A 144,179-nucleotide genomic window follows, 5' to 3' on the forward strand; every position below is an offset into this window, starting at 1 on the left:
AGGAAGTTCCAGTGCATCATTTGTTCAAAAGTAAAATCAGCCCGTGTTCCTGTATTCGGGGACTGTCCTCACAGTCCTAACCTACACATTTATTAGCTCAACAAATATTTCAGCGCCTGGGTCAGGCATCACGTGCTAAAACAGACGGAAAGCTCCATCTGGGTCCACTGGGTGGGACGCAGTCTGGGAGGGAAACGGAGTACTGGGGACATGTTTTCGTCGGCTGTGGGATAAGACCTCGCGCCGTGTCACACGCGGCCCGCACCGCTGCCCGGTAAAGTACTTGTTACTTTGCAGTCGAGTACGAAGCGGCTGACTAACCGGTTCCAACCCAAGGCAGCGACTCCTGCGAGTCGTTCTAAGCGCCGCGCTGTGGGGTACACACGGTGCACGCGTGGGTGCCTCAGCCCCCTGGCAGCGCCTTCAGGGACGCCGCTCCAGGAAAGAGCAGCCGCCGCGACCTCAGGCGGCGGGAAAGGTGGGACCTCACAATGCGCCGGAAGCGGTGCCTCGTGGGCTTGGGATCTCTCCGGGTTCTTCCTTGCGCCGTCCAAGCCGCATTGCCCATGAAAGCGTCCCCGCCCAAGGCACAACTCACCTCCCGGAGCCTCCCTGACCGTTCCCTTCCACCATCTGACACCCACAACTAAGCAGGGGAAGACCGGCGTGGTAATTGCCGGGCCGCCGGCGGCCGTAAGAACTCCGCTTCCCGTGAGGCTTCGCGGCGGGCGGCGCTGGTGCGCAGGCGCGCGCACGGCGTGCGTGGTGGCGTCAGCAATTCTAGAACGTTGCTGTGGTAGCGCTCGGGCGCCATGTTAGGACGAAGGGGAAGGAGGAGAAGCGCTTAAAGCGGCGGGAGCGGTGCGGGAGAGGGGTTGGACCCAGGGCTGAGGCAGGCCCCCCCCTCCCTCCCGCCTCAGTGGATCATGCCCAGGGCGGCAGCGGCGGCGGTTGCGGGGGGGAAGTGACTGGGCGGTGCCGGCGCAGGAGACGATGCCGTTGTAAGTAATTTGTATTCTGTTTTCTTTCGCTCGCCGGCTGGGCCTTGGGGGGCGTCCGGGAAGGGGAAGGGGTAGGCGGAGAGGGTGGCACGCGAGCCCGACCCTCCCCCCGGTAGGAGGCAGGCAGGACTGGGGACCTTCCTGTTTCCTCGCCCGCTCGCCGCCGCACTTCTCCCGTCTGCTGGGTTCCCGCGTCCCCCGACCCTTCCTGGCTGGGTCAGCTGCCGTCGGGCCGGGGGCCTTCCCCTTCCGGAAGAGCTGGAGGAACCTCTAACTAGCCCGGCCACTCCAGCTTCTCCGCCCCGTCCACAAAGAAAACCAAAACAACCCCAAAACAAAACATTGCCTGGCGGCGGGGAACCGAGACCCTGCTCCACGCGGGATCAGCACTTGGGGTTCGGGCTCGCTCTCGGCGCCCCTCGGGCCCATTCGATGTTGCTTTTCTGTTTCTGGTCTGCCTCAGCTTGCTCACTCTGTTCCATTTCCAGATGCCTGTGTTGTGCGCCAGAGTTAGCTCCTTTCCACTGACCTTGTCTGAATGTAGGAGCACGAGTTAAAAGCCCAGCTTTGAGTGTTGAGTCCCCCTGCCTCCACCTCCGCCCCAGTCCTCCCTAGCATTCACGGTCGGTCGGAGAAGGGGGCACTTCCCAGGGTGCCCTCCTCCGAAACGACTTATGTATTGCTTTCCCTGTTTTGTTTTGATGGGGTAACCGGGTTTCATTCTGCTTCCTTCTTTCTCTGTCTCTGGTGATACTTTTTTTTTTTTCCCCTGGTTGTAAGGCTTAAAGCTAGTCTCTTTATGCTTTCTAATCCCACTACGCGTTTTTCTTTTCTTAGAGGATTTTTAAAAAGTTTTTTTCCTCCCCTCCCCCTTTCTGATAATGAGATATAATTTGGCAGCTCATTGCCAGTAGATTACGGATTTTTTTTTTCTGCAAATATACAGCATTGTAGAGGCCTAAATAGACCGCATTTTTCCATTTTTGAAAATTGAAGCGTAAGAGTGCCTCTTTGAGACCAGGGACCGAGTTTTCTTCATCTTAGCCTCAAAACGCAACATGTAATTGACACTCAAAGTTTTGGTTAAATTCAGGATAAAGATTTTTGTGGTTTCTAGACATCGAATGTAGTAACTCAGGTCTATTTTTTTTTAAGTAAGGATAATTTCTTTTGCACATAATCACCGATTGTAGTTTTACTATTATATGTGTGTGTGTCGATGTGTTTCTTTACAGGTGAGACTTTAACTTTGACACAGACCCTCATGACTTCTATCGAAATTTATGTATTTTAAAATAATTTTTCAAGGCTCCCACCCACCCCCTTATGTTATTAGGAAGTTTATCACATTACTTCTGTGATGAAAACGTTTGTTAGACTTAATTAACTATACATGTCTAAAATCTTGGAATCTGCATGGTTTCTGTTTATCGATTTTTTCCCTTTCATGGAATGATAAGAGACCCTAGGAGAACTGAGTCTAAGCAAGATTTTTGTGGTGTTTCTCAGTTCAGTAGGAAATAAATGTTTGCAGTGATGTCATGTGATGACGGCGTTATGAACAGTTAACATTTTGCTGTCTTTGAAAAGGGACTTCTTTTTCTTATAATCATACCAGCATTAAAAATGATAGATGTACACCTTAAAAGGCTTCAATGAAGAAATAACATTAAGTAATTTTGTGTCTTATTTCTAGGAATTAAAAGTACTTTTATACCTACTTTCCCCCAACGTTCTTTGAAGAGGGAAAGTATACATTTCTGTGAAAGACCTTAGGTATTTCAAATTCTTCGTGAGTTCGTTGAAGTGTGTAAAGTGGAAGACGGGGCCAGGCGCGGTGGCTCACGCCTGTAATCCCAGCACTTTGGGAGGCCCAGGCAGGTAAATCGCTTGAGACCAGGAGTTTGAGATCAGCCTGGGCAGCATAGCGAAACTTAATCTCTACAAAAAACACATAAATTAGCTGGGCGTGGTGGCTCATGCCTGTAATCCCAGTTACTTGGGAGGTTAAGGTGGGAGGATTGCTTGAGCCCCAGGAGACCAAGGCTGCAGTGAGCCTTGATCATGCCACTTCGTTCCAGCCTGGGCGACAAAGCGAGACTCAGAAACTAAGTATACCATAATTACTATAGTGAACAGTAGAGAGCCCAAAGAATTAAAGAAATATAGGGCTTCTTCCTCATGAATTTGCTTGGTTTTTCATGTACTGCTGTCACACTGTCATAAATTTTGTTTTTTTGATGTGTTGGATTGTGATTTCCCCGCTATGTTGTGTTTGACTTTCATTTTTGGTACACCTGTCCTAATGTTAAATTTGGATGGGTGAGTGGCATTGGGGAATGGACCCTAGGTGAGTTGTCAGAATGAATTTAAATCAAAATTATCGAATTTTAGGATGTTACAGAACATTTTGATCAAGTGTCCATATTTTGTCTAAATTTCATATGTAGCTACAAACATACTTTTGAAAAGATTATATAGTCTGATTTAAGAGCTATGGTGGTAAAGCTTCTGAAAGTTTTGATAGTCTTTGGATCCATTAAACAGAGTTTCTCACCTAGTCATTATTGACGTTTATGCCAGATTCATTCCTTGCAGGTGCCTGTCCTGTGTATTGTAGTTTGTTTAACAACATCCTTGGCCTTCCACCTACTGGATTCCAGGAGCTCCACCCCTCCATTTCCCCAGTAATGACAACCAAAAATGTCTCCATGTATTGCCAGATGTGCCCTGGGGTGCAAAATCTGGTTGAGAACTACGGCAGTAACAAAAAGTGTGATGCCCTTATGGAAATTAGATGTATTTCTGCCCTACTCTATGTTGGTCAGATATTTTTGGCATCAGCTCAGTTCTGAGTATCAGACATATGATAAAAAGGTGTAAAGTAAGAGTAACCAGTATCAGTAACATTTATGCTTCACGCATAGAATGTTGTCGAAGTTACCAAAAAGAGTTACTGCAAGACTTAGGTGAGACAATAGCTTTCCTCTCAAATATTTGCGGGTGCTGCACAAAAAAGAGGGAATTGGAGTACTTTTACATCGTCATAACGAGCAGAACCAGTACCTGCTGGTAGATGTTCTGTACTTCCCAGAGCGTGATCTGTGGATGCTTGGGGAGGGGGACCACTGAGATCTTAAAGAGGGTACATAATGTTAAAACAGTTTTCATGTTACTGAGATGTTTTGTCTTTCAACATTTGTACTTATAGTGCAAAAGCAGTGGTGGGAAATGCTGTATCCATCATAGGAACAATCAAGGCAGAGATCCGGTATTGTATATAGTCATTTCCTTCCTTCCTTCCTCCCTCCCTCCCTCCCGCCCTCCGTTCTTGCTGTCGTCCGTTCGTTCGTTCATTCATTCGTTCGTTCGTTCTTTCGTTCTTGACAGAGTCTCACTCTGTCGATAGGCTGAAATGCAATGGCCCGATCTCGGCTTACTGCAACCTCCACCTTCCGGGTTCAAGCGATTCTCTTGCCTCAGCTTTCCGAGTAGCTGGGACTACAGGTGTACGCCAGCCACCACGCCCAGCTAATTTTTGTATTTTTAGTAGAGACGAGGTTTCACCATGTTGGCCAGGATGGTCTCTATCTCCTGACCTCGTGATCTGCCCACCTTAGCCTCCCAAAGTGCTGGGATTACAGGCGCGAGCCACCGCACCCGGCCGTCATTTTATTTCTTAAAGACTGCACACTCATAGTTTAAAAAAGCTTTTGATGAAACAGTAAAAGGAGGTTAATTTTATCAAATCTTGACACTTTATCTTTTTAATGTACTGTGACCATGGAAAGTACTTGTGAAGCTGTGTACTGGGGAGTAAAATGGTGGTTTTGAGGAGCACTTGTATGTTGATTTGTGAGCTAAGCTGGTGTTTTCATGGAGCTCCGTTTTTATCTGAAAGAACAAGTGATGAACTGTGGATATTCATATTTGAGTATTTAGGAGACTTACATGAGAATAAAGCAAGTCTGTCACTTCAAGGTAAACAACTGACTGTATTCCTGGCCAGTGAAAAATTTGAGCTTTCAAGCAAAATAATAGAATTTTAGAAAGCTTGCTTTTCCGTCATGAGCTTGACAGTTTTTCCCAATACTTAAAAGATGTTTCTGCTGACATTGGTGGATTAATGCATATAGTTTCAATGCTGTATAATGTGTGCTTAAAAAAATAACGTTTTTTAATGTTTGGTAGACCTGTATAATTCAGTGAACCCAAGTTTTCCAAATGACCATTTGTGATGTAATAAAATCGTGTATGCCTTCAAGGGTACAGAGTGCAAGGTAAATCAGATTTTAATGCAACAGAGTACCGAGAGTTTATTAATAGGGTTTTAACTTTCGTATTGTAACTAATCTTTGCAAAACTACCACTTGGGGAGTTCTGTTGTAGTATCAAAGAAGACTACCCATAATTAATTGAAAAGACTAAATACTGCTCTTTTCCAATTACAGTGTTGCTCCCAGCACTATGGGAGGCCAAGGTGGGAGGACTGTTTGAGCCTATAAGTTCAAGACCAGCCTGGGTGACATAGCCATCTCCACAAAACAAAAAGAAACAGTTATAATGTTGGTTTGATGCCAAGTTTTCTTCATATGCTTCAACTAGAACAATTTATTGCAACAGATTGAATGCAGAAGCAGCTATGAGAATCCAGCCATCTTTGATTTAGCCAGAATTAAAGAGATTTACAGAAATGCAAAAGCATGCCATTCTTACTAAATTTTTTGTTTTGGAAAACAGTTTTTTAAAGCATGTTAACATGTAATGAGTTTCTTGCTATTTAAATGAATAAATACTTTACAAGTTTTTCAGTTATAATTTCCAATGCAGTGGATATTGGTAATCATAATACATGTAAGTAAGAGCTCTTTGGAGTGCTCAGTACATTTTAAGAGTTGTAAAGGGGTCCTGAGACCAAAATGTTTGAAAACTTGAGAAATCCTGATTGAGAACAGCTGCCCCAAGATGAAGTAGACTTTTCAGTGGTGGTGTGAGCTGCTCATGCAGCACCTCTGGTGTTTTTTTTGTTTTTTTTGAGATGGAGTCTTGCTCTGTTGCCCAGGCTGGAGTGTAGTGGTGCTAGCTCAGCTCACTGCAACCCCCACATCCCAGGTTCAAGCGATTCTCCTGCCTCAGCCTACCGAGTAGTTGGGATTAGGCCTGTGCCACCACGTCCGGCTAATTTTTGTATTTTTAGTAGAGACAAGGTTTCGCCGTATTGGCCAGGCTGGTCTCGAACTCCTGACCTCTGGTGATCTGCCTGCCTTGGCCTCCCAAAGTGCTGGGATTACAGGCCCAACCGCACCCGGTCTCTGGCGGTTTTCTGAACACTGTCTGGGGATGGACCTGCACCCCACTCCACCCCAACCCACTGTGATTTAAATAAAATTTTTTTGTTGTTGTCAGTGAAAAACAACGTATTAGATAACCTTTAGGAAAGATAACAGAACTGTGAGATTTTGATTCTCAGATTTTAAAATTTGGAGTTTTTATAGTGAATTGCTGCTCAGTAAATGTTGACTATGGTTTTGAGATGTGGTGTTTTACCTGAAACATATTTTCAGTCCATATTTTTTGGTAGAGAACTTGGAAGGGTATGGGAGTTGAGTAAATTTATGAGCCTGCTCAGTTCCTATCCCTGATTGTTTTCCTCACTTTCTTAAGGCAGAAGCCAGTTCTGGCTTGATAACGACTTTAAAAATGTTTTGACTCATCAGAACATTCTATTCCTGGTTAACTAAGTCAACTTTAGGTTAACATTACAATTAAATTTCATCTTTAGTTTTATCTAGGCAAGTTTATAAAGCTAGCTTCTTTCAGGTAAAAAGAGACCATTTGACTTCTCAGCTAGTTCTAATTTTGGGAGGGTATGTGTGTCTGTTTTATTCTGTATGTTCAGGGTTCTAATTACTTAGCAGCTTTTAAATAATTGGACAATGCCAGTTTATGATTTACAAAGCAGCAACATTATAGGAGGTAATTGGTTCCCCTAAAAGTTGGTTAAAGTTGAGGCTCAAAAGAATACTTGACAGAGGTCATAAAGGTACTAAATTGTAGATTGGGGCTTAAATCAGCTCTGGATTCCATGTTCCATTCTCATTCCAGTACACTATACCATTTCCTGTGGACACTGTAGGGAACCATGTGTGGTTAGCTAAGTTGGAGTCTTTATTTTTGAGACAGGGTGTCACTGTTACCCAGGCTGGAATGCAGTTGTGCGATCATGGCTCACTGCAGGTTTGACCTCCCAGGCTCAAGGGATCCTCCCACCTCAGCCTCCTGAGTATCTGGGACTACAGGCATGCACCACCACACATGGCTAATTTTTGTATTTTTTATTGTGAGAGTGTTTTGCCACGTTGCCTAGGCTGGTCTCAAACTCCTGGGCTCAAACAATCCCGCTTTGGCCTCCCAAAATGCTGAGATTACAGGCATGAGCCACCACGCCTGGCCAGTTGGAATCTCTATATAGTTTCAAGTAGAAATAATTTTCAAGCTCAAGTTTTTTGTGTGTATAACATTTAAATCTCAAAGTATTTACATAGTGAAAAATACATACAAAAGTATATAAACCAAAGTAACATATAGTATATACTTGTAGTATACGCAGAATGTAACATACTATAGAACCTGAGATCTTGTGCATCGCTTAATGATTGGATATATTCTGAAAAAATGTGTTAGATGATTTTACTGTGGGAACAGTGTACTTACACAAACCTAAATGGTACAGCCTACTATGCACCTCGGCTGTGTGATACAGCCTGTTGCTCCTAGGCTGTAAACCTGTACAGCGTGTTACTGTACTGAATACTGTAAGTAGTTGTAGTACATTAGGAAGCATTTGTGTATCTAAATGTATGTAAACACAAAAGGAATAGTAAATATACGGTCTTATACTGTTACGGGACCATTGTTATATATGTGGTCTGTCCTTGACTGAAAAATGCTGTTATGTGGCACACGACTATACTTTCAGTGACTTTATTTGTGTATATATTCTTTTTTTTTTTTTGAAACGGAGTCTCGCTGTGTCTCCCAGGCTGGAGTGCAGTGGCGTGATCTCGGCTCACTGCAAGCTCCGCCTCCCGGGTTCACGCCATTCTCCCGCCTCAGCCTCCCAAGTAGCTGAGACTACAGGCGCCCGCCACCATGCCCGGCTAGTTTTTTGTATTTTTAGTAGAGACCGGGGTTTCACCATGTTAGCCAGGATAGTCTCGATCTCCTGACCTCGTGATCCACCCGCCTCGGCCTCCCAAAGTGCTGGGATTACAGGCTTGAGCCACCGCGCCCGGCCATTATTTAAAGCCATGCACAGATTTGCCACTTACAGACCCCACTTTGTGGCCAGTACCTTTTGTGGGAGTTGCCTTTTTTTTTTTTTTTTTAAATCTTTGGATTGTATGTAGGCCTGCTGAACTGTATAGCAATCTCATTTGTGGAAACTTAAGGATTTGGAAAGAAAAAATAGAGGCATTCTGTTAGATTTTTTTCTTCCTCTTTTGTTACATAATTATTTTTCAAATTTGTATTCCCTCTGTATTTTGTCCAGAAATTGGCTTCTTGCATTTTATGGCAGTTTTTATAACTTTTGGGTTGATCAAGTATAGTGTTTCTGTCATTTTGATCCTTAGAAACATTTAAATTGCATTTCCTGAAATTAGTAGTATGAATCTGTAGCACTATGACTTACTATGATTTTGACTATTTTCTGATACATTTTCGCACCCTTTCATACTTCTTCAGGTCCTGTTTCATACTTTATTAAATTTACATTTCTTTCATTTTCAAGTTGTACTTGGCAAGTTGATGTAGGAGTGCACAATTCAACTTTTTTTTTTTTTAAGTTTCTCCTAGCCATATGAGAGAGAGGGACATACACACACAAATACATGCACTTGTGCGCAAAGGGGCAGTTGGAAGTACCCTTATGAAGTGAGGAAAAATAACTTGGCTATTGTAGTAATTGAACAGCAAGTACCCTTTCTGTGCATAAGCAACCTTGAATTTTCAGTTTGGCCTTGGGCTTTATCTATTCTCCTTGAGCGTAAACAATTATGTCATCTTTGAGCCTCTGCTACTGCTTTACTAACTATTGACTGGATTGCCCACCTGCAGTACATTTTTAAGAATATAGTGGGGTCTAAATATTTTTATTACCACTTACACAGAACACCTTATGGTGGGCCATTTAACCAGCCTTTTAATTTCTTAGCATATACGTTATTTTGGCAATATTCTTGCCTCTAAACTACTATCATCATATGCTGCATACCTTGTTAAAAAGGAGATTGTGTTATTTTGGCTCAGAATTAATATTTAATGCACATTGAGATACTTAGAGAGATCCCTGTGTCTTTTCTGTTCATGTCCTTCGAATGAGCACGTTAAGGTGGAGACCTTTCAGCAGCACCTGGTACTGTGGGGAATTGTGCCTTCTGTCAGTTACTGCAGTCTCTCCGATGGCTTCCAAAGAACAAGATTAGCAAGTTTGGCTTTCAGTTTTAACTCCATCATGCACATCATCAAGCATTTTCTGTTAAGTAGTAGCTATGAATTGGGACAGTTGACTCTGTTAATATCATGGGCCACAACTTGTTCCAAATGCCTGCTATCAGTAATGCCTGATGAGCTTTGTATACATTGAGACACAGGCGGGCTGTGGTGGCTCATGCCTGTAATCCCAGCACTTTGGGAGGTCAAAGTGGGAGGATTGCTTGAGCCCAGGCGTTTGAGACCAGCCTGGGCAACGTGGTGAGACTCCGACTCTGTTAAAAAAAATTAAATTGAGATGCAAAGTACTTAAACATTAACTATTTGAGGAAAACACCAATGGAAATACGATATTCTGTACTTTTGTGTGTTAGTAGTCATCTGTCTAGATTGCGCTTCTGCCTTCCAATCGTTTACTGTGTACACCTTAACCTTCTGGCATAGTCATGTTTTTATCTTTGTTTCTTTAATTTTTTTTTCCCAAGCTTCTACTTTGGACTTGTTTAAGGATCTGAATCCCAGACTAAATTTGAGATTGTCATTGACAACAGAGACTACCTTAAGCATCTTTGTATATCTGATTTTATTTAGCATTGTCTTTTATGCATATGTCTTTAGGAATTTTATGTCTTTAGGAATTCGGTACATTTCAACCTAATAAATACTGTACTTTCTGACAAAAGGTAGATGAGAAAAAAGTGCTTTTAGGAAAATTGAGTTGATGTTTAATAACCTTGGTTGGCCTAGCAGCTTCCTGGAGCAATAAATAAAGCAATATTTGCTTTGGATTTACTATTTCTAGCCACAGAGTATTGCACTAAAAAGCTATTTTAAAAATCTTGGTTTATTTCACAAAATAGTGTTTTAATTAGCATGAACTGAGTTTTTAGCTAATAACCAAAAGCGAATTATTTTAATTTGAGGATTTGTTTGGTGCCCCTTGCTGACATTTTAGGGGTGATTTTAGCCTCCTTGCTATAACTATTCTAATTTAATGGTGAATGGTAGAATTAGTTGACTTTCAACTTTTGCAAGATTATTAATATCTACTTTAAATAATTTAACAAGTTGAAACAAGTTTATAAAATATAAGGTAAAATATTATGGTCTCAATTCTGCTTGGTTGTGTTTCTATGAATGTGTTATAAACATAATATACAAATAGTTAAAAAAAAAATAACTGGGTGTCATGGTGCATGCCTGTAATCTGAGCTATGAGGGAGGATCACCTGAGCTCAAGAGTTTAGATCAGCCTGGGCAAGAGAGCAAGACCCCATCTCTAAAAACAATAATAAAAAAAAACTGTATCTATATGACTACATATTGTAAATGATGTACAGAGGTGCTTCAGTATAGAGATGATTATTATAGGCTATGAAATCAGATATCTAGGTTCATATTCTGGTCCAGTAAACTTAGTCAAGCCTCCTTTCTTAGTTTAATAGTAAGAATTGTTAGAAAAGTTTAGGAATAATGTAAAGTGCTTGACTTAATATGTGGGATATGTTGAAATTTCAGTAGATTGCAACTGATCATAATTATATTCTGCCACTTTTTTTTCTCCTGATACGCATGCTGCTACATGTACTATCTCATTTCTTTATTGTGGCGTAGTTTTAAGTTGTAAGCATGTACTGTAATTAACCAGTTCTTTATTGATGGATATTTAGGTGGTTTCCAGTTTTACTTCATTGCATACTCTCCTCAGTGAACAACCTTGAATACCTTTCTGTGTTAGTTCTATGAGAAAGGTTCAAATTCCAGAACCTATGAGATCAAGAGAGTTAACTTACAAATGAATGAACTAAGTACCAAACGAACTCCCTTTTTAGGGGATAGCCCTGGGATAGACACTGCTCATTTCAAGCTTATTTCTATTGTGCCGGAATTTGGGTCCCTATTTTGGTCTGTCTTCCAGTCTTTGCACCCATACTCTAGGAGTGGCTGGAAATTTATATATTTTTTATTGTTTGTTTTTTGCTTTTTTGGGGGATGGAGTCTCGTCGCCCAGGCTGGATTGCAGTGATGTGATCACGGCTCACTACAGCCTCAGCTTCCTGGGCTCAAGAGATCCTCTTGCCTCAGCCTTCTGAGTAGCTGGCACTACAGGTGCATGCCCCTACAGCTGGCTAATTTTTAAACTTTTTGTACAGATGGGGTCTTTCTATGTTGCCCAGGCTGGTCTCAAACTCCTGGGCTCAAGGGATCCTCCTGCCTCAACCTCCCAAAGTGTTGGTATTACAGGTCTGTGCCACTGCACCAGGCCTGGGGATTTAGCTTTTTATGTAATATTTTATAGTTTAAAAATGTGTGATTAAAGAGAATATGTCTTCCAACTTCAGGGCTTTCAGTTTGAGCCTTCTGCCCTAGTATTTCTGTCCTAGTATTTCTGTAATAAGTAGATCGCTGGAGATAAAGTTGCTAGACAAACTTTTAAAATTGGTATGTGCATTTTTAATTTTGATAAATACCAGATTGCTTTTTAAAATGATGTAACAAGTTTGCTTTCATCCTGATGAATAAGGGCTCATTTTTTTTTTTTTTTTTACACCATTGCCAACATTGGAGGTTTTTTGGTCTTTCATTCTTACCACATACATTAAATTTTGTTTTTCATTAATCTGGTTGTGTTAATTTGCTTCCCTGATACGCAGTGAAACTTTTAAAAAAATTGATGAATTCTTTATGTATTCAGACTATTACTGTTTTGACATAAGTTGCATGTATTTTCTCCTTTTATCATTTGCTTTAACTTTCCTTATGTGCTGTATTGTTACTATATAAAAGTTGGAATATTTTGATACAAGTAAACCTGTTTTTATGGCTTTTGCGTTTTGTGTCTTGCTTGAGTAAGGCTCTGAAAATGTTTTTTATTTTCTTTTAGTGCCTTTATGCTTTTTAAATATTTTTGAAATAGCATCTGGGATTTAGATTTTACTATGGACAATCAAGGCCATTCAAGTATTTCATAGTTGTCTTCACTGACTTGAAATGGGATCTTTATATGTGCGAAGATGATCATACTTTGCCTATTTGAATGTATGACCATTAAACTCCAGTTAACAAATCATAGGAACTTGCACTGTTTGCATTAGATTTCTAACTACTGTACCAAGGTGGTTCTTGATAGTTGAGATTGTATGTATTAGTTAAGTTGAATGTCTAACCTTTTGAAACAAATATCCCGCCAAAATAAACAGCCAACAGTCAACAAAAATGTCACTATTCTAAGTTCCTAGATATTTATCCTAATTAGAGTCATCTTGACAGCCCTGAATGGGGAAAGGAAAGACCTGTGTCTCAGCTTTGGTCTAAAAACTTTTGTATTTGGAAACTTCTTGTTAGTGTTATATGCTGTACTTGTAAAATTCCTAGTTTGTTATCCAAAGTAACGAAGAGATATAATAATTCTAAGGTAAATCCACAGAGATGCAGCTCACCAAGAATAATATAACTAGTGGCAGAAATGAAACCAGAGTAATACGACGAGTAGAAGTGGGATCAGGCTTGCTTTCTCCCTTTTTTATCAGATTATTTTTGAGTTGAGACCAGACTTTGTAGTCTGTCTTGAATGCCATTACCAGAAGTTGCAGTTTTTTAGTATACAGTTGTATTTTAGGAAGACATACTTAGTAGTAGTATGCCTGGTGGAACCATGTGACAAAGGAGTAGAAGGAAAGGAGTTGGAACCACGATTGCCAAGAGTTAGAACTAGAATAGTTGAAAAGGAATTGTTATATAGAATGCTAAAACAATTAAAAGGCATGTGTTCTATGTGAACTTTGCCTTGATGAAAATAATTTAAATATTATAAAGAAAACTCTGCATATTTAAGGAGAGAAGAGTTCTGAAAATTCTTTATACAATACCTTGAACCAGTAAAAAAAAGGTGTTTGTAGGGGAGGAGTGTTTGGCTGTCTTTTGTGGTTTTGAGAGGGGGCAGAATTCATATATGTACTACTATATGTAGGTATGTATTTATGTGTAACTCTGATCCAGAAAGGATGAAAACTTTTAAGAATGCTTTAGTCATAATATTAAAAACTGACAAGATGTTTGCATTAGATGTGGATGAAAAGGAAGAATAAGGATAGATACACAATGGAGCAAAAAATTGGGTTACTAAAAATAGTTCTTAAGGAAATACAGTAATTTTTGTATTTTTATAGAGTAGAGAGCTTGCTAGATGGCTGCCAGTCACACTCTAAAAATTCAGGCAGTACCCTAAAGGTAAATACTAATTATATTGGTGAGATGAAAATGGACCAGTTGCTCAAGCAAAGCACAGTGTTCTTGATATTAAAAACCAGGAAGACATTTTAAGGAATCACAAATACTGCAGCTATATGTCTGGTTTGTGTTTTTTGTTTTTGTGTTACATAAGTTATAGAAGTTTATTTTTCAAAGTACAATAGTATCTGAAGAAAATTAAAGACTGGTAAAATGTTTCTAGAATGGATAGATGTCTAGTGCGTTCAAAAATGGGAGGAAGAACTTTGCATTCTTGGGGTTGGTAGCTGTCTGGTGTATAGTTCCAGGAGAGTGTCAGTGCATATATAAGGCAGAAGAATCCTTAATCTTTGGAGGTTTATGTTCCAGATTGCCCAATATTGGAGTATATAGTTTTGTTTTGTTGGAAGGAGAACAGCAACAAAAAGATTTCTTAAACTGTTTTATCATTCTACTTTATTTCTAATGTTAAATGGAAAATCTTCACTTTCATTTAAAGTGTTATAATGTTTAATTTTTCTACTTTGGACATTTTGGACTTTTGAAATATCTGGGAGTCTGGAATTCTTAGTCTAGCTCCTTAAGCTCATGCTGAGCCATTTTTATTGGATACACAAGTATCTTGTAAATTTCAGAATATGCATTTGTTTTTTTTTATTTGGTAGGTCTTGTTACATAGTTTTTCCTTTACTTTCTTTCCTTCCTTCCCCTTCCATCCCCTCCTTCCCTCCATCTCTCCCTCTCTTCCTTCTTCCCTCCCTCCCTCCCTCCTGGGCTCCTATCTCAAACTCCTGGGCTCAAGCCATCCTCCTGCCTCAGCCTCCGGAGTAGCTAGGACTACGGGCTTGTGCCACTAAGCCCAGCTAATTTTTATTTTTCATACAGATGACTGTCTCGCTATGTTGCCCAGGCTCGTCAATTCCTGACTTCAAGTGATTTTCCCCTGCCGTGCCTCCCTAAGCATTGGAATTATAAGCATGAGCCATGGTTCCTGGCCCATATATGTTCTTTCTTGAATTAGGTGGAACACATGTGGTTTTATATTGACACAAAGTAATACTGAGGCTGGATGATGTGCCTACATTTGGAATAAAGTAAATAAAAATTTCCAGCTTGCATATGATTTATTTCCCTATCAAAATGTTAGTGTAATCAGTATTTTTTCAAATTAGGCTGAGCAAATCTTGTGCACGTTTAGAAATCAGGGCCTGTATTCTAACGTTCTAGTGAGAAAGTTAAAGTAGACAGGAGCTTTCCAAGCGTTGTTTATTATGACAATGAAAGTCTGAAGATTTGAATAAGAAAAAAATGGGAAAGATAGAGGAATCTTACAATGGATACTCTGTTTTTTTAATGATCCAAACCGAACTGGTAATGAATTTAATTCCTTGAGAATGGAAAAGAATGCAGAGAAACATATTACTTGCACAAAACAAAAATAGAGATTTATTGCTTGAGGCTACAAAAATACGATTTCAGCTTATACTTGACTTACAAGCTTTCCTTGCTTGAACCAGATCTAGCCTAGACAAAATGAAGTTTTTACACTTCTTTTTTCTGGCTTTACTCATGTTAAAATCATTTATGAAAGCATTCATAATCCCAGGATAATTGTGAAGGACTGTAGTTTACTAAGAAAAACTCATGAAACAATGAATAACACAAGATAATACAATTACGTTAGGATAGGTGGTAAGCATAGTTTGTATTGTGCACTTGAAAATTTAAGAGTGATCTCAAGTTCCGTGCTCTTACGGCAGAAAACCAGAGGGGCACACAGGGAAACTTTTGGAGGTAATGGATGTGTTTATTACCTTGATTATGCTAATGGAACTACAAGTGTACGCATATGTCCAAACTTACCAGATTATATACATTAATTACGTTCAGTATTTTTGGTATGTCAATGATACCTCAATAAAACTAGGGGGAAAAAAAACCTGTGTGTAATGACCAAGACATTATGAATTCAGTTATACTTCATGTGTATATTTTAACCTTAGGAGATGCTGCATATGATTAGAAAGCAGAACATTTTTATTTCGTCTTCAGCAAATACTTTTTTTTTTTTTTTTGAGGTGGAGTTTTGCTCTGTTGCCCAGGCCAGAGTGCAGTAGATGCTGCATACGATTAGAAAACAGAACATTTTTATTTCGTCTTCAGCAAATACGTCTTTTTTTTTTTTTTCCCCGAGGTGGAGTTTTGCTCTGTTGCCCAGGCCAGAGTGCAGTGGCATGATCTTGGCTCACTGCAGCCTCCACTTCCTGGGTTAGAGCGATTCTCCTGTCTCAGCCTCCTGAGTAGCTGAGATTACGGCATGTCATCACACCTGGTTGATTTTTGTATTTTTAGTGGAAATGGGTTTTCGCCTTGTTGGCTGGGCTGGTCTTGAACTCCTGGCCACAAATGATCTGCCCTCCTCGGCCTCCCAAAGTTTGCTGTGATTACAAGTGTGAGACACCATGCTTGGGCAAGTCTTCAGCAAATGCTTAGTGCTGATGTGGATTAACATTGTATCGAGTAGCTATGCAGCTTAGATTAAAGGGGCAGGAGGAAACGATCCAACGTGAATTAATTTCTGCAAGAGATATGTCTGATTCATATTTATTCAGTAAATGCTGTTATAAAATCTGAATTAAAATTAAGACAGTATGTAACTAGACCAGGCAACAGTAAACAGATGACATGCAGTCCAGCAGCTAATTAGTAACATACAGTATGGGCTTCCTGGCATTCTTAGATCTGTGTTGATATCACAAGACAAATTACAGAACAGTCTAGCAGTCGCAGTGTAGACCAGAACCCAGTGGATTTGTGTAGTAAATGCATCATAAGCCTTACCTGTATAGCATTCTTAGATTTAGCACTTTATTGCTTATGTAGATTATCACACTTTAACTTATAAAGTAGAAATTGTATTTAGAACTTGGTAAAAAAGTAGCTGTGGTTGGGCTTGGTGGCCTATGCCTGTAATCTCAGCACTTTGGGAGGCAAAAGGGAGCAGATCACTTGAGGTCAGGAGTTTGAGAGCAGCATGGCCAACATGGTGAAACCCTGTCTCTACCAAAAATACAAAAATTAGCCAGGTGTGATGGCATGCACCTGTAATCCCAGCTACTGGGGAGGCTGAGGCAGGAGAATCAGTAGAACCCGGAAGGCAGAGGTTGCAGTGAGCTGAGATCGCGCCACTGTACTCCAGCCTGGGTGGCAGAGTGAGACTCCATCTCAAAAAATAAAAAGTAGCTGTGTGTGTGTGTGTGTGTGTGTGTGTGTAAAATACATTTTTTTTTTTTTTTTTTTTTAGTAGAGACGGGGTTTCAACATGTTATCCAGGCTGGCCTCAACTCCTGGGCTCAAGCCTTTCTCCCACTTCAGCCTCCTGAAGTGCTGGGATTACAGGTGTGAGCCACCACACCTGGCCTATAAACACTTAATTTCTTAAGGAATGGAATTTGGAAGAAATAACTAATCCAGATTTGGGGTCTTTCCTTATCATATACTTGGTTTTGTATGTTATTCAACTGTTAGTTTAAAAATATTGTGTTGACTTTTTGAAGTTAATTTAATGAAAAAAATTATGAAAAAAGATTGAGTCAAATTTATTTCCAAAGCATTTAAAGCATGCTATGCCTTTTTACAAATTTGGAACTTATCTTAAGATGGATAAAAATGTAGCTGTGTGTGTGTAAAAGAAACCTTTTAGACTAGCATCATTATTGAAGTGTAAATCTCTTAAAAAGATCATTAACAAGCCTAGGGTGAATACAGTTCTTTCCCTTCAAATTTTGTTATGCTATTTGCTTCATTATCTATGAACTTCGTTCATTGTGAGTCAGATGCCAGGTTTCATTTGGGGAATGTCTTATATTGGTAAAATAACATTTTTGTAGCGTGTTTATCAATGTTTAAGAAACAGATTTTGGCTTATTTTCAAGAGGTGAAATTTTACAGAAGTTTACTATATTCTGGATAGTGTTTTCTCTAGCAGTGTATTTGGTCTGGATTCTAACTTAGGTGTTTAAGTAGTGACAGAGTTAAAATCCTTGGGGTAGAATTTTCTCTTTTTGGTCACTTGCTTTTGGTCACTTTTTGTCATAAAAATTTTGGGGGTATTGCAGGGAACCAATCATGTTTAGAAATGTGTGTTACTAAATTAGTTTTTCTGGTCATGCTGATTTGTTTCAAATTGTAGAATTCTTTTGGGAGTAATTTTATCCAATTTTTTTTATAGTCCAGTTACAACACAGGGATCACAACAAACACAGCCGCCACAGAAGCACTATGGCATTACTTCTCCTATCAGCTTAGCAGCCCCCAAGGAGACTGACTGCATACTTACACAGAAACTAATTGAGACATTGAAACCCTTTGGGGTTTTCGAAGAGGAAGAGGAACTGCAGCGCAGGTAAATAGATATTGTGTATTTTTTTAACTTGGAAATTTTTATTGATGTTAACATAAACTGATTTTGAGGCATTCTGTACTCACTCAGAAGGCCAGGGTTATTTGCCCAGATCTATATATCTGTTTTAGAGAAGAGCGATACTTAAGAGAGAAAACTTTTTTTTGTTTTTTTGAGACACAGTCTTCCTCTTGTTGCCCAGGCTGGAGTGCAATGGTACGATCTTGGCTCACCACAGCCTCCGCCTCCTGGGTTCAAGCGATTCTTCTGCCTCAGCCTTTCGAGTAGCTGGGATTATAGGCACCCACCACCACCCCCGTACCCGCCACCACGCCTGCCTAATTTTTTGTATTTTTAGTAGAGATGGGTTTCACCATGTTGGCCAAGCTGGTCTTGAACTCCTGACCTCTGGTGATCTGCCCGCCTTGGCTTCCCAAAGTGTTGGAATTACAGGTGTGAGCCACCATACCCGGCTGAAAACTTTATTTTCTACATAGAGTTCTCTTCCCTTAATTTTGATGTTGTTTATTTTTAAAAGCAATAATTCTGATTTTTTAATGCTTTTGGTTATTAGAGTACTGAATTGTCTGGAGAAAGAGGAATACCTTACTCAGTGTAACAGTGCCCGTATATATATAGAGAGAGAGAGAGAGCGCGCGCGCGCGCGCGAGCACGTGCTAACTACAATATACTGTGTTTCTGATCACTTAAAAAATCATAATTTAGGAAGAATGCCTATTTAAAACTTTGAGAAACTTAATCAGTAATGATCTGGAATACTTGATTGATAATTGTTTTATCAACAGGATTTTAATTTTGGGAAAACTAAATAACCTGGTAAAAGAGTGGATACGAGAAATCAGTGAAAGCAAGGTAAGGCAACTTTTTTGTGTATAAAATAATTGGTATATAGCCGACTGAACACAGCAAATGTCTTATGTAACCTGTCCTTATTTGAGTAGATTTAGAGTCTTTAATGTGGAGTCAATTTTAGACTATTGATAACAGATTTTACATTACTTTTCTAGTTAATTTGGAAGCAGGAAAAACTGAACTGAGTTAAACAATTTTTAAAAATAAGTACTGTTTGTTTGGAACATTTGAAAACTGAAACTCAGTAATTGTAAACTGCTCACACTCTTCGCAGAAATGATGGATGTTTCTCTAAAAAGGTGCTTTAAACGTTTGAGAATCTTGTTGCCTTTTAAGAAATTCTGCCACAGTTTTTAAAAAAGATTTTCAGGTATTTTTCAAACTGAATATTTGTTTATTTAGTGTTTTTGTTTTTAAGAGACAGGGTCTTGCTCTGTCGTTCAAGCTGGAGTGCAAGTGACACCATCATAGTGCACTGTAACCTCAAATTCCTGAGTTCAAGCAATCCTCCTGGCCTTAGCCTCCCAAGTAGCTGGGACTATAGGCATGTCCCTTCGCACCTGGCTAATGGTATATGTAGGGTCTTGCTTTGTTGCCCAGACTGATCTCAAACTCCTGGCCTCAAGCAGTCCTCTCACCTTGGCCTCCCAAAGTGCTAGCATTCCAGGCATGAGCCACTGCCTGGCCTATTTAGTTTTCTATAATAACATTCTTTGTCCTTTTTTCTTTCTTTATTGAAACAGAGTCTCACTCTGTCACCCAGGCTAGAGTGCAGTGGTGCCACTGCAACCTCCACCTCCTAGGTTCAAGGGATTCTCATGCCTCAGCCTTCTGAGTAGCTGGAATTACAGGCGGGTGCTACCATGCCCAGCTATTGTTTTTATTTTTAGTAGAGATGGAGTTTCTCCATGTTGGCCACGCTGGTCTTGAGCTCCTGACCTCAAGTGATCCGCCTTCCTTGGCCTCCCAAAGTGCTTGGGATTACAGCCGTGAGCCACTGCACCTAACCTCTTTCTTTCTTTCTTTTTTTTTTTTTTGAGACAGTCTCACTCAGTCGCCCAGGCTGAAGTGCAGTGGCACGATCTTGGCTAGCTGCAACCTCTGCCTCCCGCATTCAACTGATTCTCCTGCCTCAGTCCTTCAAGTAGCTGGGATTACAGGTGTGTGCCACCATACCCAGCTAATTTTGTATTTTAGTAAGGATGGGCTTTTGCCATGTTGACCAGCTGGTCTCAAACTTTTGGCCTCAGATGATCTGCCCACCTCGGCCTTCCAAAGTGCTGGGATTACAGGTGTGTTCCCAGCCTCTTTTTTTTTTTTTTTTTTTTTTTTTTTTGAGACGGGGTCTCCCTCTGTTGCCCAGACTGGAGTGCAGTGGCATGATCTTAGCTCACTGTATCCTCTGCCTCCCAGGCTCAGGCGATCCTCCCACCCCAGCCTCCCGAGTAGCTGGGACTATAGGCGGGGGTCGCCAAGCCTGGCTAATTTTTTGTATTTTTTGTAGAGATGGCTTTTCACCATGTTGCCTAGGTTAGTGTCAAACTCCTGGGCTTAAGATATCTGCCTGCCTTGGCCTCCCAAAGTGCCAGGACTACAGAGGTCAGCTACTGCCCCGGCCCCTTTGAATTTCTAACTCTTCATTATGAATACTTGTACATACAACTCATAAGTACATGGCTAGGATTCTTCTGGTAGAGAAAATGTTTTTGTAGAGTTGTATATGGAGTTTGACCCATTTAAAAAAATAACATAAATAGTGGTAATTTTTCCAGGGTAGTGCAAAATCCATGTTTATAATATAACTGAAAGGTTGAAAAGAGAACCAAGGGTAAAGGAAAAATTTCATAGAGCAGGGAGAAGAGGGTGTCATCTTAGAAGAAAAGTTGTAGTCTTTTGGTTTTAGTCAAATTTATAGTACTGTTTGCTTAAAGCAATGTATATGTATATTTCAAAATAGAAATTAAACTTCAGCAAATGTAGTATTCTAAATTGTGGACTTTATGTACCACGTCTTTCTTACTGATTTTAGTTTCTAATAGAAAATAAGATTTTTTGGGGGGTATGTTTGACATCTAATACTCTGAACTTTAAAATGGAAAAAAGATTTTGCAAGTGAAAATGTTTTTCCATGACCTGAATTAAGAAATCTTGGCCGGGCACGGTGGCTCAAGCCTGTAATCCCAGCACTTTGGGAGGCCGAGACGGGAGGATCACGAGGTCAGGAGATCAAGACCATCCTGGCTAACACGGTGAAACCCCGTCTCTACTGAAAAATACAAAAAACTAGCCGGGCGAGGTGGCGGGCGCCTGTAGTCCCAGCTACTGGGGAGGCTGAGGCAGGAGAATGGCGTGAACCCAGGAGGCGGAGTTTGCAGTGAGCTGAGATGGCGCCACTGCACTCCAGCCTGGGTGACAGAGCGAGACTCCGTCTCAAAAAAAAAAAAAAAAAAGAAATCTTAAATTTCTGGGTTACAATGATGATAATAGGGATAAACATACTAATATCTATAAGTGTAGTTTATAATATACTAGTCACCAGCCACGTATTTAAATGGAAATTAAAATTAATCAAAATTAAACATTCAGATTCTTGACTACACTAGTTACATTTCAGGTGCTCAACAGTGATGAGTAGCAGTGACAGAATGTTTACATCCTTGCAGAAAGTACCATTGGAGAGTATTCTTCAAAAGGTTGTTATGTCTTAATAGAGAAGTCTGTGGACCAGTGTTTTAAGATAGTTTCTACTTCATCTCCTTTGTAGGCTACTTCTGCACACATCTTGCTGGCTAATTTTAAATAACCAGGTCAGCGTTGCCATTGAGGTTTTAAAATATCTAAACAAAGGAAGACAAAGGCTTTGCTTACTTTTAAGAAATACAACATTACAGCTGGGCACCAGTGGTTCACGCCTGTAATCCAACATTTTGGAAGGCCGAGGCGGGCTTATCACGAGGTCAGGAGTTCAAGACCAGCCTGACCAACATGGTGAAACCCCGTCTCTACTGAAGATACAAAAATTAGCCGGGTGTGGTGGTGTGCACCTGTAATCCCAGCTACTCAGGAGGCTGAGGCAGGATAATCACTTGAATCCAGGAGGCAGAGGTTACAGTGAGCTGAGACTGTGCCATTGCACTCCAGCCTGGGGGACAGAGTGAGACTCTGTCTCAGAAAAAAAAAAAAAAAGACAGCATTACATACATAACTTGTCTATTTTCTATAGTGATGATTAAATATGCTCTTAAAAAACATTCTGATCGCTTTAAAGAAAAAGATTATATTCAATGATTTTTACCAAATATCACAAAGCATATTAGAGTATTTTTTTAATCATATCAAAAGTGACTTGAAAGCCAATACCAGCCATGCGCGGTGGCTCACGCCTATAATCCCAACACTTTGGGAGGCTGAGACGGGCCAACTGCTTGAGCCCAGATTGAGACCAGCTTGGGCAACATGTGAAACCCCGTCTCTACAAAAGATGTTTTAAAAATCAGCTGGGCATGGTGGCGTATGCATATAGTCCCAGCTAATCAGGTGGCTGAGGTGGGATCTCACTCTTTAGAACTTGTCTTTAGGGTTTTTTGGAGTATGAAATAGCACTTCATTTTATGTTCTTTTTTTTTTTTTTTTTGAGGGGGTGGGGAGGTGGTCTTTTACATGTTTTGGTACTGAATAGATACTTTATTATACCAAGGAGTTAGGTAAGAGGAAATATTGACTAAACACTTACTAAAATTGTTTTTGTTTGTACAGACCTTGTCATTCTTATGAGCAGGGCCATTGAATACTAAACTGTAAAACCTGGGATTTTACACTAGTGCCAGGGCTAGGAAGGCAGTTTTTGAATGCTTTCTCCCTCTTCCTGATGACTTTACTCTTTCTGAGTAAGAAAAGTAAATTTAGCTGTTTCTAAATTACTTCACCAAAGCCTTTTGGAAATCTAAAAACTAAGCAATTATTTACCAATATTGGCTTTCTCTTCTCTGCTGTGCTGTCCCCTTCCCCTTCCCTTCTTTGCCTTCCTCTTCTCTTTTTTTGAGACAGGGGCTCACTCTGTCGCCCAGGCTAGAGTGTAGTGGTGTGATCATGGCTCACTGCAGCCTCGACCTGTAAGACTCAAGCAATCCTCCCACTTCAGCCACCTGATTAGCTGGGACTATATGCATACGCCACCATGCCCAGCTAATTTTTAACACATTTTTTGTAGAGACGGGGTTTCACATGTTGCCCAAGCTGGTCTCAATCTGGGCTCAAGCAGTTGGCCCGTCTCAGCCTCCCAAAGTGTTGGGGTTATAGGCGTGAGCCACTGCACGTGGCTGGTATTGGCTTTCAAGTCACTTTTGATATGATTAAAAAAATACTCTAATGTGCTTTGGGATATTTGGTAAAAATCGTTGAATATAATCTTTTTCTTTAAAGTGATCAGAATGTGTTTTTATTATACTCTAAAGTGATGATTCATTTTATGTACAGCATCTTTGTCATGAATAAAGTCCCTGATTCTAATGTGCTCCTGTGGGATTACGTGATCTTCTCAATCACAGTCTTCTTTATAGCAGTTTCTAGAAATAGGGCAAAAATCTAACAATAAAGAATTAACTTCTTTAAAAGTTGAAAATTGTTTGAATTTCAAATATGATTGATCTGAGGGGCTGGTATTTTTAAAGAGCTTTTATAGATTTTGAATACCCTTTATATAAATTTACACTGTAATCTTTCTTGGGATCCACTCCCCCACCCAAGTGTAGTGTCATTTGAATAGTTGCCCTTGTGCTCCACTGGCAAAATAACCATTTTTTGTTTCAACAGAATCTTCCACAATCTGTAATTGAAAATGTTGGAGGAAAAATTTTTACATTTGGATCTTACAGATTAGGAGTGCATACAAAAGGTAAGTTTTATTTCATTTTTCCTAGAAAGGGACCCTTTAGTTCTTAAACATGACGACATACCCATCTCAGTTACTTGTGTATCATATAGCTTAGGCTTGCGTGGAAGAGAGAGTGCTTTGAGGAGTCTAAATTTTCAGTAAGAAAGATGTAAAATAATGCTGACTTCTATATCGCCACTATCCAAAAGTAGTATTAAGATTAAATAAAATTAGCTTAGTGTGGAGACTCATATCTATAATCCTAGAACTTTGGGAGGCTGAGGCAGGTGGATTGCTTGAGCCCAGGGAGGTCAAAGCTGCAGTGAGCTGTGATTGCACTGCTACACGTCAGCCTGGGTGACAGAACAAGACCCCGTCTCAAGAAACAAAAATAAAAAAAAAATTAAAAATTCAGAGTTTCAGTAGAGGTAGCCGCATTTTATATGTTCAGTAGCCACATATGTCTAGTGGTTACTGCATTGGAAAGTACAGATATAGAGTAGTTTTTCTGTTGGAGAGCTCTTTTGGACAGTGCTGCTATCTACATGTATATCATTTTCCCTCACCAGCAGAATATCATTCTGGAAATAGAACAAAAATGAATCCCAGCTTTTAAGAAAACCTCGTGGATGCCCCCGCTAATACCTTTATAGACAAATTATAAAATATAGCTAGGCAAAAACCCCAAAAATGTGTGTTCATAGCCATTGATAATCAGTTAATGGTTTATACTTGTAGTTATTTCCTCTATGCAGATAAATACACAATAAAAATGTTACCACGGCAAAGAACATTTATTGAGCTTCTTTTCTTTCACTGAGCACTGGGATCTTCATTATCTTATTTAGTTCTTCCAGTATTGTTATTCTCACATAACAAACAGAAGCCTGAGACTAGAAGAGGCAGTAAAGCTTGAACAATTCTTCTCAGCCTTCTACTGGCAGGGTAGTGACAACTCACACATCCTGAGGCTCTACTGTCTTTGGGTCTTGCTCTGTTGCACAGGCTGGATGCAGTGGCACAGTCTTGGCTTACTGCACCCTCCACCTCCTGGGCTCAGGTGATTTTCAGACCTCAGCCACCTGAGTAGCTGGGACTACAGGCACACGCCACCATGCCTGGCTAATTTTTTTATTTTATTTTGGTAGAGACAGGATTTTGCCATGTTGCCCAGGCTGGTCTCAAACTCCTGGGCTCAAGCCATCCACTTGCCTTGGCCTCCCAAAGTGCTGGGGTTACAGGCATGAGCCACCACGCCCAGCCGAGGCTGTATTCTTTAACCATGAACTGTATCTGCCAGGTTAGTGTTGTCTGTTTTCTAGTATCCTTCCCTTTCTCCATCTCCCATCACTCTGTCCCATTAGTACATTACTTTTGATATATCCTGTGTGCTATACAACCTTCCTCCTGTTCTTGAATATTCTATTATAATAAATAGCTTTCAGAGTCATACCTCAACATCTTGGCTTTTAGGAAAATGACTGTTGACCTGATTCCACATTAATCTCTCCCTTTTGTGACCCCAATTAGTTGATTTTAATTCTCCTTTTTAAAATTCTGCCTATGTACTCAGTGCTGGCCTCTTATCAAGCACTGAATTAATGACAAATATTTTACCATTGTCTACCTCTTTGGATTCTTCTGCTTGAAGTTTATTTTGTAGGTCCCATTTAGGGGCCTGGTAGAGAGCGTATAAGCACTAAACACATAGTACATAGAGGAAAACTATGTTTTTGTTTAACCAATGAACATGGCTATGACTAATGACATCAAGATGTTGGGTGTATGTTTGAATAATTCCCTCTCCATGAAAGTACTTGCTGAGCCGTCTTTCTTTGGGCTCCCAGTTTATCTGGGCCACTATAAATAGAGGATGCTGCAGGATCAAAATACACCCCATCAATTAAAATCATGTTTGTCCTCCATTGACGGGTAATTTTTAGTAAGTTTCTAGAAGCTCACCAATATGTTAAACAGATTCTCAACATCAAATACTACCATGATAGGATGCAAAATAATTTTCTTGTAATATTAATTAGTGGTTGATGGGCTTAATTTTTTTTAGGTGCTGATATTGATGCGTTGTGTGTTGCACCAAGACATGTTGATCGAAGTGACTTTTTCACCTCATTCTATGATAAGTTGAAATTACAGGAAGAAGTAAAAGATTTAAGAGTGCGTAAATGTTCGGGGTGTAATGGGAGGAGTTATGAACTTTCATTTAGTCAGTTGAGTGAATTTTATGATACAGCCATCATTTATTGAGTTCTTGCAGTTTACCAAACCCTTCTAAGCACTTGGCATATGTGTTTGTGTTTTATTCTTTACAGCAAGTGTAAAATTATAAACTCATTAACAGATTAGGAAATTGAGGCAAACAAAATAAATATGAAATAATCTGGCTGCAGTCATACATCTGATGAGTGGGTGAAATCAAATGTTTGAACCTTGATTTCTGATCTGATTTGTCCAATTCAAGAGCTCAGCCTTAAAGCCAGCTATTTTTGTGTCAGGTGTTTTGCTAATGTACTAAAACTAGTAGAGGCCTAAAATGTAGTTTCAGAGACCCTAAACTTGTTTACTTTTCTTATAGGCTGTTGAAGAGGCATTCGTACCAGTTATTAAACTCTGTTTTGATGGGATAGAGGTAAGGTATAGTTCAAATTGACAGTTCTTGCTATGTGCTGTCACTAATTTTGATTGATATAGGTTAAAAACTTGGTTTATTTTAAAGTTTACAATTAGTAGTTGGTTGATATTAACGATTAAGGCTTTTAAATGGAAGTGACAGCCTGTTGTTTGTAGAATATACCATTTTAAGTCTTTAAAAATGCCAAGTGAAGTTTGGAGCTAAAACAGAAGTAATGAAACCTTAAGATTGAAATGCTATTACAAAAAAGTTTTTTTGGTAGCTTTTCCATATGCCAGTTTTGTGTGCTTTTAGTCTCATTAAGGCAGTAGCATAATGTATTTTTGCAAGTAACACTTTGCTTTGACTTCATTTAAAAATTGGGAGGAAAGTGTCAGTGCTGAAATGTTTTCCAATAGGGGAGGATTTATGGACTCAAATTCTTGAGATGTTCATTTCTTCTTGCTGTTTCCGTGTGTGTAATTAAAGTGATGAGAATAAAGTTGACAGTGAAGCAGCTTTAGTAATTCATTACTTTTGCTGTACCGAATGGTACTGGAAAGTCACAGATAATAAAGTGAAGATTGTAACAGTTTGGAAACTGTAAGAGAAATAATTTATTGAAGCTGGGCACAGTGATGTGCACCTATCAGGAAGCTGCTGCAGGAGAATCTCTTGAGCCCTTAAATCTAGCCTGGGCAACATAGCAAGACTTCATCTCTTTAAAAAATAAAAAGATAAATCACTGTTGTGCTATTTTGCAAAAAAAAAAAATGGCTGCATCTAAGGTTGCTGCGTAAGATGCTCAACTCTGTATTTTATGAAAAGTCAAGTGACTGACCTTAATAAGTAGACATAAAATGTTACATTTGGTAAGAGATTATCAAGTTCATGTAGTTTTGATTTACTGTCAGTGTTTTAAGTAAATGTAAAAATAATCTGTAATATAAAGTATAAGGTGATGCCTCATTTTCCTTAAAAGAATATTACTGACAAAGAGGACATTTTTTTGGAAGGAGACCTGACCTAACTTTGTAAACGTTGCAGGATCAAGATGGAAAGTTAGATGGCTACTTAAAGCATTTAATGTGTTAGTTTTCTATTATACATGCTATATTAAAAAATAGTATTTTAGGAACATAATATTTTAGGAAATTTAGTAATCATTTTCACATTTCAGTATTTTTTGAAGTAATTCCATCCTTTAAAAAATGTGTCAGTATTATTACTGAGTTGTTTTTTCAGTTATCTAGTTTTATGAGCCTATAATCTTTATTTCTGTCCAAATTGCGGAAGATACTAGACTTTGAAATCTGTTCTTTTTCATTGGACAGTTTATCCTAGACCACAGGTACTTATTTGTGTAACAGTACAATTTTTTTTTCTGCAGGTGTGTTTAAATGATATTTTAAAATGTGCTCCTAAAATAATGCTTTTTAAAAAATGATCTAATAGCCGGGCACAATGGCTTATGCCTGTAATCCCAGCACTTTGGGAGGTTGAGGCGGGTGGATCACGAGGTCAGGAGATCGAGACCGTCCTGGCCAACACGGTGAAGCCCTATCTCTACTAAAAATAGAAAAAAGTAGCTGGGCATGGTGGCGTGCACCTGTAGTCCCAGCTACTCAGGAGACTGAGGCAGGAGAATCACTTGAACCCGGGAAGAGGAGGTTGTAATGAGCCAAGGTCCTGCCACTGCGCTTCAGCCTGGGTGACAGAGCAAGACTCTGTCTCCAAAAAAAAAAAAAGTGATCTTATAAAAGGCTTGTTTACAGCAGCATCCGCATTTTTGGAACCATGATATCATACCCTCAGGGATAACTACCAAATCTGTGCTGTTTCTTTGCACTGTTACCTTTCCTTTAGAAAAGAAACAATTTTGTCAGCTGAATTCTATGTCTTCAAAATTAGCCTTAACTCTGGTTGTTTTAGACTGTACTTTCCCCAGTGTTTTTGTTTTACTTAAAACTCAATTGGAAAAACATACTGTAGTATTATAGACACAGAAGTTCTCAGATACAAAGAAACTCTCTTTATTGAGAGTTACTTTTGGCTAAATATAAGGATGCTTGCCTTATATTTGAGTACTTTTAAGTTCTCGTGTAATGAGATCTCCCCTTACTGAGAAGTATTTTTGGCTAACTATAAGGCTATTTGCCTAAATTTGGGTACTTTTTAGTATGTAATCAGTTTATAATTCATATAGATGAAGAACTAAACAGCTAACTTTAATTCAGTGTATGTATTTAGTAGACTTAGTATACCCAGTAGATGGATTTAACAACCTTAATAATTGTGATTAAAGTGACAACTGGGTATTTGTACATTTCCATTTCTGTTTTAAAAATATTGCCTTTTTTTTCCTCCCCTGAGACAGGGTCTCCCTTTACACAGGCTAGAGGCAGTGTTGCAATCACAGCTCACTGTAGCCTCAGCCTGGGCTCAAGGGATCCTCCTACCTCAGCCCCCCAAGTAGATGGGACTACAGACACTTGTCACCATGCCTGGCTAATTTTTAAATTTTTTTGTAGAGATGGGGCCTCGCTATGTTGTCCAGGTTGATTTCGAACTTGTAGCCTCAAGCAGTCTTCCTGCCTTGGCCTCCCAAAGTGCTGGGACTACAGGCGGTAGCCACCATCCCCAGCCTATATTGCCATGTTTTAAAATTATCTGGTTAAAATACCCATGATACGAAATAATATAGTTTGGACTTTTGGAGGGACATTGTCATGTTCCCAGATAATGAAAAGATCCTGGCTTTAAGGATAATTAAGTTTTTGTTTTGCTGTTTTGAGTCAGAGTTTTACTCCTGTCACACAGGCTGGAGTGTAGTGGCACAGTTTTGACTCACTGCAACCTCCACCTCCCAGGCTCAAATGATTTTTCTGCCTCAGCCTCCCACATAGCTGGGACCACAGGTGCGTGCCACCACGCCTGGCTAATTTTTTTTGTATTTTTTTTTATAGAGGTGGGGTTTCACCATGTTGCCCAGGCTGGTCTTGCTCAAGTGTTCCACCTGCCTCAGCCTCCCAGAGTGCTGTGATTTTTTTTTTTTTTTTCCTTAATAGAAATGCCTTAAAAGTAGTTTGACAGATATGGATTGTTGTTTTGTTTGTGTTTCAGATTGATATTTTGTTTGCAAGATTAGCACTGCAGACAATTCCAGAAGATTTGGATCTACGAGATGACAGTCTGCTTAAAAATTTAGATATAAGATGTATAAGAAGTCTTAACGGTATGAGAAAGCCTACTTCCTTTTGTGTACTTCAGTTTTTGTCAGATATTAGTTATTTTTACACAAGTTTTGTATTGAAGCTTTTTATAGCTATATTGTTAACACAGTAGTGAGTTAAATAAAATGTACTTTGCCTAATAAACTACAGAAAGAGTATGTAGTAGTTTATTTCACTCTTACAGTATTTTATACTGTATTTCTTCTGTCATTAATGGTATTCAGGACACTTGAAAAGACCATCTGGCTTTTGTACTCTGTTGCTAGTGATTTAGGTTTCATGGCCTAACCCTAATTAATTTTGATCCTGTTATTCTTTAGTAATGCTTTCAGCATTGCTAAGATCAGAAGGACTACTTTGGTACAATTTTATATTAGCATAGCTTGTTACTGTGCTCTTGAAGAGCAATTCTTGGAAACTTGAGTGGATTAAGTCTTCCTCAGTATATGTGGAAAGTTTTGATTGTGAGTCTAAAATTCAAAATTAGGCAGGTTACAGTTTACTTTGGTTTCTTTGGTCAGTGCTTATGATAGGAGATAAATGCTTTAGTTTTTTTTTTCCCCTCTTAATTGAATTAGCTTTACTGGTTCTACCAAATGAAAATTTATGTTTACTTTTAACTTCAATCTCAGAAAATTTGGAAGCATTACCATTAAACTTTTGATGATTTAATGTTCTGTTTTTTTTGTTGTTGTTGTTTTGTTTTTTTTACCCCTATTAATTAGGTTGCAGGGTAACCGATGAAATTTTACATCTAGTACCAAACATTGACAACTTCAGGTTAACTCTGAGAGCTATCAAACTATGGGCCAAACGTGAGTTGAGAATTTGTTGGCTGGCTTATTAGAAATGTTCAAGCTTTTGTTCAACACTAACTTATCTTTTTGCTTTTCCCTTATCAACAGGCCACAACATCTATTCCAATATATTAGGTTTCCTCGGTGGTGTTTCCTGGGCTATGCTAGTAGCAAGAACTTGCCAGCTTTATCCAAATGCAATAGCATCAACTCTTGTACATAAATTTTTCTTGGTATTTTCTAAATGGTATGTGTTTAGATTATATTAAAATAAAATTGATTGTAGACACTGAAGTTTAGTCTTATTTCTATAACATTTCTGCAGCTGGTTTCAGATTCAAATTTTAGTTCATGATGTAGTCATGTAGGCAGCCTTGGAGATCACATTGTATTTAAAATGGCAAACTGAAACTCTATTTCTTTTCCCTAGTTTGGCCAGGATAGTAAGGCAGATTCTATTTGTGCTTCCTTGCATAAACTTACCCCTGAATAAACTCTGAATTTTAGCAGCTAAGATCCAATTTATTGATAGGTTGGGAAATCGGTTACTATACTTTTGGGTAAAAGTTGTACACACCACCTCTTGCACTCTTTGAATCCTCTGTCAGTATAGGCCATTAGTTTCTTGTGATTGTTTTTTTTCTTTTTGCTTTCAGCATTTATTTTGGCCTAATATTAAAGATACAAATTTTCATAAGAAGCTTTTAAAGAATAAATTAACATTAAGTGCTTCAGGACAAAAAAGGAATTTGAGATTAGTCATTAACCCAGGAGAGGTTTTTTTTTTCTTTTTTTAAAGTTTCTTCATTTCATTTCCACATTTGTCAACTATGATTTAAGAAAAAATAGGATAAAAGATTACTGCCATTTTATATTAATTGCCTTGGCCCAATAGGTGAGGGTTCTTGGTTTTTAATCAAATTAAGATAAATCGTCCATTCCTGTTCTTACGAACTCCTGCTCCTCCCTCTGCAAAAGAGATGTTCTTTTCTAGTAATTTTATAAAAATTAGAGTTATTTGAGACAATTTAGAACTGTGTTCAACTGGAGGAAAAATAAAAAAAAATTTAGAACCATGCCACACTTTTCAGTACACATTCTGGCTGTTTGGGGATTTAGTAGCACTAATAACCAGGCGTGATAAGATTAAAGAATGTCAGAATTTCTCTTAATGCTACACATATATAAGCAACTAATGTTTTTAAGAAGCTAACCTTGATGTTAAGAATGGCAGGTGTTCTCCAGTTTTTACCTCTTTCATATGGGACCAAAGTAGCTAGTATATGGAACACATATGAACGTGTGTTTATGCCACCCAAGTTTTACTACTATACTTGTCTTACGACTTTTAAGTCATGAATCCTTATTAATTTTCATAATTATTCATACCCTTTTGCCTGTGATCAGAAGTAACTTTTAAAATTATCAGTTGACTTTGGATGGAAGTAGTATAAAGGCAGGAATTTTGTCTTTCAGTGGAGATTTATTCTGTTCAAGGTTGAAGTGGACACATCATTATCTTGGGATGGTACTTCTTTATTTAAATAGTCCTTTAAAGTTCTTTGAGTGGCAGAGAATATATTTTGTTTCAGTCTGAGAAGGCTACCAGATGATTTCAGTTCATTTCATAGTTAGGAGAAAAAGATTTTTGAGTAGTCTAATGTCGTCAGAAAGGAATAAAACGTTGTATGTACCAAGAAGGCAGAATGAAGAAGGATCACATTCACAAATGCTGTATGTTTAACAAAATACGTTTAGATGGTAATATCCAATAGTCTTATCAAGTGCTACAATCTTTTTAAACAGGGAATGGCCAAATCCAGTGCTATTGAAACAGCCTGAAGAATGCAATCTTAATTTGCCTGTATGGGACCCAAGGGTTAGTGTATTATTTTTTCCCCTACCAATTCACACTGTGCAATAACAAGTAAAAATCATCTGCATAAACTCCAGGGAGACTTCCAGCCTTTTACTTATGAGTGGTCATGTCCGTATTACACTTTCTTTTAGATAACCTCAACTATAATTGTCCTCAACTATAATTGATGTGAGAAGCATAATTATGTACCCTGTAAACCACATTTAATTGTACATAGTTTTTAATACAGATTTTACTAACATTTTAATTTATTCTATATAGAACTACCTTGTAAGTCAAAGTTGTGTGGGCATTTGTGCTTTTAAAAAAATAAAAGGATACTAAAAATCCCTGTATTTTTTTATTTTATCTAAGTATTTTGCTAAAGTTGGGTTGTTATAGGAAAGCTGTTACTTAATGTTTACATGTGGCATATAACTTCTAAGCAGTCTCACTTTAATTACCATGATGTAATTGTAAAAAAAAAAAATTGGTTTAGATTATTTTAGAGATTATAAAAACATGGTTGGGCTAAAGAAGACCTTCCATTCTGTTTCTTGGGAAGTTACAACATTTACCACTTACTCATTTTAAATGTTAACAACATGCACTTTATAAACTGATAAAAGAAATTTAGGTTTGAATAAGATTTCCTAAGTTTATGAAATCCTATTTTTCTAAATTTATCTTACTGCAATATCAAAAATTTTAAATTCTGTTGAATTACATCAAGCTATGCATTTTCAGGTTTTCCAAACCTCAAGGCATTTACTTTTAGAGGATGTGAATTTACAACTTCCTTTGTGGAAGTGTGCCACTTAGCTGATATACAGATTTAAAATTAACAGTATATCATTTCATTATCTCCTAACATTTCAACATGGATAATGTAGTTTCACTGTGTGTTAATAAGCTTGAACTCCTTAATAGTTTAAGGGTATAGTAAGAACTTACGTTTCTATCTTGTTGAAAATTAGCTTTACAAAACATATTGTAGCATGACATGTCTCTAAAGGTAATTGTATGTGCATCCCTATTTCTGTTGTTGAATAAAGAAAAACTAAACATCAATAGATTCCCAAGCAGAACTTTTTTGTTGTTGTTCAGCCAGGCACACTTTCTAGTAAGGTTGCCAAAATCCAAATTGAAACAGATCATTAGTTTAGATGAAATCTCTGATTCTATAAAAAATTCCTGTAAAAACAATGTCTCTACATGGTTTTTCTTTCTCAACTCCAGCTATGAATGAAATAAAAAATATAATCATTGGTTCAGTTTAACAAGGGGTAAAAAGCCCAAGTATCTGTTGCATATGTACTTGAAGAAACTGATTGGCTGTTGTTGTATGTAGGTAAACCCCAGTGATAGGTACCATCTTATGCCTATAATTACACCAGCATACCCACAACAGAACTCCACGTACAATGTGTCCGTTTCAACACGGATGGTCATGGTTGAGGAGTTTAAACAAGGTAAGTGTTTATCCTTATGCTCTGATTTATACACGAAGGATTTACATACCATTGTAGACCCGGTAGTCAACTGTGCAACTTAAATTGAAGGATTCACTGAAGTGGATTTTGGTGTTCATTTATTACAGTATATATTTGAGAACTGCAAAAAATTCCTTTTAGGCAATTTATGTTTTATAACAAGTTGGAAGATTAACCAACAGTTAAAACCAGTAGGCTGGTTTAGTTCCATACTGTTGCCTTGTAAAATTATAAATGATGACAGTTTGTCTACACTGGTTGAAATGAGAGATGTTTAGCAGGCTGCGTACTCCTGGGAAAGAACTTTGAGCAGCAATGGGGCCAAACCACCCAATTAGATTCCATTATTTTTTGGAGGAACCTTTTAACTTTTGAACCTACTTGTGCTGTTAATTTGAAGGTATAGCTACTACCAAATAGTCTTTGAGAGAACTGAAACAAGATTGGTTTGACTGAAAACAGTGGTTTGACTGAAAACAATGAAATAGAATCAGCTGTTTGACTACTAGCTTTAAATTTACACATTTAAAATTCCTGGGTATTTTATGCTTTAGTTTCATCTTTAGTCTAAAGAGGCCCATCAAGGGAAGATGCCTCTATCCCTTTAGAAACAACAGGAAAACTTGTTTTTAGAAAGGCAAGAAACAAAGTATATTGGAAATTTTTCCTTCTCGGGTAACTGGAGTGTTTAAGAAAGGTCATTCTATGAGCATGGCATTTTAGAATAATCATACTTTACCAGAAACCTGGTTCTGAGAATATCTTCCAGCTTTTTTAAAAAAGTATGTATGTATATAAGAATATGCTCTAAAATCATAAGCTAAAACTATATATGTTAAAATTCTGGTTTTAGGATTATAGTGAGTGCATGTAGTATGATTAAGATTATGTAAAATTCTAGATTATAGACTGAAGTATGCAAACATTTTAATATGTTTTTAATTTAGGTCTTGCTATCACAGATGAAATTTTGCTGAGTAAGGCAGAGTGGTCCAAACTTTTTGAAGCTCCAAACTTCTTTCAAAAGTACAAGTATGTATTTTAAGGCATGTCGGACATGTTGCTCTCTTAAATAATGGTTTAATGGTAGCACATATGAGCTTTCTTCTTGCTGGATTAATGTTTTGGATTTTCCTTTAAACATCTGTAGAATTTTCTTTCCTGTCACAAGGACATACTGTTTTTAGTGAACTCCTTAGTTTTTTTTTGGTTGTGGTAATGAATGTGAAGCCCCTTTGATTTTTCTGCTCCATCTAACTGAGCTCCTGCTACGTTTGTAGCAACATCAGTTCCGTAGGCATACCTCAGTCATGACAAAAACAGTACATCTGTATAGTGGCAAGTGGATGCATCCTGAAAATCTGTAGTTAATAATTCTCTACTAAGACACAGTATTTTCATCTAATTCTGGAAACTCGTTAATCACTAAGAATCTTTAAAACAAAGACAAAGCTAATAAAATGTCAATATATATTCAATTAAATGTTTTCAATAGTTACAGCACATTATTGGCCTGCCATTTTCCCCCAATTGTTAATAAAACCCCTTCAAATATTTCTACAACTAGCTTTCATGAATCTAAGTGGGTGTTAATAATTTTAATTAATGGTTTAATGCCTTAGTACAGGTTAAAAGCTTCATTAATTGTGTTAGTTTTGATGAAAAATGTAAGTTATAATCTTATTTAAAAAAAACAGGCAAACCACAGGCTTGCACTTTTATTTGCCCTGGGCTGAAAATGTGCCAAAGTCCCACTTACATTTTTTTTTTTTTTTAATGCTTGAAACTTTTCTGACCATTTGATCTTGTGTTGGATTGTGTTTTGTAATAATCTAAGCAGGATTGCTTTATGCTATTCCCCAATTAAAAGCAAGAATGATGACCTCCATGATGTCTCTGTGTTTTGTTTCTGTATCTTTTGCATGAGAAAGCAGTAACGAGCCAGTAAGGAAGCACTGTGTTGTCAGTAAACGTTAAAGTAGCATGACCATTAAATACTCTTATTTTATTCCAACTTCCCCCATAAATTGTGATTTCTGTTTGACAGATAATTTTTCTTTGTTTTTATTTTAACTAATGTAGAGGAAGTACCTTGGAACATTTACACTAATAAACATGTATATAGATACTTTTAAAACTTGATACACAGGAGACACAGTTACATGTAAGGAGAATAATAAAGGAATTGGTTTTACAGGAAAGTATTAGTACCCCTTAATTCCTGGAATCAATGATGAAACTAGATTCAAACTTTGTTCTATTCACTTTCTTATAGGACTGTGATGGGGCTTCTTTCACTTTAAGAAAGATTAATGTTTACAATGAACAAACTTTAATGTCATTTTATTCAAATTCACATTATTAGCACTTTGGTGCTTTTTCTAAAGCTTGCTTACTGTTTCTTTTAAAAGTTTTAAACTATGCTTCAGTCCTTGCTGGATAGTACCTATAAGTTCTTTGACTGGTTAAAAGATATATTACTAATCTTCACTGAAGTTTTTGTGAAACAATCAAATTTTTTTAGGTTATAAAAAAGGAAGCAGCAACAAATAGAGGAAATTACATCAGGAAAATTTACATTTCTGCTGAGTGTCTTCTGAAAACCTTTGAAATATGACAGTGGGCTATTTTTATCCATACCAAATTCTATTTATATTTTTAATTGTTCTCCAGAAATTTGCGTCTAAGATAAAGTGATGACAATCATTAGGCTTTTGGAGGTATTCACAGATTTGAATTTTTAAAAACATCCTCATGTAAAATACCCCAAAGATTGACTGTACAACCAAATGGAAATGTTTAGTCTTCCTATAAGTCAGAGTTGATTCAATCTTATTTGAGGCATATCATGAAATACTGCCTGTTGATATGTGTAGGATTTTAAATCATGTGAAATACACCTGACATTCTTGGAAGGAGCCAGAACCATGGAGAAAAATCTCATTTGTCTTAAAAGGCAAACTAATCATCTTCCAGAAAGACATGTCAGTGTTCCTTAACAAAAAGGGGTAACATTGTTTTGTGAAATTTTTGGAGTTCTAAGAAAAACAGTTTTTTAAATGCCGCCTCTGAGACAATTCGAGTTAACAAGTAACTAGCAGTAAATCACTGACATTAGGAAATGTGAATACTTACTTCAGGTGTTAGATTTCACTAGGAATAAAGGAAAAGTATTAGGTAAACCAGTGTATTCTCTAAGGTGCAAGATGATTTTATAATTTCATGTGTATATATAGTAACCTTAAATTTGTTTAAAAAAGTTAAAAACAGGAAACTAAATCTTGGTCTTGAATTACGTAGATAGAGACTTACAAACATTTTTGACTAAGATGTGCCAGCTTTTTGTATGTATCTGAGTTATCTTCCCAGGTGAGATGAAATGGTCTTCAAGAGATTCACTTAGAGAATTTGTTTTGCAAATAGGAGTTAGGTAATACAGTAACTAAATTAATTGTTTTTAGGACACTTTGCATAAATACTAATTATTTTGGGATATCTTTTTATAGTTAAATTTACTTTTAACTATTTTAAACTATTTTTATTGGAAACTGAATTTTTTTTTTTTTTTTTTTTTTTTTTTTTTTGAGACGGAGTCTCGCTCTGTTGCCCAGGCTGGAGTGCAGTGGCCGGATCTCAGCTCACTGCAAGCTCCGCCTCCCGGGTTCACGCCATTCTCCTGCCTCAGCCTCCCGAGTAGCTGGGACTACAGGCGCCCGCCACCTCGCCCGGCTAGGGAAACTGAATTTTTTTTTAATTTGGGGAAAAGGTCATGGCAATTGCATTAAGACTTCAAAGTCTCACATGGAGGCATTTGAGCATCATAAACATGACAGTTTAAACATGGCACTTGTAAAATAGGGGATCGTTTTTTGGTACATCAACAAAATGTAGCCTAATTTAGATGTACATGTACACTAGGTTTCTGTGGTCTGATTGGGACCTTAAGAATTGAGTACCAGTCCTGGTTTTAAAAATTAAAAATAGAGATGTTTAGAGGATGCAGTTGGAATTTTGTTTTGTAAATGAATTCCTAATGACTCAAGATATTTGCAGGTTATTTTTTATTAAACTTAACTATTGCATTTTATATCTCTCAACTCAAATTTGTTTAAATGTGGCTGAGTAAAGGACATTTAACTTCAGCGTAAATACTTGTTAGAATTAACATTTCTACCTATATGTGAATATTTGCATTTGTGTGTAAGATATGTACAGAGTAGGTACTCTTTCCCTTTTGGATTTCGGTAAGAAGTAATGTTGAACTCTAGGATTCAGAACTTTGAATTGCCAACAAAACCGTGTCCAAATGGATTGTGTATTTCCTCTTTATAAATAAAGAACATTGTATATCATTTAAGGTTTTGTTGAAGACTAAGGTGGTTATTAAGAATTTCCATTTTAATAATGTGTTGTAAGAGTGATTTAGAGACTGCGGGAGTTTTGTCCCTGCCCTTAGATGGACCCAGACAGCTTTGTGTTTTTGTGTACGTGCCTGATTTCTGTACTTCATTGTCTCCTGTTATAAGTTGCTGTACTTTTGTGAGAGAGCTCTTTCTGCATGTTCTTTACCTTTTTTTTTTTTTTAAACCAGTTAGCCATTTTTAATATTTTAGGGACCTAGAAATCAGGTTACTGAGCTTGTTAGGATTTTGATTTAAGAGCATTTGGAACTCCGAGTATGGATTTTTCTATACATAAAATACATGAATTTTTAATGCTTTTATATGACTTTTGTTGACTTATTTGGGCCATCTGTGCTTGCTCATGTATTTGACATTTTCCAAATAATGCTGAGCAAATTAAACTGGTAAAGGAAGTATTGGTTTGTAGGGGTTTGGACTGCATATTCACATGGCTCTATATTCCTTGTTTTTTATATATCTATCTCTGTTACCTTAAGTTTATAGACTTCAAGTTAACTCCATTGAACTTTACATACCTCTGCCAGTAGAATGTGTACTATTATCCCATTTTACAGACGATGTACATAAGACTTAGAATTGCCTAGGATTACATAGCTGTGAAGAATTGAAACCATTTTTCAAATACATTTTTTTAAATAGGTTTGGTAGTTTTTTTCTCTGGGTTTAGGTCAGATTTTTGCTCTTGGTTAGAAACTACACTTATAAAATGTGTTAGAAAGTATTAGGTAGACTTTTCAAAGAGTAAAATAATTTTAAAATTTTGGTGATACTGCTACTTTTGAAACTAGTATCAATACTTATCAATACTAGATGATGTCAGTTTGCTTTTTGCTGTAGAGATTCTGGTGTGAAATTTGGCTCCCAGCACTGGGTACTATAGAAGAGTATATTGGATTGAACTTTTTTAGTCTTAGAAAACTGAATCAGGCCGGGCGCGGTGGCTCAAGCCTGTAATCCCAGCACTTTGGGAGGCCGAGACGGGCGGATCACGAGGTCAGGAGATCGAGACCATCCTGGCTAACACGGTGAAACCCCGTCTCTACTAAAAATACAAAAAAAAAAAAAAAACTTAGCCGGGCGAGGTGGCGGGCGCCTGTAGTCCCAGCTACTCGGAGGCTGAGGCGGGAGAATGGCGTGAACCCAGGAGGCGGAGCTTGCAGTGAGCCGAGATCGCGCCACCGCACTCCAGCCTGGGCGACACAGCGAGACTCCGTCTCAAAAAAAAAAAAAAAAAAAAGAAAACTGAATCATAGTAGTTACATTTGAGTTGTAAATAGTTTTAAAAAGACTTCAGTATTTATTTGATCATGATGCTATTTTCTGAAGTGAAAACTTGGCTTTTGTCTAATATGAATGGGATTGAGTTTTGGATAAAAATCGGATTTCTTTGTTGCTGTCATGTTAGTGATTTTTTTTTTCTTTTTTGATTATAGAAACGTATACTGTTAATTGGGAAAAAAATCACAGGGCCTAACTGTAGTATTTAGTTTAATTTTCACTACTGTTTAATTTGAATTTAAAAGCATGATGTGTTCGATACTGTTTTTGAAGTTACTGTTGTAGTGTGTATATTTAGTGATAAATTGTTGTGTCTAAAGCCATGGTGTTTTGATTCCATTGAAACATTTTTAAGTAGATTATATTTTAGTGAGCAGCTCTTTAAGGCAGAGCACTCAATCGGTGTCATTGAGCAAAACTATTAATGCTTATTTATACTTCTTCAATTAAGCTGCTTTTCGGTAATTATTCATAAAGTCACTGCTTTTTTCAGAAGAATTAAACTCACTAGTAGTTAGAAACGTGGAATTTAGCATATATGATTTTATGTGCATATTGAGATTGTAGTGCCCCTTGCTAAATTGATGTGGATCTATAATTGTAAGGAAGCTTATTACTTTATGGTCTAATATCCAGCACAAAACATGTAAATAAAATAAATAGCATGTTGTCTTTATCTTCAAAGGCATTATATTGTACTTCTAGCAAGTGCACCAACAGAAAAACAACGCCTAGAATGGTGAGTATAAGAATAGACTTTACAGAAAAAGCAAACTTCAGAATGAATCACATAGCCACTGAACACAGTAGGAGATGGGAGGAAGTCCTTAAAACTTCTAGTTTGGTTTGATTTGTTCACAAATGGAGCTGCTTTACTGTGTGTAGTGAAAACATAGAAATCAGGGGATCCATATGCAACTTATTTTTTTGTTTGCTTTTTAGAGATCCATGCATCATTTCTTAATTGTATATTTAAATTGCACTTACAGCTTGTTTTTCTTAAAATTTCTGTGGGGAGAACTTTTGCAGCCTTGCTGGTGTGAATGGAGTGTTTCTTGGCTCTTTTTTCCCTGTTGTTTGGCAATTTGGGGTAGAACTTAAGGCTTCTGATTTTATTTGTGGGAGTTCAGCCAGTTGAAATGCCCTGGTATGTGCATTTTTTTATTTATTTTTAAGTTAACCAAAACTTTTTGTTAATACTAAGTGACATTTGTTCAGGGTGGGCTTGGTGGAATCAAAAATCCGAATCCTGGTTGGAAGCTTGGAGAAGAATGAATTTATTACACTGGCTCATGTGAATCCCCAGTCATTTCCAGCACCCAAAGAAAATCCCGACAAGTAAGCCCTTTTCTAATTTAATTTCTTCTTCCCATTTCCAATTTTTATTCATAGACGCTTTTACAGGCAATTTTTATAACCAGTATCACTATTCTGTTGACTACATATGGCTAATAGACAATTTAGAACTTGTAACTTAGTTTTTCTGATCAGAAACATTGAAAAGAAAGACTGTTTTATGAGAAAAATCAGCACACATTTTTTTTCCTGATATTCTTCCAGTGATGAGGTGCCTATTAGCTAGAGTTCACATTCTGCAGTTTTCCGTTAATACTGTCTTTACCATTCCTTCTTAATATTTTCTTCTCCTGTTTTGTACAGTAGTTGTCAGAATAGCTGGTATACCATACATCAGTCTTTGCTTTTTATCTTAATTTTTTGTTAAAAGGGAACAAACATTTTGATATGAACTTATAAAAATCTGATTTATGCTTGATTCTGGACTGTTGAGAAGCTAACGTACGTAAAAGCAGAGTCAGTTTGCCTTTTTAGAGGTCTTTTATTTATATAGGTTAGTTGCTGATTTGATTGCTTGCTGTTAATATGAGACTAGACTATACTTTGTTGCATTGGAGAGTTGGAGAGTACTAGTAATAAGCTTATTTTAAAAAATAAAGCAGCATTAAAAAAAGATAAGTGGAAGGATCATTAAATTTGTGTTACACAGTATTCTTAATGATTATATAGATGTTTTTAATTTTGTAATTATATGATAAGAGTTTTTTTACATTTTGTGGTAATTCTAATCTTAATTATTATGAGACTGTTTGATGTTCCATTCAGTAGATACACTGTTAAATGTTCAAAAGTAGCTAAATCACAAATTACTCCTGGTATTATGCTTCTGTTCATGTGGCCTTTTAAAATGAATTTTTGAAGTTTAAGAAATAGCTATTAAGTTCTAGTTAAATTTCTGTATTTAGAAAATCCTTTTTTTCCCAGACTTTCTAAAAAGTCTTTTTCCTTCATTAGTTTAAAGATAATTTTTCTTTGATTTCAGTGGATTTGGTTCTTTAGAATCATCATTAAGGACATTGACTATCAATGTACAGTTAATAAGACTGTATTTCTCCTGGATCTCTGTTTATGTTGTAGTAGGAATATAGAGGACAGGTGTTGGTGAGAACTTTGCATTTTGATGGAGCTTGGGCTTAGAACTTTTAGTTTGCTCATACATTTGTATTACAAGTTTTTCCATGTCTCAGATTGTCAGCCACATTGATAGCTACGTTTTCATGAAATCCAGATAAACTATGGTAATGCTCTTCTTTGCAGGGAAGAATTTCGCACGATGTGGGTGATTGGGTTAGTGTTTAAAAAAACAGAAAACTCTGAAAACCTCAGTGTTGATCTCACCTATGATATTCAGTCTTTCACAGATACAGGTATGTCTTTACTTGGATAATCAAAACACTTCAGTTCTTGCATATTTGAAATTGTCTTGATGCACACCATAGTGATATTTACAATAATTATTGAAATTACTTGCGAATATTGAACTGTCATCAGAATAATGGTTTTGTATTAGTTTAATACAGATTGAGTATTCCTTATCCGCAATGCTTGGGACCAGAAGTGTTTAGGATTTTTTTCAGATTTTGGAATGTTTACATTACACTTACCAGTTGAGCATCCCTAGTCTGAAAATAGGAAATTTGAATACTTCAATGAGCATTTCCTTTAAGTGGCATGTTGGCACTCACAAATTTTTGCATTTTGTAGAAGTTTCAGTTTCAGATTTTTGGATTAGTGATACTCAACCTGTATATACGTGATTTTTCGCTATTGTGGCAACCTTAAAGTTAAGTAGAACCATTCCAAACTTGACTTCTCCTTAATTTCCTAAAAAATGGGAAACAACTTGAATATATGGTTGTCTAGACTGAATCTGTGTCTGACTGCCTTCATCATCTTGAACCTGAGAAATCAATGAAGCATAACTTGTGATGACCTGGAGAAATTTTCCTACTATGTCTCAAATACAGATTCAAATGTTAATGCATAGGTGGGAAATAGGCTGATTAAGTGTAGATTTCAGATTGACCTGTACTCTAAGATGAAAGGTAGTTCATTTTAACTAAAGACCAAATGGTGGATGTAGTTGAGAGAATGAGTCTATATGTAGGTGCACAACTTTTCATGGGAATGGCGAATACTACACATAGGGACAACTGCACATCTACTTTAAGGACTAATCCTTTTCTCAGACACTGTCCTTCTCTCTCCCATTAAAAAAAATCTAAGTGGCATTTTTATTCACGATGAGGAGTTTTCCCTGGAGAACATATAGACTTAAAATTAAGAATTTTTTTACCTAGTTACAGGAGAGAAAAAAATTAGTGCCAGTTTGTTAAAAAGTCAGTATCGTGCACTAACTGTGATACAAAGGAGAAAATAAAAGGAAAAGAATATGTATTTCAATATGTCACTGCTCAGATACAATGACGCTAGAAGATAACTTAAGTGTCAAGTGATTACACTTTATGTGGATTCGCTAGCAGTGTGACATCTATAAATTCTGATCAATACCGGTGTTGTCTGTGGTGATTCAGGTATCACCAGCAGCGTTAGCATTGGTGACCTTGTAAGAGTGAAAGTTGCAAATAAAAAGAGACCTAATTTTGATATGCTTGGTGGTAGTTGTATTCCTGAAAATTTCAAATTAAAATACTCCGTTTTTTGTTTGGTTTTTTTTCTTGTTTTTTATTTTAAATACTCCATTTTTAAAATGTAGAATTGAAGTGATTTCTTGTTTAAATAATTGCTAAGTAGGTTTTTTGTGTTAGGAATGTAGGAAGGACATGGTATAATTCTGTGTTGGGTAGAACTGTCCACGTTGAAGGATATATATATATATATATATATATATATATGTTTCTAGCCATAGTACCTTTTAATCAATACAACAACAAAAAGACCTCTACAGATTTTTAGAATGTCGTATGTAGGGTGATACTCCACCTGCTGAACACCACAGAAGTATTTTTTCCTGAAGTAAAAATTCTGATGTTAACTTACTTATGAACTAGTAAGTCACGGATACCTACCTGGATTAGAAATTTGTTCTGTATGTTGCGTTCAAATTAAGATGTTTATCAAAGATTACACTAATGAACCATCAAGATTTTCAAGGATGTTTTAGATATTTTGGGAAGGAAAATTTAGTTGTCCTGTATATTGAAACACTTTAATCCAATACTTTATGGGATTTTTAAAAAAAATAGATTTCACATATTCAGCACACAAATGTTCACTCCCAACCCCTACCAGTTTCTTTTCAAGTAATTTTGGTTGTTCAACCTAGACACCTTGGAATCAGTCTTTGACCCTACTCCATGTTAATCCATTATAAAATCTTTTTGCTTCCTCTTTCAGAATATATTGAGGTTTCTGCTACTTAGTACTAATCCCACTGTTTTCACCCTAAGTCCTAGCCACTATAGTGCTGTTGGATCACTGTCATTGCCAAAACGTTCTCTTTTGCGCTCACGCCTTCAGCTGTTCTTACCTAGAGTCCAAATGATATTTTTAAGCCAGATCATGTCTTGCCTGCTTAAAAGCTTTGAGTATCTGAGTATCTACTCAGAATAAAAGTCCAAGTCCTTACTGTGGTTTGCAAACTTCTGCCTGATCTGCCCTTTTCATTATGTCTGTGACCTTACCTCCTATTATAAGTTCACAATCCTTTATTTGTAAGTTTTGGAGCCAGAAAGGTAATACAGTTAGTAATATACCCATTGAGGCCTGGAGCGGTATTTGGTACTGAAAGACAGTATCATTTCTGCAGGGAACCATTGATACTCACATGGAGCAAAAGATAAAGACCAAATAGCCACAGCCACAAGTAGTTCAGAACAGGGTTTGTTACTAGATGAATTTTGTTTCCTATCTTAGAAAAACGTGTGTGTTGGGAGTTTTTAGGATTTTAGAGTTGCACATAAGGGATTATGGATTTCTACTTGTCATCTTCTCCATTGGCATTTTTGTTGTTTCTCAAATGTTCCAGGCATTTTCTCCTGCTTAGGGCATTTTGTTCTTGATGTTTGCTTTCTCTGGAATGCTATTTCACCAGGTACTCTCAGCTTACATCCTCATGTTCATTTAAATCTTCAGTCAGATGTCAACTCAGTTTCCAGGCTGAGCTTCCTATCCTACTCCTTGTGTAGTTTTTCTCAGTAATACTTATCATCATCTGACATGGACTGTAGTTTAGGTTTTATTTTTTTCTTGTTTATTCTATTCTCCCTACTGTAATGTAGACCCTTTGAGGCTACATTGGTCTTTGTTCACTGCTTATCTCCAGTGTCTAGAACAGTACAAATCAAGTATAGATGTTTCATAAATATGTTTTGTATGACCGACTTTTACCTTTTGGGGCCCTCTGGATCTAAATAATTTGAATTTATTTAATTGTAGCATTTTCTTTTTGTACCTGTGACCTCTATTATTTAAGTTATTACTATATATAGAAAGTATGTCATTACTTAGTTTTATCTTGCAGATTCTTGTAAAGGTACCTATAGGTATAGTTTAATAAGTTTGACTTATTTTACAGCATGTGTTACATACTTGGGTAAAGTTTTAAACAATAGTACTGGTAGCATAAAAGGGTATGAGTTTAAGAAACCCTTTTCCCCTCATTTCTGCCATTTCTTAAAGAGTTACTCTTTAGAGTTACTACTTTAAGAGCTATTTAAAGAGTTACTACACTGGAAGAATTAATACATTTTGTGCTTTTATTCAGCGCATCTTGTGGTAAAAGGAGTTTACTCAGGCAATGAATTATGTCAGATTAGGAATAGGTCTTGACTGATTTACAGGTATGCAGTATTGATGGAAAAAGGATCCCTACTTAGAATAGTTTCTCTGGAGTGAGTTTAACTGCCTTTATTAAAATGTTTCTATTTCTTGTAACAATTTCCTAATTGTATAGTTTATAGGCAAGCAATAAACAGCAAGATGTTTGAGGTGGATATGAAAATTGCTGCAATGCATGTAAAAAGAAAGCAACTCCATCAACTACTACCTAATCATGTGCTTCAGAAAAAGAAAAAGGTAAATTTAGAAAGTACTTACAAAAGCATTACTAACATAATGTTTTATGCATCTGGACTATCATTATTTCAGAATTTAGGCTCAGTTAATAAGTCATATTTGAAATAGATGACAGCTTTTTAAGAATCTGTTTCATGGGTTTCATGGAGCAGTTTCATTATGTGAAATCTGACTCTAATCAGTTTTCTTGCACACAGTTGCTTTAGATTTTAGAAGGATTAGTAGTGATGCTTCATATCCTTACTTTGTATATACCCATATTCTCTTTAAGCACTTTTTATTCTTATTCATTTAAAAATCCCACATCAGTATTTAATTTTCTTTCCTTTAAAAAGTAAACTCAATTAAATTAGTAAGGAAATATGTGGGTCAGGTAAATTATGTGAGACTTTTAAAAAATGAAAATCGCTTTTTTGGATGAATGTGAGAAATATAACATGTATTTTATTTAAAAACCAAAAGTTGCTGAGTATAAAGGAGGTCATGAACAGAGGTCACTGAGTTAATATTTTGCATTACATTTTTCTAGTGTTAGTGCTTCTTTTGAATAACTTAGAGCTATTTTTTCCTTATTTGAACTTTAGTGAGCATATTGGAATTTTAGTGCACAGATACAAATTACATTTTTCTTTAGGTGATTTCAAAAATAGATGGTTTATTCTTATAATGGAATACTTCACAGTATGTAGCAGTGAAAATAAATGAACTACAACTGCATATACTAATATGTTGAATAAAAAAGCACACGTATGTGTGTCTCACTTGATACTTCCATATAAAGATTACAAGTTTAAAAACTTAAAAAACAATGTATTTAGGAGAGAATATGAAATAAAAGTATATATTACAGAATGATAACCACTGCATTCAGGAAAATGGCTGGTTGTCTGGGATTGGGGTTGGGAGGAAAGGAATGAAATTAATACACAGAAGACTTTAATTTTATAATGTTTTGTTTCTTAAAACAGAATATATTGTAATACAAAAGCATTGAAGTTAATTAAAGGCAAGGACTCTGGAGTGGACTTCCTTGTTCAAATTCAGGCTCTACTGTTTCCTGCCTGTGAAATTTGAGCAAGTTACATGGCAAACATCTTGTTCTTGATTTGTCTCATCTCTAAAATTGTGGCAGTATTTTTACCTATTTTATTAGGTATTTCGTGAGGATTAAATGAGCCAATACATGTAAAGGGTGGTTTAGACTAGCTCCTGGCATATAATAAATGCTCATATTGGCTTTTGTTATCACATAACATCATTATTATTCACAACTTGGGGATAGGTAGGTAAATGAGGAGGGGTGTAAAATCAGTTTTTAAGGCTTAAACGTGATGTTATTTTAAAAATGTTTTATTCTTAACCTAATGGTTTACTAAAAATTTAGTTAACTAGATAAAAATTGACAAACATGTACTATTCTCAGTGTACTATTTATACACAGACTGTTCAGTGCATGTTAACATATTTATTGTAAAATTTTCCATCAAGCAGTTTTATTTTAAAACTAAAGTATCTCAGCTAGAGATTAGCCTCAGGAAAACAAACCTAAAATATCAAGTTAAACATTTGCTTTCTAATTGTCCTTTAGTGTTGTATTATTAAGGGGTTAAATCAATTGTACTTAAATGTAAATTTATCACATACAAAAAATATAAACACTTTGGACCCAGGAATGGTGGCTCAAGCTTGTAATCCCAGTGACTTGTGAGGCTGAGGTAGGAGGATCCTTTGAGGCTGGGAGTTCAAGACCATCCTGGGCAACACAGCAAGACTCCGTCTCTAAAAAAAAATTTTAATTAGCCGGGTATGGTGGCATGCGTCTTACAGTCCTAGCTACTCGAGAGGCTGAGGTGGGAAGATCACATGTGCCCAGTAGTTCAAGGCTGCAGTGAACTTATGATTGTGTCATTGCACTTCAGTCTGAGTGACAGAACGAGACCCTGTCTCTTACAAAATAATAATTTTTTTTAAAAAGTATATAAAGATTTTATGTTTTCAGAAGTGAAAGTAGATTATGTTCTTTAGAACTTTGCTATTTCTTATTAATATTTAATTCATAATCAAATAGCTATTAACAGCTATTTATAAACAGATAATTAGGTTTCTCAGAATCCTATATTCAGATTTCCTTTTTAAGTTCTATTTCCATGACAGTACTGATATTTGGAACCATCCTATGTAAATTTTAAGTAAATTTGAATATAAGATGTTTTATTATTTCTTAAGGTATTATTTCTTTAAATATAGTCATCTAGAATATAAAGAGAATCATTAATGATTGGAAATTTGTTTTTTAGTCCAAAAATTCTATCAGATGAAGTAACTATAATTTCACAGCAAACCTACTTTTAACATTTTATTTATACACAGACTGTTCAGTGCATGTTACCACATACAGATTTTTAAAAGGTTTTTGATGAAACTTGCTATTTTGTGACCTGCCTTTTCTTGTGTTAACATATCGTGACCATCTATCCAAATTATATTTTTAGTGGCTGTTTAATATCTCTTTATCTAGCTACAGTATGATTACATCTACCCTGTATTTGAGATCATTTAGAGTATTTCTAAGTTTGCATTAGTAAAATAGCACTTTCTTGCCTAGTAAGTAACAAGTGTCTAGGAGTCAAGATCTATGAATGTTTTGTTTGGACTCTTATAAATAGCTTCCTTTTATTAACTGCTATTTGCATAACACTGTACCAGTCCTTTTTATATTTAATGTTCCAGCAACCCATGGGTATTGTCTTTTAATAGCAGAAACTGAGGAGTTAAGAACCTTGCCCTGGGTCATGTAGTATGAACTGTGAATTGGACCTAAGTCTGACTGCAAAGTATGTGTGTATGTTTCTTTCTGTAGTATGTTCTTTGTTTTATTTCTTTTATTAAAAATTATGATAGAATATTTATGACTCTTTGGCTTTGAGGTCTCTTGCTACCAAACTTGATCTGGATATAGAAGCAAACAAAGCAAAGTAGCTTAATGCTGTTTTGTGTTTAGACTAACCAGTTAAACTTTCACAATTTATCCCCAACGGTGGCCTGTTAACTCACAGCTCTTTGGTCACTTAGGGAGGCAGGTAACTGTAGAACTCAATATAATTTACTTACTGAATAAATCCTCATATCTAGGGGAGAGTAAGATTGGTAGCATTGTTTTTTTTTTTGTTTTTTTTTTTTTTTGTTTGTTTGTTTTTTTTTTTTGAGACGGAGTCTCGCTCTGCCGCCCAGGCTGGAGTGCAGTGGCCGGATCTCAGCTCACTGCAAGCTCCGCCTGCCGGGTTCACGCCATTCTCCTGCCTCAGCCTCCTGAGTAGCTGGGACTACAGGCGCCCGCCACCGCGCCCGGCTAGTTTTTTGTATTTTTTAGTAGAGACGGGGTTTCACCGTGTTAGCCAGGATGGTCTCGATCTCCTGACCTCGTGATCCGCCCGTCTCGGCCTCCCAAAGTGCTGGGATTACAGGCTTGAGCCACCGCGCCCGGCCAGTAGCATTGTTGAATAGTAAGAGATACTCATTTATAATATTAGGTACTTTTATTTCATAACTGACTTCATAAGCAAATGGCGTTACTCTCTCTTCCTCTCCTTTCCACCATATCTCACCTTCCCCATTTGATCAATTTTCATTCATGTACATAAGTGATATGTCTAGTGCTAAATCAAAGATAAGAATATTTTGTTATTTGGGGAACTAGAAAGCACAGAATGCAGGCACATATATAAGGAATGTGTTTGTGTCAACAGTATAAATTATTGTCATTAAAATGTTTGTGTAGGTAAGTGAACCCAGGCTAAACATTCTGGAAAAAAAAAATGAAGCTGAATGTAATGTTACAGTAGCACCAAATAGCAAAAATTTAAACTTTGTTACTAGAAAGCAACTTTAATTCCATGAAACCATCCATAGTTTTTGGTTTTTCTGCTTTATTTGTTTTGGAGTGCTTTGATTTTTAAGGAGGACCAACATTAGGATTTGTATATTATGTTTAGTTTTCAGAAAATTATTTCTGCTTTTCTTTTCACAGGATAATTTACAGTATTAAGAGTGCCATTTAAAAAATTATAAATTGCAATTAGAGCACTAAAGTGTCTCGCTTTTGAGAGAGGCTCTTTTTATTGACAAATAGTAAGGAGTGGCAATAAGTTTGAAGTTTAAAAAATTTTATGTTTATTGTAGGATAATTAGAAATCTATATGTAAACAGAATCACTTCTAGACCCACTTTACAGAGAGTCATTGTAGTACCATTTTTCTTGTATGTGTATATATTTAGAGTTCTCTGATTGGAGATTCTTTTGTTTTATATTATAGTGTTTTTAATTTGTGTTGTATCTTATGGTCAGTAGATACATTTAATATAGCATTTTTTTCTCCTTTTTTCTCCCACATAAGAACTATATTTAATGTTGAGGCCTTCTTAGAAGAAAGTACTTGACTCCCAAATTGTTGCCTTTTAGAATCAGCATGGCACATCTAACTTTCGTAGATTTAGTGATTTGTGCTTTTCAGTAAAAACCATATATGTTAAGTAAAAGGTTTCCATGTTTCAGCATCTGGATGAAGTAAAGATATATTCAGTAAAATGTTTCATTGTTTGCAGCATTCAACAGAAGGTGTCAAATTGACAGCTCTCAATGACAGCAGCCTTGACTTGTCTATGGACAGTGATAACAGCATGTCTGTGCCTTCACCTACTAGTGCTACGAAGACCAGTCCATTGAACAGTTCTGGCAGCTCTCAGGGGTAAGGAAAAAGAGGAAAACAGAAGTGGAGTGGCTGTTTGCTGAATCAATCAGATACATTCTTAGTTTGCTATTAAAGTCATCTATTTAGAATGTTATTTTCATTCCATCTACTAATTTTTTTTAATAGCAATTTAATTCCTAGTTTTGGGGATAGTACTTTTTGGTTTTGTCTTGTCATACTTAACATTTTATTTTTGACACTGATAATGTCTTCAGTCAGATGTGAATGAATGTTAGCGCATAACCCCTCCAAGTTCATGTGTTTAGATGGCTACTGCTACAGTGCACTGTATGGTGTGCTAATGAGAACAGACAAAAGGAACAAAACCACCTTTCTGTCCTAGGGCTGCTTATAGCTTTGTAACAAGGGAATGTATCTATGATAGTTAGGGAAACCTGTTTTAGAGCTAGGTATCTCTCTTAACATTCACAGCAGGTAAAAATTTAAAAATTTATTATTATTTTAAGAGATGGGGCCTGGCTGTTTTGTTTAGGCTGGCCTTGAGCTCCTGGATTCAAGCGATTCTCCTACTTCAACCTCCTGAGTAGTTGAGACTAGAGGCGCATGCCACTGCCTTGGGTATGAAGCAGTGAAAAATTTTCAGCCAGGTGCAGTGACTCACACCTGTAATCCCAACACTTTGGGAGGTTGAGGTGGTAGGATCACTTGAGGCCAGGAGTTCAACACCAGCCTGGGCAACATAGTGAGACTCCCATCTCTAGAAAAAAGTAAAAAAATTAGCCAGGTTTGGTGGTGTGCACCTGTAGTCCTGGCCACTAAGGAGGCTGAGGTCGGAGGATTGCTTGAACCTGCAAGGTTGAGACTACAGTGACCTGTGGTCCCACCACTGCACCCCAGCCTGGGCAACCAGAGTGAGACCCTGTCTTTAAAAAAAATAAAAAGATAAAAGTAATAAATATATATATATATATTTATGTGTGTATGTTTATATATGTGTGTAATATATATATAAATATACACATATAAAAATATACATATATAATATATAAATATATATAAAATATACACACATATATAAATATATAAAATATATAAAAATATATATTATATATAAATATACACATATAAAATATATATATATAAAATATATATACACACATATATATACACACACGCACACATTTTGTTTGTTTTTGTTTTGTTTTGTTTTTTGTTTTGAGATGGAGTCTCACTCTGTCACCCAGGCTGGAGTGCAATGGTACGATCTCGGCTCACTGCAACCTTCGCCTCCCAGGTTCGAGCGATTCTCCTGCCTTAGACTCCCGAGTAGCTGGGATTACCGTCACCTGCCATCATGCCCGGCTAATTGTATTTTTGTGGAGATGGGGTTTCACCGTGTTGGCCAGGCTGGTCTTGAATTCCTGACCTCAGGTGATCTATCCACCCTGGCCTCCCAAAGTGCTGGGATTACAGGCGTGAGCCACCACGACTGGCCTATATTACAATTTTTAAAAGGCAGTTTTAGAAGTCTGTTTGTCAGTTAACGTATAACCGATGGCAGAAGTGCAAGCTGGGGAGGATTCCCTGGATGAGTGTGAAATAGAAAATGCTGAAGTGTTGCGGATGTCTTTTCTTTCTTTTGGACTTCGTGTGTGTGATATGTTTTTAGGCAAATCATGCATAATCCAAAGACTTTAGGCCTGAATATGTCCTGTAAGTGTTAATCATTTAAAAAAATTTTTTTCTGGTTTTTTTAAGTGAAGAAGCTGACTAATAAGAATTCTGGGATGTGTAAAGCCTTTGTGTCCTTTGAGTTTGTGAACGAATATAAAACGTGTACAACTGTACTAAATTTCACAAATTTAGTTTTGAAATTTAGTTTCTTGAAGTAATACTAACTTCTGTAAATAAAACTTCTGGGTTTTTAGAATACAGTTGTATATTTGTTCAACAAGTATTGAGTGTTTATTATATACTAGGCACCTTGCTAGCCATTTCAGGCTTTCCTCCTGCATGTGTGGTTGTTCTCTGGCCAACTGTCCTTTTCAATATTTGTGCCCTTGAGGGCTCTCTCATTATTCTTTTGTCTGTTTATCCCATCTTGATATTGTCCCTGAGTGGTAACACCTTCTCTGTTGACTACATTTACATTCATGTACCAGTGATATCCATAGCTTTAGTAAGCTGACTGCTCTGTGGTTCCACGTGGATGTCATGTAGGTACCAAAAATAACAAGTCTTCCAAGTGTTGCCTACCTCCTTATGGCGTCATCATTCACCAGTTTCAGAGTGTGGGTGGTAGCTCTGAGAGAGAGAGACAGAGAGAGGAACCAGAGGACTTTTCTGCTTTTGTTTTTCTTTTAGGAGATAATAAAAACTTGAGTTTATTTAAATGCTAATGTGTAGAATTTACTTGAGACAGGAAAGTTGGTTGGGAGAGTAAAGGAGTGATGATTTGAGTTTCTTGAGATGACAGGAGTTAGTGAGATTTAGAACATAGATTGGGCTTTTTTATGTAATAAGGAATAATAAGGAAAGAATAGGGGTTAATTATAGAAATAGGTGTGTCTCTTTAATATTTATACTTAGAATTTGGGGTAATATTTGGCTAGTGGCTTTTGGTTGTTAAGTAGGAAGGTCATTTGAGATTGACATGAGAAGGAGAAAATGGGAGAGAAACTTCAGGGGAGTAAAGAGGGTTTAAAATAAGTTATTTTTAAAGTTAAATATTGAAATATTTCCTTGTCACTTAAAGGTCTTTGTTTAACTGAGCCACTGGATGGGCTTTTAGGGTTTTACAAAACCCTTATACTTTGTATACAGAAGTTTATTTCTGTTTTCTGTTTCTCAGAACATTTTCTCATTCATAACTTTTTTTTTTTTTAAATAATATAGGTTTTTTCTTTCTTGTAGAGACGAGAGCTCACTGTGTTGCCCGGGCTAGTTTCAAACTTGAACTCAAGCAATCCTCCCGCCTCGTTTCCCAGAGTGCTAGGATTACAGGCATGAGCCACCATGCCTGGCCTCTTATTAATAAATAATTTTTGTTCAAAAAAATCCTTCAGTTAAGTCTCTTAGCCAAAATCAGTTAAGAATAGATCTTTTAGAACCACTCTGGCGATATAGTAGCCAGCCGCCATATGTGACAATTTAAATTTAATTAAAATTAAATAGTCTCTCACTGGTCATATTTTAAGTGCAGAGTAGCTATGTTTTAATAGTGGCTACCATATCCAGTAGCACAGATACAGAACATTCTGTCATCTCAGGAAATAACATTAGACAGTGCTGCTTTGGAAGGTTTGTGTACTTTTTACTGTTGTTATACTTTATCCAATAAAGTCAGTTGCTAAAGTGTATGTATAGGAAGTAAAATCAGAGAATCATTTACTTTACAAAATAACTTCTGTGCATGTTATAGATCATTGTATTTTATTTTTATTTATTTTTCTACTTTTAAATTTTGAGACAATTTTTAATTTTTTGTTTGTTTGTTTGTTTGTTTGTTTGTTTTTAGCAGAAACAGTCCTGCTCCAGCTGTAACAGCAGCATCTGTGACCAACATACAGGCTACTGAAGTTTCTGTGCCACAAGTAAATTCCAGTGAAAGCTCAGGGGGTAAGGAGATTGGGTTTGTCAGGTTTGAGAATTCTTACATTATATTTGGTTTAACCTTCATTTTGAAAAGCGGGTTTGTTAAGTAGTTGAAATTCAGTTTTTTAAATGCCAGTTTATTTTTTGCATGTAAAGTTATTCATGAAATCAAATTCAGAGAAACAAAAACTTACAACTTGATACCGATGTGGTTAATTTGTATATGCTCATATATTTACTCGTTAGGTACATCGAGTGAAAGCATTCCTCAAACTGCCACACAACCAGCCATTTCTCCACCACCAAAGCCTACGGTCTCCAGAGTTGTTTCTTCAACACGTCTGGTAAACCCACCACCTAGATCTTCAGGAAATGCAGCAACTTCAGGAAATGCAGCAACAAAAATACCTACTCCTATAGTAGGAGTCAAGAGGACATCCTCACCTCATAAAGAAGAGAGTCCCAAGAAAACCAAAACAGAAGAGGTATATATATAAAAAACATATTAGTTAGCCATGGCAACACCAGCTGCCTATTTTTAAATCCATTGGAAGAAAACTTTATGAACCAGAATAGAGAAGGATCAAGGAACAAAGCTTTTAGAAAATCGTAGGTGTGTCTGTAGTGTTTTAGTGCCATAGTTTCTCTTCACCTTTCCCATTCTTCTCAGTAACTACCTCTGCCATAAAGCTATGCCCTCTCATTTAAACTTCTTTAGTGCGTGTAGTTAGCAGGTATTGTCTACAACAGAATTTAACATGGAATTATATGTATTCTTAACTTACTATTCTCTAATGACTGTCTTTTTTTGCACTGATTTTTTGATGGTCCTTTGGGCAGTTTTTTGCTTCTATGATCCAAATGGAGTTTTGAAGTTTCTCTCCTGTACTTGGTATTATAGGACCATCGAATACTAGAGGTTCTCAGGGAATTCTTATTGAATGATAAACAAGTACACACAGCCACATTAGTTTTTGAACCCTAAATGGTTAGTTCCCTAACCCTTAAAGAAACTTTCTAGCATCATTTGCTTTTTTTTTTTTTTTTTAAACTCCTGGGCATAGGCTCCTGCCTCCCAGGTAGCTAGACCCACAGGTGCACGTCACCATGCCCAGCTTAGTTTTTTGTTTTTTATTTTGAGACAAACGAAAAAGAGCCCAACCTGGGCTCTTTTGCCCAGGTTGGAGTGCAGCAGAGCAATCTCAGCTCACTGCAACCTCTGCCTTCCAGACTCAAGCAATCCTCCCACCTCAGCCTCCCAAGTAGCTGGGACTACAGGTGCGCACCACCATGCGTGCCTAATTTAAAAAAAGACTTTTTTTTTTTTGTAAAGACAGAGTCTTGCTATGTTATCCAGGCTTATCTCTAGCTCCTGGGCTCAAGCAATCCTCTTGTCTTGATCTCCCAAAGTGTTGAGGTCACAGGAACCACTATGCTTTGTGAGCTTGTATTAACTTTTTATACTAGCTGGTTTACAATTGTTACAGTCTTAGTTTTGGGAAAACCATTAAAAGTGTACATTGATTTGGTATGAGTCTTAAAATAGAGGTAGTCTTGTTACACAATTTTATTTCTCCCTCGAGTCACTTTCATGTTGTTTTCCAATCAATGAGGCATTCGCTATTTCCCCAGAGGTGACAGTCTAAAAGCACCAATTTCATTGTGATTTTTTTTTTTTAAGCTAAGAATGTATTTAGTAATTTACTTATTACAACAAAATTTCTTTAGAGTGGAAAAAAACCCTCTAGATTGCTCATGGATTCTATTATGTTTTGATTAAGAATGGTGAAAATTATTTTATTATTTAGCTTATTCTCTGAAGACTTCAGTTTTTTTTTTTTGAAATAGCTGCTATTAACTAAAAGTAATCTGATGAATTTTGTCACTCTTAAGATGGTAAATGAGAATGAAAAATGAGTATTGTGTAGTACTTTAAATCCCCCCAGATTACTTATGATGCCTAATACAATGTAAATGCCGTTTAAGTTATTGTTATGATGTATTTTTTAATTTGTGTCATTTTTATTGTTGTATTATTTTTTATTTTTCCAAGTATTTTTGATCCATGGTTGGTTGAATTCGCAGATGCAGAATCCACAGATATGAAGGGCCCACTGTAAATCATCATAACTTAGAAGATGTGTTCTGAAAACTCATCTGTGTCTGTGTAATTATCTCTTAAGGCAGTGATTTTCATTGTTGGTTGTGCAACAGAATTAGTTTTTGGGTTTTCTTTGGTTATTGTTTTTCAATAAAGATTTTAGGGCTTTCTCCAGACGAACTGAATCAGAGATCTTCTAGAAGTTAGGCCTGGAGATCTTATTAAGAGCCCCACTGCCACATGATTGTGTTGTGCAGCAGCTTAAGAATATGCTAAATTTTTGTGTCAGTTACACATTCAGACTACTGATAACCGGTTTGAAGTTGTCAGGGCATTTCAGAATTCAGATTTCTTTTGACATTAGTAAAGTGTATTTAAGTATAATTCTATGCATTTAACATTGGGTTTTTTTTTTTTAATGTTAAAAATGGCACCCTAAGAGTTCTAATTAAGCTTGTACCAGTGCGGTATTTTGCAATTTTATTTGCACTTACCTTGGTAGAATAACACTTGTGTTTCTTGTCTGGTTTAGAAAAGCAATAAGAATATAGAATTTTTAAACTTAAGTATGGAAAATTAAAAATACATATAGAAGAATCATTTTATGTACCTGTGTACCCATCACACAGCTTCTGTTATAATTAACTCTCAGCCAATCTTTGTAATCTTAATTCTTTCAGCCTTTTTCGTTTTCTCTTGCGATTGAATTACTTAACAGCAAAATCTAGACATGTTTAATTAGAATCTTAAAAATCATATCTAAGAATGAAAGCATTAAGAGTAAAATTAGCCTACTCACAAAAATTAACAATTTATTAATATCATCAAACATCTAGTCAGTGCTCAAATGTCCCGATTGTTTCATTGATTGTTTTAAAAATAGGCTGTTTGTTCAAATCCGGAAATCGAAAAAGATCCCTGTGTTGCAATTGTTTGATATCTGTAAGTGTCCTTTAAAATACAGATTCCCTCCTCCATCCCTCCCCACTTTTTCCTGTAATTTTTTTTTTTTTTGGTATATATTTTCTCAGTCTGAATTTTGCTTATGGCATTTCTATGGAGTTGATTAATAGAAACATAGCATTTTAAGAAGATAAGGGATATTAGGTTATTCCATGGGCTAATCTCATTTCCTACCAGAAGAACTTGCTGTTCAGTGGCTTTTCCAGTTACAGATCTAGTTACAGTTAGAGGCAGGATTAGAACCCAGGCCTAAATCTCATAGTGCTTTAGTCAAAGAAATTTGCTGTAGTAGAAGTAATCCTCATTTTGAAGCCCTTCTAAATTGGGTCTTTTATTCTCTGCTAATGAATACTCGGTATTAGAAATTTTAGCAAACCAGAAATAAATACTGGCTTCACTCAGTAATGCACTAAATGTATATAGATAGGAGAGTTTTAGATACTCTGAGGTAGTTTAGTTCTGCTTAATGGTCATCATATCCTAAGGTTTTTCAAATAAATATAAATGGTAATGTAAAATAAAAATGGAAAATGTTTACTCTGTTTCCTGGATTATATAGCTAAATTAACCTCTCTCTCTCTCTCTCTCTCTATATATATATATATATACACACACACACACACACACACATATATATATATAAAACTTTTTGTATGGAAAATTTCAAACATGTCATAAGTATAATGAACTGTCATGTTTGCATCACCTAGCTTCAACAGTTAACAACTCACAGCCAGCCTTGTTTTATCTACGTACCCACATCACTTCCTTCCCCATTGTTTTGAAGCAAACCCCAGGCATAACCAAAAATATTTCTTTGTATATCTAAAAATAAGGACTTCTATAAAATATAAGTACAGTATATTTATCACACAAATATTGATAATCCATAGTTTTACATATCAGTCAGTATTCAGATTTGGCCAATTGTGACACATTACTATTTTTAAAGTTTGCATATTTGCAGGGTACAAATAAAGTCCTTATTGGAATTGACTGGTACTGTATTAAATCTCTTCTAAGCTGTAAGTTAGCCTGTGGTTTTTCTATGCCTGTTTTAAGAGTCACATTTAAAATTAAATTTTAATTCTGCTGAGAAAATAGTGTCAAAATAGTTCTTAAGACCCAAGCAAGGCGTTTCTCGAGTCTTGTGTTCTGTAGGATGTTAGTAGGTCGTACCAGGAACAAGGATTCTCTGGTTAACTAGGCTTGGGAAGATTAAAGTGGTGTTCTTCTTGGTAGAATTGATTAGAACCTTCTGTGTGCCACTCTATGTGAGGCTCCCAGAATGGGGGTGATAACTATGCCAAATTCCTAAAGTTGTTTGATCAGGATCTCTTTTTTTTTTCTCTTTTCCTTACAAAATATATTTCTATGAACTCTTAGTGGTTTTGGAAACGTACTTTAGGTGGTGATCTGCAGTAACAGTTTTCCTGATGCTTTTTAAAGTTTTATTAGCTTCTGAAGCCAAATTTAATTTGATAAAAACATTTTAAAAGAAGAACCAGTTATCTATTTTAAGGCTATAGTTGATCTTACAGGTTTAATTATTTTGTAGTTTTAAAAAAGTTTATAAAGTAAAGCATTGATTGGCAAATAATCTAAATTTTTCATTTTAGAGAATAAAGCTTTTTTTTTTAAAAACAGGATGAAACAAGTGAAGATGCTAACTGTCTTGCTTTGAGTGGACATGATAAAACAGAAGCAAAGGTATACTAATTTAGCCTTTAGAATACATACACAATTGAGAGTTCAGAAGATGTAATAGAAATGTCTCTAAAATATTGTATTTTGTGCTATAGGTTTTAGATTTTTTTAGTGGTGTTTGTGGAGAAGTATTTGTTCATTTTTACTGTTAATTATGTAATGCTGAACACTGAAGGGAATATAGTGATGAGTGTAACACATTCTGTGCCTTTAAAGGAGCTTATAATTAAGTAGAGAAGATAAGTCATGAATGTAATTAATTACATTATCAAAGAAAATCAAAGTAATTGAGGGCTGGGGGCCAAGGGGCAAGAGAAGTAAGATGTTATTTCTGACTGCAGAAATAGCAGTAAATGTCTTCACTGAAGAAAGAAGTAGCATTTGAAGTGGCCTCGAAGGATACATAGGATTTTTGACAGTCCAGGCTGAGATCATGATCTCTGTCTGTTGGGTTGAGAATATGGTATGATTACAGAAGCAGTTTTTGGCATAAGGTTTTGGCTAGAACCTGGGGTGCATGGGGCTTGAACGAGGTGTAGACGGGGTGGAAGAAATTTTTTTTTCCCAAAATGTAAAAGACTCATTTTTTCCCCTAGAATTTGAAATATATTGAAGGCTTTTAACTTTCTTTTGTTGTGGAAAAATTAGAAATTCTCCCCCTTCTCCCAAATTCTCCAGGTTTCTCTGATGGATATTTTAACAAATACTCTCTTAGGTTTTGTGCGTGCCCTCATAATGCCCTTGTTTTATAATTTCAATGTACTTTGTAAACCAAGAAAAAAATGTTTGTGTCATTACGTAATCTACAAAATTATTAATGGCTTCACAGAATGCCGTCTTAAGGCTGTGATTATTTTTATCCAGCCAATTTCCTATCCATAGCAATTATTTCCATTTAAAAAAGCAAGCTGTGCTTTCCTACTGTAATACTGGTTACAGCTAAATATCATATCTGCCATTCATTCATGTTTATTTACTTAGCATAAATTAATGGAAGAAGAATTATTGAGGAAAATAGTATGCTTAAAGTTTGGTATACATCACCAAGTTGTCCTCTAGGAAGCCTGCATGTCTTCCATTCCTACTTCTTACATCTTATTTACGTTTTTTAATTTCATAGGAGAAAGCAGTGTTTCATTTTTTTGGTATAGTTTCATTCAAATTGAAGTTTTCATATTTTTATTTTCTTTTTTAAATTGTTTTTTTTTTTTGAGATGGAGTCTTGCTCTGTTGCCCAGGCTGGAATGCAGTGGCGTGTTCTTGGCTCACTGCAACCTCTGCCTCCCGGGTTCAAGCGATTCTCCTGCCTCAGCCTCCCAAGTAGCTGGGATTACTGGCATGCACCACCACGCCTGGCTGATTTTGTATTTTTAGTAGAGACGGGGTTTTACCATGTTGGCCAGTCTGCTCTTGAACTCCTGACCTCCTGATCTGCCCACCTCGGCCTCCCAAAGTGCTGGGATTACAGGTGTGAGTCACCAGGTCTGACCTATATTTTTATTTTTATATGTTTGGTATATATTATTTTCTTTTGTGTACTGCTTTTAAAAAGTTTAGAGTAATGGTATGACATACTTTACCCTGTGTTTTCTGATGAGTAGAACCAGTGCACTGATTACTGAGGAGGGGTGAAGAGACCATAAGGAGGGAGAAATCTTCTTAAGACATATTTTCTACTTTTAATTAAAGGTGTGGGGTTGTTTTATTTAGTAGTATTGAATAAGTTTTTTTGTTTGTTTGTTTTTGTTTTTTTTTCTCCCTCAAAGCTAAGAATTTTCCTTGGGTTTATGCTCTGTTATTGTCTGGGCAACATTTCATGATGTGCCTATGTGTGTTTTTAATTATCGTTTGCTTAAAATGTCCCAAGTTGGAGCTGGTTGGAAAGTCATGAGCTATTTTGACCCATGCCTTAAAAGATTTAAGTAGGCAAATAGAAATTTATTAATATCTGAAATGGTGAAATAACCTACAGCATCTACACACTAGGTGTTTTTGTAATGTAGTCACATCTTTCTCTTGATCCCTCCTGTCTTCCAGTTTGTCTTCTTTATTAGCCACCAAACCCAGTTATGTTCTTTTATTCTTTTTTAAGTCTCTTTTCCCCCTTCCCCATCCTCTTTGTCTCACAGGAACAACTTGATACAGAGACAAGTACAACTCAATCAGAAACTATTCAGACAGCGGCTTCTCTGTTGGCCTCTCAGGTACTAAGTGCAAAAAGCAAGGAGAATTTTGTAAATGTCCTGAAGATTAGTGTGGTATATTGAATTAAAGTGAGAGTTCATAGAAGACTATTAAAATTAATCTTTGTGAAAGTAATTACTTGCTAGCCTATAAACGTATTTATTGTAGTTTTAAGGCAGGGCCCTGGATTTGACGGAACCGTTCTCTGGAACTGTTTCAATGTTAACTCATCCCCTTATATTAATATATTATTTGATACTGCAAATCATTTAAATTTTCACTAGTCACTTATACAGGTTTCATACGTAAGTTTTATTTGTAGGTCAAAGAGTGAAATTCAAACTAGGAATGAACTAAAAAACATTCTTCATGTATTTCTTTTGTAAAGGCTAATTTATTTTTATTTTAAAAATGTATTTCTGCCTTATTTTTCCACTACTGATTTCAGTTAGTTATTAATATAGCCCATAGCTCTTCAGAATTACTTTTTCATTTGTCCTAGCAATTCTACTTGTGACAGACCCTCACATACGGAATCTCACAGTAGGCATCTGGAATCTTTTTTCATTGATTTGTTTGTGAACCTTCATTTTGTTAAATAATTTTCTTCTTGAATCCTTTCACATGAATGAACCCTAACGTCTAGCTCAGACTCTGACACAAAGTAGATATATTCTTTAATAGATGATAAAACTGGTTAATCTCTACAAAGTAACTGAGATAACAACTGCTGCTGTACTGATACTATGATGATATTTTGCTGCTTTGCAGCTCAGAGTTATTTTAACGTGATCATTTAAAAATGTGCTTTTGCTAGATGTTAACTTTCATAGTCTCTAAAGATATATAAATATTATGTTTAGTTTCCAGAATACCTTTTCCATAATCTAATAAAACTTTAGGGGGAGTAACTAACATCAGGAAGCATGCTTAATATTGATACATGGACAAACTTGTTTATCTTTCGTAAACTGTCCTGTGATTGCATGTGTTTGGTTTGCCACATACTCTCTAGGGACTTATTTTCATAGTTTTGTCTTACTGAATTTATCCCTGTAGTAATTAGTACCCATGGGTATTTACCTTTTAGATATTTTTATGAGTGAGTAGAATTTTCTTTCTAATGAAAGGATTCATAGAGCCATAGAGAGAAAAATCACCCAGTTATATAAGAAGAATGATTATGTTGATTTAAAAAAAAAATACATTCCTATGTTTGGTAATGTTAGGTATGTACTTATTTCTGGGGAGGTGATAATATTGTGGCTATACCTAATAAAGAATTCTTACTGTTTTGAGATAAATCTGGAAATATTTATAAATGAAATGATAGGATCTCTAGGATTTGCTTCAGAATAACACAAGATGAATTGAAAGTGGGAGGACGGTGGCTTAGATTTGACAATTGATGAAGCTGGGTAATGAATACATGGGGATCCGTTATACAGTGCTCTCTACTTTTGTGTATGTTTGGAATTTTCCATAATAAAACTTTAAAAGATCCATCTCTGTATTTTTTTTAGTGTTAAAGAAAGCTTGTGATTTAATCTAATTAATATGAAAATAATCTATCTAAAATGTAGGATGATTAAATTATTGCTCAGCTATATAGATTTAATTGTATAATTTACAGTGTCAGAAAATAAATTTACTGCTGCTGCTTTGTATAAAATGAACTTTAAGTATTCTCCCACTTGGGGGTGCTCCAATACTAGTTAATATTACCGCTATTAGTGTGGTAATAAGTGAATACGGTTTAGCAGTAACTTAAGCATTATGTGATCGGTGATTCTTAGAGGAACAATTTAAAAAACTATTTGAAATTACTTAGGAGTTTTTAAAATATTGTTAAAACATACCTATTTGAAAATTCCTTTGTCGAACACATTATTTGTTAAATAATGTGATAGTCATATTTACATTCCATTTTGACAACATTATAGAGTTTTTAAATTTGTAATACTTTTCTCATAAGGTTTCTTAAATACATCTCATTGTTAAATTATGGTGCTTTGAACAATGTTGTGTTCTTTGCTTTCATTCTCAGAAAACATCCAGTACAGACCTTTCTGATATCCCTGCTCTCCCTGCAAATCCTATTCCTGTTATCAAGAATTCAATAAAACTGAGATTGAATCGGTAAAAACAACCTCAGGGGTCCATAAACAATATCTGCCAACTCAACCTGTTGTCTTCAAATGCTAAAAAAGGAGAATGGAGGGTACAAGACTAGACATGACTGAAATGGATTTGGGTTTTTTGGTGACCTCCCTTACTGGGCTAATCAGCACTTGATCGGAAGTCCAGGTTAGTATGTGAAGCCAGGAGTACTATTATTATTGTGTTAGCAACAGTTGCATTAACTATTTCAAAAATTACTGCCTTTAAAAAAACAACCTCAAGCTATATTTGTATTCATAATTGACATCTGGATTGGGTTTATGTTTGATGCATTGTTTGGAAAATTTGCAATACAAACTGGCATAAGAATTACTTATTCTGATGATGCACTTTTATGTATTTTTCATTAGAAAGTAGAACTAATTTTAGAGTTTCAGCTTGATGGATTTTCAGTTTTTCCTGAAGAATTTTCTTTACCTTTAGTCTTCAAATTGGATACCGTTGTGCAGTGGTGTACTGTTATACTTCAGAGAAAGGGTAAGAGTACATCTAGTTCAGTTCCTGTGAGGTAGCTGTAACCCTTAAAAATGAAACGTCAACTCTAGGGTACATTTGACATTGAAAGAATAGTTAGGAAATAACTTGGTTTTGATAGGGTCATGATTAAGAAATGATATATTGGTTTTATTTATGGAATTGTTTTATAGTGCATACAAATCAGCGATCAGCCAGCAAATATTTTTCTTTGAGCTTATGAAAGCTCTGTATTCTTTTGCCTTCAATCTGTTGTCTTCAAAACAAACAAACTAAACAAAAAGCTTCTTGCACCTTCCCCTTCCTTTTTCTTTTTGCTTGTATGCACAAGGTAGGACTTATTTCGTAAGAAACAAAATGCCAGTATTTTCTTAAGCCATGATGTGAAACCAATGACCCTGTGACCACATGGCACAGAACACTAAATTTTGGTCCCATGGCTGAAACTTGAGGGTGACTAAAAGTAATGCCTGTGAAACATGGTATCTGTCTGGGATGGCCATTTGATCTCTAAGAGGAATTTTGTACACTCCACAGAACTCCTATCTATAGTAAAATTGATTTTCAGTTTTAAATGTGGGCAAAAAGTCATTTTCTCCAAGATTTTAAAACTAATTCTTATTTTTAAATGGTTTACCAAAATTTGTCAGTACATTTTACATGTAGAAGCATTTTAAAAATCATTTCTAGCAAGCACTTGACATCTAGTCAGCTCTCTACTCCTTCTTTGTTTTTTTCAAAAGATTAAGAGCTCTTTTCTTTGAATAAAATAATTTCTCATAATTAAGCAGTAGAAGATCTATCTTTACAAAGTATGAGGGATGCCAGATGTTGATAAACTTACTCTTTCTTAATCTGGACAAAGTAAACTTAACAGATTTTTCTGATGAGCATGTTTTATGAATCCTCCATTGTGCTCCATTCTATCACATGTGCATTTTTCATGTTAAACTGCAATTACTTAATCTCTTCCCCTATCCTTCTAAATTAATTTTCTGAAGTTGGAGTGTAGTCTTTTCCCCCTTAGGCTATGCATTAATCGAAGCTTTCTTTTCACCATGACTTTATAATGTCTAGTAAACAATATTTCTACTTCCCACATCTTTGCTTTACACAGTCACCTTGCCCTTCCTTCCACCACCGAAGAAAAAAGCTGGTCATACTAACAGGTGAAGTGTACAAGGTGTCTGTGTGTTTTGTGTAGCTTCAGAGTTAGATTGAAATTACCAGGCACAGATTTAGTCTTGTCATTTTGTTTACACATTGGGGAAAACAATTCAGTTTATTAAACGTTTCATGTAACTGCACCCAAGTTTTGCCAAGCTGGAAACTTGGACCTTTTCTGTGTAGTGACTTTTTAATTATAGTTTTCATAACCTGGAGATCAGACTGTTGCTTTCGCATGATGTATGTAGTGTCTCATGACTGGAGTTTGCTTTGTTTTATAGTATCTGTACTCCTTGTATTTTTCAAGAGCTATTTTGTAAACAGATGATGTATTTCTCCATTGAAAACACAATAAAAAAAAACAGCACAATCTCACAGTTGTCTGATTTCTTTTGACTACTCCTTTTTTTCAGTAATTTAATTGGTTCTGTCATAAGTTTATAGTGTGATTCTAAGTGAAGATTTGCAAAAGAATTTGGTTACATTAGAAAAGATTTGTTTCTGGTTAACTTAAGCCATTGGCAGCAGCCTTGTATTTATAGCTCAGATAATAATTAGGTGTTTGTTTTTCATATAATTGATCTTTAGGGAAGAAAACATTAATATAGTTACTATTAATTCAATTTTAGCTGTTCTGTCCTCTAAAGTATTCTGTGTCTGTAGACACCATACTTATCTGTATATTTATTCTATGCCTGTAGACAGTGTACTGTCCTTTTCAAAGCATTTAGCACTTTAATGTCAGCAGGTGGCACTGTTGTTTTTCAGTGAATTTAGAATTACAGACAACAGCCAACCAGGATTCCATTTCTTATTTTACTAAATGCAAATCAGATATTGCTTTTCTTAATCCCCCAGATGCTCAGCATTGAATACTTAACTCATGGTGTAGAAGTGAGCTGCTCTGTGTACTTTGTGATGGTCAGCTCTTGAGTATGGTTATCTTGTGTTTTGAGTGGAGAGGTGGACCTCTTTATGTCAAAGCCATTGTTCTGAAGGACATGTAGTTGTTCATATATCATTTCTAAAATTCTATTTTAAAATTCTAATACAACTATCCCTATATATAAAAATGGGGATGTGGCTGCATTGTAGGATAACTTTTTAGTAAAAGCAAAATTTAACTTCTGAGACTATTCAGTAAAAGGGAAAATATTGTAGGAATTACCCTTGTCTCCCTTGTTAACACTAAAAGAATTGGACTGGCTGTACTTCCTCTACTTTGGTAGACATCTAGATGCAGGACTATATATCACAGTTTCTGAGTTTTATCATCCACATGGCCTCTTGGCATTTTCATGCATCTTGCTGAATTAGTAAAATTATAATGGAAAAAGTTGTGTTTTTTCTAGAATAAAGGGTATATTCTAGAATAAAGTTTTTATTTTTCTAATTAAGAGGTTTTTTTTCCACCACAAATTAAAATGTTTTAGAGCTCTGCATAGTATTAATTCTGGCTGCCTTCAAGGTGGCAATAAATGATCAGCAGCTCCAAGTTGTAATGGACATATGAACAGAGAAATCCTTAATGTATACGGACGTGTAGACTGAGCCCTAGAAATACTGTTAGTGCACTTAGATGCACTTAAATTATAAAACTGTTTACCTGAAGCAGCACTGAGCAATCCTTTGGATATACTTTTACCTGTTTTTATTCTAATAAAAATGATGAGTATAAGGAAAATTAGTTGGTTTTTAGCCTGAATTACATGTTTTATTTTGATTTTTATTTCTCCACCTTATTTTGCTTGTTAGCTTTTCTTTGAACCAGCATCACAAATGGATGCTGTCTTCACTCAGACCTTAATTTGGTAAATGAAATATTATGTTCTGTAATAAATAGGACCTTCAGTTATATAGAAACAAGTGGTCTGTTTAATTCTAATATCTGTTTCTCATAGAATCAATTCATTCTTTTATCAATTTAAAAATTATTGTTAAATTTTACATAGCTTTTATTCGCACCAATAAGGGAAGATAGCCTCAATGTTTTTGAGCCATGTATTTCAGAAGTGATTGTACTTTATTCTAGAAGTGATTTTACATACTTGGGAAATCATTTCAACTTCTTTTCTTCTTTGGAGACATGCTTTTGTCTCAATATTCTGGGAACATCATTACAGCTGATCAAACCACACAAGTATTCTGTTGAAAGGGATGGAATTTTTAAGTATATTTTTTCTTTCTTCATCCCTTCCCAATTCATAGGCCTTTCCTTAAAAGGGTAGCATTTAAGACTGTGCTTAAGCTCACATTTCAGAAACTTTACATTTGTGTGAAAGGTTGTGATTTTAGTTATTGTGCTTTTTTGTGCAATTATCTTTTAATATGTTTTCTATTTTAATCCAGCTAAGAGTCACACCTACAAAGGGCACAGTTTTTGTTGAGTTTATAGAGTTTACCTGCTGTTTAAAATGTTAACTTTCAAAGTATTCATGCTTTAATGTAAATAAGAGTGCAGTCATTTTTTTCCTCTGGTTTGGGTATCTTTAAATTCCACCAGTAAGGTGGGAAATGTGTCTATTCAGGTAAAGAACAGAAGAGTGAGCAAGAGTGAGGGTGTGTGTGTGTGTTTGTGTGTGTGTGTGTGTGTGTGTGTGTGTGTGTATATCAAAGCATTATTTTTTGCTTTGGTATTTTCTTTTTTTTTTTTTTTTTGAGACGGAGTTTCGCTCTTTTTGCCCAGGCTGGAGTGCAATGGCGCGATCTCAGCTCACTGCAACCTCCGCCTCCCGGGTTCAGGCGATTCTCCTGCCTCCTGAGGAGCTGGGATTACAGGCATACGCCACCATGCCTGGCTAATTTTGTATTTTTAGTAGAGACGGGGTTTCTCCATGTTGGTCAGGCTGGTCTTGAACTGCCGACCTCAGGTGATCCACCCGCCTCGGCCTCCGAAAGTGCTGGGATTACAGGCGTGAGCCACTGTGCCTGGCTTGCTTTGATATTTCTAAGGTACAGAATAATGCTTTGTGCCACCAGCTTAGAGTTTGTTTGTTATATGTTGTTTTAATTTTTTAATGGTGAGAATGGACTTATGTTCAGCCCTTCACACTCCCTCTCACTGGGTTACAGAATTGACTAGGGAAAGGTGTGCTGGTTTTGTTTTTCATTTTGGTATAAATAGAGTCTGGATGCTAGAGAACTGATTCACCCTGGACTTGAATGGCACTGCCAACTTGGTCTAAGCAGCAGTGTTCCCTTTTCACATGAGCACAGGTGTCAGAACATTATGACATACCACAGCAAAATGCAAAATTTTGCAACAGTATAAATTCAGTTATATATTACCAGTCTTAAAGTTACAGAGTTTTCCTCTGTAGTCACTGAATACTATTCTTTTTGTCAGTTTTTCAAATAAGTCAACAGATTTGTTATGGTAGGTTTTAGTCTTGGGCTGGTTTTAATGTTACTAGTAGTTAAATGATAAAGTCTCACCTCTTTTAATCACCACACATCACAATATTCGAAACGACGTAGATGGTATCCTCATTTTTCACATAACCTGGATGGTTTTTATTAGTGATATGATTATGACCTGATTTTTTTTTAATTATCTCTAAGTCTCTTAAAAATGCTTCACAAGCCTTTTAGAAGTGTTTCCTTTAATTAATTTGTAGGATGTTATTTTTTGATCCAACAGATTTCATGCTGAAAATATATATTTTGAATAATTCAAACATTTCAGTTTTATGGGGTTTTTTTTTATAGCTCATTGGAGACATTTCTCTCAGTCTTGTGTGTTTTCTAATAATGTCATTTAGTCCTAAAATAGTTAAAACTTTTTTTTTTTGGTATAATACTGTTTTTGCTCAAAGACTTCTGGAAGTGCAAAATAGCAAAGTTATTTCTGGGGAGTAAGGTGATCTCTGTCTCACTGCCATGCCCCTCTCAATCCCCATGCATATACATATATGTGGGTATTGGGGTTCTTTCAGATTCTAGGCATCAGAAATTAAGTGAGAGAGAGAGAGAGAGAGTGTGTGTGTGTGTGTGTGTGTGTGTGTGTGTGTGTGTGTGTGTATGTAAAATGTCCCAACTTTGTGTTCTTCCTTGTGGATGCTGTCTCTCTTTTGGCACAGCACCCTCCTTAGAAACTTTCACACTGTGTGATGCCTGGTGCTATGTGATTTCCAGAAATCTGGCATGAGAATTGGTCCTTGTTTGCGTTTTCTGACTGCAGTGGAGCTGTTAATAAAGAGATTGATGATAAAGTTGTCGAAAAGAGACAGTTGGGCAGAACTGCTCCCCATGAGTGACAGAGGGCATGATCTGCCTTCACAGCCAAGAAAGTCGCCCCCAGCAGAGAACCGACCGTGCCTGGACACTGTGCCAAGACTGTTAGGGGAGCTTTACTGCACTATTAGGCTACTACTACTCTCTCTGTCGCTTTGGCTTACTTCACATTACCATTTTTATCCTGAAGTTCTTGAGATACTCAGAACAAATCTCTTTGCATATATGACATACACTTTCCAACTGTAAAATAATTATTTTTGAAAATTCTTTAAAGCACTCAGTTCATCCTAATTTGGCTTTTATAGTAAAATAGTAAAAGTTTTAAAACTATTACTACAGTTTTCATACAAAGCCTGGCTCAAGAATAAGCATTGGCTTCAATAAGCATTTGTTATGGGATATTAAACATTTTAGCCATACTTATTGTAACTGTATTTTTCATCTATCACTGTTAGTAAACTTAGGCTACTGGCATCCACTTTAGCTGTTCATGTTTTTTGTGGTCTCCTTGATAACCCGTAAGATTTTTTTGACTCTCTTTAATGTGACTTTAAAGGTACAAATTTTTCCTGTAATTTTTAAGCTGTGTTAGGTTACATGTTTTTCACTTAGGTTTTCTTAAATATGAGACTATTTTAGTAGACTTCTCTTTTAAGGAAACCGATACCATTGTGGCCTTTGTCATGTTGAATGACCCAAATGTGAACACTTTGGTTTCTTAACAATGAAAATTCCCATAAAGCTAGTTTTCCAAGCATGGTCTTTGTCATCTGCCTAAATTGTTGAATAACTTTTTTTTTCCTTAAAAATAACCAGTCTTCTGGCCGGGCGCGGTGGCTCAAGCCTGTAATCCCAGCACTTTGGGAGGCCGAGACGGGCGGATCACGAGGTCAGGAGATCGAGACCATCCTGGCTAACACGCTGAAACCCCATCTCTACTAAAAATTACAAAAAACTAGCCGGGCGAGGTGGCGGGTGCCTGTAGTCCCAGCTACTCGGGAGGCTGAGCCAGGAGAATGGCATGCACCCGGGAGGCGGAGCTTGCAGTGAGCTGAGATCCGGCCACTGCACTCCAGCCTGGGTGACAGAGCAAGACTCCGTCTCAAAAAAAAAAAAAAAAAAAAAAAACCAGTCTTCTTTAAAAATTTAAATTTAAAATATTTAAATTTTAAAATCTCAAAGTAGAAGGCACCTAATGAGCCTTCTCATTCATTTTGTCTGTGATGGCCTCTTCTCAACCATTTCCATTGAGAGAGGAGTCTGTATTTCATGTTGCCATCTCTAGGCAGCAACTGAAGTTTTAGCTTGGCTCAAGGTGATTTTGTTAATCCCCATAGTTTCCTTAGAAGCAAGTTATGACCCTTGTCTACTTCATTTAACAGGGGACCTTAAAACATTTCTCAGGAGTCACTAGCTGGTTTTCTTATCCCAAGTCAAATGTAGGAATGTGTTTTATAACCAGAGTATGTTAGCACATCACTAATTCCCTGGAATTTGAGTGGTGGTGGTCTAACAGCACTCATTCTGTAAGAACCGCACACCTGAAGAGGGGAATAAGGTTAGCTCATGTCCTCGGATATATCGTAATCAGGATAAATCCCCCAAGTGAAGCAGTACTTGTGGGTGTAGTGGAGCAACTTGTACATTAGGGTGATACCAGGTTTTCTCAGTAGGCTTTTGCGAGGTTTATGGTGAGCATGAGCTATTGCTAAGCTAGAAATCCACTGATAGGAAGATGAAAGCAGTAATTTGCAGTAGTTGAAGAAACTGTCAAGTGACATCAAAGATCATGTAATTTCTCTCTACTTCTGACCATTTCGTAAAGTGTGTTCTTGCTATTCTGTATTATTTGTTCTACTGACTCACTTTTGATGTGGGAAGAGGTCAGATGGAATGTCTTACAGGACTCTGGTTTAGTGAACTGAACTGTAGCATGTTGAGAGCATGTTTTCTGAGGCCAGATTTGTTCTCAGAAACCTCCAAAGAAGGGTTTCCTCTGCCAGACTTGCCAGGGTTGGCTTTTGAAAGGAGAGTTCTATTCATGGACTCTTAAGTCGTAATCCCTATAAGATAGACTCAGGATGGGTAGAAGAAAGGTGAGCTGCAAGGACTCCTGGTATTTTCTTAGCTCCCCCTTGGCCTTGTGGCACTTTGTCTAGAGTCTTGCTGTGTCGCCCAGGCTGGAGTACAGTGGCACAATCTTGGCTCACTACAGCCTCTGCCTCCTGAGTTCAAGTGATTCTCATGCTTCAGCCTCCCAAGTAGCAGGGATTACAGGCACGCACCACCACACTTGGCTTTTGTGTTTTTAGTTGAGATGGGGTTTCTCCATGTTGGCCAGGCTGGTCTTGAACTCCTGGCCTCAAGTGATCTGCCTGCCTCGGCCTCCCAAAGTGTTGGGATTACAGGTGTGAGCCACCGCACCTGACCCCTTGCAGTACTTGTATGAAGAGCTTTGAATTTGGCTGTTAACCAAACAGGCTGTAGGAAAGCATGAAAATCTTCATTTTCAAAAGGGTTTGAAGTAGAATTTTCACATGTTAGGAACAGAATTTTTAAAGAAGGGTAGTATAACTGGGATGTGGGGAAACAAGTATTGAACGGTAAGGTGAGGCCCGAAGCCTAGAGAAAATAACTTAATCTCTCGTCCCTTGTTTTTTCAACAAATGTTTTTGAGTTGTCTCTGTGCCTGAACTCTTCCTGGTTGCTGACTTCAAGGAACTTAGATTCCAATGAAAGTTAATTTTTTTGTTACATTTTTATATATTAATTAGTAATATGGCTAGTAAGTGGCTGCACCATATAAATTAGCATGACTTCATTAATTCTGAGTTCTTTGGAAATTCTTGTTTGTAATCTTATTTTGATCACCACTCAAGATCATAATATCCAAAGCATCGGAGCTTCCATGAAGGAAGGATTAGAAGTTGAAGCACCTTGAGGCTCTGACTTGAGTGGTGTTTCACTTGAAGCCTGCCATATTGGTTTAACATGGGGGAGAATACAGGGAGTTTGAGGCATGACCGGATGTTGGGGCCAACTAGAAGATTGGGGCCTCGTGGAAAATAAGTGGTCTCTGTTGGCCTTTTGTTGAGTGGAAGGGAAATGGCATTGGCATTGTGATAAAGATGCATGGAAAATAAGAGGTCTGTGTGGGCATTTTGTTGAGTGGAAGGGGGATGGCATTAGCATTGTGGTACGGATGCCTAATTTCTGGTTGTAAGAATTAAATTCCACAGGATACATCATCTGCCAGGTTTGGCACATGCTAGAAATACTCAGCAAAGTTGCCCATCAGGCAGTTCATCTTGACTGCCATTTTATCATATCAGCTGAATTAAAACATTTAGTACACAACTTTTCTGTGTGTAGCGGAAAGAATGCCTCTTTTCAAGGCAGAGCTGCATTCAGGTCTTAACTTCAGCACTTACTAGCTGTTGAGCTCATGCAGTTACGGCATTTTTTTTTTGTTTTGAAGCTCGTATTCCTTTTCAGCAGAGATGAGCAATGTCCTTTTAAGGTGATTGTGAGGATAAAAGGTAAGGAAATGAAGAGCCTCATACTGCAGCTGATACTGCTGTGTCCTGATGCTCTCTGAGCATTCACCCTTCAGCGCTCATTGGCTTAAGTGTTCTAACAAACAATCCTTCCTCACTTGGGATGGCCAAGTGATCTATGGCTATTTGAATTTTGGTCCAGGTTAGAATTGAGGAAATCTAACACTGGAAAGAGGTTGAATGCTTGAGATTCCATTAAAGTTTGTGTCTAGGTCATCCTGGTTGTGGATTTTGTTTGTAAATAACGCATTTCAGCCTAACACTGTCACCAGCTAGTTTCTTGACATTTTGCATATCTAGTTGGAGTGAGCCTAAGTACCCATTGAAGGTTCCTAGATAAGAGTGGGAGGAAGGAAAAGAAAAGACAATTTCTGAGCAAATAAGAAAATAAGATGTCAGACAAGATCAAGGCAGTAAAAGGGGATGCAGCTGAATTGGAGAGAGAAATTCCATTGTTTTACATCCTGGCTGAATTATACAATCAATCTAGGACTTGGATATTGTTAAATAATTTTTTATGATGTACAAATTGAATATTGCCAAACCTTGGCCTCTCAGTTGAATTGTACTCCAAGTTGCATGAGGTCTACCTTATGCTTCTGAAGCTACCACCAGTGTGGTGCAATGTTTGATTAATGTCTGAAGGGAGCCTGGTCCAGTGGTTGGAAGAAAAAGCCCTGGCCTTCAGGAAGGACAAATCTGATCCTTCTCTCCTCCAAGGCCTGGTGACCGCGGGTAAGCTATTTAACACCTTCCCCTAGTTTCTGAGGAAAATGTTAAGTTTTTCTTTAGATCTTTCTTATTGGAGCTTTATGTGGATTAGCAAGCAGGTAGGACATGTTTAAGCAATCAGACTTTTTTTTTCCAGTACTAGGTTAAACCTAGTTTGAATTAGTCAGAGGGCAGTCACAAAGGCAGATTGCAAAGGAACATCTGGCAAACCACCCCTGCTAATTCTCAAATCTGTCTTCCTGCTAGGAAATTTGGGCAGGCCCAGAGTAGGGAGAAAAAAGTGGAGTCAAGCAAAGCCCTGTTTAAAAACAAAACAAAACAAAACAAAATTAATGTGGGTTTGGGGCAGACTGACCTTTTCATTAAAATACTTTCTCTCCCTTAGTGCCAAGACAAATGCAGTGCGCGCTTCTGAGGAGACAGTGAGCGTGCCTGCCTGCTTCTGGCAAGGGTTCAAGTGCAGTGAGTGGGTCTGGGAAAAATTCCTGACAGTAGCTGCCTTTTATTGAGTATATCTACTAGGTGTTAAACGGTAGGGCCATTGTTATAGCAACCTATAAGATTTGACACATATTCATTGGCGTCACCATTTACAGATGAGGAAACAGGTTTATTTTGGCAGAGTGTCTTGCCCAGGGTCACACAGTAAATTGGATTTGAGCCTGGTTCTGTTTGACTCTAAAACTTAATCCTGAAATATGACCCTGTGTTTTCCCATTCAACAGCATTGCCTTAGTATCTCTTTGGATATTATCGTTGAGAAGGCAAGGGTAATTAGCTCTATTTTGCATATGCCTCTAGTTTCAGAACAGCTAAAATACATTTCTACTCTTTGGATGCCCTTAAAGCTGGCCTGCTGGAGGTGAGGAGGGGGAGAGATTTGCAAAGAGCGATAGTGAACAGCTGGGCTCTGATGACACTGGTGTACTATATTTATTAGTACTGGAAGATTTGGGTCCTGACTAGTTTGGGGTGAACTGACCTGTTCACACTCAAGTCACTTAACAGCTTTAACTAAAATTTGGGTGTTTAAGTAATTTTATATATTGGTTGGGATGGTTTCTCCTTGAGAAGTTTTGCATCTCAGAAATGTTTTTCATTTTAAGCCAATTAAAACAGAAGACCTCCTAAAAGAAATGCTAAAAATCCTTAAAAGTACTCAAGACTAGAGTAAATGAAACCTCAACAGAGATGCCTTAGAGGCTGTCGAGGAGGTGCTTTACCTATCATATCTGAAGGCATTAATTACACTAGACAAAGTTTTATTAAAAACAAAGGCAGAGGTACTTTTAGAGGAATTGGATGAAAACAATACTTATTTTTTAAAAAAAGAAAAATTGGCATCTAAAAATGATTTTTTTTTTGTGAGGAGGGCTTCATTATGTTGTATGTAAAATGTGAATGTGGTAAATGTCTAAAATGTGAATTGTGGGTGAATATGGCACTGGGCAAATTGATTATTAGGTGAATTGGTTTTAGGCAAATTTGATGTTATCTTGAATTTGTTAATGTTGATTTTTTTCTAATTATAGTCATAATACATACTCATTGTAATACTTAAAAAATACAGAAAAGCATAAAGAAGAAACTTCACCCATAAACCTTTAAAAAAAAATGGTCATACTAGGTAAGTAATTTTATATCAAGCATTTTCCCTGGAGATTGTCATGGCTGTTGAATATGTAAAGCAAAGAACCCAAGCATATCCTGTGTGTGTCTCCACAAGCTGGGGACCTACCCCTTGGATTGAGGCCTGAGGAGAAATGTGGAGAGCCTGGACGTAGGAGGGGTATGGAGAGGGAACCAGGCTGTATAGTGGAGAAAGACTCCCTGGTTTGCCAGGTGAGGGTTTAATCAGGGAGGCTCACAACAATGACCGGCTTTAGCTTTAAATGAATACCCCTATCAGAAACTTAGAAAAAAACCAAACTCTTGTAGTTTAATGGGCATGATTTTGCCTCCTGTGAGGATTTGTTCATTCAACAGATGTTCGTTGATCCCCTATCATGTACCAGGTGCTGTTACAGCGAGAAGAAGGCAAGCAAGGAGAGGGAACGGGGGTTCCCGGAGTGTCCACAGTGTTCTAGGCACTTTGGCACACTCTGAGTGGTGGGCGTCACACTCGGCTGCCATGACAGCTGCCTGGGGGTAGTTACAGAGCAGTGAGGCCCATAATAAGTTGAACTTGTCTGGTTCTAAAGCCCAAGCTGTTACCATTTTGAGGCACATTTAACAGTGAAGGAGAGGCCCTAGTTATACATGGGGAACAAAACTGGTAAGCCCCTGTGCTTAGGAAAGCTTATAGTTCACAGGGGATACAGATGCCTGACAACACAAATGAACTGCAAGTCACTAGTGGGCTCTGAACGGAAATAAGAGTGCTTCTGGAGGGTTAGGAGCACACTTTCAAACTGGACAAGCTTTGACCTGAAGAATAAGGTGGCGCAGAGGGAGGGAACAGCATTTTTCTGAAGCAGGAAGGAGCTTGGCAACTGCAGAGGAACAGGAAAGTGCTGGAGTTTTAGAGCTCAGTGGGGTTGGGAGAGATGTAAATGCCCAGATGTATCACAGTAGTATAATAAGAGGTCCAGAAGTGCTGAGGGAGCATGCAGCTTCCTGGTGGCCTTGGGGAGGGTGTGGGAGAGCAGGTGCCATTTGATGGGTAATTTGGTTGTGATCCGGAAACAGCAGAGGAGACAGCCTGCTAAGCGGAGCGAAGGGCTTGCACTAGGGCATGGGGTATGAGAGCATGTCAAGGTCAGAGAACAAAGCAGCCAGCAAAGCTAGTGTGTGACTGGGTGGGGTGGGTGGGGAGCAGTAGGTTAGATGTTACTGCCCTATTGAGAAAGATCTTGAGGCTCAAAGCAGCTCAACATGATTAAGATGTGGTCCAGGTTCTTAGTGGTGGTAGAAGCTAAGTAAAGGAGAATAAGGAGCACACACAAAGACCCTGGTCACTCGTGCTTGTACCTGGTCCCATATCCCCATATTGGAGACTTGTACCGTCGCACGCTTGCTCTCGCACCTCCCTTCCTTCCAGATCCAGCTTCATGCTGGATAAAACAAACGTTTACATCCCAAATAGGATGGAGTGGACAGTGCCAGATTTCACACTACCCAGAGGGCTGCACAATTTACAACTTAGAAATTGTTTATTTCTGGCATTTTCCATTTAGCATTTTCAGACTGGTTGGGCGCAGGTAACTGAAACCACAGAAAGCGGAACCATGGATAAAGGGGATCACTGTACTACAAATTCCAAGGTCCTGATGGAGAAGTCTCTTCCTTAGGGAGCCAGACCGCTTGCCTTAAAGTGCATTTGGCTTGCAGGACGGGTACGAGGGAATGATATGTCATGAGCCAGCGGAAGCTGTGGGCAGTGTACCCTTTCCGTTCGGACACGTTTGGGGGCCCACATCTCTGCAGAGTCCTCCCCTTGAAAGCCTTTTAGTCCCTGACATCCATCATTGTGGGACTCAGCTTGGCTGAGCTGAATATTTATGAGTCGTTATTTAGTTAAGTCTTTCATACCTTCATTGATAAATGCAGTCAACCCCTTGCCCCATTAGTCCTCACCACACCTTGCAGCCCACCGCCAACTTCTGGCCCAGGCACTGCTCCTCATTCTGTTTCTGGCATGCTGTTGACTGCCTTCCAGTCTCTACCACCCACTGGAAAGAAATCAAGGCAGGGATTCCTTTCAGTGCCCCCAAAATGTGGAGGCAAAGAGAGACATTTGCACTGACCATTATTTGACCTAAGGGCCCCTATCCCAAGGTGTTTGGCAACTTGTAGCCCAAGTGCAAGACTGGAGAAGACAACCCAACAGGCATCTGGGGAGGTGCCTGTTCTCCTGACGCTGCCTGTCTGGTGGTTCTAATGACAGCCTTCAAGAAGTATGAAGGGGAGGGTACAGCAGTGAACAACAAACCTCTCAGGAGGGGAATTTCAAGAGGGGTGCGCCTGGGTGGGAAGAGGAGAAATGAGGACAAAGCTTTGGAAACTTTGCTAGGAAGATGTAATGGGAATGCAGCCAGAGGTGAGGCTCACACACCTGGCCCCTGCATCGTCAAGAAACAGCACATGGCAGGGGAGGGTGCTTGTTCCCCACCCCTGGACAACCGTGCCAAGCATCTTGGTTTCTGAACTCGAGCCACTTGAGTCCACTTGCAGCAGCACTTGGGGCCCCAGCCTGTCCCTCTCACTGAGAATCTGGGATTCTGGGCACCTGGGGGCATGGGCAGTCCTCCGGGGGTTGGAGTGCTTTCCCATGGCATCCTGACCTGGCATGTCCAGTGATGCACTTCTCCACGGGCTGCCCTCTTCTTCCTGGCTATGCTTTGGGTTAGGCGCCAGAGGGAGCAGGCATCTCTTCCCTGGAACCTGGAGCAGCAGGTAGGAAGGGAAGATGTGAGCCGTGTACAGCAAGCTTGTTTATTCATTCAGCAATACCTCCTGAGCCCTAAGTGCCTGGCATGAGTTCTGGGTGTGTCAACGAGTTAGCCGAAGCCTGTCCGCTCTCCCACTTGCCACGACATGCTCTTCTGTGTGCGTGGAAGTTCTTGCCCCTGCACCTCACTGCTCACCCCCTGTTGTACTCATCATCCCATGGGATATACCTTAGGTATCATCATCTCTGAGAAGTCTTCCGATCCCTCAGGCTGGGTTAGATCTCCACTCCCAAAGCACCCTGTAGCTAAATCTCTCAGCACTTACCATATTGCAGTATTGCCCTAGGTAGGACCAGCTCTTGCAAAACTGAGGCCGTGTCTTGATGCATGCCTGTAGCCACAGTGCATGATGTGTAACTGCTTGTCAGTGTCTGTGGAAAGCTCAGTGAATGAGGGACTTGACCAAGTTCTTCCTGAGGAGCCCCCCGTGTACCAGCAGAATATGAGCTCGTGTGTATTAAGACTTTACAGGGTCTAAAGATTGTGCTAAATGCCTTACATGGACTCTCTCACTGAATCCTCCCAACAATCCTTTGAAACACATATTACAGTTCCCATTTTCCAGATGATGAAACTGAGGCACCGAGAAATACTTGTCCAAGGACCCATGGTGCCAGTCGCAATGATGGGAATGTTTAAGGGTGATGGGACAGAGAAGAGAGGCACCTGACTGTGTACTATGCACACCTCTCATCTAGTACCCAGAACAGCCCTGCAGGACTGGTCTTGTTACCTGGAACCTAAGAATTCAGAGAGAGTCAGTGACTTGTCCAAGGCCGCCAGCTGGGAAGCAGTGGAGCCAAGATTCAAGCCCTCTGACTGTTCTTAGGCAGACAGACCCCAAAGAGAGGACTCTCGGGTATTGAACACTAAGGGGGCCCCTCGAGGCAGGAGCTGTGTCTGCCCGTGCTCTCTCCCACTTTGCAGGAAAGGGGTTCTGACATGAGAATTCTTTTTTATTTTTGAGACAGGGTCTTGCTCTGGCACCCAGGCTGGAGTGTAGTGGCACAATGACGGCTCACTGCAGCCTTGCCCTCCCGGGCTCAAGTGATCCTCCTGCCTCAGCCTCCAGAGTAGCTGGCACCACGGTGCATAGCACCACAGGCCCAGCTAATTTTAAGTTTTTCTTTTGTAGAGACAAGGTCTCTCTTTGTTACCCAAGCTGGTCTCAAACTCCTGGGACCAAGTGATCCTTCTGCCTCTGCCTCCCAGTGTTGGGGTTATAGGCGTGAACCACCACACGTGGCCTGACATGTCAATCCTTACCGTCATTTGCTGAATAAACCATCATAGGGAGCCCAGCTAATGGGGATGCATTAGTAACTGGACAGTCCTCTCAGATCTCAGGGGCCACTGTCAAAGCCTTTTCTTGGATTAAGACTCATGGCTGGTTACCCTAAGTCTTCCAGTCCACCACCTCCCTGGCTATGGCAGGTTTTGCAGAATAAAGTGACTGAGGCTAAACAAGTTTGTGAGTGTGGCCAAAGCCAGTGTAGCACAGGACTGGACCAGTGCTGGTGAAGGAAATTCACCTGTAACTTATGGGATTTCAAGAAACCAGTCTTGGTCTGTAATTTGTTTTTTATAAAAATGAATATGCGATAACTGCCCTAATTCTCATTTCTTTAAACGGATGCCAAGAGCATTCAAGGGAGAGCAATGCCAAATTTACATTCAGCTTTAACAGTTTGTCCTTCCGAGGAGCACAGGCTGACTTTAGAGTAATTTCTGTGATCATCACAAATGGAGTTGGCATTAAAAAGGGTGAAGGGAAGACTCAGGAAGGAGGACAGACACTCCGTGCTACACACGAAAGCTTGTTTATCTGGAAGCCTGGCTTGCAGTTCCTGCATCCCTCTGGAACCCAGCCCTGAATCTGAACTGAGCAGTAAGTAGAAAAGGCTTGTAGGCTCTGGGAAGAAATGTCACACAGCCCATGCACCAAGGTCACGCCCTGTCCTCTAGGTGCACAGCAAAGGTCTTCACGGCTGTCTCCTGTGTCATTTGTGGTTAACACTCGACTTATGTGCCTCTTTTCACAGCTCACAGCAGATTATCCTAGAGGCCTGTAACTTCAGCTAGCTTCAGGTATACCAGGTATGACACTAAATGTCATCACATACCTGATCCTTTTTACTCCTCACAGAAAACAGGCCTCATAAACCGTATTTCACAGATGAGGAAACAAGTTCGCTTAAGAGGTGTCTAGCTTATAGGTTGTGTGTCTAGTATAGACAAGTGCTGTGCTGATGATTTGCTAATTGTTGTGAGGGGATGGGCACAGGAGAGCTTTTTGGCCTCAGTTGACTTTTTAAGAGATGCACACTTAGAACCACTGGAGCTGTGTCCAGCTAGAGAAACTGTATCCATCTCTACAGACTGGTGAGGTTTTGCCCATTTCTCCCAGAAAACCCAAAGGGAGGGGGTTTGGAGAGGGGAGCCAGGACTGGGGCTCAGAGCGGAGCCGAAAGGAAAGCGCAGGGTGGGGTGTGACTCTGAGCTCCTCCACCCGCCCGGGGACCTCTGAGATAACACCAACTGCACCCAGTTCCCCAGCCCACACCTGGCGGGTGGCACGTTCACTTCATGACCTCCTTGAACGCACGGTGCCCCATTCTTTGAGTTCTTATTACATGTCGAAGGCAAGGACCATGGCCTCTCTTTTTCTCCACACGGTGCTCATATGGTCTTGATAGGACTGACCTAAGGAGCTCCTTGATCTTTCTTTACCTATATAAACAAAAATTGAATTTAAACACAGCTGTATTCGCATATGAACAAAAACCTACCATTAGGTGTTTGTCTCTCAGCAAATTATTTCTCCTCTCTAGGTCTCAGCTTTTTCATCAATTAAATGAGACCATTAGGCGGAGGAGGAACTTCTGGCTCCAAAACCCTTTGGGTTCTAAGTCTCCTCTTTGAGAATGTTCCCCACCCCCCAAAACTGATGTGACATAATTTGGTCTCTCCTCCCATTCCAGTGGCCTCTTTCCTGCCTGGTCTTTGCCTACCAGCCACGCCCCCTCTGGCATGCCCCACCCACCTTTCTTTGTTTGCTGCTCTGGAAGAGAAGGATCCTGGCTTCTCAGAGCCCTGATGAATACAGATACTGCCTCGTTTGCATATTGACACTGGTGCCAGTCTGAGCCCAGCTGTGTGCAACATAAGGTGAAATATAGATTCCCCCAACCTGGTCACGGCGTCTCCACGCGACTAATGGAAAAGCCTACAGAGTGGGCCCATGTTGCATATGCATAAGCTTTCCTTTGGCTGTGGATGGGCATTGGGTGCTCTTACTCCCATTTCAACTGTGTCTCTGTGCTTCTTTGGGTTTCCTTCAAGATTAACAGGCCATCTGGGCTAAACAGCTATTTGAAGTGACTTGGCCAGGCCCTGGGCTGGCCTCTTGGGAACTCTGGGACTTGAGTGTTGAACCCGACCCCCACCCTCCTGCCCATGCGGCGGCAGCTTTTATGTATCAGCAGCGACCTAGAACTAGGCCGAGCATCCCCTTCACCTCCTGCAGGAAGAAGGTCAGGCTCCTTACATGGTGTCGGAGGTCCTGCTTCCCCTGCCCCTGGGCTCTCTGTTACACCCATCATCCCGTGTCCAGACTTACCGCAGCTCCTGAGCAGGCCTGGTGTTCTCCTGCCTGCTAAGCCTTCGCACCTGCTGTTTCTTCTGCCCTTTGGGCATTCCTGGGGGTGGGAGGTGCAGAGAGAAGGATCCAGGGCTCCCCTCTGTGTTCCTGCAGCCCAGTGTGCCTGCCTCTGGCACACACCTGCACTTGGAACTCACATCTGTCCCTGCTGGACCCTGGGTCCTCCCTGGGACTCTGGCCTAGCACCTGCACACAGTGGATGCCACCAAGCGAGGAACGCTTAGGGCCAATGTGCTTTTAACCCCTTTACCGAGAACTTGAGTTCTAAGAACTTGCTGAGTCTTGCTACATAGAGATGCGGCATGTTTAATGGAAATGGCTAAATAGAGGTTTTGCTGGTGAAGGTTTTTGTTGCTATTACTGCTTCTGCCACTGAAGGTTTTCTCAGGAGGAACCCCCTCAAACCACCCCCTCACCCTGGGAAATAGGAAGGTGGGCTGCCTGTCTGTGTGGCCAGCTCAGTCACTGGGGAGCCGTGAGCACAATGGCCGGACGCCACAGAAGCCTCCCCACCTTCTCTTCCCTGCCCTCTGTCTGCCCCTGCCAGGTCTTCCAGGCACCCACTCTCTCCTTCCACTCCTCGATCAGGGTAGCTGGAAGAGCAGAGGGGCTAAATTGAGTTTATATAGCCTTCCCTGTATATATTTAGAGATAAGAAGTTCATTTAGGGATCAGGGGCTGCTTCTTGTCTATGCATCATTAAGCACACCACATCTGCTACTGAGCTAGCAATCAGCAGAATATTGAGAAAAGTTATAAAGAAATCTTTGCATCGGTTCATTTTCATTCCCAACTCCCTGTGTCCTGGCTCTCAGATTTCTGTGAGCGAGTGCAGGGGAGGAAATGGAGCCGCGGCTGTTGGGGCCATGCCTTGGGAGCTGGGTCTGGACTCAGATAATTCATATTGGACCTACTGTCTTTTCTCAGCGTGCATGCCTGTGTGCAAGCACGTGAGTGTGTTTGGGGGAGGGTAGGTGGTGGTATTGAGGAGATGGTCTACGGAAAGATGTGCATGCATTGTCCCATGGTGACCACGCCAGGAAGGGCATGTCGCCTGATCAAGTCCTGAGCATGTCGCCATGGCAGTCCTGAGCACTGTCCTGCAGGTAGGCAGAGGTGGGAGACCAGACTTAGGTACTATCCCCCTAGATGACCTTGACTAAGCCACCTGCCCTCTGTGGTCCTCAGTCTTCCGGGCTGTAAAGCGAGGGCACTGGGTCAGGTGGTCACGCCTTGCTGAGAGGAGCAGGGGGAAGGTGAGAAAGTGCCGCACAGAGCTGGCTCTCAGTAAAACCTGTTTAGATGCTGCTCCTGTGGCAACTGGTGTTCTCTGGTCCCTGCTGCCTCCCCACCCAGCAAGTTCCCATGGCCTTGGCTTTCTTAGGTTGGTGGCTGAGTCGGGAGAGCAACAGCCACAGGTGTTGGGTTCTGGAGTCTCAGGGCTAGAAACTGTTGCCTTGTGGCCTCCTCCCAGAACAGCAGGTGGATCTGCCCTCTGTCTGACTCCTACACCACGCCCAGAGAACTCAGTCTCCTCAGCCCTCTCCCTGGGGACCCCTGGCAAGGGCAGTGGTGGCCGAGTGGCCCAAGGTCCCTCAGCCCCCTCCCAGGGCAGTTGTCCCGCAGAGTGACATGTGGCAGGTTAAACTGCAGGTGTCACTGTTAGCCCTGAAATGGGGGCTTGGTTGGGCCGGCCCCTGGGCAGCCGCAAAGGAATCTTCCTGGCTAGCAGCTTGGCCGGCTGAGGGAGCCCCGGAACGGGCGCAGCACTCCCTCGTCTTACGCTATGCCTCCCTGGCTGTGTGGACATTGCCCACCCGTAGCTAAAGTAAAGACGATACTAACTGACCACAGCCTGGCCCCCAAGAAAGCACCGTTTTCACAAGGTACGCAAATGGCTCTCTGAACACCTGTAATTAGAAGGAATGCGCAAAACCCAGACGTTTGTGGGATCAGCATTTAACCTTGGCCAACCCCTCAGGAAGGAGGGGTGCAGGGAGGCTGAGTGCGGCCATGTCCATGCAGTCAGTGTGGCCGGCCTGGGGGACCTGTGAGGACTGAGGGAGGGCGGGGACCCCTGGGTAGAAGAGGCCAAGAGCTTTGTGCTTTATTGAGGAAGCTGCAGAGGAGGAGAGACCCAAATAAACATGGGGTGTTGATGCTCTGTTCCTTGTACCTCAAATGGTGGCACCCTTGCCCTCTAGACATTAATAATGACTTAGAGGTTCAGGAGTCACAGACAAAAAAGGCCCCCTTTTTAAAGTGTTTATAAAAAGGACTGGTGGGGTGCTATTTTTGCAGGAAATTTAACTGCATAAACCACAGCCACTGACCAGGAAATGCCTGCCACCACCAAATTGCCCCCGGGAACTCGGGGCACAGTGTCCCAGCCCCGGGCCAGGCAGGTTCCTATAGCTGCCGAGTAGATTATACCCTGGCTTCGCTTTAGCAGGCTTGTTGAGCCTCAACATAGTCTCCCCATGTTGTTTTACTCCCCTTTTTAAAAATTCTGCATTTCATTCTGGACCAAGAAAGCTCTTGGACTTGAGAGAAAACTAGTATCTGCTTGAAGCAGGTTTGGAGGGTTCTCCATCTCTCTGGGAGCTGCAGTGCCTGCCCCAGGCCCAGTGGCTGCAGGAGAGGGGGCTGCTGGGCTTTCTGGGCTTCCGTATCTTAATTTCCATTTAAAGAGAACGTAGAAAGAAAGGTGTGTGTGTGTGTGTGTGTGTGTGTGTGTGTGTGTGTGTGTGTTGGTGGGGAGAGAGGGCATAGAATATTTCCAGGCCTTAAAAAGAAGAAGGAAAAAAAATAAATTTTTGAATAAGAATGGTCCGTGTACTATGACCGCAGGGCAAATGCAAATGTCTGTTTTCAAACACAGACTCGTGAATTCTTATTAGGAGTTCGTGACTGCGCCTCCAAGCAGGACATTACATATTCATAAGTGTGAGCAACCCGGCTGCCCACTTCAGGTGTGGCCTTCCCAACACCCGTGTCCCTTTCATCTTGGGGGAAGAAGGAGAAGAAGAAGAAAACCATGACCAGCCACATTTGGTCTGTTTTCTTCAGTTGCTAAAGTGTTAAGGGAATAGGAGATAAAAAGATGCATGCAGAAAAAGAAGCAGCCGCAGCGATACTCCACAAAGATCTTTTTAGTGTCAACTTAAATGTACACAAATAGCGGATGATGATCTCTTTTATTGGACTAACATTTATCCAGTAATATCCACACACTTTTAAAACCATTGAGGCCTCCTCTTCAGGTGTTCATTTGAATAGAAATAGCTGAATGAGTGTTTTTATAATTGATCCCCTGAGAACTGAATGTCGAGTGCTGCATAACCAACATTTTCCCATTGCTGGGTTTTCTTTTCCCCCCAAATTGCCACTCTGCAAAATTAGGATTTTGTACAGTTTTGATAAGAGAATTAACCTCCCACGTGCCAAACTCCCTGAGTATGAGGGACTCCCAAGGAATCGGCCTGTGCGAGGTCGGCTTTGACACCAGATCTTTTACGGGGGGCTTTGCTGCTGCTCGGTCTGAGTGAGAGAACCGCAGAGATCTGGCGGGAGGTAGACTTGATAGAGGCAGAGGGAGAGGAGGAAGGCTGTTGCATACCCTGAAAGGTTCCTGCACCCCAGAATCTTGTGCCTCTGACTTTTCCTTCTGCACTTGCCAGAAACACCCAGACGCTCACTCTGGCCCAATGTGGCATCTGTGGGTGCTTGGAGCCCTGGATCTTGATGGAAACATGAAAGATTTTCCTGTCCTCTCCCTCGAAGTGTCTCCCCCAGGGTTGCCAAATGTGTCCTCGGGGTCTTCACCCTAGTTCTCAGGTTACAATCATAATATATGCTTATTGTAAAAAACTTGAAAAATAAGCAGAAGTATAAAGTTGGCAATAAATATTACCCCAAATTCCACCACCCAAACACTGTGGTGTTTCCTTCCAGTCTTATTTTATGTGTGTGCATATTAAAAAATATATATATGATCATACTGCATACATAGAGTTTAGTAACCTGTGTTTTTTTCTTTCATTTAATAGTAACATGCAAAGCATCTCCAGTGTCTTTAAGCATCATCTGTCAGCATCAATTTAGCGGCTGCGCACACAGCTATCAAATGGCTGTAGTTGAATGAACTTAATTACCCTCTATTGATGGACAGTCGGGTGGGGAGCTTTCTTTTTTGACTGTGTAGAAAGGAAACGTCAGTCTCTGGCCGTTTTGTGGGAGGCTTATTTAAACCAGGGTAAGAAAGTTATTTAGGAAACAGTTTTCCCTTCATGACCTAGAAGTGAAGGAAAAAGCAGTTTTTTTGCAGCAGAAACTGACCGATGTGTCTTCAGTAAGACAAGCCACAGGGCTGGCTCAGGGCCAGTGGGAAGCTGGAGCAGCCGGTCCGGTTCCCCTGTCACTCGTAGTTCATGCTGATCCCAGCTCTGAGTCCTGGTGTCAAGGAGGCTGCTTTCAGCTCCGGACAACAGAAACGCTGCTTAACCCGCTGCAAAAGCGAGTACGGGGACTGCATTACCTGATGGGCTTTCCTGAGGTGACGCCACCACCACGAGAGGCCCTGGCTCCTTGGCTCCCTGGCCACCTTCAGCTGCTCTGCGTGGCTGCAGCCTGGCTGCCCGCTCCAGTCCTGCATGCCACCCAGACTCAAAGCAGTCCAAAGGTGGAAACTGGACTCTTTCTTCAAATGGGATTTTTTAAAATTGAAATTATCAATGAGTAAGGAAAATATTGTCCAGCAGCCCAGGCCTTTCCTTCCTCCAACTCCCCGCCCCTGTCGTGGGCTAGAACGGGGACACATGCCCATGCCCACGCCTAAGGCAGGCAGTCCCTGGCAAGGAGAGCGAAATCCATGCTCTTCTGACACTACACTTTGGGCGCCTGGGATGTGCCCTCCTGCCCTTCTGGGCTTGGAACCCTGAAACCCCAGCATCCCGCCTTCTCTAGGCTCTTCTTGGCAGTGGGCATTGACCCCTCTAAGATGCAGGCTCACCCAGACCCCGAGGCAGCCCACATTAGGGACCCGAATGTTAACTGTCCCAGCCCTATCAGCTAGTGGGGGCACCTGGGGCTAGGGTCCAATGTGAGACTTGGGCCAGCCTCACTGGTGGTCTTCCAGATCCCACTGAGTGTCCTCAGAGCTTTGGTGACAGCCCTGCTTGGCTGGGTCCTGATACCACTCTCTGTCCTCTGCTCCCTTGCCATGTTATCTGCCCTCTCAGTTCTATCCCCACTACTTCTGGAAATGGCATGTTAATTTTCCCATGGAGAACCCCCACTTTGCCCCTAGTGCCATGGGTGGCCCAAGTGTTGCATGGCCAATCACAGCACCATATGCCTACACCAACCTGATTGGTTGCTGTGGGATTGGCATGTGATCCAAAACTAGTCCAATAAGAGTTGCCTTCAGGATGTCTCCTGGGATTCATGGGATCTGAAGATGAGTTGGTGGGCGCCATCTTACCACCACAGGGGAGCGTCTGCCTGAGAACGAAGCCAACACAGAGGAAAGCAGAGTTAGAAGATGGGGAGCCCAGGTCCTGAGGATGTCAGTTGAACCACTGGATCCAGCCATGCCTGAAGCAGTTTACCTCTGAAGTGATCATTTATGGAAGCCAACAATTTTCCTTTGCACATGGACCAGTTTGACTTGGGTTTTTGCTGCAACTGAAAAGAGACACCTATTCAATAGGCTACTCTTCCAAAACCAGAATCCCTTGGTCATGCCTATAACCAACACTGTCCGCATACTCCAGCCATTGTGCCTCTTATGCCAGGTTGGATCCACCCCCAGTGCTGTCCTTCTATTTTTGATGTCAAGGCAGGCCAGGCCCCAGCGACCCTGACTTTGCCGCTTTGTGTGCTGAAGGCTGAACAGCTGGTCACCCCTCCTGGAGCCACTTCTGCAGTCCACACAGCTTCTCTGCAGAGCTGTTTCCTGAATGCCCAATGAATGGATCTGGTGACCTCTTTTGAGAAGTCAGGAAGAAACAGGAACGGTATTTTCCCCTCCCTCTCTGCATCGACACCTCCGCTTTGCGCAGGCGTTCAATCCAGAGGTAGTTTCCTGATAATTTAGCTGAAAATTTCCCCGGCTCAGTTTCTGTTTCCCTGAGTTGCCCCCCTGGGCTTCTCTCTAACTACTCGGCTCCTTCCTGAGGCCATGGTTGGAGCGCATCTCTGCCCACGTCACTGTTCAGCCAAGGTCGGCACATTTCCTGTGTTCATTCTTCATAAGTCACATCTCCAGCCTGCTCATCGCCGTGGACGCATTTCGAGGGAAACTTTGCAATTTTCATTGGCTCTGGTGCTGAGAGGTCCCCTGGCTTCTTCTAGGCAGGCCAAGGGCTCTCCCTCTAAAAGACTGTGTGTGCCATATCCAAGCATGCACGCGGGCCGAGGGGGAAGGAAGTGGATGAAGCAGGCCTGAAGGAAGATGCTGAGGGCCCGGGACCTGCCCGGGGGAGGCAGCTACTTCTCAGGCCAGCCAGCTGTCTCCATGTGGGAACCAGGCCCAGCATTTGCAGAGGTTATAATTTCTCAAGGGAAGCTGCAAATCTGTGCTTTTATGTGTAATTTCCCACTTAAAAAAAAAATTCCAGCAACAAAATAAAAATTCAAATGCCGTGGAGACCAAAACGGTCTCTCATATCACCAGATTGTGACTCTGTCATGGTAGATTAATAAAGTGACAGAGTGTCAGGCCACTTAGAGCAGGATGGCCTAGTGAACAAACACAAGGCTGGGAACAAGAACCCAGAGGCCTGGATCTGGTCCTAGCCTGGACACCGCGTGACCTTGGGCAAGTAAATTACTGAGTCTCTAAAAATTCCTGGTTGTCCACAGTCATCTTCTTAACCCTTCCAAGAATCTCATAAGGTGGAGCTCATTATTCCTTTCTTGCAGAAGTGAAAACCCAGCTCAGAAGGCAGCTGCAGGAGGGCCGTTGGGTCCCACGGGCCAGCTTGCAGCTCTGTTTCTGGGGCGTTGGGGAGACTACCGTCTGGGCAAGGAAGAGCTGGATCTGTCTTCAGCAGCTTGAGCTCGTTGCAGAGTCCAGCGTTCTTCAGGGTCACAGGTGGCTTCTCCTCCTCTGGATCTGAGATGTTCCCTCTGTTTTCCCTGCCCTCCCCTCTCTATGCTCAGCATATTTTATTTCTGTAGCTCCATATTCTTGCCATGTCGCTGGTTCTGGGTGATGTTTCAAACACTATTGGCGCAGGGTTAGAAATGTCATTATCTAACTCAGAAAAGCTCCAAGAGGAATGTTGTGTATACGCATCTTCTCCCCATGGGCTTGTCTCTGCCTTGTGACGAGAACTATGAGAACTATGAGTCTCTGTTGCTTTCCAATCTTTGATGCTCTTTCCTTCACCTGAGATGCTGCTTTCTGAAAAGAGAGATTCCAGAGCTCAGCCATTTAGACCCATGAGTTCTGGGCACTGGTTCTTCTTCCAGTTTTGTGTTGATAATAGTGCTTAATAGTGATAACAGTGATACACTGGAGTGGCCCCTCGCTTGTCCAAGGCTGCAGGCTCTGAGCACATCACCACAATTTGTAAGAAGCTTCGAGCTTTAATAATGACATTATAAAATGTAAATGCCATTATAAAACAGAGAAGGGTAAGCTGTTTGTATGCTCCCATTTTACAGATGGGAAAACAGAGGTCATGCCTGGTTAAATAACTTGCTCGGTAAACCCACCTAGCCAAGTAATAAGTAAAACTCATTTGGCCCAAATGTTTGATCTTAAGGTCTACAGTGATGGCCTCCCCTCCCCGGCTTAACCTTGCCACCACTTGCCTTTGTTGGGGCATATTCACTAAGTTGGGTTCAGAAGCAGAACTGACATTCTCCTAGACGTTGTTATCTGGCGCTTGCTCTTTGTTCTGTCTCTCCATGGTCTCTTCTTCGGGAGAGGTCCTCCAACTACTGAAATACGGAACCAGGAGTGGGCCAGGGGAGGCGAGATGCATGTCTTGTGCTAGGGCTGGATCTGACTCGCTGTGAGACTCTGGGAGATTTTCCTCACTCTGGGCTTTGGTTTCCTCTTCTCCAAAGGGTGTGGGGAAGAGGAGACGGGCTAGCCCAGCCTCCAGGAGGCAAATTGGTCACATATAGGCAATTGGTTCACAGTTACATTGGAACTGGTTGCCAACCTTTAGAAACCAGGAAATGCCAGGTCAAGAGCTAGCTCACCACCTTTCTTGAAGAAGAATATGTGGTCCCTTCACAGCATTAGGCTGGAGGGAACATTTCCACTTGCCACTGTCCCTACCTGCCATTCCTCTCAACAACGCTGCCTGCCTGGCCCTGCAGGCCCTGGGTGTGGGACCCCTGGCTCAGTGGCTTCCAAGGACCCAGCATCCAGTCCGAGGGGTCTCATTCTCTATGAGGTGGTCACCCCTGTGATCCTCATTTTGAGATGAGGAGACAGAGTCATTTGCAGTTGGAGTGACTTGCCCAAGGTCACACAGCTGGTCAGCAGCAGAGACAAGACGGCCCCTAGGCTTGTGGACTGTGGGGTCGGTTCTCAGTTGCTGGAAAACAGATCTTGGGATTGAGTTCTTCCAGCAACATGGGTGTGCTTCGGCTTCAGAAGTTTTAAGAAAACGTGATTTATTTTTATTGTTATTATGGAAACTTTAAACATGTACTAAGAGTAGACAGACTCATGTGATGGACCCATGTGCCCATCACCCATTTCCAACAATTTTTATGCCCAGTTTTGCTTAATCTGTGCGCCCCCACCCCATTATTTAAAAACAAATGGGCACCAGACATCATATCCTTTCATTTGGGAAGACTGCAGCGTGTCTCTCTAAAGGGAGGGGGCTCTTTTTCAAAGTATAACTGTAACATTACTGTATTATCACACTCCCCCCAGTAATAGAAAATCCTTAATTATGCAGGGCAGTTTCAGTGTGAATTTACATCACTGATATGTCTAAAAGATGTCCATCATGCTTGCTTTCAGAACAAGCCAGCAGCACCCCAGCTTTGGAATCAGAAGACTTGGGTTTCAGTCTTGGCTTCTTATCTTATTTTATTTTATTTTTTGGAGACCGAGTCTCACTCTGTCACCCAGGCTGGAGTGCAGTGGCGCGATCCCAGCTCACTGCAACCTCTGCCCCCTGGGTTCAAGCAATTCTTCTGCCTCAGCCTCCCGAGTAGCTGGAATTACAGGCGCCCACCAGCACGCCCCGCTAATTTTGTATATTTAGTAGGGATGGGGTTTCACCATATTGGCCAGGCTGATCTCCAACTCCCTATCTCTTGTGATCCACCCGCTCAAAGTGCGGGGATTACAGGCGTGAGCCACCGCGCCCGGCCGGCTTCCTTACTTTCTAGCTGTGGGACCTCGGGCTGGCCACTAAATCTCTGAGCCTCAGTTTCCTTATCTAGAAAATGGGAAGAATCCTAAAATTTATCTATCTCGAAAGGCTCGTGTGACAGTCAAGTGCGAAGGCATACATGCAAAGTATCCTGTCAAATTACAAAAAGTTAGTAGTGATTTTAGTAGAGGAAAAGCAAGCTAAGCACTGGGTGGCGGAGAAATCCTTTTGGGTCTCATCTTGCTGAGACTAGGTAGGAAATAGAAAAAGAATAAGAATAGCCCTTCCTAGGCGCCCACAGGAATGCTCAGCGCTGCCGCACAGAGAGCCCGCATCCGTGCCTGCCACCGGCCTGTTATACCCGGAGCTACCACGACCTATGGGGTGGGCGACTCTAGGACCCTCATTTTCCAGACGAGAAAACGGAGGCACCTGCAGGTTCAGTGACTTGCCCAAGGTCACGCACCTGGTCAGCGGCAGACACAAGACTCCGCCCACCCGGGCCGCGGATTGCCGGGTCGGTTCTCAGTCACTGCAGAGGTGTCCCGGAGCGCGTGGCGGTCCCCTGCCCTCCGCCAGGCGCCCGCCCCTAGGCTCAGTGCCCCGCCCCTCCTGGAGCACGGCCTGCGCATGCGCGCGCCCCCGGGCCCAGCCCTGCTGCTGCTGCTCCGGCTCCTGCCGGGATGCTTCACGGAGTGAGCGAGTAAGCGAGCCGTGGAGCCCGGGGCCCTGGGTATGCCGTCGGCTCAGTGCCCCGCGGTGAGATAGGCATGGTTATCAACCCACGCCAAGGTGGCTGTGTACCTGGCATAGAAAACACTGTTGTTAAATGTTGTTCCCATAGTTATTCGCCAGCGTCCACTGGTGAGAGGGGCCACCGCGGACACCCGGCCTTGCTCCGTCGAAGCTTTGGTCCACTTGGACCAAAGTCAGGCTCCAGCGGGCCTCCCTGCCATTCCTGGACGGCCTCGCGTCCTCCCAGAGCCTGACTTCTCTTGATCTTTGCAGCCCAAGTCGCAGAAGCGTAGACACCCAGCTCTTCCCACGTGCTCTCTTGGGTTCCCCTGGACACGGAGGGTAGAGCAGAAAGAGCAGAGGGGCCGGTTGGAGCCATGGGGAGTCGGCCTAGCTCCAGAGGTAAAGGCAAGAATGGCTTCATCATCCCCCTTCATCCTCCAGGCCAGCCTCGGACCCAGCAGCATCCTGCCCAGGGGGCACCCCCACCTCCCTGGATGCCAAGCAGAGCTGCAGAATATTCACGACCCAGAGGAGGGCCCGGCCGCCAGAGAAGGGACTCCCCTTCCTAGTGCACTCTGTGTCCATGTGTATCTGACTTCCTGTCTAGTGACAACCATTTTTATCCTCCCAATTCCTAGGACACCTTACCTGGATCCACCTTTGTGGCCTCCTCCTGGATCTGGGGGCTGTCCTGTGGGGTCACAGTAGCTGAAAGACAGCCCCTCCATGTGAGGAAGCATCCAACTGGGGAAAACCCCCTCTTGGACTCATTCCTGTCCCTGCATGTGGCCTTCACCTGACTGTCTGCATTGAGGCGTCCTCTACCAAGAGCTATTTCAAAGTGGCAGGTCTTGGGAGATGGGGCGCTGTATTTGGGAGCAGAGGCAGGGAAGGGTTGAAGTGTCCTGGGAAAACTGGAGGAAGACATTTTTAATGCTCTTGTGAGGCTGGGAGCAGAGGCGGAGAGGGGCAGAGAAGAGCAGGGGTGAGGAGAATGAAGCATTGGCCTGGGCACGTAATTGAAGGGGTGCCAAAAATCGCAGTCATCAAGAGAAATCGTATTTTAATGCCATGTTTTAAAACTCAAAATTAACAAAAGAAATCCATGATGAACAAACTATCAACATTTCAAATAAAGACGGGATCTGTTTCGTGGATGTCTCCTTTTGCCTCAGGGTCCAATATGGGTTGGCATAGTTGATCCTGTCTTTATTTAAAATTTTGATTTTTTGTTCATGGTTGATTTTTTTCCCCATTACTTTTTGCATTAACATTATTCATCTTGAATTCTGGCGCACTCTTAAATTCTGCACCCAAGGCAAGTGGGCTTCACTCTAGTCCCATTTCGGGAGGACGGTGGATTCGTAAGCATTCGGGAACCCCTAAGCTGTTCTACCACAGAACCCCTAAGCTGTTTGACTGCCGCAGTGGGATCCCCTGTAGCCCCAGGCTTCAGTAAAATCCCATACACAAAGGTCTTACATGAGTGTTTTCTTGTGAAAATTAAAGGAAAGTGCTGCTTTCAACATCTGCCACATTTGCAAGAAGAGCATAAGGTGGGCTGCTGACTTCTGGTGACGGTGATGCCAATTTCCTGGCTGTCCAAGGTTCAAATCTTGGTCTTAATCCTCCCTGGCCTTCTCTCATCAATGGCCAGAGCCACCCTAGCTAACAAGGCGCCCAGGGACTCTGGGGTGGGAGGAGTCCAGCTCCTTCTTAGCTGAGGACATTTGAGTCTAGTCACAGGCCCCAAAGGAATACTCATTTTTGTAGCCGGAGGGCCTGGCCTCTGTCTATCTTTGCTTTTCCGGAAGCTGACAAGTACCTGCCAGAAAAATTGCCTCTCTTCCCTCCCATGCTTGGAGCAGGCATTGCTGACAGATCACAGCTGCTGGGCCCGGAGGTCCCTTCGCACGCAGGACTGCAAGAAGTTGCTGCTGACCTATGGGAGTTGGTGCAGAAAGATGAAATTTGTTATCCTTGGCTATATCAACTCTCTCTCCTGTCCTTGGTGGTGATAGTTTTGTTCTTAAAAGCTCCTTGAGAGAGAATTTGTGGATGAAGAAACTGCAAGATCACAAGTGAAACTTAATGTATCAATGTCAATAGATGTATACACATTCACTAAAAATAAAAACTAAAAGTAAGACATCAGTCTGACTAAAGAGACCACCACAGACATTTCATACGTTGTACACCAGTAACAAAGTGTACCAAGCAGTTAATATCCATGTACTGGACACATGAGAAATGTTTTAGGGTCACTGACCAGTGTCGTCAGTACACTGGTGCTGTGGTATTTGTGGGGGATTGGTTCCAGGAACCTCTTGGACCCTAACTCCATGGATGAACAGACAATATAAAATGTGGGTCAGGTGCAGTGGCTCATACCTGTAATACCAGCATTTTGGGAGAATCACTTGAGGTCAGGAGTTCGAGACCAGCCTGGGCAACATAGATTCCACCTCTACAAAAAAAAAGAAATTAGCTGGGTGCAGTGGTGTGCCCCTGTAGTCCCAGCTACTCACGAGGTTGAGGTGAAAAGATCACTTGGGCCCAGGAGTTTGAGGCTGCAGTGAGCTGTGACTGTGACACTGCACTCCAGCCTGAGTGACAAAGCAACACCCTGTCTCTTAAAAAAATAAAATAAAATAATAGCATTTGAATGTAACCTACACACATCTCCCATATACTTTAAATCATCTGTAGATTGCTTATAATACAATGTAAGTATACATTGCTTATAATACAATGTAAGTGCTATGTAAATAGTTGTTATTCTGTACTGTTTTTAAAAATGTGTATTTCTTATTGTTGTCTTTTTGTTTGTTGTTGTTGTTTTTGGAGACAAGGAGACAAAGTCTCTCTGTCACCCAGGCTGGAATTCAGTGGCACCATCTGGGCTCACTGCAGCCTTGACATCCTGGGCCCAAGCGATCCTTCTACTTCAACCTCCCGAGTCGCTGGGACTACGGGTGCTTGCGACCATGCCTGACTAATTTTTGTATTTTTATAGAGACAGGGTTTCACCATGTTGCTCAGGCTGGTCTTGAACTCCTGGGCTCAAGTGATCCTCCCGCCTCAGCTTCCCAAAGTGCTGAAATTACAGATGTGAGCCACCATGCCCGGCCATTATTGTTGTACTTTTATTTTTTTCAAACATTTTTTACTTGCAGTTGGTTGAATCTGTGCATATGGGAACCATAGATACTGAGGACTGTAATTTCACCAAAATGCTTCCGATCACTGTGCCGGTCCGTCAGCTCCCGCACACATCTGGGCACATGACGTGTCGTGGGAAGAGTGTGGTCTCCAGGGCCCACCGACCTGAGCTTCAATTCCAACTCCACTTCTGCAGACCAGTTACTTCTATGAGGTCCATTCTCATTTGCAAAATGGGAGAACAACTTTTCCTCAGATTGCTGGGAAGATTAAACAAGATCACGATTCAGAATGCTTAGCATGTATGTGCATGATGCACCTAAAGAATGTCGGCCACCCTTTCTGTTCCGCTTGCCACCCTCACTCCCTCGCTACCTTCTCTGTGTGGGTCCTCCTTCCAAAAGTCAATATATTTCTGACTTAAGACTTGGCCTCTCTGAGTCCCACCTTGGTGACTCCTGATTTGAATGTAGATATCCCACATTTCAATGTAGATGAAAAGGTGGAGTTGAAAATTTATACCAGAGTCAGATCCCGGTTTTAGGGGTCCTGGAACCTATACAATTTGGGGCACCTTCTTACAGAACTATAATTCTAAATTCAGCTCAGGGTCTTGGAAGGTACCTGGACAAGTGAGGGGGCCTGGAGCTTAAGTTTCACTCGCTTCTCGGCAAATCCCCTTTGATCCGCCCATGTTAGAATTTCACATGCAGTAGGACGGGCACCGTGGCTCACGCCTGTAATCCCAGCACTTTGGGAGGCTGAGGTGGGCAGCTCACTTGACGTCAGGAGTTTGAGACCAGCCTGGCCAACATAGTGAAACTCTGTCTCTACTAAATTAGACTAATTACAAAAATTAGTCTGGCATGATGGCAGGTGCCTGTAATCCCAGCTAGTTGGGAACCTGAGGCAGGAGAATGGCTTGAACCTGAGAGGCAGAGGTTGCAGTGAGCTAAGATTGCACCACTGCACTCCAACCTGGGAGAAAGAGCAAGGCTGTGTCTTAAAAAAAAAAAAAAAAAAAAGAATTCCACACAAGTGAGCTGGGGCTCAGGGACGCTTCTGTTTGTATGCCTCAGAGCCTAGACGTAATGCCTTACTCCATGAAGGCCTCCTTCGTGGATTTCTGGAAGCCCCAAGAGCAGAGCCTGGGGAGGGGAGACCCAGAGGGAAGGCAATGCCCTGACCCCCTCGCCCATGCCCAAGTGCGTCAGTCCAGGACGAGAGCGGGGAAAGCCCTGCACTTTGCCAAGGCTGCTCTTGAGACCCAGCCGACATCCCATCAGAAGCCTCCCCTACATGTCCTCTGCTGTGGGACTGAGATGATACCCTCGCCCCTCCGCTGGAGCCAGAAGGCAATGGAGCAGGGGTCCATGGAGCCTGCCAGGCCCATCCGAGCATGTTCAGCTCAGAGGTGCAGCTCCCAGCTCCAGGCCTGGGCCCCAACCCATCTCTGCCTCCTCTTTTTGGTCCTTCTCCCCTCTTCTCCTTCCTCCTCTCTTCCCCCTCCTCCATCTTCCCCCTCCTCTCTTCTCCCCCTCCTCTCCCTTTCTCCTGCCCCTAGCTTCCTTCCCCCTCCTCTTCCCCCTTCTCCCTCTTCCTCCTCCTCCCTCTTCCCCCTCCTCTCCTCCTCCTCTCCTCTTCCCCCTCCTCTCTTCTCCCCCTCCTCTCCCTTTCTCCTGACCCTCTAAGTTCCTTCCCCCTACTTTCCCCCCTTCTACCTCTTCCTCCTCCTCCCTCTTCTTCCTCCTCCCTCTTCCTCCTCCCTTCTTCCCTCTCCTCCCCCCTCCCCTCCCCCTTTCTCCTGCCCCTCTAGTTTCCTTCCCCCTTCTCCCTCTTCCTCCTCCTCTCCTCTTCCACCTCCTCGCCTCTCCCCCTCCTCTCCCTTTCTCCTACCCCTCTAGGTTCCTTCCCCTTCCTTTTCCCCCTTCTCCTTCTTCCTCCTCCTCCCTCTTCCCCCCTCCCTGTTTCTCCTCCTCTCCTCTCCTCCCTCCTCCCCTCTACCCCTCCTCTCCCTTTCTCCTGCCCCTCTAGGTTCCTTCCCCCCCTCTTCCCCCTTCTCCCTCCTCCTCCTCCTCCCTCCCCCTTCCTCCTCCTTCTTCTTCCTCCTCCCTTCCTCCCCTCCTCTCCCTTTCTCCTGCCCCTCTAGGTTCCTTCCCCCTCCTCTTCCCCCTTCTTCCTCATCCTCCTCCCTCCCCCTTCCTCCCCCTTCTCCCTCCTCCTCCTCCCTCCCCCTTCCTCCTCCTTCTTCTTCCTCCTCCCTTCCTCCCTTCCTCTCCCTTTCTCCTGCCCCTCTAGGTTTCTTCCCCCTCCTCCCCTCCTTCTCTACCTCCTCCCCTTCCCTGTCTCCAGCCTCCCCAGGGTAGATGGGCTCTGGAGGCCTCTTCTCCCTCTAGAGGTATCTGCTAGAGTCGACAGGACCCCACCCCCGCCAGCTCCTCATGCTAACACAGGCCCAGCTGGGGCGTTCTGGTTATGACAGAGCTGTCCAGTTGCCTGGAAAGGGCTGACAGCAGACACAGCCCTGGTCGGGCAGAGCAAGTCCCCGGCCAGCTGGTGAGGGGATGGGACCGAGCCAGGTAATTATTGCCTGGTGCAGAGGTCGAAAGCCGCAGAGCGGCTGATGTACTAATGAAACACAAATGGGACATCTGTGTTCAGGAGTTCAGCAAACCATGGAAAACCCAACTTTGCCAAGAGTTTATGTACTACTGAGATCAGGGACCGTCCCTGCAGCTAAGGGAGCAGTGCACACACCAGAAGCCATTTCCCCTGCTGCTCCACACATCCTTTATCTAGGGGCGTGGCAACTTTTTCTTCCCTAGGAAATTGTTGGAGCTGGAGGTGTGTTCACCTGTGGAGCACCGTTTCCTGGTAGCTCGGAAAGCCCGGACGCCAGGCCCTTGGATGCGCTCCTGGAGAGGGATGGTGGCGAGGGTGGGTTTCCCTCCCCGCAGGTCTGGGTCCACTTGGTCCAAGCTTACCACTTGGTCTGGGCAGATCGGGGCCTTTGCCTTCCCCAGCAGCACCAACACGGGGCATGTGGACTCCTCTGAAGCCAGAGCCAAGAGGGCCCCAGGAAGGGGCCGAGTCCACACATTTACTAAGCGAATTGTCAGAAAGAGGAGTGAGGGGGTGTCTAGAAACTGGGATTCTCTCAGACCTGCATGCATGGTCAGCACAACCTCTGCAAGTCACACTTGCCGGGCCCCAGGTCACACCTGTAAAATGAGGGCGTGACTGAGGGCCCTGTGTTCATTTGGACTCAAGCAACAGAAACCGACTCTGTCTTATCTGACCCAAAAAAAAAAAAAAAAAAAAAAAAAAAAAAAAGAGTCTCCTGGCAGGAAGTGAGGGTATTTCGTGGACTAGAGAAGTTATTGGCCCGGGAAGAATAGGCTGGCCCAGTCGGGACTGGGCCAGCAGGAGGCGGTGGCCATCTTCGGGGGGCCCTGCCCTTATGGGACTCGACTTCAGTGCCCACTGGCCTGTGTCTTGGTACCACCAGCTGTCAATTCCCAGATTCTGGTGGGCAGACTCTTTGGCCCATCCACTTGGGTGTCTTTGCAGTGCATGGGTGGGAGATACTCAGGACCTGGCCTGCACAGGGGGCTACTTCTGGAAGAGGGGAAATAGCAGGGAGCCAGCCAGCCACGATGTGGATACTGCGGCATCGTGATGTGCAGCTACAGATGGGTGTGCCTGTCTCACTGCGGTCCAAAGCCAGGACAGCCAAGGGCCTCACCTGGCTCTGTGCTCCGACTCTATGCCTCACTCGTAGTCCCCCACTTACCCTGGGGCCATGCTTGAGCTGGGGACCAATGCTTTAGGAAGCACACCGCCACTGCAGTCCACGTTTGCCCTCGGGAGGCTGCTGCTTCTGTAACAACGATTGCTAACGCGTGCTGGGGGCCCAGCCCTAGCACCTCCCAGACTGTTTGCTGGGTGCCGATTACGGGACTGGGGTCTTAGCTGACAGTTGCTGTGGCTCATGGCAGTGGCATCAGGACCGCCCCCCCTCCTCCACTGACTAATGGTGGCCAAGTAGGGGTGGGGGTTGGCTTTCCTGAGGTTAAGGCTGAGGCTGAGTCTGGGCTGCGTGGCCCTCCCCAGGCAGCAGGGCCTGAGAGTCAAGCCATGCTGAAACTGACCCAGCAGCTGAGGCTGTACTTCCAGCAGGGCCTGTGCAAGTGCTGGTCTTAGAGGGGCCAGAGTGTGGTCCACAGTCAGGAACATGAGGCCAGGAGATGGATCTTGAGAGATCCAACTCCAGCTCTTTGTTGAGAGATGGATCAGAGCAGAAGGAGATCAGGAGCGAGTGGGTGGGTTGGCAGGACAGGTGACTCACCCTCCTGGGGCCAGTGACCTCCCTCCTCCACTCCTTTCCCAGTTGGTTGCAATCCCTAGGCTGGGTGGGAGGATTCAGGCAGATCATCTTAGGCATTTTCCAGGAAAGGAATTTTGCCAGGCCATGCCTTTGACTGGAGGCCTGGGGTCACAGGCAAGGAAGCCACCAAAGGCTGCTTCCGCCTGAGGGGTTGGGAACCCGTGGCTCTTGGGTGTGAAGCACCAAGGGCAAGACTGTGCATTTTTCCTGAGCAAGGTTTTACCAAAGCTCTTCCTGTTTTCTCAGCATCACTAGGAAATGCTAAGTAAGAATGCTTTGCAAGTAGATGAGAAAACTCACCTGCAAAGCTGTTTCGTAAGCAGGTGTGGCAGACACTCTTGTTGCTCACTCCAAACCCACTCCCCCACTTCCCTGCTGGCGGAGTCTGATTTGCTCAGGCTCCACCCTCTTCCTGGCCAGGTTTCAGGCAAGTTGTGTTTGGTCTATGGTTCCCATTCCTCCGACATTGAAGCTGGTCTGAAGTTGGCCACCTGAGGGTCTTTTGTGCATGAGGTCGTGAAAACCCTCAGTGTTTAAACCTCTTTTTTTTTTTCCCCATAGGTTATTGGGATATGGGTGGTGTTTGGTTACATGAGTAAGTTCTTTAGCAGTGATTTGTGAGATTTTGGTGCACCCATCACCTGAACAGTGTACACTGCACCCTATTTGCCGTCTTGTGTCTCTTACCCCCTTCCATATCCTTCCTCCCAAGTCCCGAAAGTCCACTGTATCATTCTTATGCCTTTGTGTTCTTATAGCTTAGCTCCCACATATCAGTGAGAATACACGATATTTGGTTTTCCATTCCTTAGTGACTTCACTTAGAATAATAGTCTCCAATCTCACCCAGGTCACCACGAATGCCGTTACTTCATTCCTTTTTATGGTTGAGTAGTATTCCATCATATATATATGTCCATCATATATGTATCTCACAGTTTCTTTATCTGCTCGTCGATTGATGGGCATTTGGGTTGGTTACATGATTTTGCAATTGTGGATTATGCTGCTATAAACATGTGTGTGCAAGTATCTTTTTCACATAATGACTTCTTTTCCTCTGGGTAGATACTCAGTACTGGGATTTCTGGATCAAATGGTAGTTCTACTTTTAGTTCTTTAAGGAATCTCCACACTGTTTTCCATAGTGGTTGTACAGTTTACATTCCCACTAGCAGTGTAGAAGTGTTTCCTGCTCACTACATCCATGCCAGCATCTACTGTTTTTTCGATTTTATGATTATGGCCATTCTTGCAGGAGTAAGGTGGCATCACATTGTGGTTTTGATTTGCATTTCCCTGATCATTAGTGATGTTAAACATTTTTCATGTTTCTTGGCCATTTGTATATCTTCTTTTGAGAATTGTCTATTCATGTCCTTAGCCCACTTTTGGATGAGATGTTTAAACCTCTTTGAGTTGGCGTGTCTGTTACTTGTAGCCCAAAGCACTCCAGTTGACCCCACATAAGAAGGGTAACTTTCTGGTTTTGTAGGAGATGCATGCTGTCTGCATGGAACACTGCATGGGTAACAAACAGGTTCCGTGGATGCTGTCACCTTTGATCCCATGGCAGCCCTTAAGGGAGGGAAGTGTGGCATTGGCTCCCTGTCTCAGATGAGGGCAACTAAGGCTAAGGACAGAGAACAACGTGGTGATAGGGCCAGAACTTCAACGCAGGAGTGGGGATTGGAGGGCCGCAGGGGACAGCCCCAGGTTTTCCTGTTACCTGACAGCTGAGAATAAAAGTGAAGCCACCTGGAAGCTGGAGAAAACCACACCAGGCTTTGTGCAGCACCAGCGTGTGCAGCACGGCCCAGCACTGATGCAGGGAGGTAGAAATGACTCTCTTTCATAATAACAACCACAACATTTATTAACTGTATGCTCTGCGCCAAACCCTATGCATGTTCTCACTTAATTCCTGCAGAGTTCCTAGAAGGCTGTCCTTATATTGTTCACATTCTTAGATGAGGAAATTGTGGTCAAGAAAAGTAAGTGGAGGCTTCTGAGCTGGGACTCAGTTCTGTCAGATGTTGCATCATGGTGCTAAATGGAAACTATGGCCTCTCCATCCGGGAGGCAAATGCATAAAGCTCATGCATGGCATGGAGCTCTTTCCCCGTCCTGGGGTGAAGCACAGCCAATGCATTTGTAGTTGAGTAGGCACCTTCTTTAGGTGGCACCCTGGGCCCTGGGCAGCGAACAGCTCATGGGTGGGACCTTGCTTCAAAGGCTTCAGCACCCCAAGACCTGGCATAGTGCCTGGGACTCAGGAGGTGCTCCCCCGGTATTTGTTGAATGAATGAACAAGTGTCTGTGTTTGTGGCTGAACTATCCAGAGCAGTTGTTTAGAAAGCGAACATCCACCGTGGGCCAAACATCCACCATGGGCCTTAGGGTAGGGGCCTCTCATATGGCAGATGTAGAAAGAGCTCAGGGAAGGTCTAAGATCATGCTGTACGTTGGGGAAGGGTCAGGACTAGAGTTCGGGCCTCCTGACATGCAGTCCAGGCCAGGCCAGGGGACCTCCATGTTTTATTTGTAGGAAAGGCCACATGGTCAGAAGCTGTGTAGGGAGGGGAAGAAGGAGGTGGGTATGCGTGTCTGGGGAGGGGAGAGGGAAAGGATGCAGAAGACTGAGTGAGGACTGCATTCGAGAGGGGCACCGCCAGGAGCTGCTGTCCCTCTCTGGGCAAGAGATCCTTTGGCTACTGCGCTCTGCCTTGCCATTTCTCTGGGCCAACTTGACAGAGAGGCCATATTGGATGGGGAGGTGCTGTCGGCATCTGGCCACTCTGGCCGGTGTACCGAGTATGTCAGGGAAGGGAACAGTTTTTGGACTTCTAATCCCAGGCTGCTGAGCCTTAGGGGTCCAGGGGTTGCATCTGGAGCAAAGAGATGTCCCAATAGCCTTGCCCTGAGGTTGAGAGAGGGTGGGCTGGGATAGGGGCCCGTGGGCTTTGCCTGCCCCTAGGAGTCCCTCTGGCACCCATTCGAGTGGGCAGGACCAGTGTGAGAGGCTCTGTGGGGCTTGACTTTGTACTGCCGGCAATGAACTTTGCTCAAAAGTGCTCTGTAGGCAGAAAGAGGAGTAGCAAAAAGGCTTTCATGTGCTATTTCAGGATTGCTGGCCCTGAACATTTATCACTTACTGATGCATATAATTTGCCTGATGACTCAGTTTCATATATTTTAGTTTCCAAAGATAAACAGTTTTGCATATTTCCTGCAAATGGGGGTTATATTTAATAATCTCTGGGTAGGAGGGTTGGATGCTGGGGACAGGGAGTTAGAGGAAGGCAGAGGACTTGGGTCGGGGCAGCTTGGGCACAGTGATCTGGAGGCTTGGCCCACGATTAGAATCTGGGCAGGAGGCAGCTTCAGTCTGCAAGACTTATGGGAAAAGGTGCAGAAGGCTGGAACAAAGATGAGGTTGCCTTTAGAGGGGGTTGAATTGAATGAATACAGGCTTTGGTGCCTGTTTTTGAGGTCAACTAGACTGGGCATCAGGGTGGAGCATGGGGTGGAGCATGGGGGTTTTCAGCCAAAGCCAGCTGGACTCTGCTTTGACCAAACATTCCAGACCTCGCCCTGGCCAGCCTTCTTATCAGTCCTGCTCACAAATAGGTCAGCCTGAGAGCAGAGCTGTGTTGCGTCCATCCTTCCCCTGAAGACACTGGGAACCTTGCATAGCATACTAGGCGGTGGTGTGGAAGACCTAGGGGATAATACTGTCCACATCACGGCCAAGGTGGGCTCCAGTCCCAGTTCTGTTACTGATTCGGGTGCGACATTGGACAGACAGTTTAATCTTCTTGAATCTTGACAGTAACATTGGCCTTACCAGGATTTCTCAAAGATTGGGATGATATAGTACATGTAAAAACATGTAGCACAATGCCGGGCTCGTAGTAGATGTTCAATAAATGCTTCTCTCCCAAAATGTGTGTTAAGATACTCAGGGTCATGAAAAATGGGTGCTACAGGTTTCTATCCTGAAGGTGCGACTGTCTAGTTGAGAAGGCAGAGCACACCCTCAGGGAAGTCAGGCTGCGATAGCCAAAGAGTGGGTCTGATTCAATTGTGGTATTGAATCAGACTCTGGGTGGCAAGTGTCAGAAACCCAATGCAAATGGCTTGAGCAGATTCTTATAATCAAATAGGCCAGGGGTAGCTGGCTTCCACCACATCTGGCTGCAGGACCCCAGGTGACATTGTTGGTGTCTGGTCTTGTGCTTGCTGTCTCTGGGAGGGCCCTGTCCCCTGTAGTGCCAAGACAGCTGCTGGAAGCATCAGGTTCACAGCCACCTCCTCAGAAGCAACAATGGAAATGAATCCTTCTCTTTCCCTTCAGCCCAGATGAAAGGCTTAGCAATGAATCTCATTGACTCAACTGGCCTGGCTTGGGTCACATGCCCGTCCTTGAACCGATACCTATGGCAAAGGGGTCACCAGGTGACGTGGGTGTAGATTGTATTCTTGCTCTCAACTCTTCAGTCTCCTTTTCTGTAAGAAGACCATACATCTCCTCCCATACCTCATGCCTTGCAGTGCCTCCTGTGGGAGGAGTCTACCTCCCCTCTCCACTAACCTTGAACTTGGCATGTTTCTTGCTCTGGCTCACGGCGTGTGAGCAGATGTGATATGCACCATGTCTGAGCAGAAGCTTTAATATTACAGACTTCCACCAGCTCTCTTCCTCTTTTCCTTCTGCCTCTAGAAGGGGCTGTCCCAAATAGATACTGCTCCTTCAGCCTGGACCCAAGTGCGAAGAAGCCACATGGAACAGAGCTGCAGTTAACCTGAAGTCTGTGTGAACTGAGTGCAAGAGACAAATGTTTGCCACTGGAAGTCACTGAGATCTGGGGATCATTTGTTACTGCAGCATCTAGCAGAAACTGACTGATACACAGAGGGAATGGGTGCTGGATGGGTGAAAACAATATATATGCCCCAGAGAGGTCGACTCCAAAAGCTCTGTGAATTCAGAGAGAAACAGCCCATGGCTTAGGGCTTGAAACAAGAGGCAGGAGGTTGGGGGATATTGGTTTTTGGTGAACTTACTGGGCTTTCTGAGGAATAGCAACACCTGTTTCTCTGGACCATTACTACACAGGTCAGATTGCGAGTCTTGTCCTAGATTCGGCATGCTTTGAGAGTTTTCCTTAAGACACAGTTTGATCATATTACTTTCCTGCTTAGAATCCCTCAGTAGGTCCCCACTGCCCCAGAAAAAAGTCTAGACCCCCAAGCATGTCCTGCATGGCCTTCCTGACATGTCTGAGTCTGGGCATTCTACCTACTGGTGAACCACAAAGTGTGCAGGTCCTGGTGCCCACCCCATCTCCACTGCTGCCCCGGGGATAAATCCACAGCACCCCTCAGCTGGACTAGGGCTAGTGCCTCCTAACTAGAAGGATTCCACTCAGCTCCCTTCTAACCCACCCTCCACCCAGCCACTTCTCAAATGTAAACCCAGTCTTGTTGCCATCCTACTGTCATGTGTATGATAACATCCAAACTCCTTCTGGAGTGGGTGCGGCAGCTTGTATTTTCCAAAACTGACCACATTTGTATTCTCTTCTTACAATGTGATGCTGACACTGCTCCCATGGAGGGGGCTCCGTGTCCCCTCCCCTCATTGTGGTTGGGCTTCTGACTGTGGTGAAAAAGACACTCCTGAGGCGAGATCATGAGAGGTGACATGACTTCTGCCTGGCTTTCTTGGCACATGCACTCCTGGAACCCAGCCACCCACCAGGAGAAATCTTGAGCAGGCTGTGTGGAAAGGAAGGCAGGTCTCTGACCACAGCCAAAGCCAGCATAAGAGTGCGCTGCCTGGGAAGTGACCTCCTCAGCCCTTGACCAGCTGCCCCAGCTGACTCTGCGTGGAGCTGTTGGTGAAGGAGACTGATAGATAAGGTGCCTTCAGGAAGGAGAGAGAATGGGAGGGAGAGGGTTGGGGGAGAGGAGCGCCAACTATATGCATGGCCACCTGAACACAGGATGCCTTTCTTATGAGAGAAACTGAGGCTTCAAGAAGCCAGCTCTTTTATTTGTGGCCACTCTGATGGCAAATTGACACCTATGGGTGAAGTCCAGCTCCTCTAGGAGGCCCACCCCCTCTTTCTGCCCACTTAGATCCTTCTCTTCCTCTGCAGGCCCTGGACCCAGTGAACTCAGCTGCTTCGTCAGTGAGGAAGTGTTTTGGCCAGCCCCTCTGCTCTAGTGACTTAGTAGACTCTTTCTTCTTGGGTGTTTATTCTAGAATAATGACGCCATGGGAGAGGGCACTGTGGTGGGCAGAGATGTGTAGGGCTCCTAGTCAGGGTGGGGTCAGCCATCTCCCAACTCTGCCCTGCAACCTGATTCCGATGTGGATGCAGTCTCCTTGGGAATGGTTCTGGTTCCCTGGCTGGAGCCAGTAGTGTAAGGTGGAGGAAGGTCTTAAGGTCCAAGTGTTTCCATAGCAGTGAGACCAATGAGGAGGACAGACAGCTCTGGGAATCCAGCAGGAAACAAGAATTGTCACTGCCTATGCAGAGCTGGTCTGGTCCAGGAGACACACAGACACTATAGTGTGATTAGTGGATGTTCGGGGCTGAGATCAGGGACCCCAACCTGCTGTGGGCATCCAGGAAGGCTTCTCAGAGGAGGAGGCAACTATGTGAATCAGACTCAGTGGCCTTGGGCATGGTAGTCAAGGTTAGTTCACCTCTCTGAGTCTCAGCAACATCGGAACCGGTTTCAAAGTCTGGGTAGAAGGCAGCCACATCGAAGGAGATGAGAAAGAGGTTCTGGACAGAGAAACTGCAGGAGTAAAACCTGGAGGTGAAAGAGTGCAGCTGCTCGGGATTTAGGGCGGGTCAGGTCCCAAGGGTGTGTGGGCAGGAGATGGGGCTGGTACTGGGTCTGGCCCACCTGGGCTTGGACAAGGTGTGAGCATCAGCCGGGGACTTGATGACTGCATCACTTGTGTACTTGTACATATCCGAAAGATGAGGCACAGTTGGTCTGCAGTGATTGTCTATTAATTGTGATGGTACCCACTGGTCACTGTCATTCCAGTTCATGTCAAAAAAGAATGGGGACCTGATATGGTTTGGCTGTGTCCCCACCCAAATCTCATCTTGAATTGTAACTCCCATAATCCTCACATGTCATGGGAGGGACCTGGTGGGAGGTAATTGAATCATGGGGGTGAGTTTTTCCTGTGCTGTTCTTATAATAGTGAATAAGTCTCATGAGATCTGATGCATTTATAAAGGGCAGTTGCCCTGCACATGCTCTTGCCTGCAGCCATGTAAGACGTGCCTTTGCTCTTCTGTCACCTTCCGCCATGATTGTGAGTCCTCCCCAGCCATGTGGAACTGTGAGTCCATTAAACCTCTTTTTCTTTATAAATTACCCAGTCTTGGGTATTTCTTCATGGCAGTATAAAAATGGACTAATACAGGACTTATCAAGGGCACATTTGGATTCTGCTAGAAAGATGTGACTTCCCTTCCACCTGGCAGATTGCCCAAGGTGGGTAGAAAGTTTTACATTCCTTAGTGGGGCCTGGTAGAAATCAAGTTGATAACCCCAAATTGGGGCAGTGCTACGTCTTCAATTTTTGCTTTGATTGTCCTGGAGATGCTGGGAACTGAGGGGTGGCTTCCACGCTGACCTGCCGAGGCTGTGGTGCTCTGAGCCTGGGAATGGTGAGGTCTGGGTAGGACACTCGGCCACCAGGCAGTGGAGAGTTGGAATGAGCGGGTGTGTGTTCCTAGACTGACCCTGTCTTAGTCTGTGCAGGCTGCAATAACAGAACATCACAGACTGGAGAGCTTATAATAAACTCAGATTTTTATTTCTCATGATTCTGGAGGCTGGGAGGCCCAAGATCAAGGAGTCAGCAAATTCTGCTTTGGGTGAGGGCCCACTTGCTGATTCATAGAAGGCACCTTCCTGCTGTGTCCTCACATGGTGAAATGAGGACTAGAGACCTTTCTGGGGCCTCTTTCATAAAGGCACTAATCCATGGATAAGGGCCCCACCCTCATGACCTAATCACTCTCCAAAGGTGGGAGTCATACCATCACCTTGGGAGTTAGCATTCAACACTGAATTTTGGTGTTGGGGGATAGGCATACACATTCAGACCATTTCAGGCCTTTCCTGCCCACCCTGCGTCCATCGCCTCATGGGTAAATTGTCCTGTGCTCTATCTCAGTGTGGCTGGGGGAAGCTTGGAGCCCAGAACGTGGAGTGGGGCTTGGCTGGGGCTGGAGCTGGGCTTTGCCACCTAGCAACTTGGCCTCCTGTGGGAGATGCCTCTACTTCTGAGCCTCAGTGTCCTCACTGTGGCCACAGAGGTGGGCATGTGTGCCCTGCAGAGCTGCTGGGAGAGCTGAGGAGGGATGACAGGCCTGCAACAGTCCCAGCAAGCATGAGGGCCTCTCCTCACCATTGTCATCTTCTTCCTCATGGACTTATCATGACCATAATCACCACTGTTCTCTGCCTTTGTTCTGTTTTCAAAATCTTTCTCACCTTAAGAGAGCTGTCAGAAGAGCTGGGCCTCTCCTCTCCCTTCCTGAGTCCCTCACCATCCCTGAGGCGTAGAGTTTAGGGGGCTTAGAGCGGGTCTGGCCCAGCCCTCTGATTTGGGGCTTGGTGAGGCCTGATTCATTGCTATACGTCCAGTGCTAGCGAGAGCCTGGCACAGAGAAGGCGTTTGCTTGAGCCTTGCCGGATGACAGCCTGAACTGAAGTCTTCTTGAGAGGTGGGAGCTGTGACCACACTCCTCAGCTGTGTGAAAGACCCCCAGCAAGTCGTCCTGCTTGGTAGCTCCCAGACATTCGTGTGGCACTCCTTCTGTTTGGTCCTCTCTGGACCTGGAGCACAATGACCTATCTCATCTAAATCCAGGCTCTCCCTCACTTTTCAGCCCCTGCCCAACTGGCTGCCCCCATTTCCAGCCTCCCATGGGCTCAGTACCACTCAGGCCCTGAGCTTCTGAAAGTCTGTCCTGGGAGGACTCTGGAAACTCCCTCCCCCTGCCAAGTGGGCCCCCAAAGCCCCTGCTGCCCATGAACTTGCATCCCCATGGGAAACGGGGGCCCTGCTGGCAGCCTCCCTCCCCAGCCCACCCCAGCCCTCGCTCCCGAGTCCCCAGCATGCTGCCCATTGTGTGGTCATAGGCTTTTGACAATGACGTCTTTATATACTTTTTTCTTCTGACTATAAAATTAATACAATTCCACGGTGGAAAATTTGGAAAACACACAAAATGACAAAGAAGAAAATTTTGTGGCTGAATTTTGGCGGCTGAATTTGTGCTGTGAATGTATCTCTTTGCCTTGCCTGGTTCTGTTTTTGAGATTTCTTCAACTTTGCCTTCTTCGCCATCTATTGAGTTTAAAATTTTTTAGTCATCCTTTTAACTTGGTAGTCCCTTTCTTACTCTCTGGTTTTCCTTTTGTTGTTGTTTCACTAGCGTTCATTTTTGTTCAACAAGTGCAGTACCTTCTATTATTTCTGTTGCAATTTCCTTCCATGTTTTTTTCTCAGTTTTCTACTTTTCTGTGAAAGGATCTTCTCTAATCTGGTGATCACATCTGGTGATCCTTGGCTGCCCTAAAGATATTTAAGAGTAAGGCACTAAAAAGCTGAGCAGAAATGCTGGGTCCGAGGGCTGGGCGTGTGGACTGATGTTTCTTGTTATGGGATGGTTTGGTGGCAATCTGGTCATTTTCTTGTGGGGAGGGTCCCCCAAATGTCCATATCTGTAGATCGTTTTTCTTGGACTAGTTCCTCAAAGGACACTCTCCAAATCTGTAGAAGTGGGAGTGTGTGTGTGGAGGAGATTGTGAGATATAAACCTGGCTGCCAAGATTCTGAACCAAGTGAGGAAAGGGACCTGAGGCTTCCCCCATGTTCCCACTTCCGGCTTTCTCTTACCGCCTCTATTTTCAGTAGGATCTTCACTGGGCCTGGGGTTGTTGAATATACAATCTAGTTCATTTTTATCACAAAATAAGCTTTATTCTAGTCTTCTACTGGTGTGGAAGGGGCAATTTCATAAGTGCCCCGAGTTGGGGTCAGGGAGGAAACCTGGTGGTAAGATGATCAACTAATCCTGGTTTGCCTGGGGCTGTCCTAGTTTTTGTACCCAAAGTCCCAGGCACCCCCGCCCCGTCCCATCCCCTCAAAGTCCCAGGCAAACTGAGACAGTTGGTCATGCTATTTGGTCATCCTGCTGCTTCTTTTCCCAACTTTCCACCAATCCTTCTGTCTTCAGCCCCACCCCACTCTCCAGCCTTCAGATGTCTTTGATTCTTCTAGCTCCTCAGCTTTTCTGGAGTGATATGGGAGGTGGGAGACAGGTTTGCTTCTCATTGCACACCCTCCTCCCCACCCCTTGAAATCAATTAAGTTTTGGCTCTCTGGTCTGCTGAGTCAATTACTACTGATCTATCAACTGTCCATCTTCCAGAATTTTGTCGACATCTCCCATCTCCTGGTTCATCTTTCCTGTGTTCTTTGTCCTTGTGGGTTGATAGCTCTTTTGTTCTATTACTATCCCTTGGGTGGGCTTCCTAAACCCAGAGTGAAGGTGTATGTCTCATCTGTCCGGCTTAACTGCAAGTCTTTCTGTGTTTCCATTTGTGCCGTTATCAGCCAGCCTTGCTGCTCCTTCCTCTCAGCCCCACTCCCCAGTACTGAGTATTGTGTAACACTAAGACTCTTCTAAAACCGTCATTCCATGGCTGTTGAATTTTAGCTCTGTATTTAAATGGACCAAATCTCTGCCACCTGTGCTTTCACCATACTTCTTTCTTTCATGGGTCTTTATGGGAACTGGATGAATTTGATGAGAGTCATTTTTTCAAGGGTGCTATATTCCCAGGGTTTTTCATGTTTGAGGACATCTCCTGTTACCATTATATTCCAATGGCGTCTTTTTGGGTTATAATCTCCTGGTTACACTTTGTCACTCTAGAACCCTGCAGCTATTTGCTCTGTAGTTGCCCGGCATTGAACATGACTGGAGAGGTCTTTAGTCAGTTAGCTTTTTCTCTTTGTGGTTGATTTGCTTTTTCTGTCTTGACCTCCAAAGAATTCATTTTTATCTTTGATGTCCAGGCAATGTTTCAGTGTTCATGGCTCTCCATTAAGATTTTCTGGAACACTGTACGCGTATATTTTTGATCTTTTGAAAAAGTCATCCATTTAAGAGAAACAGTGTTGTATCATCTCTTTAGACATCTTCTGTTCAATTTGTTGTGTTCTTTACTTCAGGGATGCAAATTTCTTACATTGTACCATCCTTACCAGTTCCCTATGTGTCATCTTTTTTTTTTTTTGGAGATGGAGTCTCACTGTGTTGCCCAGCCTGGAGTGCAGTGGCATGATCTCAGCTCATTGCAAACTCTGCCTTCCGGGTTCAAGCGATTCTCCTGCCTCAGCCTACCAAGTGGCTGGGACTACAGGCATGCCACCACACCCGGCTAAGTTCTGTATTTTTAATAGAGATGGGATTTCGCCATGTTGGCCAGGCTGGTCTCAAACCTCCTGACCTCAAGCAATCTGCCCACCTCAGCCTCCGAAGTGCTGGGATTACAGGCATAAGCCACTGCACCTGGCCTCTCTGTGTCACCTTATCTCTACTTACTTTAATCTCTTTATTTCATCTGCATTCACCAGTTTTCTCAAGCTTTTCCACTGTGTCAATAATTTTACTTTTTTTTTTTTTTTTTTTTTTTTTTTTTTTTTTTTTTTTTTTTTTTTGAGACTGAGTCTGGCTCTGTCGCCCAGGCTGGAGTGCGGTGGCCGGATCTCAGCTCACTGCAAGCTCCGCCTCCCGGGTTCACGCCATTCTCCTGCCTCAGCCTCCCGAGTAGCTGGGACCACAGGCGCCGCCACCACGCCCGGCTAGTTTTTTGTATTTTTTAGTAGAGACGGGGTTTCACCGTGTTAGCCAGGATGGTCTCGATCTCCTGACCTCGTGATCCGCCCATCTCGGCCTCCCAAAGTGCTGGGATTACAGGCTTGAGCCACCGCGCCCAGCCTAATTTTACTTTTAAGAATGTCTTCTGTTCCTGGTTTGGAAGGTCATTGTTGCTCTTGTGGCACTGTTTTGGCTTCCATCTGTACCTTTAGGTCTGAGCAATGCCCTTTTCCATCTTTTCCTGTTGTTTTAGTATCTTGTCATTGTGCGTCTGTTTTGTTGAGTCACCATTCTCATTCGGTGTTCAATAATGAGGAATTCCCTCTCTTCCTTGAGCTTTCTGTTAGGTCAGGATTGTTTCTCCATGTCTCCCTCCCTCTCTCCCCTTTCATTCCTGAGGACTATCTGCATTCGTGGTTATTTTCAAGTTGCCCCATCGGAATGGACTTGGGTACAGGCCTGTGGGCATGTGGGTGGCCATGGGGTAGGGGAGACGGTTCAGCAAGGGAGCAGGGGGTCTTTGTCAGGCTTAGGGGCTCCTCTGCTTCGTCTGAGAGAATGTTAAATGCCTTCTACCAGAGTGTGCGTCCTTGGTTCATGGTGGGCTTCAGATGGCTCCCCAGTCTGGTATAGCCCTGAGATCTCCCTTCTGCCTGCATGTGGGCTGCTGAGTTTCAGGTGGGCTCAGAGATCTGGGCAGGAGAGAGTGACATGTGGTCTTGGCGGATGAGAGTCTAAAGACAGACCTGGCATGGATGGGAAGAGGGAGCCCTAGGAGCAGGCAGTTGGATGCTGGGGCCCCAGGGTGATGTGCAGCTGACAGGAAACAGTGACCATCATCCGATCTGATGTTAAATATTTTTAATATATGCCAGGCACGGTGGCTCATGCCTATAATCCTAGCACTTTGGGAGGCCGAGGTGGTGGATCACCTGAGGTCAGGAGTTAGAGACCAGCCTGGCCAATATGGTGAAACCTCATCCCCACTAAAAATACAAAAATAAGCCAGGTGTGGTGGTATGTGCCTGTAATCCCAGCTACTCGGGAGGCTGAGGCAGGAGAATTGTTGAACCCAGGAGGTGGAGGTTTCAGTGAGCCAAGATGGCACCACTGCACTCCAGCCTGGGCAACAGAGCAAAAACTTTGTCATACATATAATTTTAAAAAATATACTCCTGGCCGGGCGCGGTGGCTCAAGCCTGTAATCCCAGCACTTTGGGAGGCCGAGACGGGAGGATCACGAGGTCAGGAGATCGAGACCATCCTGGCTAACACGGTGAAACCCCGTCTCTACTAAAAACTACAAAAATCTAGCCAGGCGAGGTGGCGGGCGCCTGTAGTCCCAGCTACTCGGGAGGCTGAGGCAGGAGAATGGCGTGAACCCGGGAGGCAGAGCTTGCAGTGAGCTGAGATCCGGCCACTGCACTCCAGCCTGGGCAACAGAGCAAGACTCCGTCTCAAAAAAAAAAAAAAAAAATACATATATATATATATATATATATATATATATATATATATATACTCCTGCTTGGGCCCCATTACTGAGAAGTCAAGGTGGCCATGGGTGGTCAGCAGCCTGGTATGTGCAGGATCTGGGAGGAGAGTTCTCACACAGGTCCAGGAGCTGTGAGGAAGCAGAGGATAGAGCACAGCCCATGGGCCCGTGATGTACTGGGCAGGCAGGCTGAGTTCCAAGACAGGCCCCCCGCCAGGTGCGTGGCTCTACCCACTCCTGGTGCTCTCGGACCTCAGGCACCACCATCCACTCTATGAGGACACCTCAGGCCTCTGCAAACCTGGGGAGGACCACAGGGTCATTAGTGGGCTGTGGGGAAAGGACCAGTCTGGGGACAGAGGGGATGGTCACCCCAGGGATCCGCCTGCTACAGATCCCAGCTGCTCAGATTGAAGGGGCTTGGGGAAGACCTTGGACTTAGATGCTTTTCTCACTGCGAACCGATTCCAGACCCTCAAAGGGAAGGGGATGCCTCCCGTCAATGCTCCCCATGGTCCCGTTTTTATCTTGTAGAACTATTGCCCTGGGCTGGAACTGCCTCATCCATGAGCTTCCTGAATGCAGGTGCCATACCTCATTCACCCAGTGCCTGGCACACAGTAGGTGCTCATTAAATGACTTCATTGACAATAAGCAGGTCTTCTCATCTTCACTGGCACCTCTCCACATCCCCCCCACACCAAAGCCCATATACATAGGGGCACACCTTTAGTGAGCAAGCCGTTTTAAGGCTAATGGGATTCGTTCATAATTGCATAGTTAAGGAAAATTTATGTTTGGTGGAATTAGCTGGGCTCCCTGAGGGCGGCATACACCAGAGAGAGATTCTCTGTTTCAAAGTCCCGTCTCCCTGTTTAAAATAGTTTGTCATTCTTTTGTGGCAATCGTTAAGAGCTCCTAGAGGCACGCGGATGCTTATTTACTGATCCACAGATGACGGATGGTATATCCCTGCTTTGTTTGGAAGGGAAAACTTGAACAGCTTGTCTGCACCTCTCCACTCGGACATTAAATCAACATGGCTCTATTAGTGGCCTTGGGATGCCAGCTGAGCTGTCTCTGAGCCTGTCACCATGATGTCTTCATCTGTAACCAGAGCAGACGTGAGCTCCTGGCAGCTTCAGGAGCTGACAACAAATCCAATTAGCTCCTCTCCACGGCGCCGCAGTGCCACTGCGAAACGGCCTGATGGGGAGGGTGGCTGCAGAGCCCCGCACAGTGGGACACTCGCAGGAAGCAGAGAGAGAGAGAGAGAGAGGGAAGAAGGGGAGGAGAGACAAAGGGACCAAGCTTAATTGTTGGAGCGACTTTCAGCACGAGTGGAGAGATACTCGTGCCAGACCGGCCTGAAACAGGCCAGACCCTTGGGCTCTCGGATGGCTGGCGAGGCTGCCAGGAGCCCAGCTGATAGTCCGTCCCTACCTTGAAACCTTGCTTGACTTTGATGGTGACTCTCTTGAGGAGGCAGTTAAATATCATTTTCCCTTCCTCCTCTGCCACCTTCCAGCTTCTTTCCCTGTTTCTGAGCTCTGTGCACAGTCCAGAAGCAAACTGGAACTCTGCGTGCTGGTGGGAGGGGAACGTTTGGTATTCCTCTTGGTCAAGGGCGTTGTCCAAAGACCAGAGCCGATGTGAGCAGACGGACTTTGGCATGTGAGCTAAGAGTGTCTTAGAAGTGAGGTGGGGGTGAGGGTGGGAGTGTGATGACAGCGGTGGAGTGGGTGGCGTGGGGGGCGCAGAAGGGCAGCAGACTAAAAGCTCACAGCTTCCAGCGTCCAGCGGGAGTGGAAGAGGGAGAAGCCGCCTGGATGCTGAGGCGTGGCTGTTTGTTCTGTGTTTAGATCCTGGGGACGTTGGGGCGCCGGGCGGAAAAAGAGAACATCTTCTGAAGAAAGCCCAAACTCAAACCAGCTCAAAGAGTCTGAGAGTTCACTGAACTTTCCAGGTTCCCGGGAGGAACACAATATTAACAGTTTCTTGGGTCATTTATTTCCTAAGAATGACTCCCCTGCAAGCCACGGGGCGTTTCCCACCATCCGCCAGCCCCAGATACCCTTCTGGAGTCAGGCGTTCTCTGTGCTCCAAGAATAGCCAAGGAATGGATGAGAAGAGGGAGGTGGGAACTGGGACAGTCCCCTTGAGATCTCTGGGATGACGATGTGAGGGTTTGGAGGAGAGGGGCAAGAAAAGGGGGAAGGAGAGGAAGTAACTGAGCTTCTAAATGCTGCCTCTGAATGCTGACATCTGGCCTGCAGGCTTCTACTCTACTGCCCCCTTGGTAAAGGGCCGGAGTGATGGGGGCGGCACTCTGGAAAGAGGGGGTGTGAGTCAGGAGGCTTTGACCCAGATCGTTGACTAGTAGGGGGCCACACTCATCCTCTCTCCAGTTCGCTTCTTTGTAGAACAGGAAGAGGCGCACAGCCTCCCAAGGCTGCTGGGAGGGTGACGCAGTGACAGCACCTGGCAGGTCCTCACATCCATTCCTTCCCTCCCTCTTTCCCTCCAAGGGGTTTCTGGACACTTTTTTTGCCTCACATCTTCCTGGTTCTTTGGGGAGCATTAAGGAGGGGAAACAGTTCCCTGCCTGCAGAGGCCAGGCCTCACCTCAAGAATGCCTCTGGAGTTTCAGCGCATGAAACAGGCCAATGTCACATTCCAGGGAAGGGCTCGGTGCACGGACTTCTCCCAGAGACCAGGAATTTGCAAGCATTGCCTGCTGGAGCCAGCAGGACTGTAGTCAATGGCTAATGGCTGGCAGTGCAGGGGTCTCTGCTGCCAGCTTGCCGGTGGGCTGTCGCTTTCTGCCACAACCTGGTGCTGTCTACCTGTAGGGGCTGGCAGCAGCAGGGCCCTTGGGGTGAGCCACAGAGCTGGGAGAGGCAGGGAGGAGGGAGGGGAAAGAACCAGGAAGTAGCTTTGTGATCCTTCCTTCAGTAGCAGGTTGTTGCAAAATGTACGTTATCATAATCCAGCTCATTCCAGATTAATTGGGCAGGATATAGAGGCATCTGGCTGCCGCATAGAGCAAGCGAAGATTCGGCGTGCACTGGATCACTGGACGGCTTTTGGAACCAGCCCCAGTGCTGCCAGGCACAATTATTTTCAGCAATGTCTTTCTGCCATTGAAACTTAGGACTGTGGACTTTGGCATGCAAGCTAAGTGCCGATTTGCAAGCTCACAAATTGACACAATCCTTGATGCAAGATGTTGTACCAGGTCCGGAATGGCAGCAAGACGGACCCCCGCCCCCGGCCATGTGGTGGTGGGGCGTGCCGGGGGAGTGCTGTGTGTGAGTGTGTGTGTAAGCGGGGGTGAGCAGAAGGAGGATGGGGTAGCCTGGGACCAGCTCACAAAGGGTCTTTCAGGCCAACTGGAGGTTTTATTTGGACTTTAGCCTGTGACAATGAGGGGGACTTCACTCATTTCTGCCATTGGTCCCTCCAAAAATCCTTTCATGGCCCCCTAAGACTGCCAAATGGCCCCATGTGCTTCCTCTATGCCACTTAATGTCTACTGTGATTTGTAATCCGCACGGGCACCTCATTCCTTACTTGCTGTTACTGTGTGACTTGGAGTTACTTAAAGGAAGAACCATGTTTTGTTATCAATTCCCTCATACCCAGAATTGTGAAGGCACATTAGACACTCAGCCAAGTTCATGGAATTGGCCACTATCAATGGGAGAAATATGACCAGGGTGGGGAGGGGCTGAGGACGGGGAACCTGGATCAGCAAAACTTCCTGGGATGAAATGTCTATGGTCCAGATAAGAGATGAGGAGGCTTGAGTTTTGAGTAGAAGACGTGGAAACGAAGTGACAAAAGAAAAAGATATTAAGGAAGTTGAATTCATAGGATTTGGTCACTCTTTCAATCTGAGGCAAAGCAAGGAAGGTGTCCAGGAAGATTCTAGATTTCCATTTGGGGTGGTAGATGGTAGGAATACAGCCAGGGGAGGAGTAGGCATCCAGGAGTGAGGAGTTCAGGTCTGGGTAGACTGAGACCGCTGGGGTGACTGTGGGACATCCTGGTGGAGAATTTCCACTGGATCCAGGGGTCAGGACCCCCAAAGAGGAGCCTGGGTTGAAGTTCTGTGGGTCATCAGCTGTGGGCATGGATGAGCCCATGGAGAGGCTGAGAGTTGAGAACAGATGAGGGTGGAGGATGGAAGGCAGCATTCAGGCTTGGGAGGAGGAGCCTGCAGGGAACCCCAGAAGTGAAACTGGAGAGCTTTGGGAAGGGCAGGTGTGTGCAGTAGGGGATCAGGGATCAGGGGATGCAGTGACTGAACAGCAGCCTTTAGGTGTGACCACAAGGGGGTCCCTGGTGGTCTAGGCGTGAGCCTGTGAGTGGAGTCAGGGTGTGGTGCAGCCAGATGACAGTGGGCTGGAGACCATAGGGGACCTCTTGGTTACCAACATGCTGCCACTTAGAACCACTGATCCGAATCATGTCTGGAGGTGTGACTGCAGCAGGAGGGCTCCAGGACCTACCTGGGAAGAGTAGAGCAGGGCTGGGAGTGACTTTTCCTGGGACCCCTGCTTCCCTCAGGGCTGGACAGAAGAGCTGGGACCCAATTCTGGCTCTTTTACCTGCTTCCTGGAGTCCTTGGTGGTGCCATGGAACCTTTCTGAGTCTCGATTTCCTTCAAGCTGGGAATTAAACAGTGATCAGTGAGGCAATGTACACAAAGCCACAGTCAGCGCTCCATGGACGGGGTCTCTTACCGATCCTCAGAACAGCCAGTGGGGTGGGTGCTAGCATTCTTTCTACTTTCCAGATGGGAAACCTGAGGCTCAGAGAGGTTAAGTAACTGGTCCACAGTCGCACAGCCAGGAAGAAGCTGGATTTGATTCTAGGCAGCCTGACTCCAGAGCTCAGCACTGAACTGTGTGAAGGAACCCATCCAGGGGCTTGGCCCTGCAACTGTTAACAGATGAGTATAAATCAGCAAATGTGCAAGAAGGAAGATAATCAGATAATGTCACTCTAGGGAGAACTGGAGTGTTGCATGAACCACAGAGTTTAAGCAGAAACCCTTGCCCCCCTGGGCTTTGGCTGAAGCCTTTGGTCCTGCAATAGAATCACACGGTGGCTGTGCTCTGAGGGTACCTTCTGAGTGTCACTATAGCTTTGGGGCTCCTACCTATTTTCTGAGACATATGAGGGCCCAGCTAAAGCCACACCCTCCCCTGGGCATTTTGCAGGGAGTGGCCAGTATTCCCTCACCTTTCTGTCTCCCTTCAGTTCCCTTTCCCCTCTTCCAGCACTTAATTATTGCCCTCCTCCCTCCTTCTGTGCAGTGGCATGATTTTGGCTCACTGCAACCTCTAACTCCCCAGTTCAAGTTATCTTCCTGCCTCAGCCTCCTAAGTAGCTGGGATTTCAGGCATGTACCACCATGTCTGGCTAATTTTTATTTTTACTTTTGTATTTTTATTAGAGACAGGGTTTCACCATGTTGGCCAGGCTGGTCTTGAACTCCTGGCCTCAAGTGATCCACCCTCCTTGGCTTCCCAAGTGCTGGGATTACAGGCATGAACCACTGTGCCCAGCCATAAGCAACACTTTTTTAAAAGGAAAGCACTGAGTACGAATTGTCTGTATGTGTTGGCTCTCCCACGGGAACGTGGCTCCTACCGCAACATGTTTTGCTAACCCTCCTTCAACTTTCTACAAATCTCCCTTGGCCAGTTATCCCTCTTTATCTTCTTCCTTCGTGGCTCCCTCTCATCAAGTTTATCTTCTTATTTTGAAATTGTTCTATGTGTGCGGATCTCAAGAGCACAAACTGGATGAATCTATTTACTCATCTTTCTCCTCCGTTAGAGATGACATGCCCTCATTAGTCCAGTCCAGCCTCCCTCCATGCCCATTCCACTTCTCCCCATTGCACGGAATCTCATCTCATTAATGCTGAACCTTCAATTTCCTCCTAGCCTTTTACATGCATATGTATATGAAAATATACAGTATTATCTTTGTATTTGAAAATTTTTCCTTAAAATTATATCATATTATACATTTTCTTCTTCTTCTTCTTCTTCTTCTCCTTTTCCTTCTCCTTCTCCCTCTCCTTCTCCTTCTTCTTCTTCCTTTTTTCTTTGAGACAGAATTTTGTTCTGTCACCCAGGCTGGAGTGCAGTGGCATGATCTTGGCTCACTACAACCTCTACCTGCTGGGTTCAAGCAATTCTCCTGTCTTAACCTCCCAAGTAGCTGGGATTACAGGAGTGCACCACCATGCCTAGTTAATTTTTCATACATTCATTCTATAACTTGTTTTTTCCAATCAGCAAAATCTTTGATTCATCTGAGTTATAAATAGAGATCTAGTTCCTTTATCAATTGCTGTTTTCCAGTGCATGAACATGCCATTTTTAATCTATATATTCTCCCAAAGGTGGGCATTTTTGTTTTCAATTTTGCCATAACATAGGATGCTGTAATGAACATTCTTGTTCCTGTCAGTTTGTATAAGAGTCTCTCTGGGTCTAGGCTACACATTTAGAAATAGAATTGCTGAATTGTGGAGTGTGTGTGTGGTAGATGATAAAACATGGCCACGATATTTTCAGCTCCTCTTGTTAAGAGGTGGAATCTGTTTCCTCACCTTTTGCATCTCAGCTGGCCTTGTGACTTGCTTTGACCGACAGAATGTGGCAGACATGATGCTGTGCAACTTCAGGGCCTAGGTGTCAAGAGACCTTGCAGCTTCCATCTTTGTCCTTTCGGAAATTGACTCCACCTACAGATAAGAGGAGCCTCATCAACTAGCATGACCTTAGGCAAGCCACCAGCTTGGCTCACCCCAAGCCACCAGCAACTTGATTCCTCCCCTCTTGGCTCTCACCCAGGCTCTCTTTGGGACCAAAGTTTCCTTCCAGAGAGAGCAGCTGTCAGTCCCAACAGCATTTTCCTGGACTAACCATCCAGCAGAGAGAAAGGTGGAAAGAGGACAAAAGAGGGGAGCACAGTTTCTACAACCTGTGATTTTTTTCCCACCTGCTCATCTCCTTGGGATGCTCTGGGTAAGGAAAGGTCTCCTGGGAGAGGAGAGGAGAGGGGAGGGGAGGGGAGGGGAGGTGAAAGGAGGGGAGGGGAGGGGAGAGGAGGGGAGGGGAGGGGAGGGGAGAGGAGAGGAGAGGAGAGGAGAGGAGAGGTCTTAGGAAGAAGAAATGGGGCTCTGTTCTACCTATTTCTAGGTCTTTCTTCTCTGTGGGATTCTTTAGCCCTCTCTGCAAAGGAGTCCTTGATGCCTGAGGGTACTCCCTGGGAAGGTTGGGGAGAGGATGAAACCAACTTCCCATGGATGCTGTGCCTCCAGGCCTGGGGTCAGCCAGGCATGTGGCTGTGTACTCCTGGGGAAGAGATTAAGGCATCTCAGAGATGATGCACCTTGGAAGTTCAATTTCTAACCTTTCTAGAGCTCCTCAAAACCCTCTTAGGTCCAGGATAATGGGAAATTCAGCTCCTCTGGGCTGTGAGCATCTAGTCTGTGCTGTCCCAGAAGCCCCTGAAATACGCCAAGCTGTGTCTACCGCGCATTTATCCAAGTCTACTGGAGACAAGGCTCAGGCCCCCACCTCAGCCCCCTAATCTGCAACGTTGTCAGGACTGTCCCCCAGAACAACCCATCAGCCTTGGTCACATCATCTGCAGCAGGTGTTTCTGTCTTCACTTTGCCAACAAGATGGTCAAAGCACATTATCCACGGCCGGAAGCACCGAAATATCAGGTCAACTTGCAAGTATGTCACTTAGCACTCTCTCCTGTTGAAAAGTTAGACGTGGTTCTCAGTCTTTTGCTTTCTGAGATTGATTTGGAGAAATTAAATGGTAACACGTGGACAGAGTCTCCCGCCTGTCTACGCTGTCTTCATGTTCTACCCAGTTCTAGCTGAAGTGCACTCATCTGGGCCTCTGTCCGAATCTAGGTCTTTCAGTTTCTATCTGAGACGGTGAACCTGCACTCTCCCCGAGGGTCAGTAGAGGTGTGAGCCTGCTTCCTCTCAACTTGGCTTTCTCCAACCACAAGTCCAATTGGAAGGGCGATGCCATGCCCCCGCCATCATCCTCATGTTCCACCTCAGCACTGTTTCTGGGCCTTTGGGCCTCTTTGGAGCACCCTGCCAGCCTCACACTGACTAACACCCAGATCCTACATCCAAGAGAGCCCATGGCAGGGGCAGCTGACCGTCTCTGATGGCCACTGGTCCCACGTTCCTCAAGTCATAGCTGTTCTCTCAGAGACCCATAGTGACCTGCTTTTGGGTGGCAGTCTAGATCTTTGGCCACAGAGAAGAGATTTTTCCAGCTGGTGTATGTGAGAGGGGCTGAGCGTGTTGAGAGGAGATGGTGTGGTCAAGCTCTGTGTTGCAAGCTTCTACGCGACTCCCCGGGGTTGCTCCTCTGTGGGCCTTGAATGCACTTGCAGAGGATATTTCAACAACAGATTGATCTGGGCTCCCTGTTCCCCCTTTGGAGAGATTCTGTTCCCTAGCAGAAAACCCACCATTCTTGAAAAGTAGCACCCAGAATACCTGTACCGCCTGGGGTATGTAGGACTTTGTGGGTTGTAATCCCTGAGTTTCCAAGTTTGGTCCAGGTCTTCACCACTACTGGCGTCACTCACCCCGTCGCCTTTTCCAACCTGCCCCTTCTCTTTGTCTTCTATTTTCCCCACCCAGGGACCCCTGATGGAGGCAGGGTTACCGTTGCTCCTCGGCAACAGAGCGCAGTGACATCAGGCCGCTGGGCAATCCTAAATGCAGCTCCCCTACTGCTGCAACTCCGTGCGGCTCCGGGGCCAGCTCCTCTCCCGCCCCCACAGAGATCCCAGGCTGGCCCAGCCTGGCGAAGCCGCTCCCGGGCTCTGCCCTCTGCGCCGATGGCGGGCGCACTTGTGCTCCTGCCTGCCGGGATTGCTGCTTCCCTCCACTCCCTCTTGTACCGCATCCTTGGAAGTTGGAAAGATCTGAGAGCTCTCCAGAGGCCCAGTGAGAACCACACGGCACTTCTCCCCCATCAAGAGTCTCTTTCTCCTTCCCGGCCTACGTTCCATCCCACCTGGACGGCACCCCAGTGGCCCTCACAGTCACTCTCTTTCAGGCGAGAGCCCTGGCTCCATCTCCCTGAGGTCCCGGCCCTCCATGACTGGCTCGGGAACCCCCTGCTTCTTGCTGTTCTTCTGCCTCCTAAACCCAAGAATTCCCTTGCTTCTCTCTCCCACAGTTTTTGTCTGGACCGCAAAACTTTTTAGCTGACTCCATGTTTTCTTGCGTTCCTAGTGGGTGTCCCCTTCTCCCGACCAAGTCAAGAGAGGCTTGAGTGGTGGTCTCTCCGGAGCATAGCCTGACCCGTCTCCTTCCCCTCTCACCGCAGCTCCGTGCTGACTGTGAGGCGCACACTTCGATTGCTAAGCTTCCTGCTGGCGTTGCTGTCAAAGCCAGCCGGCTCTCCAGCAAGGCTGCCTCCTCCACACAGAGCTCTGGCTGGAGGCAGAGTCAAGGATCCACTCTCTCCCTCCCAGACACCTTCTCAATCTTCAACCCTTGGGTCTGGAGCAGGTGAGATGTCCAACGAGCGCCTCTGGGGCCAGTGCAGACATGGACAACGGAGGCCCACCAAAAATGACTCCAGATCGGCCCAGGAGGGGTTTAGGGTGTTCTGGCTCCTGCTCAGGCACAGGCGAGGGCGCAGCAGGTGGGGACAGACAGAGTGGCCGGGGATTCGTCTGAGAGGAGCTGGGCTGCCTCGCGGGTGGAGGGCCCGACGGCCTTCTTACAGGTGCTCTGGGCAGGCCTCGACACGGGCCACGGCCGCCTGGAGGCTGAGCGGGCTCCAGCCGTCGGAGCTGGATTCCACCCCGAGCCTGGGCAGAAGAAATAAAGGGGCTCTCTTGCCAGCGCTTTCTTCCCAGTTACGGTTTTTGGCCCTGCCCCTGGTGCTCGCACAGCCGCCATCTGGCTCTCTCTGCTGTGGCCCAGCCCCCGCAGGCTCGCAGGCCTTCCTGGAGGGGCTGTTCGTCTGTGAAGATCCAGGGTCTGGGGAAGCAGCTTGTGGGATGCCAGGCTGGAATTTCTGAAATTCTGGGACTGTCTCCCTAGCCGGGTCCCTGGCTGGCCTCCGCCAGCTCCTGCGAGACTTAGGCCTCGGTTTCATTTTGAGAGCGGTGGACAGAGCAGGCAGGTGCCCATTTGAGATCTCAGCCCCGGGGGAGCAGAAAATCAGAGCTGTCTTTGGGGGTCGCTGAATCCTGCCGCGGGGGTCCAGTGTGCTGGAGCATGCGCAGAACCCCGCTGCACAGCCGACAGCTTTTACAGACGGGGCCCCTCATCCTCCCCTCACACACATTCTCCAATTTTGTTTTGTAGGAAATAATAACAACGCAATTAGCTATTCCTTTGTACGGGTCCAGTAAAGGAATAATTTAAAGGGACCGGCACGCTGGAATCGCCCTTCTCCTCCTTGCTGGGAGGCAGGGGTGGGAGCGAGCTTGGGAAGGAGGACAGCCTCACTGCCCGTGAACCTGGGGCTCACCGTGGCGCCCCTGGTCGAAGGCTGCCCACACTCTCTGGGGACGCTCTGCCCCGGTGTGACCAGGAGGGGTTAAAACACACACTCTAAAGGAGTTAAAATAAAAACTGACAGACAAGCTAACACATCAAACACGACACTTCAAAGAGAAGAAGAGCCACAAGGATGGAGCAGTGGAGCGTTCCAGTCCCCAAATGCTGGGAAACAAAGGCTGCTTCTCCGTGCCCAGGGCTCGGGCCGCCATCCGCATCCTCGCCCAGAGCGCTGGGGCTGGGTCTTCAGGGACGATGTGACCAGTTACTGCACTCTCCGTGCCCAAGCACTCGGAGGGGCTAATTAGTGCTTTTAATATGCAAATCAGAGCCTGAGCAGATTAAATCTAGAAAAAAAAACAGCTGGTGAATATGTTATTTTAATTATTACTCCAAAGAAAATATGGGCCTGGCTTAAGAGGATAGCAGACGGGTGTATGAAGTTCTTATAGAAGGACTGTTGGTTAGTGGGAGAAGCCCAGCTCAGAAGGGACTGCAGGGAACTGGTGTGGGGTGAGGAGGCTGGGAGGGACCAGAACCCTCATCCTGGCCAGGCACCTCCAGCTGTGCACTCTCAGGCAATTGCTTTTTCCCCTGGGGCCTCTCAGCGTCATCATCGCCAACATCAGGGGCTTGGATAAGATGATCCCATTCATTCATTCACTGACTCATTCAGCAGATATTTATTTATTGGTGGCCTACCATGTGCCAGGCACTGTGCCGGGTGTCAGGGATGTTCTGGTGAACAATAGCAGCTTGGTCTCTGTCTCATGAGGCTTACATTTTAGCGGGGAAGGTGTGGCAACAAGTATCACACAAACAAATCAGACAACTGCAGATTGAGGGAGGCGCTGAGAAGGGAGCAAGCACTTTCATTCTCCCATGTTTTTGGCCAGGGTGGTAAGGAATGCGTCCCTGGAGAGGTCATGTACACTGAGACCTGGAGGGTGACATGGAGCCAGGGGAGTGGTAGGGACAATCCCAGTCCCTTCCGGCAGCACTGAACAAACCCATGGCACTCCCATCTGTCACTGATCCAGTCTCATGGAACCCAGTCGTATTGGGGGAAACAGAGGAGCAGGGAGGGATGGGACATCCTCAAAGTAAACAGAGAACGAGTCCAGCTGAGCTGATCCTAACTCCGTTTCTCTTTTGAAATAAGAGAAAGGAAGGAAAAGCTCATTAGGGGAAGTCTGTTTTCCCCACAATCCTCCCTGTCCCATGGGCTCCAGTGACTCAATACCCTTATCTGATAAACATATTTGTCAGGAGGTGGGGGACAGCCACACAGGAGCTCCCGTGAGTGTGCGTGTGTGTGCGTGATGTGTGTGCTCGCATGCACACATCCACTCAGCTGGCGTCCTTGGCTAGAAACCTAACTTCCAGCTCCGGCATCCTTGGAAACACACAGCCATTCTAACAGGTTCTTACCCTTCCAGTGGGACAGAAGGCAAAGGAAGCTCCCCATCTCCCATGGCTGCCAACAGGGTGAGGTTCACTGGATGTGCCGATGGGCTTGCCGTTCTGATTCCCTGGGCCTGGCACCTGACTTTCTGAACGGGTTTTACTTTTATGGGAAGTGACAAAGCAAAAACTCAGAGATCAAGGTGTGTCGTGTCTCCAGACACATACAGAGGGACCTTAGTTCCACTTTCTTGGGTACAGGAGCAGAATATGGAAAAACAAATGAAAAATTCATTCTTCTCCACCAACTTCGCCTGGAGGCAGGAGGGGAAAAATTCTTTGCACAGAATGGAGAGTAAAGAAAGGGAGGGTATGATAAACAAGACTAAAGCAATCAGAGAGAGAGGAAAAAAAGAAAAGAGAGGGAAACAAACAGAAACAAGACAGAGAATGAGAGGCAGAGAGATGGTGCTACAGAGGAGGCGAGGCAGATAGGGGAGCAAGAGGAGATGAGAGGAAGTAGAGAGGAAGGAGAGGAGACATGGGAGGCAGAGAGGAAGGAGGAGAGGAGACAGGAGAGGAAGAGAGGAGAGAGGAGAGGAGACACGAGAGGCAGAGAAGAGAGAGGAGAAAGCCAGAAAGAGGGGAGAGGAAGGGAAAGCAGAGAGAGAGAAGGGAGGAAAGGACAGAGGGGCTAAGGAAAGGAGAGAGAGGAGAGGAGGTGAGAGAGGCAGCGAGGTGAGCGTGGGCCAGGCACCCCGGGTGCAGGTGGGCAGCTCCCTGGCCCCGTACTCCCACCAACACACCTCCCCCAGTGAGACAGGCTGTCTGCAGGCACCCGCAGGCAACCACAAGGACAAAATGATGCCTCCTTTCCAAGAAAACAAGTTTGCAGCACATATGTGTGCCCCCCAGGCTCTCCACACTGCCTGGCTGGCCTGGCAGGAAGAAGTGGGGAAAGGACCCACTGCACCCATGCAGGGTTGGGACAGGACTGTCCAGGGCCCTGCTGCAGTGCAGTGGGTTCACGCTGACCCTGGGTAAATGGGTGTCCCTGTGCACAACCCCCCTGTGCACTCTTAGAGCCCCTGATTTAAAGGTAACCAAAACTCTCTGAGCTTTGGTTCACAGAGTTGGGGTCACCTGGCCAAGGCCACCAGGCCATGGATGATAGAGCAGGAGGGGCCCAGCATGTTGACCACTATGCTGTACTTGCTTAAGGGGACAGGTGCTTCTTGCCTTTCCTTTCACCTTTCAGCTCTTTTGTCTAGTTCAGAGATGTTGACTGAGCACCTCCTCTATGCCAGGCACTGTGCAGGCTCTGGGGGTGGAACAACGCCACCTCTCTTTCTGTCAGCAAGCTCCCAGTTAAGGAAGCAGCCTAGAGTCGTGAGGGTTGGGACAGGGTGGTCAGGGGGTACCCTAGAGAGCACAGAGGCTACTAGTCATGGTTGCTGCAAGCTGTGAATTGTTGACTATGGGACAGGTCTCATGCAGAGTACCCTGTTGTCCTTCAGTGGGTCCTGGTGACAGTGTGGTGAGGTGGCTGTTACCCTCACTCTGCCCAACGTCCCACACACACAGGTCAGAAGGTTGCAGTAGAGATGGAGGAGGATGTTGCCAATGGGGGTTAGTGGGAGATGATGCGGGAGCTGGGTTTTGGAAAATGGCAGAGAGTTGGCCAGGGGAAGAAAGGTGGAAAGGGCATACAAGGCAGAAGGACCCATACAAGCGAAGGCTGGAGGCCAGACTGTGCAGAGAATGTGCGCAGTCTCCCCACATGAACTCGATGCCCTTGACTCACAGGCCCCTGTGGGCGAGTCATGCAGGTGTGTGGCACCTCCGAGTGCACCCCGCAGCAGGTGAGAGGTGAGGTGCTGTTGAGGTGGCTCCTGGGGACCTGAAAGACTGGGTAGGACCACAGCAGGAGGCCTGGCAGGAGCACCTTGGCAACATGACCCTGCTATGCGAATGGCAAGGAAGATCCGAACCTCCCCTCCATGGCCCTCAAGCAGGCGGTTGTGCCGGACGATCTTCCTGGAGGGCCAGCAGCAACACGGAGTAGCACATCAGGCCAGGGAGGTCCAGGGATTCTCATCAGATGGACCCGGCAGACCTCACTGTGCACCAGGCACTGGGGGAGGGGCGGGGACACAGAGATGAGTCAGACCCGGTTCCCCGCCCCAGCTCACAGGGCAGTGGGAGAGACAAACAGACAGACAGATCAGGCAGGCAGAGAGACAGTTACTGTACAGTGTTTTGAAGAGAAGGAGAGACGTCATCCTGGGCTGAGAGAAATAAGGAGGACTTGCTGCAAAGTGAAAGAGAGAAAGAGACTACTCAGTGGCTTTGGCAGCTGGAAATATCTAGGGAGCTTTTAGCTAGAAACACAGACAATTATAATGATATCAAATGATGATAATAATAATTATTATCTAATGATGACATCAAGACAACATAGAAAATGCACACTCTACACTGTACAAAGCACTTCCCTTATCTCCTTCTAGCATCTCAGCGTCGAGGAGACTGAGGTGAAGAGGGGAGAGGTGACCTGCCCAGAGTCCCACAGTTAATCAGTTGCAGGGCTGGGACCACATCTGAAGTTTTGCAATAGGTTGGAGGATAACAGTGACAATCTCTTACACTTCCATAGCTTTTTATAATTTAGGGAGCACTTCCACATGATGTGATTTTTATCTTCATAGTGATCCCATGATGCGTATATGCACTAATATTCTCATTTTATTTTTTTTTATTTTGAGACAAGGTCTTTCTCTGTCACTGAGGCTATGGTGCAGTGGCGAAATCATAGCTCACCGTAACCTTGAACTCCTGGGCTCAGGCAATCCTCCTGCCTCAGGTCTTCTGAATAGCTAAAACTATAGGCGTGAGCCACTGTATTCTATACAATAGCCTCATTTTATAGAAGAAACCAAACATCATGGAAGTGGTGTATACACCGGTAAATGGCAGAGAGTGGGTTCAAAGCCAGGCCTCCTGCCCCAGGGCTGCCCAGTGCTGTCAGGAACTTAGGGTCAGAAGTCATTCACCGGCCAGGCTTTGGTTTTGCTGTGGCATGTCAAAGTTAGTTATGATTAAGACTGTCCTTCCTTTCTTTTTCCCTCTCCTCTCCTCTCTCTTTTCTTTCTTTCTTTTTTCCTTCCTTCCTTGATAAAGGCCGGCCTTTCTCTCTCTCTCTCTTTCTTTCTCTTTCTTTCTTTCTTTCTTTCTTTCTTTCTTTCTTTCTTTCTTTCCTTCTTTCTTTCTTTTTTTCTTTCTTTCTTTCTCTTTCTTTCTTCTTTCTTTCTTTCTTTTTCTTTCTTTCTCTTTCTTTCTTTCCTTTTTCTTTCTTTTCTTTCTTTTTCTTTCTTTCTTTCTCTCTCTTTTTCTTTCTCTTTCATTCTTTTTTCCCTTCCTTCCTTGATAAAGTCCTTCTTTTCTTCCTTCCTTCCCTCCCTTTCTCTTAATCTTTTCTTTCCTTCCTTCCTTCCTTCCATCTTCCTTCCTTCCCTCCCCCCTTAATCTTTTCCTTCCTTCCTTCCTTCCTTCCTTCCTTCCTTCCTTCCTTCCTTCCTTCCTTCCTTCCTTCCTTCCATCTTCCTTCCTTGCTTCTTTCAGTGGGGTCTCTCTGTCACCCAGGCTGGAGTACAGTGTCATGATTATAACTCACTGCAGCCTCGATCTCCCAGGCTCAAGCAATCTTCCTGCCTCAGCCTCCTAAGTACCTGGAACTACAGGCCACCTACTAGACATCATGCCAGGCTATCTTTTTATATTTTACTAGAGACAAGGTCTCACTATGTTGCCCAGGCTGGTCTTGAACTCCTGAGCTCAAGTGATCCTCCTGCCTCAGCCTCCCAAAGTGTTAGGATTACAGGCATGAGCCACTGCGCCTGGCCTAAGACTTGTTTTCCTAGTTTCATAAAATTTCAGAAGACAGGGAGAACCCTACCTCCATCCTCCATCCCCCATAGGCAGATACATCTATTCTCTGTGTTCTTAGATCAGGGGTTGGCAAACTAAAGCCTATGGGGCTAAATCTTGCCTGTGGCATATTTTTGTAAGCAAAGTTTTTACTGGCACACAGCCATGATCATTTGTTTATATATTGTCCGTGTCTGTTTTCGTGCTACAATAGCAGGGTTGAGTAGTTGTGACCAAGACAGGTGAGCCCACAGAGCCCAAATTTTTACTATCTGGTCTTTTACAGAAAAAGTTTGCAGACTCTATCTCTGAGCCTATTACAGGGCCTGGCTCAGTATATGTTAGTTAAATGAGTGAATGAGTTTCAGGTGAGAGTAGGAAACCCTGAATAATCCAGTTTATTGTGTTGATACATGGATATTCTCTTGGCTTCATGTTAGTTGAAAGGGGAGATGAAGAAGAGGTGAATTGAGTTGAGAGTTGTGCTTGCCTCAATGAGGAACTACTCTGAGCTCTTCAGAAATCCAGGCTTGCTGCCAGGTGCTACCTTGGTCCTGTGGGAGGCTGGATGCCTACTGGTGAGCCAAGGAGGCGTTTGGAGCAGGCACTGACGTATACAGGTAATGCACACACACATATGCACACACACACCTGCCAGAGTGTTGGACCCACCCGCCTTTGCATTAAGGGAAGGAAACGTGGGAAGAGGGGCTGTGGTTGGTGAACCTCCATCTGCATCTCCATGGGGTTTGCCCTCCAGAGCTGATTGGCATTCACTCCCATGCACAGCTGCCACATCCATTAGGCACCTGGCGGGCTGCAGTCAAGGGCACTGAGACCGTGGATGGACCCCAGAGGTATCGCAGTCTGGCCTCCTGCTCTCAGGCCAGTCAGAGTCGCCACCAGTGGTTGGCAGTGCTCCAGAGGTGGGTCAGGCTTCACCCGGTTCCAGGGCTTCTGTGCTGGTCACAAGTCTGCCTCTCCTCAAATCACTGTCAGCTGGAAACTTCAAGTCAGCTCAGTGTGGGGAGATTTGAATGTCATGGATGGAATCAGAGAATCCTTTCTACCTTGAGTTGGCTGGGACCTTTCTGCTTGCCCAGCATAGCATTTCTTGTAGGCCTGGTGGAAGTTTGGATATTCCCAGGGATAGGGGTCTCATGACCTCTCAAAGAAGCCCCTCCCACTGCTAGAGCTCCTCCTTTGGCTGACCTAGAATTCCCTTTGTGTGGCGTCCGCCGTTGCTTAAACTCCCAGCAGCTGGGCCCACCAAGCAGGTGTCCTCGTTTTGCATCAGAGCTGCAGCAGCAGAGGGAGAACTAGTGGACTCAGAGTCGGGCTGCCTGAGCACCTCCTGGTCTCCCCGCGGACCCAGGATGTGACCTTGAGTGAGTAACTGAGCCTTCTGAGACCCAGGGTCTTCACTGGAAATGGAAATCATGTGGTGTCTGACTGAGAGTGGTGTTAAAAGGATCAAATGAGAGAATGCAGGAGAAATGCCTGGTACAAAGGCACTAAAAACAACCATAGCCATATTGTTGTAAATTGCCAGGCAACAGGACCTAGAAAACTATGCCAGGGGAACGAGTGGATGTGGGCATGGAGATTGATAAAGCTCAGAACCTTGGACAAAAGTGTGGGTTCTGAAATGGAAGGGGAATTATATTATTAAGTGTAATTATAAAACAATGCTTGATGCCAGGCATAGTGGCTCATGCCTGTAATCCCAACACTCTGGGAGGCCAAGGCGGGTGGATCACCTGAGGTCAGGAGTTCGAGACCAGCCTGACCAACATGGCAAAACCCCCATCTCTACTAAAAATACAAAAATTAGACAAGCAAGGTGGCAGGTGCCTGTAATCCCAGCTACTTGGGAGGCTGAGGCAGGAGAATTGCTTGAACCTGGGAGGCAGTGGTTGCAGTGAGCTGAGATCGCACCATTGCACTCCAGCCTAGGCAACAAGAGTGAAATTCCATCTCAAAACAAAAAAACAATGCTTGGGAATATGAACAATGACTGTGCTTAAATATATTTATTTATATAGAAACCAAAAGCAATGGAAGGGCGAGGAAGAAAACTGGGCACAGGGAGAAGCTGAGCTATGAGCAGGCCCAAGGACAGCCTCAGTGGAGCCCATGGCGAGCTTTGGAACTAGCATGGCCATCCCTGTTGTCCCGAGTTGGGTGACATGGCCAGGCTTTCGTGCTTCCACATGTAGTCATTGCACATGGGCTGCGCTGGAAGGAATGTGTCCTTGGGTTAGGGTACTTAACTGCAGCAGATGTGATCCCTGCAGGAGCTGAGAGCTGAAATCTGTCTGCTTATAGCACTCCCAGAAGTTGGGGCAAAAGTCCCACCGAAGGGGATCTGGGTGGAGCATCACGGTGTCCACCATAGTCCTTCCTTTGGACCTCCAGGACCTACTTCTTCTTATATGTTCTGAGCATCACTCCTCCATGTCCCAGGTGAACCTCTCTTCTTGGGAGAAACTTAGAAAGGGAAGGTTGAGGAAACTATTGCTTCTGAGGCTGCAGCTGGCCGCAGGGCCATGAGTTGATAGTCCTCATCTCATCTCCCTCCTCCAGTAGCCACTTTGGGTTCTCCTCACCCTCAGCTAGTGCCTTTGCTGCTCTTAGCTGGTTGCATGGCCCAGATCCTCATCCTTGGAGGGTCTGACTCCTAGCCACCATGCCTTTCCTCAGCCCATCACAGTTGGGCAAGGAAATATCAAGAGATGCCAAATGTTTTCCTCCTTGCCCTCACTGTGTACAGCCAACCTGCTTTTCTTGTTGATCGGGGTCAGTCAGCTCTACCAGGATGCTGACTCCACTCTTACTTGCCAATTCCTCAGTCTTGGGATTCTGAAGCATCAGGTAGCACTTGTAGCTTATCATTTAACAGGATTCTTGCTGAGCCCTTGGTGGAATTGTTCTTCTAGGGAACCAGGACCTCTTAACACACAGAGCTCAAATTGTGGGTGCAGAAAGCACAAATTCCCCAAGTGAGTCGCTGAAAGTGAAGGGTCTCTGTATTAGTCTACTAGGGCCACCATTACAAAGAACCAGAGTCTGGGTGACAATGGAATTTATGGAACTTTATTTCCTCACAGTTCTGGAGGCTGGAAGGCTAAGATGAAGGTGTTGGCAGGGTTGGTTTCTTCTAAGACTTCTCTCCTTGGCTTGTAGATGGCTACTTTTTTCCCCCATGTCTCCTCTGTGTGTGTCTGTGTCCTGATATCGTCTTATGATGATACCAGTCATATTGGGCTAAGGCCCACCCCATGACCTCATTTGATTTTCATTATGTCTTTGAAGGCTCTGTCTCCAATTACAGTCACATTTTGAAGTAATTGGAGTTAGGACTTCAACATATGAATTTTGTGGGGGACACAACTGAGCCCATAACAGACTCTTGCTTCCATTCTCTTAGTTCTGAACTTGCCCATGTATTCTTTCTGTTGGGGGCATAGCAGCATATATAGGTCTTTGATTTAAACTGCATATTGCGTCCTGGAGGATGACACATCATCTTTGCAAACTGTGGCCTCAGTTGTACCTTTAATGGCAATTCCAACACTATCATGCCCACGCTTCTGGATATAGATATGACCCCTGGGTTACACGATCATGGGCTATTCCCTGCACCTCCTTTGCCATAAAGTAGGTTCTCTCGTCTGATGAAGGTCATATGAGATCTTGTGCCAGGGGATTAAATGCTCTACATGCCCTTGGATAGTGGTGTTGACTGAGGCCCTGCAGGCAGGAAAGGCAAAAGCATATCTGGAATATTTGTCTGGCTTTTTCAGGGTGGAAGGGGTCCAATGTAGTCCATTTGCCACCAAGTGCCACATAGTGCCATACTGGGGGCTCAACAGTCCCTGCTTCTGTCAGGCTGGACGTCTCGGGGTGGCAGTAGCTGGACCAGCCTTGGTGAGTGGGAGCTCATGCCGTTGGGGCCATGCAGAGCTTCCACTTTGCTCAGGTGCCCTCATGCCAGCACTCGGGTGGCCGATGGCAGGGCTGGCTGGTGCCAGTTGGCCAAGCCATTTGGTTGTTCAGCGCTTCTGTGCTGGATGTGCTCTGGTGAGCTGTGTGAGAAGAGGGTCTTCACCTTTGGCGCCCACTTTCAGGCATCCAGCCACGTCTCCCTCCCAGACCTCCTTGTCCCAGATCATCAGCTTTTCCTCCCTACAAACTGCTGGCCAGCTTGCCAAGATAATTGCCATCGATCATGAGGCTGCCTCTATTCCAACCTTACGTCACAAAAGTGGACTTCAGCTTGCCCCCACATTCTAAGCCCTGTGGCTGCCACTGTGATCCTGTTTTCAGTACAACAGCTGTGGCCCTCTGGTTTCTGATGGCTCTCATCCCCCTTGTGATCAGTGAACTTTGTCCTGCAATGGTGTCTTCTCTGCCATTGGCCTTGGCCTGCAGAGGGGATAGTGGTGGTGGCTGAGGCCCTGCAGACAGGCAAGGCAAAACCCCTGCAGAGAGGAGTCCCCAGTGAGGTCTGAGAGCTTGTTTGGAGGTTCTAGCATGGGACCGCAGCTACTCATATATCCTTGACCAAAGACCTGTCCTCCTCTATCGGGGAAGCTTTGGCACAGCTTCAGGAGGGACACACATGGAGTGGGGAAGGGGACCCCTGACTTGCCAGCAAGGTCAACTGAATAAACCTGGGTGATCAATGGGGTGACAGATGTCACAGCCAGATCACCCTCACATCCCCCAGTGAACTTTGTAATGACGCTGGCGCTCCCTTACCAGCCTATTTATTATAGCGTTAGTAAATGACACATATTCCATGGAACATATTCATCCGGTGTGTCTTCTGACCTTACACAGCATATCCACCCCAACATACCCACATCTCTGAGCCTTTCAGTCTCCTGTGGAGCTGTCTGCCGTGGCAATCCTGGCAGGTCAGCCTCATTGAACGTGGGCCTGATTTTATCCATACTTCCCGCAGACATCCTTGTAGAGTTTGCACCATCACTGGGTGTCCTCATCGGGAGGTGAAATCCTGGGACTGTACTCACATTGATGAAGTCTCCCTTTTCCAGTCTTATACTCAGACCCCTTTGGTCAGGGACCCTCAGACTCCAGTGCCATGAACACACTTTGGCAGGCTCCTGCTGGTCATGCTTACTGGGTCCTGGAGGTCCTCTGGTGTCCATATCCCCTACTGGGTTATGTTGAGATTTAATCCTAATTCTAGGCCTAGCAGTCTAAAGGGGAAATGGGAATCGATTCTGAGGGGGCACATACTGACTCGTAGGGGAGGGTCTCTGCATTGTCTCCAAGCAATGGGGAGGCTAGTTTTTTTTGCTGTTTATGTTTTTCTTTTTTGAGATGGAGTCTTGCTCTGTCACCAGGCTGAAGTGCAGTGGCACAATCTCGGCTCACTGCAACCTCCGCCTCCTAGGTTCAAGTGATTCTCCGGGGGGAGAGCTAGTTTTTAATAGGGAAGGGTGGGCCACCAAGAGGGCAGGGAGTCTGATGATTCAAGAATTTGGGGGTATGAACGTAAACACTGTCGTCGTGTATCAGGGCCCTGGCCTTGGTGTGGCAGGCTGGCCTTGCTTGGCCGTGTCACCTTCTTTGGAGCTCGGCTGCTCTGGCTGAGGATGCGCAGCACAGAAGTTCCGCCATCTGAACTAGGCTTTCGCAGAATCACTGTGGCTGGGTGCCAAGAATTGGGCAAACATAGAAGCCAGGCTATTGTATAAACCAAATGAGTGGCTGCCACCCTGGCCCAGATGGTCTCTGGGCTCAGGTAGCTATCTCGGATCTGTCTCCTGTCCTTTTGCGTTGCTCTCCTGCTCCAGCCAGCTGTGCGTGATCGGCTGCCCACCCTCACCAGTCCTAGGAAGGCCCCACCTAGGGATGCACTGTCCCGGTCTAGGACATGGCTGACACCAGCAGCTGCTCTTCTGTTTGCTCAGGCTCTGCTCAGCTGGTTCCACTTCTGCTGCGACTGCCTGTCTGCCCCAACGCTGTGGTCCTGCCCTGGTGACTTTGGTCCTGGCCAAGTCCAAATACAGACTGGCTGCTCTGGGGCCCATCATGTCCTCTTCTCCAGGTCCTAGTATAGAAAACCTTCATTCAAGCACATGGGGTGGAATAAAGCTACCCACCCACCCGCCTTTCAGAGGGGATGGACATTCTAGAATCTGAATATAATCAAGGCAGCAGCTCTTTTGAGAGACCCTCAGGCTCCAGGAGGAGCAGGAAAGAACCTAAAATCTTCTCAGGTTTGGAATGGGGTCTCAAAGGCTCCGAGGGCCAGCTTGTGTCTTGAAGAGGAAAATGGAATTTTCTCCTTATGGACTCTCTGCCTGTCTTCAAGAGAAATCCTGCTTTGGGAGGTGGGCCTACTGAAATGGGCAATTGGTAAAGTAAGCCATGGCCCAGCTCTCAGGAGAGATGAGAGGCCCTGGAATGGAAGGTGCATGGGCCCTACCCATGGGCCTGGAGTCACGGCTCTACCTCAGAGTTGTAATAAATCCACTGGATGAAGCCTGGTGGCTGCTTAAGAATGTAAAAGCACCAAGGAATTAACAGTGTTTGGGAGCAGGGGTGGCTCAGAGGATGTGGGTATGAATGTCTTGTGAGAGTCAAGGCAGTGCCCAAATCTTGACATCTTAACCTTTCCCTCTTCGGTCTTCCAGTTCCCATTCTGAAACTGCCCCAACTCTAACCTTTCTGTAAAGAAACCATGCATTTGTCTGGTGTGTAGGTCTTGTGGAAGTTGAAGGTCAGATTGACAAGGGTGGAGGTGGGTCCTATTATTAATACATTCAGTCCTCTCCTGGGGCAATGATTTTTCTGTTTTTAAATTTTATTGTTTATTTATTTGTTTGTTTATTGAGGTGGAGTCATGCTCTGTTGCCCAGGCTGGAGTGCAGTCAGTGGTGTGATCTCAGCTCACTGCAACCTCCACCTCCCAGGTTCAAGTGATTCTCCTGCCTCAGCCGCCCGCGTAGCTGGGATTACAGGCGCATGCCACCACACCTAGCTAATTTTTGTACTTTTAGTAGAGATGAGGTTTTACCATGTTGGCCAGGCTGGTCTTGAACTCCTGACCTCAAATGATTCACCTGCCTAGGACCCCAAAGTGCTGGGATTACAGGCATGAGCCATCACACCCGGCCTGACTTTTTTTTTTTCTTTTAAATTTTTAAACAGCGTTTTCCAAGTAAACTATAAATACTAAAATGTACTTATTTTAAGTCTACAATTCAATGTTTACTAAATTTATAGAGTTGTACGATCATCACCACAGTCCAGTTTTAGAATCTTCCATCCTCCTCACGTTTCCTCCTGCCAATATGCAGTCAGTTCCTGCTCCCCCCAGCACCTGACAACCGCTGACCTGCTGTTTCTATGAACTTGCCTTTTCTGGACATATCATATAAATGGAGTCATATGATATGTGGTTTTTTTGTGGCTGGCCTCTTTCTCTTAGTATGATGTTTTCGAGGCTCATCTAAGTTGTAGCATGTTTGACTCGTTCATGCCTTTCTATTGCTGAATGTAATTCCATTGTAAGGATACAGCCCATTTTGTTCAACCATTCATTAACTGATGGGCATCTGAATTGTTTCAGGTTTTTTGGTTGCTATGAATATGTTGCTATGAGCATTCTTGTACATGTCTTTGTGTGGAGAAATGTTTTCATTTCCCTTGAATGGATACCTAGCCATGGAGTGGCTGAATTGTAAAGTAAGTTTATATTTAACTTTTCAAGAAACTGCCACACTGTTTTTCAAAATGACTGTATCATTTTACATTCTCGCCAGCAATGTGTGAGGGTTCGTTTCCACATCCTTACCATATGTGTTACTGTCTTTTTGATTACAGCTAGTTCTAGTGGCTTTATAAAGGTATCTCACAGTGGTTTAAATTTTTTTTATTGATACCTAATATTTGTACATTTTTATGGAGAAATATGGTATTTTGCTACATGCATGGAATGTAATGATTGAGTCAGGATATTTTGGGTGTCCATTACCTTGAGTATCTTTCATTTCTATGTGTTGAGAACAGTTCAAGTCCTCCCTTCCAGCTATTTTGAAATATACAGCATGTTGTTAACTTCAGTTACCCTACTCTGCTATTGAACATTGGAACTTAAACTGTATGTTTGTTCCCATTCACCAACTCTCCTCTCTTCATCCCCCACCCCACTTCTCAGTCTCCAGTAACTACCATTCTACTCTCTACCTCCACAAGATTAACTGGTTTTTTTTTGGTTTGTTTGTTTTTGAGATGGAGTCTCGCTCTGTCGCCCAGGCTGGAGTGCCGTGGCACGATCTCAGCTTAGTGTAATCTCCGTCTCCCAGGTTCAAGCAATTCTCCTGCCTCAACCGCCCGAGTAGTTGGGATTACAGGTGCACACCACCAGGCCTGGCTGATTTTTGTATTTTTAGTAGAGATGGGGGCTTCACCATGTTGGTCAAGCTGGTCTTGAACTCCTAACCTCAGGTGATCTGCCTGCCTTGGCATCCCAAAGTGCTGGGATTACAGGTGTGAGCCACCACATCCAGCCAAGATCAACTTTTAAGGGTCCCACATGAGAGTGAGAACATGTGATATTTGTCTTTCTTTGTCTGACTTATTAACCTAAGGACCTCTAGTTCCATCATTGTCGCTGCAAATGACAGGATTTCATTCTTTTCTTTGGCCAAGTAGTATTCCATTGCATATATGTACCACATTTTCTTTATCTCTTCATCTGTTGATGGACACTTAGGAACCCATATGTTTGCTATTGTGAATAGTGCAGCAATGAACCTACGGTGCAGGTATCTCTTTGATACACTGATTTCTCTTCCTTTGGGTAAATACCCAGTAGTGGGATTGCTGGATCATATGGTAGTCCTATTTTTAGTATTTTGAGAAACCTCAATACTGTTTTCCATAACGGCTGTGCAAATATACATTCCCACCAACAGTGTATAAGAGTTTCCTTTTTTCCACATCTTCACCAGCATCTATTATTTATTTAATAATAGTCATTCTAACTAGGTTAAGATGATAGCTCATTGTAGTTTTGGTTTGCATTTCCCTGAAGTTTAGTGTTGTTGAGCATTTTTTTCATATACCTGATGGCCATTTGCATGTCTTCTTTTGAGAAATGTCTATTTGTGTCTTTTGCACATGAATTTTTTTTTTTTTTTTTTTTGAGACAGGGTCTCACTCTGTCACACAGGCTGGAGTGTAGCGGCATGACTGTAGTCCATGGCAACTTTGAACTCCTGGGCTCAAATGATCATCTCACCTTAGCTTCCCAAGTTTCTAGGACCACAGGTGTGAACATCATGCCTGGCTTTTTTTTTTTTTGGTAGAGACTGGGTCTTGCTAGGTTGCCCAAGCTTGTCTCACACTCCTGATCTCAAGCAATCCTCCTGCCTTGACATCCCAAAGCACTGGGATTATAGGCAAGAGCCTCCACATCCAGTTCTTTGTCTACTTTTCAATGGAGTTATTTGGTTTTTCTTGTTATTGAGCTGTCTGAGTTCCTTGTGTATTCTGGATATTAGTCCTTTGTCCAACGAATATTTTGCAAATATTTTCTCCCATTCAGCAGATTGTTTCTTCACTCTGTTGATTATTTTCTTTGCTGCCCAGAAGCTTTTTAGTTTAACAGAGTTCCATTTGTCCATTTTTGTTTTCATTGCCTGTGCTTTTGAGGCCTTAGCCATGACATCTTTGTCTCGACCAATGTCCTGTAAAAAAAATTAATTAATTAATTAATTTTGAGATGGATTCTCACTCTGTCACCCAGGCTGGAGTGCAGTGGTGCAATCTTGGCTTACTGCAACCTCCGCCTCCTGGGTTCAAGCAATTCTCCTGCCTCAGACTCCTGAGGAGCTGGGACTGCAAGCACGTGCCACCATGTCCAGCTATATATATATTTTTATTTTTAGTAGATACAGGGTTTTACCATGTTAGCCAGGATGGTCTCGATCTCCTGACCTCGTGATCCGCCTGCCTTGGCCTCCCAAAGTGCTGGGATTACAGGCGTGAGCCACCATGCCTGGCCTTCTTAGCAGTTTTATAGTTTTAGGTCTTCTATTTAGGTCTTTAATCCATATTGAGTTGACTTTTGTATATGGTGAGAGATAGGGGTCTAGTTCCATTCTTCTGCATACGGATATCCAGCTTCCCCAGCACCATTTATTGAGGAGGGTGCCCTTTCCCCAATGTATGTTCTTGTTGCCTTTGTCAAAAATCAGTTGGCTGTAAATATATGGATTAATTTCTGGGTTCTTTATTCTATTCCATTGGTCTCTGTGTCTCTTTGTATACCAACAACATGCTGTTTTGTTTACTATAGTCTTGTAATATATTTTGAAGCCAGGCAATGTAATACCTCCAGCTTTGTTCTTTTTGCTTGGGGTTGCTTTGGCTGTTCAGGCTCCTTTTTGGTTCCACATGAATTATAGGACTTTTTTTCTTTCTAATTTGGTGAAGTATGATGTTGGGCTTTTTATTTTTTTTCCTTTTTTTTTGAGATAGAGTCTCACTCTGTCATCCCGGCTGGAGTGCAGAGGCGCGATCTTGGCTCACTGCAACCACCACCTCCTGGATTCAACCTATTCTCCTGTCTTAGCCTCCTGAGTAGCTGGGATTACAGGCACTTGACACCATGTCACGCTAATTTTTTGCATGGTTAGTAGAGATGGCCATCATATTGGCCAGGCAGATCTTGAACTCCTGGCCTCAAGTGATCTGCCTACCTTGGCCTCCCAAAGTGCTGGGATTATAGATGTGAGCCACTGTTCCTGGCCTGATGCTGGTATTTTGATAGAGATTACATTGAACCTGCAAATTACTTTCGGCAGTATGGTCACTTTAACAATATTAATTCTTCAATTCCATGAGCATGGAATGCCTTTCCATTCGTTTGTGTACTCTTCAATTTCTTTCATCAGTGTTTTGTAGTTTTCCTTGTGGAGGTCTTTCAACTCCTTTGTTAAATTTATTTCTGGGTATTTTACTTTTTGTCTATTGTAAATTAAATGGCTTTCTTGATTTCTTTTTTAATGATTTTATTGGTGGCTAGAAATGCTACTGAATTTTGAATGTTGATTTTGTATCCCACAACTTTACTGCATTTATTTATCAGATCTAAGAATTTTTTGATGGACTCTTTAGATTTTTCTAAATGTAAAATCATGTCATCTGCAAAAAGGAAAATCTTGACTTCCTCTTTTCCAATTCGGATGCCTTTTATCCTTTTATTTCTTTCTCTTGCCTGATTGCTCTGGCTAGGGCTTCCAGGCATGGAAGACATTCCTTTCATGTTGCATAGGGATGGTGAAAGTGGGCATATTTGTCTTTCCAGTTCTTAGAGAAAAGGCTTTTTAGCATTTTTCCATTTAGTATGATGTTAGCTGTGGGTTTGTCATATAAGGCCTTTATTATGTTGAGGTATGTACCTTCTCTGCCTAGTTTGTTGAGAATTTTTATCATGAAAAGATGTTGAATTTTGCCAAATGCTTTTTCTGCATCTATTGAGATCATCATGTTTTTTTGTCCTTCATTCTGTTGATGTCATATATCATGTTTATTGATTAATTTGCGTATGTGAACCTATCCTTGCATTCCTCGGACAAATCCCACTTGATCATGGTGTATTGATGTACTATTTGGTTCTATTTGCTAGTATTTTGTTGGAGAATTTTGTGTCTATGTTCATCAAAGGTATTGGTCTATAATTTTCTGTTTTGTTTTGTTGTTGTGTGTGTGTGTGTGTGTGTGTGTGTGTGTCCTTGTATGGTCTTGGTATCAGGGTAATTCTGGCCTCATAGAATGAGTTGGGGAGAATTTCTTCCTCTTCAACTTTTTGGAATAGTTTGAGAGGCAAATTGGTGTTAGTTCTTCTTTATACATTTCATAAAATTCAGCAATAAAGCCATCCATTCCTGGGATTTTCTTTGTTGGGAGACTTTTTATTACTGATTTAAGCCTGTTACTCATTATTGGTCTGTTCATGTTTTCTGTTTCTTCTTAATTTAGTCTTGGTGGGTTGCATATGTCCAGGAATTTATCCTTTCCTCTAGGTTTTCCAGCTTGTGCATACTTGTTCATAATAATCTCTGATGATCTTTTGTATTTCTATGGTGTCAATTGTAATGTCTCCTTTTATTGTCTCTGATTTTGTTCATTTGGGTCATCTCTCTTTTTTTCTTGGTTAGTCTAGCTGGCTTATCTCTTCTGTTTCTTTTCAAAAAACCAAATTTTCACTTTGTTGAACCTTTGTATTTGTTTTAGTCTTTATTTAGTTCTGCCCTAATCTTTATTATTTCTTTTCTTCTAATTTTGGGTTTGGTTTGTTCTTGTTCTTCTAGTTCCTTCAGGTGTGTTTGTTTTTAGATTGTTTATCTGGAGGCTTCTTATTTTTTTGATGTAGGTGTTTATTGCAATAAACTTCCTTCTTAGCACTGCCTTTCCTGTATTCCATAGGTTTCCAGATATTGTGTTTCCATTTTCAATTGTCACAAGAAATGTTTTTATTTCCTTCCTAACTTGTTTACCTAGTAGTTGTTCAAGAGCACATTGTTTAATTTATATTTATTTGTATAGTTTCAAAAGTCCCTCTTGTTATTGATTTCTAGATTTATTCTATTGTGACCTGAGAAGACACTTATTTCTTTGTGTTGTAAGGTGTAATTTCAATTTAAAAAAATTTATCAAGACTGGTTTTTATAGCTTAACATTGGTCTACCCTGGAGGATGTTCCATGTGCTGTGAGAAGGGTGTATATTCTGCAGCTGTTGAATAAGATGTTCTGTAGATGCCTGTTGGGTTGATTTGATCTAAAGTGCAGTTTAATCCAATGTTTCTCTGTTAACTTTCTATCTTAATGATCTGTTCAATGATAAGAGTGAGATGCTGAAGTCTCCAGCTATTATTGTATTGAAGTCTATCTCTTTAGTGGGAGAGATAGACTTCTAATATTATTTTCCTTATATATCTGGGCGTTCTGGTGTTGGGTGCATATATATTTATAATTGTTGTATCCTCTTGCTGAATTGATCCGTTTATCATTATATAATGATCTTTGTCTTCTTTTACTGTTTTTGACTTAAAGTCTATTTTATCTCACATAACCATAGCTACTCCTGCTCACTTTTGGTTTCCATTTGCATGGAATATCTTTTTCTATCCCTTTATCTTCAGTCTATATATGTTTTTATAGGGGAAGCAGGTTTCCAACACATAGTTGGGTCCATTTTTTCCTCTATTCAGTCTGTTTAGATCTTTTAAGTGGAAAATTTAATCCATTTACATTTAAGGTTATGATTAATGTGTGAGGACTTATTCCTGTTACTTAGTTAATTGTTTCCTGGTTGTTGTCTATGTGCTTTGCTCCTTTCTTTCTCTGTTTTTGTTTACTTTGTTTTTTGTAGTGGTAATATTTGAGTCCTTTCTCATCCTTATTCATGTGTTTGCTCTACCAGTCCTAACCGTAGACTCCCTTAGGCATTTCTTATAGGACCAGTGTAGTAATTATGAATTCCCTCAGTTTTTGCTTTTCTGGGAAAGACTTTATTTCTCCCTCATTTATGAATGACAACTTTATATGAGTATAGTATTCTTGTCTGACAGTCTTTTTTTCTTTCAGCAGTTTGAATATATCATCCCATTCTCTCATTCTGTCATCTCATTCTGCTTGACCTGTAATGTTTCTCTTGAGAATTCTCCTGGTAATTTGGTGGGGGCTCCCTTACATGTAAGTACACACTTTTCTTTTGCTGATTTTAGAATTATCTCTTTGTCTTTGACTTTTGACAGTTTGACTGTAATGTGCCGTGGAGAAAACTTCTTTGGGTTACATCTTTTTGGAGATTGCTGATCTTCCTGTATGTGGATATCTAAATCTCTAGCTCGACTTGAGAATTTTCCAGCTATTGATTTGTTAAATAGGTTTTCTATGCCTTTGGGTTTCTCTTCACCTTCTGGAACTCAAAATTAGAATGTCTAGTCTCTTTATGGTGTCCTATATGTCACCTAGGCTTTATTCATTATTTTTTTTCTTCTTTTGTCTGACTGGGCTATTTCAAAAGACCTGTCTTCAAGTTCTGAAGTCCTTTCTTCTGCTTGGTCTAATCTATTATTGAAGCTCTCAAATAAATTTTTTTACTTTACTTTATTCATTGAATTATTCAGTTCCAGGATTTGTTTGGCTCTTTTTTATGAAAGCAATCTCTTTGGTGAATTTCTCATTCATATCTTGAATTGTTTGTTCTGATTTCTTTGTATTGTTTATTTGTGCTCTCTTCTAGCTCACGGAACTTCTTTAAGATCATTGTTTTGAATTATTTTTCCAGCACTCCATAATTTTGTTTTTCATTAAAAACTGCTGCTGGAGAATTATTGTGTTCCTTTGGAGGTGTTATATTTCCTTATTTTTTCATGTTTCTTACCTTCTTATGTTGATATCTGCACATCTGTATAAGAGTTGATATCTGCACATCTGGTATAACAGTTGCCTCTTCCAATTTTTGGGTTAGCTTTCATAGGGGAAGACATTTTTCAGAAGATGTATCTATAGTGTTGGTTTAATAGGGCACTTTAGCTGTGATTCTGCATGCATGCAGTAGTGTAGTTTCCATATGATTTCCTCAGCTGTAAGCAGTGCCAGTGATATCTGTGATTTCCTCAGTGGCTTAGGCTGTGGTTGTTAGCAGAGGCTGTGATGAGGTTTTCCTGGGGACAGGGATGCCTGGTAGGCCAGTTCTCAGTCACCAGTGGTGGCAGTGGCAGGCTGAGTGTGCCTGTCCTTGTGCTTTCAGGTGGTGTACAAGATCACCCATTTTAGCATTTCCAAGTGGGCCAATTCTTGGACCTCCAGGAGGCTTACTCAGGTGTCAGCAGTGGCAGCAGTGGGCAGGGTGGGTGAATGGGTCCTCAGGACTCTGGACAGCATGTGTGGCGTGGGTGATGGCTGTAGTGGTGGTGGGACAACCCTCAGGCTCCCACGCAGCATGTGCTTGTGTTGGTGCTTATTGTAATGGTCTGGGTAGGCCAGACCCCAGGTCTTCAGGTGACACATGTGGGTAGGTGCTAGCTGTGATGGTAGTGGTAAGCTGGGTGTGCCAGTCCTCAAGCCTTTTGGAAAAGTGCACAGATGCCAGTGGTGGCGTATGGGGAAAGGTGATCCCAGCCCCTTGGGAACATGCTTGGGCATTGAGGGAGGGGCTCCAGGCCTGCTTCAGGATTCTTGGTGGTGTGCATGAATGCAGGCGGTGGTGGGCAGGATAGGGTGATCCCCAGGCCCTATGGTGGAGTACTTGGGTGATAGCAGCAGAGATGGCTGAGGACAGAAAGAAACTGTCCTTAGGGTGATGCAAGTATGCTGAGAAGCTGCTGTTAGGGGGTGTGGGGTTGCTGTCATTGGCGGCAGCTGCAGGCAGGCAGGCAGGCAGGCAGGCAGCTCTTAGAATCTGGAGAGTGTTTGGTTTGGCCCCTGGTGGA

General features: G+C 42.9%; 1 protein-coding gene across 8 annotated transcripts; it reads left to right on the forward strand.

The window, feature by feature from the left end:
• The first annotated feature begins 778 nt into the window (after window positions 1-778).
• PAPOLA (poly(A) polymerase alpha) lies at window positions 779-65,432 on the forward strand. Of its 8 annotated transcripts, none has more exons than XM_025391214.1 (22): window positions 779-1,001; window positions 17,956-18,129; window positions 18,933-18,999; window positions 23,812-23,893; window positions 25,938-26,047; window positions 26,466-26,519; window positions 29,625-29,736; window positions 30,460-30,549; window positions 30,640-30,778; window positions 32,338-32,410; window positions 33,741-33,861; window positions 34,830-34,914; window positions 40,270-40,323; window positions 40,803-40,922; window positions 42,198-42,307; window positions 45,856-45,977; window positions 50,580-50,722; window positions 54,204-54,304; window positions 54,527-54,765; window positions 58,992-59,054; window positions 61,181-61,255; window positions 63,283-65,432. In XM_025391214.1, exons 1-22 carry the CDS (start codon window positions 994-996, stop codon window positions 63,376-63,378), a joined length of 2,238 nt encoding a protein of 745 aa, XP_025246999.1. In that variant the 5' UTR covers window positions 779-993; the 3' UTR covers window positions 63,379-65,432. The 8 variants fall into 8 exon arrangements, with proteins under 8 accessions (XP_025246999.1, XP_025247000.1, XP_025247001.1 ...); XM_025391215.1 differs by having other exon boundaries at window positions 54,207-54,304; XM_025391222.1 differs by lacking the exon at window positions 779-1,001 and adding an exon at window positions 1,265-1,353.
• The last annotated feature ends 78,747 nt before the right edge of the window (window positions 65,433-144,179 follow it).

This window comes from Theropithecus gelada, chromosome 7b (genome assembly GCF_003255815.1).
Source record: "Theropithecus gelada isolate Dixy chromosome 7b, Tgel_1.0, whole genome shotgun sequence".
Lineage (NCBI taxonomy): Eukaryota > Metazoa > Chordata > Mammalia > Primates > Cercopithecidae > Theropithecus > Theropithecus gelada.

Bases quoted from the DNA above. Each gene is read 5' to 3' on its own strand.
- PAPOLA (XM_025391214.1), top strand. The intron at 19,000-23,811 runs GTAAGGCAACTT...TTGTTTCAACAG, and splicing joins GAGAAATCAGTGAAAGCAAG to AATCTTCCACAATCTGTAAT. The intron at 54,766-58,991 runs GTATATATATAA...TTTTAAAAACAG, and splicing joins AGAAAACCAAAACAGAAGAG to GATGAAACAAGTGAAGATGC.